The 127,794-nt window shown below is 41.0% G+C and overlaps 3 protein-coding genes across 6 annotated transcripts in view; 2 read left to right on the top strand and 1 right to left on the bottom strand.

Moving 5' to 3' along the window:
* Nucleotides 1–14,278: 14,278 nt before the first annotated feature.
* On the bottom strand, nucleotides 14,279–83,081 carry LOC107375799 (contactin-associated protein-like 4). Of its 2 annotated transcripts, XM_070542511.1 has the most exons (24): nucleotides 82,859–83,081; nucleotides 63,208–63,318; nucleotides 56,449–56,642; nucleotides 56,189–56,336; nucleotides 54,377–54,574; nucleotides 40,192–40,367; nucleotides 39,996–40,118; nucleotides 38,957–39,224; nucleotides 33,140–33,283; nucleotides 32,832–33,003; nucleotides 29,857–29,963; nucleotides 27,895–28,014; nucleotides 27,569–27,763; nucleotides 26,999–27,149; nucleotides 26,710–26,837; nucleotides 26,446–26,616; nucleotides 25,507–25,725; nucleotides 23,767–24,006; nucleotides 21,723–21,932; nucleotides 19,538–19,671; nucleotides 19,119–19,206; nucleotides 18,749–18,964; nucleotides 17,786–17,857; nucleotides 14,279–17,599 (listed from the first exon to the last, which is right to left on the bottom strand). In XM_070542511.1, exons 1-24 carry the CDS (start codon nucleotides 82,941–82,943, stop codon nucleotides 17,409–17,411), a joined length of 3,861 nt encoding a protein of 1,286 aa, XP_070398612.1. In that variant the 5' UTR covers nucleotides 82,944–83,081; the 3' UTR covers nucleotides 14,279–17,408. The 2 variants fall into 2 exon arrangements, with proteins under 2 accessions (XP_070398612.1, XP_070398613.1); XM_070542512.1 differs by lacking the exons at nucleotides 54,377–54,574; nucleotides 56,189–56,336; nucleotides 56,449–56,642; nucleotides 63,208–63,318; nucleotides 82,859–83,081 and adding an exon at nucleotides 49,830–50,317.
* A 25,080-nt stretch (nucleotides 83,082–108,161) lies between these two features.
* Nucleotides 108,162–112,040, top strand: ciao2b (cytosolic iron-sulfur assembly component 2B). Its single transcript, XM_070542509.1, has 5 exons — nucleotides 108,162–108,464; nucleotides 108,735–108,814; nucleotides 110,906–111,031; nucleotides 111,151–111,196; nucleotides 111,277–112,040. Exons 1-5 carry the CDS (start codon nucleotides 108,338–108,340, stop codon nucleotides 111,375–111,377), a joined length of 480 nt encoding a protein of 159 aa, XP_070398610.1. The 5' UTR covers nucleotides 108,162–108,337; the 3' UTR covers nucleotides 111,378–112,040.
* An 886-nt stretch (nucleotides 112,041–112,926) lies between these two features.
* wipf1b (WAS/WASL interacting protein family, member 1b) overlaps nucleotides 112,927–127,794 on the top strand; it is a 26,553-nt gene continuing 11,685 nt past the window's right edge. For 2 of the 3 annotated variants that reach the window (XM_015944731.3, XM_015944728.3), the window contains exon 1: nucleotides 112,927–113,058. The gene's annotated coding sequence lies outside the window, so the exon portion shown is untranslated. Of the gene's footprint in view, nucleotides 113,059–123,072; nucleotides 123,209–127,794 lie in introns of those variants that run through there. The other variant, XM_015944730.3, reaches the window with a different exon arrangement.

Below are 127,794 nucleotides of genomic sequence, written 5' to 3'. Positions count from 1 at the left end.
GTGAACAATGCCCCCATGTGAGTGCCTCTTGTCGGCAGGAGGTTGGAACGTAGAGGCGGTTCGGTGGAGTCTCTGGGGGCGCCGGATCGCCAGGAAGTGCGGCCCTTATGGATTGTTCCAATGGCCATTGGAGGGAGGCCAGGAAGCGTTGAGGCGGCAGAATGGTCAGAGGCTCCGGGGGGCTTGAATCTGGTGCGAAACGCCGAGAGAGAGCGTCCGCCTTGAGGTTCTTGGAGCCGGGTCGGTAGGCGATATGAAAATTGTACGGCTCAAAAAAGAGGGCCCACAGAGCCTGACGAGGATTGAGTTGCCAAGCGGTCTGAAGGTGGATGAGATTCTGGTGGTCGGTCCAGATCAGAAAAGGGTCGGTGGGACCCAAAAGCCACTGTCGCCATTCCTCCAGGGCCCATTTTATCGCCAGCAGTTCTCTGTTGCCGACCCCATAGTTCTGCTGTGTGTGGGAGAACTTCCGGGAGAAGTAGGTGCATGGGTGGAGCTTAGAGTCTGGACCCCGTTGCAAGAGGATGGCCCCCGCTCCCACATCAGAGGTGTCCACCTCCACGACGAAGGGCCGGGTCTGGTCCGGGTGGAGGAGGATGGGTTCCTTAATAAAGCGCCCGACCAGATCATGGAAAGCACGGACAGCCTCTGGAGTAAGGCGGAAAGGGGGAGGCTGGTTGGTGGCTTTGATGAGGGAGGTCAGTGGTGCTGCGAGGGAACTGAAGTTGCGTATGAACCTCCGGTAAAAGTTCAAGAAGCCCAGGAAGCTTTGCAACTGCTTCAGGGTCGTGGGTAGAGGCCACTGAGCTACTGCCTGAACCTTCTGAGGGTCCATCTTCAGGCTCCGGGAGGAGATGGTAAAACCCAGGAAGGAGGTGGACTCCTGGTGAAACGCACACTTCTCCAGTTTGCAGTACAGTTCATGGAGCCTGATCTCCAGGTCATAGGGTTGATGAGGAGGTAGCCTGGTAGTGGGTTCTTTAGTGAAGACCTGAGCGAGGTTGTGGTATTGAGGAGGAACGAGCGTCAGGTCTACGTCCGTGGGAGGGGTTGCTCCAATCTGAGGTGTAGGGGAGCCCCGGTGGTTCTGGCAACCCGCGCCCCAGGCCAGGACCTTACTGGCGGACCAAGAGATGTGAGGCTCATGGCGGCAGAACCAGGAATGGCCCAGGATGAGAGGTGTGGCCGGAGCCTGGATGACCAGGAAGTGGAGGGTCTTTAGGTGTTGGTCGATGGTCTTGTGGAGGCCCTGGGATTGGTGGGTGAGAGGGTACGGCATGATGGGCCGGCCATCCACAGAGGTCACAGGAATGGGACGGTCGAGAGCAGTAAGGGGTATATTGAGCTGAGTGACCAGTCCTTGGTCAATAAAACAGTCCGCGGCCCCAGTGTCTAAAAGAGCCTCCAGTCTGGTCAGGCCTTGGTCCAGGTGGAGGGAGACCGGGAGAGTAGTGCGGTGTGGGACCGGAAAAGTGGAGACTCCGGGCGGGACAGCCCCTACTCCGACCCGGAGGGACTGTTTCCCGGTCTTCTTGGACACGTGCCACGGTAGTGACCCAAATCCCCACAGTACGCACATCGTCCCTCCTGATAGAGCCATGCCCGTTCCTCAGGGGGGAGATGTCCGAGCTGCATCAATTCCTCCGTCGGTGGGTGGACCGGACGATGGGGTGATGTTCTGGTGTGGATGGGAGCCGAGATGGTGCTTGGCCAGTTCAGGATGCAGCGGTCCAACTGGAGGGCCAGATCCACTGCCAGGTCCTGCGAGGTTGGGGCCTCATGTCCTATCATGCCCTCCCGGACTCGGGGGGACAACCCCTCCAGGTAAACGGCCTTTAAGGCAGCGTCATCCCACGTCAACCGAGCGGCTATTGTCCGGAAGCGGGAGGTGTACTGAGCCACCGTCTGGGAGCCCTGACGAAGCTGAAGCAGCCGAGTCTCGTCCGAGACCTCGCTGCTGGGATGAACAAATGTCTTTTTCATCTCCTTCACAAAAGTCTCATAGTCATTGCAGGCAGGAGATTTCTGGTTGTAAAGAGCCGCCGCCCATTCACCGGCACGTCCCGTCAGCAGGGCGACACGAGAGCAGGAAGTGGGGTAGCGCGCCGGCTGGCACTCAAAAGTCATTGCTAGGACCGCCAGCATGCCCTCCGGGGACCCCCTGGTCCCATCCCACTTCTCTGGAAGGCTGAGGTGTGGTTCTATCGTCTCAGAAACGGCTGAGGTCCGTCGTTGCAGGTCAGTGCAAAGCTGGAGAACTAGCTCGGTGAGAGACTCGAGCTTCGTGGCTTGGCGATCAGCTACGGCACGGAGCTGGTTCATTTCTGCCGTCAGCTGATCCACAGTTGTGCGTAGTTGAACCACTTCAACACGCAGATGAGCGAACTCCGCTGGGTCAACTTGGGACTCAGTCATCCTGTCAGGTTTTGTGGCAGAGCTGAAGCGTAGCGGAGATGGTCTGTGGCCCAGACGCGGAGTGGTGGAAGTAGACAGAGTGGTTAGATCCTTTGGTTGGATTTGAGGGCTGGTAAGCCTGAGAACTCAATTCAAAGTCTGGTAGGAACGATGACTGAGTAATGAATGAATGCCGGTGCTTCCGTATATAGTGTCAGCGTGATGACGTCAGCAAGCCAAGTTGGTGGCGGGAACGCTTGGAAATGCAGTTAGCTGGAGGAGTTCGTGACTTTGAATAATTTAAAAAATATGCCAAAACTGTCAAAATAATTAATCAGATGGCAAATTCCCAAAACAGGAAACCAATTTTGCTCCAGGACACAGGAGCAGACAGCATAAATTGCTTTTAGTTAGTCATAATTTCCCTGCAGGACAGGAACTTAGTCATCAATTGTTCACTCTTAAACCATTTAACTTAATATAAATCACAGTTATTTCTGTTTAAATCTGATAGCTGAATGACTTTTACCAAACCTCTTGAGAAGTATTTCCCTGTACACACTTGGCCAAGTAATCCACAAAATGAAGATATTCTTCCACGTTTTGGCCTGTCACCCACAAAGTGGAGATCCAGAAATCCTTCCTGCAAATAGGAAAGGATTAAAACAAGTGTTTGGGAGATGCAGCTCCCCATTGTCATCCACCTTAGGGGAGGATTTAACAAAAGCAACCTCCCTTTTGGGAGACGTTGGCTTTCCATTAAATTTTTTTTTAGCTGGAAGCAATCTTTCAGCACATGTCCCCTCTTGTGACAATAAAAACATTCATGTTTGTCAGAAATCATTTTTCTCATAGGGGTCTTGTGGACCGTTAAAAACTGGGCTTCAGGTTTTCCAACCTTTCTCACAATGTCTTTGTGGGTAAGTGAAAACTCATCAGCGAATAAGGCTGCTGCTGACAGGGTTGTGACCTTCTGTTCATTAAGGTACACTTCGAGGCATTCAGGGAGTTTTCTTTTGAACAATATGAGTTCTTTTAAGTCACTCAGTGTTAGTTTTAGTGGCAGAACACCACTTGTCGAATAACGTTTGTTTCTCACGAGCAAATTCTAAATGAGTTTGGTCAGTTTTATAGCGTTGGCAAATCAGAATCAGAATCAGAATCAGCTTTATTGCCAGCGCTCCAGAGACCCAGAGCATAGGAACTTGACTCCGCGAACACAACCTGACCAAGGTTAAACACACACACATGTAGACAAAAACAGGTATAGGCAGTCATGAATGCAGCCATAACGGCGCTCATTCCATTAGATGAAAAGGGTATTACATGAGGATAATTGGGGTAAGGTAAAAAAAGGCATAGCAGAGTTAGACCCAGTGGGGAGTAACTCTATTATACAAAAAAAACCCTCCCAAACATAGAAGCACTAACATCACAGATACACAACATCAGAGTCCGATGGGGAGGCGAGGTTGGGCAGGATCCTGAATCATCCAACGTAGAGCCCTGCACTGAAGCCCTAGGCCCTCGGGTCGGCCCGGCCCGACGGCCCTCGGGCCGGGCTTCGGGCCAACGACTGTGTAATTACCTCGGACACGGGCCGGGCCGGGCGCCTTTATGTTTATTCGAAATCATTAAAAAAATTAAAACACTTAAACGCAGCAGTAGAGCCCTGTGCGGGACTGTTTTCTTCATCCCGCTCCGCTCCCGCTGAATTTCTGACCATTACAGCCTGCAACCGCAACGTGTGTGTTGCACTCCCGCCCGCACCTGCAGCGTGCATGTCTACTCCCGCCCGCACCTGCAGCGTGCATGTCTACTCCCGCCCGCACCTGCAGCGTGCATGTCTACTCCCGCCCGCACCTGCAGCGTGCATGTCTACTCCCGCCCGCACCTGCAGCGTGCATGTCTACTCCCGCCCGCGCCTGCAGCGTGCATGTCTACTCCCGCCCGCAATCGCAAAACTCGGAGAAATTATTACCTCACAATAAAAGAGATGTATTGAGTTTGCGTCCTCAACATGTCATTTAATAGGTTATCCGCTTTCACAGCAGCGCTGCGCTCCGTTTCAATCAGGCTGTACAGCAGGATTTCCCCTCGTAGCGATATTTTCTCTAACTCTGATTGCTTCATGCTATAGATCGTTGGAAAGCTGCTTTTATGTACTTTTAGGAACCGTTGGAATTATTTGAATCTGATCAACCATTCAAAAGTTATAAAACGGAGCATTTTGGATGACAAACTCGCACGTCTCTGAATCTGTGTTGTGATTCGTTGCGCTCAAGACAGGGAATCCCGGTGGCTACCGTAATGTATTGTATGTGCACGGAAAGCCCCATTTTTAATTTTTTCAGCACTTTTGGAATTTTAATGATATCTTGAACTAGAGCAGGGATCGGCAACCCGCGGCTCTTCCATCCATCTGCCGATGTGCTTGTAAAATAATGAATGGATATTTAAATAAAATGCTTTATATTTTACTGAATTAATTTTATATCTGTAAGTCAATTCTATGTGAAGATTGTCTGCGTAAACCTGAACAGGTCCAACCCAGTCTTACTGTGAGACCAGGTTGGGTCACGCTTGTGCGTAATCATATGCGCTCATGAGCTGAAGAGGATGTGAGATTCTGGGATTCTCCTCAGACGGCTCCTGGATGTGTCGCACATTGGAGACAGGAACAAGCGCTATTCAGCCAAAGTTTCATAATCAGGGAACATTTTCTAAGTGACAAGTCTCTCTGAGAGACAGGGTTTGGAAAACTCGCTTCAGTGGGAAGCTTCCCCCATGCGCTTCTGCGACGCTCGGATCCTGCACATCTTTTAACACATTGGTCAGGATTGACGCACTTTGTTTTCATTTAGTTGGTTAAAAAAAGTCGGGCTTGGGCTCGGGCCGGGCCAAAGAATCCTGAAAACCTTTTCGGGCCGGGTCGGGCTGGGGCTCCACCCCCTCGGGCCGGGCCGGACACGGGCTCAGATTTTAGGCCCGTGCAGGGCTCTAATCCAACGGGAGCTGCCATTACGGCGCTTCACCAGCTGCAGCCGACAAGTGGGAGGGAGAAATGAGGAACAGAGAGCGCATTGAGTTCCTCCAGGCGATGACCTCGAAGCCGAAGTCACAATCTGAAGGCGGGGGGGGGGGGGGGGGGGGGGGGTCGGGACACATCATCTGTCAGCATTCCTCCTTTCGTGGGGTGAGTTGAAGACAGCCTTGGAGGCTGCTTGGCGTCAGATAAGGATAAGCAAGACCTTGTTTAGGGCAGACAGAGATAATTTTCCTCTCTGCCTTGGAGTCTATTAAGTGGTCATTCATGTCCACCAGTGAAGCCAATTTATGCGTTCTAAACATCCCCACACCGACCAGCGACCCTCTCCGAGATGACATCCATCTTGCGCACTAACACAGGCAACGCCGCGAGGACATTGTCCAGCTTACGGTTCACCTCGAGTAACGTCCCAGTCTGTGAGGTCACCGCCCGGGCGGCACATTCCGTGGGTGCGGGTCGCACTCCAATCGCTCCTGTCTTCCCAAATTTCCAGAAAACCAGATATCCTCCCACTCCAATCAGAAGAAATCCAGTGATCATCAGGCCGAATATCCACAAATCTTCCACGTCCTCGATGGACAACTGAGAGAGGCACACGATTCTCCAGACCTCCCAAGAATCGAGTGCATATCCCGCTGCGAATTTCCCCTCGGGACAGGTGGGAGCCCCCTTCTCCGTTCTCATCGTAGAAAAAATCTTATCAATCGCGTTGAATGACCAGTTAATTAAGTCCATATTTCCAAAAAAGAGTAGTGATTTCAGGAGAGATGCAGAGAAGTGCTCTGTAGGCAGACAGGACAAGAGCCTTGGGGAAGCAGATAAGGGAGCTGAAGAAAAAAGCGTCTGTGCTCTCTGAAGGCTGGAGAAGAAAATTGAGCGCTTTAAGAGCTCAAGATATATATTACCTCTACTTATGACCAACAAGCTGTGATACTAATATAAAATATCAACCCTGCTTGGTCTTTATTGTATTCATCAAAAGATTCTAGGGTTTTTGCTTTATTAAGTAATTGTACACACGTTTACACGTTGTACACACGTTTTGATTCAGAAAAGAGTCAGGTTTATAAACGTAAGAATTTATTTTATAACCAATTAAAACATGACAAGTAAACTAAGCATTTACTGTGAGTGGATGGAACTAAATGTGATGCATAACTATGTGTCAATGCTGTGTTAGTCAGAACTTCCTCATCTAGGAAAGCTGAGTTCTGGGTGTAAAAGGATTTGGTTTGCATATACTATGAAGTTCTTATCAATGACACATCAGATGCAATCTGTCATGTCTACTTCACCCGTTTTGGAGACCCTCTTGGTGGATCCGAAGGTCACAGGGGTCGGCTGACCTCTGGCACCGGAGGGCTGTAGAATACCATGGTACAGACTCTTCAGTCCAGAGATGTCTCGGGTCACAACAGCTGGATGGAACCGCACGTCTGGGACTCTTTAAGGAGTCTAAACAATAGCAGCTTGTTCTGCAGGAACTGTTGTTCATCAGCTTTGCAGGTGCAAAAATGTTTTGACGACATGTTAAAATCTTTGATGGTTAAAGAGGTGTGCTTCAGCTGGCCGGTCTGAAGCTTTCTCCAGAACTGCTGAGTCACACAGAGTGATCCAGTTTTAAGGTTTTGATGTCATGATGTGCACAGCCAATCAAAGGCTGACATGCTTGAAAGATGTTACCAAGACAACTTAGAAACACGCCTTCTTTGACCGGATGTTCTGACTGGGTAAAAGACTATTTATGTGTCAGAGTTTAACGTAACCTTACTTGTTATGGTGCGAGTGCAAATGTTATGACCTTTGCCATATAAACCTGCGGAACCACATTGCAGTCATTGTAGACATAACATTCATTTCAAACTTCAATCATTGAGCACAGATCAATGAAGCATTTCATTACAATATAATTATTATAAGTAGCAAAAAACAAATGTTTATTTAATGATTATCTATATTATAAGTCATGGAAGAAGTTCCCATTGATTTCGGAAATCATTCTTGAATTTAGCAACTGATCTGAGCTGGAGTGTTCCTTATGTGGAGGCCTTGGGGAAGAAAGTCATTGTTGACATGTCGTTATCTGTTGTCAGAGCTGCAGAGTCTGTGAGCTCCAGCTGGTATGAAGGCAGGCTCATTTAAAGGGAACACATGCAGTCTTGTGTCTCCTGTTTGACCAGATGTTGAAGAGATGTTGAAAGGTCAAACTGTACCTAAAACTGACCATTGCTGGACGTTACAGTTTGCTTCCAGGCCTGCCTGAACTTCTGCCTGCAAGCCTCTGGTGGTAGAGCGGGTTGCCTCATGATCGGAGGGTCATGGGTTCGATTCCAGCTCCCGCCAGGGGTATCCTGTTGTTGTGTCCTTGGGCAAGACACTTCACCCAACTTGCCTGTGTTAGTGGTGATCAGAGGGGCCGACGGCGCCAAATGGCAGCCTCGCCTCTGTCAGACCTCCCCAGGGCGGCTGTGGCTACAAGTAGCTTACCATCACTAGCAGTGTGTGAATGTGAGAGTGTGTAAAAGCGTCTTTGGGTGTCTAGAAAAGCGCTATATAAGTTCAGTGCATTATTATCATTATTATTATAAATCATAAGCCTGGAGAACAGCTGATTTAACCAGGTCATAGTCCACGCTTTCAGTCACTGACAGGGCAGACATCACCTCCAATGCTCTACCGGTTAATTTGCATTGAAGCAAAAGAGACCACTTTTCACGTGGCCCCAGAAGTGCTTCTGCTATCCACTCAAATGCTACAAAATAGCTATCAACTTCGGTCTCCAGAAATACAGGCATGAAAGGGATGCATTTGCTAAGGTCAAAACCAGAGGAGGCAGGAGAGGATGAGGCCTCAATGGATCCATCCTGGCTGGCCGGTCGTTTAACTTCAGCTTCCAACTCTAGTGTGTGCAGCCGGACAGCAGTCTCTGCCTCAATTTCCAACCTTCAGACATCTAATTCCCACTGAAGCTTCTTAGCCAAGAGTCGCTCCTCTTTTTCTATTTCCAGCTGAGTTAGACACCACTGGAGATTCTCCTTGTGAGAGGTCCGGACCCTTTTCTCAGGTGAGAGATGAGCAAGGCGGTGAGTAGTCACAGGTATTTGAACTTCCCTTCACCCTCCATCTCCAAGTCCTTGCTCACAGAAGCAGAATAACTTTTTAATCCGTCTCGAGTCTCCGCAGGTACCAGAACCAGCAGGGCAGCGGGAATTAAAATACTAGGGAGTCTAAATGCTGAGCAACAAGCTGTTTTACTTCAGCTTTAAGCAAGGAACCAGAAGTATCAAGACCAAGGTGGCCAGCTTACAATAGTAAGTCAGCTTTACGACATTTGTCAATCACCGCGAGAGAAGGTGCTTCCATAAAAACTTCCACTAACTGTGCCATTGTTAAACCACACCTAAACGACACTAACACACACAAAAAAAAAATAATGTTCCAAATAAAACGGATTACCAAACCGGGCTCTACAGCACAAGAGGAACTAAAACCAACTATTTAACTCCTCAGTCAAACGAAGTAGTTTAATATCCCGGACGAGCCCCCATTTTTGTTACGGGCCCTGAGCAAGGCTCCCAAGGAGTGGTGGACCAACAACTTAAACACAAAGAGTCAGTCTTAAAATTGTGAAAATAAACTTTATTTGGAACTTCTGGGGACTGCAACTACAGGTGGGGTGATCGAGCAGGCCTGTAGGGACAATCACAAAACACAAGGTGAGAGGATTTAATCTACTATTTCAACTAAAAATACCCACTTAGGAGGGAGAAAACGGTCTTCTTGAAACAACTAAATGGAAAGGAAATTTAACCCTATTTGGGAGTAAAATCACTAATGAGGTTTGGTAGCATACAAACAGCTTTGCCACCTGACTCTTTAAGGCCCCACTCACAGAGTTGGCAGTAAAGGCTGATTCATGCTTCTCCGTCTGCTCCGCAAGGGAGAGACACGCAAGGCCGGATTAACCATACGGGCAACCGGGCAATTGCCCAGGGCCCACGAACTCTAAAGGGCCCTGGCCCAGGGCAGCAAGGGCACGAGCAAAATACTGTATCTGTAATCCCGCTTTATATTAAACAAACTGTCCACCGGGCTTTTGCGCTGCACAGCGACGCTTTGCTGCCTGTGACTTTGAACGTCAATTGAGAGCGGTTGAGAGTCTGCCTCATGCAGACTGACCAATGAGGAGAGGACCTCAAGTTAAGACCCTCTCTCCTCATTGGTCAGTCCAAATGAGGTGGGTCAAAGGTTACGCCGAGCGGGTTACGTGACGTCAGGCATTGCTATAACTGAAAAAAAAATCATCAGACATGGAGAAGCTAAGTGGCGGCGCGAAACGGAAATTAAAAAAGGAAAAGGGCATCAGAAACGCAGAAAACTTAAAGTATATACCTAAAATAGGTAACTTCTTTACTGCTGTTAAGTCAGCTTCCGTCAATGACGAGGACTTAGCTATCCAGGGCTTTTCTACACCGCCAGCACCAGCTTACGCTTACAGCCCGAGAGCAAAGAGCCAGCAGCAGCAACTTCAAGCAACAAACCAGAGGCAGCGAGTCTGATCGCTGAGGAAAGCGGTGATGGCAGGTCTCCAGTTTCGCTGCCACCGGAGCCGCTTATCGAGTCTGGGAGCAACCCCTGCATCTCAACGCCTCCACTCCCAGGGGATCCTGCACTGTGGGGGGCCGTTACGGAGAGGCTCCGGCAAGAAGCGATTCACCGAGGGCCTGCAGCTTTCCAGAACTGGGCCGCCAAGTATCCTGCATCAGTAAGGGAGTCCGGACTTGGGAGTACAACACGCTCCCTCACCAATGATTTGCTTCACTGCCGGCTTCCAAACAATCAAATTGTGCCAAGAGAATGGCTTCTTTACTCGCCATCAATTGGATCAGTTTATTGTTATGCCTGCAAACTTCTGTCATCCCAAAAGCATGCATTCATCAGCGGATTCTGTGATTGGAAACACCCAGAAAGGGTTAGTGATCATGAAAAGAGTCCAGAAAATAGACAAAACATGCTGTCTTTATTGCACAGATCTAAATATGCATGCAGAGTGGACGCTTCTCTTGCCCGACAGTGTGAGTCAGAACAGCAGTACTGGAAGGAAGTCCTCAGACGTGTGGTGGCTGTTGTCAAATTTTTGGGAGCGAGGGGAATGCCTTTTCGAGGCGACAACGAACTGCTGGGCTCTGCGCACAATGGGAACTATCTGGGACCGCTTGAACTTTTAGCAGAGTTTTACCCCTTTTTAAAGGAGCACCTTGAGAGACATGGCAATAAGGGTAGAGGTAAGCCATCTTACTTGTCATCAACTGTGTGTGAAGAATTTATTTCATTAATGGGTGAAAAACCTAAGCAAGTGATTGCAGAGGAACTCAAACGTGCAAAATATTTCTCTGTAATCGTTGATTCAACACAAGATTTAGCACATGTAGATCAGCTCACATCTGTTTTTCGTTTTGTCAGTGCAGATAGCAGAGTAGTGGAAAGATTCCTCGGGTTTGAGCCCATCCACAGCCACACAGGTGCAAGCCTAGCTGAATCTGTGATTGAAATGGTGCGTCATTTAGATAGATAGATAGATAGTCAGTTAGACTTGTCAAACTGTCGTGGCCAAAGCTACGATAATGCTAGCAACATGGCTGGCAAATACAGCGGGCTCCAGGCGCATTTGAAAAAAGAAAACCCGCTAATTCATTATACACCGTGTGCTGCCCATTCCCTGAACCTCGTAGGTGTTAACTGCGTTGATAATTGCTGTGAGGAGGTTAACTCTTTTTTTGAACTGCTGTAGTCTCTGTATAGATTTTGTAGTGCATCAACACATCACTGGAATAGTTTTCAATGACAGCGAACATAACATTAAATACACTTTTAAATCCCTCAGCACCACCCGATGGAACTGCAGAGCAGACTCCACAAAAGCTCTCAAAGTAAATTACAGGTCAATTAGAGATATATTAGCCAAAATATCTTTAGACTGTGATGAGAAAACACAAACTAAACTCGAAGCTGCTGCATTGGTTTCAAAACTTGATAAACTGGAGACGGTAATAATGACTATGTTGTGGGACCGGGTACTGCATAGGTTTAAGGCAACAAGTGACCAAATCCAAAAAAGTGACATGGATTTAGCTACTGCTCTTGGCCTTTTGCGCTCACTTCTTTCATATGTCTTCAATCTACGAGAACAGGTTTCAGAGCTGGAAGAGTCAGCACACGCAGTCAGTGTGACACAAAACTGCCAGTTCGACACTCAACGTGTGAGAAAAAGAAAGATTTGCAGATGAGTCTGCTGATGACAGCGAAGTAGCTTTTAATGACAGCAGTCAGAAATTTAAAGTTGAAACATATTACGTCATTATCGACAGACTTTATTCATGCTTATCCAAGCTCATAGAAGCCTACACACGTGTGTGAACTCTTTGGGGTTTTATTTGAGAGGGACTGTGATGATTGTGATGTGCGTGTAAGAGCTGCTACGCTGAGCTTGACTTATCCAACAGATCTGGATAGTTCCTTGTCAGATGAACTTATTCAGTTCAAGCACTTTGTACAGCTGCTGCAAGCTCTTGACAGACATGGACTTAAGACAACATTTCCGAATGTTTATGTTGCACTAAGATTGTTTTTAACCTTACCTGTGTCTAACTGTGAGGACGAGAGGTCGTTTTCTGTTTTGAAACGGGTAAAAAATGAGCTGAGGACCACAGTGTCACAGACTCGGCTCTCTGCACTTTCTAAGCCATTGAACATGAACTTGTTAGTGGCCTTGATTTTGAAAATATTGTACACCAGTTTGCACTGTCAAAGTCCAGAAAAAAAGCCAGCATAAGATGCCAAATGAAAGCAATCATGCACTTCCTGATTATTTTGGATAAAAATTGTGTGTTTTGCCAGGTTTTGTAGTATTTTTATCTTGTCTTCTACAGAGAAATTGTGTTACAGACGCAGCTCTGCACTTACTGTTGTAGCTACTGGACATGAACGTGTTGGTGGCTTTGATTTTGAAGATGTTATACACCAGTTTGCACAAAGTCCAGATGTCTAAATGTTTGTGTAGCACTAAAATGTTTAACTGGTTATTTGTGCTGTGACATGTTGCTTTATTTTAAAACAAGTTAAAATGAGCTTAGGATCAAAATGTTAATGAGCAGATAATAGTGATGCTGCATTTTGTTTATTTTTTCCTTGAGGTGCAAGCTTTATGAAAATGGTGAAAATTGTTGTGGAAGGATAACTGGCAGATTTAAATAGTTTGTTTTGGACTAATAACTTGATTGCCTTTTTGATTTCTGAAGTGACAGGGTCACCATGTCAGTGTGATTTCTGCTTAAAATGAGCTGAGGACCAAAATGTTTCTTGATGTGTTCTCTGTGGTCTTCTGTGATAGCTCTATTAATTCAATACATTTCTATTGGGAATAAGTGTTATTCCCAATAGAAGTGATAGCAATAAGTGATGGTTTCAAAGTGGTTGCTTATTTATTCATTTTGACCCAATGTGATGGGTCAATTTTACCAGATTATACAGATGCTGATGTGTTTTGTTTTCATAGCATCGTATGTGAGTGGGTATCTTTGATAGGGGACATAGTGGTGCATTTGTAGTTCTATGAGCATTTAAATATTTGTAAATCAAAATACACCTGCTGATGACAGTTAGACTTTCGAGTATTGAGTATATTTACTGCATATTACAGTAAAATATTCTGCATGTGACCATATTATGGTGATTCTTGGGTCGAGATGATGGGGCCCTTGAATATTGTTGCCCAGGGTACAACAAAGTCTTAATCTGGCCCTGGAGACACGCACGGATTGACGGAAGCGTTTTGCTCTCATACTCCATCTCAGGAACATTGCTAAACTGAGTCCCATTCTGTCTCGCTCTGAACTTGAGACAGTTATCCACTCCTTCATCTCCTCACGCTTAGACTACTGTAACTCTCTTTTCACGTGTCTGAGCAGAACTTCCCTGAACCGTCTACAGGTGGTTCAGAATGCCTGTGCTGGACTTCTGACCAAGTCCTCCAAACACACCCACATCACCCCGCTTCTCCTCCAGCTTCACTGGCTGCCAGTCAATTTCAGGGTTCATTTCAAGATCCTGGTTCTGGTCTATAGGGCCTTACATGGACAAGCACCATCTTACATTGATGATCTTCTTAGTCCCTACACCCCCAGCAGGTCCCTGAGGTCCAGTGATCAAAACCTACTGGTTGTGCAGCACCAGGCTGAAGACCAAAGGTGACAGATCATTTGCTGCTGTGGCCCCCAGACTCTGGAACGCCCTCCCCCTGAGCCTGAGATCAGTGGACTCAGTGGACTCCTTTAAAAAGCAGCTGAAAACTCACTTGTTGAAAGTGGCTTTTGTATGACCTTCTTCACCACTCTCTTTATTCTGCTCTCCCCACCTATTCCACCTTCCTCAGGATCCACTGATTTCCCTCTTTCCTATTCACTCTCTCTCTCTTTACATTTTTAAACACAATTGCCTATTTTTTGCTCATTTTAAATATATTTTTAACCATTTTCTAAAGTATTTTTTGTATTTTTACATTTTTTGTTTTTGTGAAGCACCTCATGATTTTTATCTTGAGAGGCGCCATGGAAATGATCTCTTCTTCTTCTTCTTCTTCTTCTTCTTCTTGGATATCTCACCTTAGATCTCAGCAACAAGACTCTACCACTGACTCCAGTCGTGTGCAACGTTGATGTTTTATCTTCACAAATAACACATTTATAGGAGTAGAAGACTATTTTTACCTTTAGCCTGCATGCTAAACTCAGGGTGACCAATCATATTTGAAAAATAACAACCAAAAAACAGTTTCTCTGTGAACTTGATCTTTAATACAGATCTGAAACCATTTGCTAACCTGCTTTCACAGACATAAACATATTTAATATGTGCCAAAAATCTGTTCAAGACATTTTAAGACATTGATTGCATTTCTGTGGGAACCATCTGCCAGCTGATTAGGAATAGCTTAGACTAAATTTTATCTCTTTATCTCGTCAACTCATTTGATACTTTTTTTTGTACTAATACTTTGGTAAACTGCTATAAAGAATTATTCAAACATTATTCTGGACTCACTTAAAACAAGACTCCACTAACTTTTGATCAAGGGAGGCCTGCTACCTAGATAGGATTACAGGCTCTTAATCAAGCGACAAGCCTAAAAATAAAACAAGCATCATGATATTAGATCATGGACACAATGACAGCATATCTGAGCTAGTCATATTTAAAAAACAAAAAAAAAAAAAACACTAAATAATTTAAAAATGTACTATTTTGGATAGACAAATGTAAATGCATGTAGAGTGTGTTAGAGTCAGTTAAAATTAGTAATAAGGTGCAAAAGATAAAATATACACATTTAACTGTTTATTCTGCACGAGAGCTCATAAAAAATTTACAATGAAGCACTGCTGCCCCCTTTTGTTATAAAATGATAGTACAAAGGGAGTTTTAAATGAAAAACTAAACCAAACATCCATCCATCCAAATTTAGACAAACCAATTAACCAAACAATCATGTTTTTGGACTGTGGGAGGAAGCCGGAGAGAACCCACGCATGCACAGGGAGAACATGCAAACTCCATGCAGAAAGATTCCAGGCTGGGAAGAGTACCTTCTTGCTGCAAGGCAACTGCTCTAACCACTGCGCCACTGCGCAGCCCCTATACAAAACACGTACAACATTTTTATAACGAAGTCTGTGAGATGCATGAAACGATAAAACTCCAACAAAAGCAGATTTTGAGCATGTTGCAGTCAGGATGTTTATGTAAGACCAAAAAACAAAATAGTGAAATAGAAATAATAGACTGCCTGGTTCTTCCTGATGTCTCAGGTGAGAATTTGATCAATTGTAGAAACGCTATAGAGATCAAATTATTTAGCAAACTTTGAGTTTTGCGGTCAACTCAAATCGCGTTCACTTCCTCTTGTGAGGAAATACGATCGCTACTCTCAAACCGTTTGCTACTGATACTTAGAAGATGCCTTAACTCAAACAGATCAATTTACCAATTCCTTACTTATGTTCCCTTTGAAAACTGAGCTCAGAAATGTAAATATAATAACTTTTGTGCGTTAGTTTCATAACATTTACAAAAAACTTGCAGTGCAACAAAGGGAAACAATCCACATAAGAGGAGAAAAGAGATGCAGGATGAAAAGCTGCATGTAAAAGTGAGGTGTTTATGTGTATCTCATCATGATTTCTCACCTCCTGAGTTTTACCTCTGCAGCCAAACAGGGAATAATTGATTCAAACCTGATTTTTCACGGATGAATACAATCAGTGATGCACTTTTGCATAAACAACATGGAGGAAACAAAAGGTCGTGAAGATGTAAACAAACACCTTTACAGTCAGCCAGGTGACATCTGGTAAACAAATCTGATCACATGCAGAGAACTAAACAGAAAGTTTGTCTTGATGTTCGAACTTGAGAGTCAAATCTAAATTTTCCTCCCAAACAGTCCTCCCTTCAAACACCCGAGGTAAAGGTAATGATCTAAGCTGTTTTCCTTTTCGTGCATTCTGTATTCTTCCTGTTTTCCTTAATGAGCTGTTTTTGATCTATAAATGAAAACTGGCTGACAACCAGCCAGCTGCTGTCACCTGGATCATGGGATTCCAGACTGCGAGTGCACAGCGGTCAGAGAGAGGCACAATTACATATCAGAGCTTTGTGTTCTGGGTAATTGCCTCAGTTTTGACAGAGGGTCAGACGACCTTTGAAAAAAAAGAATCCTCTGCACCTGAACGCTGCAGTAATGAGGTCTCTGACAGGAAAAATGTATAAAAATTGCCTAGCACTCACAAAATAAAGTTAAGCTGCTGCATTCTAACTTCTGATGTTAACATCATATTTTAGCTTTTACACTTGTATTTCTGTCTAAAAGCTATGTTGTTTTTATCTAGATAGATTTCTAAACAGCCACTTGCTTGGATGAGGCATCTAGGATTGATGAGCTAACGGCTAGGTGGCATACAACCAATCCCAAAGTTGTGGTTGTATCAAAAGACCTCAGAAATTTAATGACATTTAAAAACATTTGCATCTCTCTAAATTTTACATTACACAGTATTTTGACCCTGCAATGTAGCAGAACTTGTTACCGGAGCTAACACGGTTGCTGCGGCAGTGATGCTGACTGGACTCGCCTGCTGGAGTCCAGAAGTACCGGTGCGGTTCTAAATGGATTTATAGATGTAGGTTATTATTTTAGATCAAACCTATGCTAGTTAAAAATACGTGTAGGACACGGACATATGGCTCAGACCTTTAGCTGCAGCTGTAAACACAATTTTCTGTTTAAATTAGGAACACGATAGTAAACAAAATACAGTGATTTACCATGCTAGCAATAGCAGCTACCTAGTATGACGTGTGTAGTTATACTGTATTTCTACAATTTTAATGCTGAGTCTGGCCACTACCTTTAAGATGCTTTAATGATTCTGTTTGGTTGACATGTGCTGATTTTTTAATACAAATTAATTGGAAATTCAGTGATTCAAAAACAGAGTTTCTGATGAAATGAAAACAGATTCATAGAAATGGATTCTGTTTCTACAAGAAACAAATGATGAAAATGTTTTAATATCAATTTCAGATGAAACTAGGCCCACTGGATCAAAAAGACAAACATTCATTTTACATGTTACTCCAAGTTTCAAAACAAACATTTTCAAATATATTAATTTTATTATTAATAAATATTCATAATAAATTTTCATTTTAAAATTTCCACCATTATTTATTAACAATTCATCAACAAACTGTTTGACACATTTAAAATGTGACTTTTCACAAACGGAATAAAAACACGAGCACAAAAAAACGTGTTTGGGCTCAGTTTGCTGAGTAAAGGTCTGAGGATTAGTTGTGTTCTTCTCCTCCTCAGCTCCAACACCTGCTGGTTAACAGAGAAGTTCCTCATCTAAATAAAATATTCCTTCTGGCTCTCTGCCAGACCGTTCTGTGAGCTGGTCTTGTTGGTGAACGCCAGTCCAGGATTGTCTCGTTGTTTTTTCACTTCCTGGTTCTGACACGTTCCTCTTCTTCTGTAAAGGAATCGAGCCAGTATGACCAATGCAGACACGATCCCGAAGATAACCACGGCTATTAGACCTGCAGCACATAAATAATGTTAAATAAGATTTATTTTTGTTAATAACTGAGAAATAACTCTGATCTGTCATTTACACAGAATGAAACTGACATTTTTATTGACTTGTCCTGAAATAAACATGAATACATTTTAAAAGTTAATGACTTTTAAAATATTTTAGAAGCATGACGTTGCTGCTCAAATACCTCCGATTAGAGCCGAGTCCCTTCTGATGGCGTTGGCCAAAGGCTGACCGGTTCTTTCTGAACCAGATTGGTCTGCAGCACAGAGAAAACGAGATTCAATAACATAAAAAGACTCACATGAAAGCTCCTTAAAACAACACTCAAGAGTTTTTAAGACTTTAAGCTGTTGCCTTCAAACTAGTTTCAGTGGTTCTTGAGCCAGAAATGTGAGACCACATTGGACAGCACTCTGCAATTCACTTCAATTCAATTCAATTGTATTTATATAGCACCAAATCACGACAAGAGTCATCTCAAGGCACTTCACATACTAAACATTCCAATACAACATTCCAATACAGGTCAGTTCATTAAGCAGTCCTCTGCCGACCAGAATCTGCACCTAACAACTTTTGTGTTTGATGTCAAAACCCGGGAATGACCTCTGCTTTACTGCTACTTCTGTTTACTAGCTAGGCTAGCAAATAGCTAATTCAGTTCGTCGACCGGGAATTAAAGGGCAAGAGGAGGAAGATGAATGCTGATTTTGGCATCATGGTGAAGCTGGTAAATAAAAGGAAGACAATAACGTCTTTTAAGGCAAACCAAAGAGCTAAACCCAAAGTGAACGTTGGCGCGGCCTATACTTGTTTGAGGGACCTCAAGAGGTTACAAAATCACGTGTTTATGATACCTGGCTTAGTTGCTACGGACTTGTGAATAACAATATTTTTTGTCCAACAGTGTGGATCTTTTTACTTTGTGGCTTTTTTAGTATCGTTTGACTTGCGTTAGCTTTTTGTTTGCGCTAGCTGCAGCAGGCTTGTTTATAACTGTTGTAATTCTGCTTTAAACCAGTAGGAGGGATACACTGGAAACTTATTCAGTGTTACTTTATATTACATAAACTTTCACAAATTGATAATTTTTGTCTTTATTTATGTTTTTGTTGGCTAAAGTCACAACAGCAAAGATTCCCCTGACCTGACAGGTGGCGCGTGGTTTCTGCTGCGTAGGGATTGACTGAAGTGGAGCCACAACTAGATCGGACAAGTGGGCCGGTGATAGCAACAGGGCTGGTGTCTGGGTGGAGCAATGCGGCTTTCACAGGGCTGATGGAGTTAAAAAGGACAGCAGACAAACAGCCTGTGAAACCCAGAGAGCTGAGCTGAGCCAGTTCTGGGTTCACCTCCAGAGAGTCTGCAGAGAAAGAGGGTGAGATGGATTTTTTTTTGTTTTATTTAGACTTTTCATGCAGCATGTGCATCTTCTGTGCTTATTTTAACATCCTGCATGCCCACGTGATTCCTGTTCGCACTCATAGTTTAAGGTTATGTGATGCCATCTGACTTACTGTGAACTCTGCCAAGAATCAGTGACTTCATTCCATTGAATTCAATGTCAGATGTCAGGTTAAAGTCTTCTTTGTCATGCTTGCCAATCTAAAATAAAATGGAAAATTTTAAATAGCTTGAAAACTCTCTAATGTTTTACTAGTAGGTTCATGATATTAAAAAAAATAAGACATCTCAGTAATTTCACGTTTTACTAGATTTCATGACTTTTCACTAAAAACCTAAAGAATTTAAAACAAATTAAGATTTGAAGTAACTGGAATTGTTCCAGCTGTAACCTTAAATATGTATGTAGTTATCAGCTGTCAAACACATGAAAAAATGAATTAATTGGTTTTCCTGTTTCTTCTCATGCAAGAGCTGACTTAAAAAAATGAATAATAACAGCATGGGTTATCAGAAGCAGGATGCTGTATACCTGCAGAGTGACGCCCTCTGCTACTCTGCTGATGGAAACGGAATGAAGCTGCTGGTTGGAGAAGTTCTTCACCTTGCTCTTCAAGATCTCTGCGTCTTTGCTGCTGTCCATTTTATACCTCACCTCCAATTCATCTACACTCGCGCATAAAAACACACAAAAAACATTACACTTACATATAAGTGGGGTAATGATGTAAAGTGGTAAAACTTAAATCTAAAATCTTTCTAAGTATGTGAAACAATTGTTCATTTTTAATCAAATAAAAAAAGAAATGTGGCTGCCAAAACTCACAAAATGGTTTAAAATTTCACAAATTCCACCTTAAATATTAAATGTGCTTATTTTTAAACAATATTGAGCTTAAGGATTTACCCAAAAAAAGACAATTTGGTTTCCCCTAAATATGTAGAAAAAACATATTCGTCCATTTAAATGATAATAACACTGAGGTTACTTGAAAAAAATTAAGTATAACTAGTAGTCGGAATTTAACGCGTTAATTATCACTGAGTAAAAAAAATGTGTTAAAACTTTACCCCTTGAGCCCGAGCATCCCCTAATTGGGAGGTGGAAAAGTCTAGCATCAAAATTTATGCCCAATTTATCAATATATATCATCAAGCTAAACCTCTATCAAAACAGCAGAGCCAAATAAGTCTACCTGCACCAAACAACTAAAACTGCCATTAAATAAATCATGACAAATCCTTCTTCGTGAAAAAAAACAAAGAAAGAAAAAATGTACTTTTTTATCGTTATGTATTCTAGTTGGCAGAAAGCAGGCAGGCACTAACTTCAGCACTAACTTCATATGACGTTTAGCACAGCAGGTAGGACAAGCATGCACACAATATTCATTCTGTAATGCTCAGATGAACTTCCCTAGAATGCTACGCTCCATCTCTATTATATTAGCAGTGCTCTGCTGCTATCTAGTTTTCAGTTCGGTAAATTTACAATGCTCCATTTACACTTCATCAATAACAAACATACTAATATTTACAACAAATCCCATAAAGGTTACCTTTATAATGAGACCATAGTAAACTAATAGACCTAGTGGTTACAAAAATATACTTATTAAAGTATGGGTAAGTCATCTGTGCCTCACTAAAAGAATTTTAATAAAAGCAAATTGTTTTGGCGCAAATTGTCTTGAACGATTAAAATGTGATTAATCAACATTAATTAATCAGAAAGCCTCCAATTAATTAAAATGATGTTTAATCGAGTTCCACCCATGATTAAAACCTAAATTCTGTATTCCTCCATTTTTTAGCACTTCTAGTGCTGCTAAATATTGTTAGCAATTAACTCATACATGTCTATGTGCCACAGTGTGTTCACACAGGACTGATGACAGTAATTAACAAATCAGAGAGGTGATTGGAGAGCTGACAAACATCAGTCAACAGGCTGCAGGTGTGGAGAAGTGTGTTGTGGCTAAACATTTCAGCAGTTGCTAACAGCAACAGATTTCCACTTGTTCTTTTCTAGCTGCAGTGAGATTTGTTTTGATTTATGGAAGTTTATTTGTTTATTGAAAATGTGGAAGTTATGTAAGGGGGGTTTGGTTTTTGTTACATTTGTGCTGCCTTTATACAAAAAACACACCATCTTCACCCAGCATCAGTTTTTCTGTTTGGCCACTGAACACACTGGTCAAGAGCGTTAATCTAAAGCAGTTTCCCTAAAATCTAGTCACCATGGTAACTAATAACCAGCTGGCCACATGTTTCCTTAAATCTGTTTTAATAAAGGAGCCAGTTTGGAGTGTAACAACTGCTAATCTGGGTGGGGCTCTGATTTAATTGGACTTTTCAGACCTTTTAGTGCTTTTTATTGCTGACAATCTTGGCTCACTGTCTTCTGGTCAAACTGATTATAAACACAGAAGTTGGTAAAGGTGCAGGTCAATTAAATGACACCTAGACACACAGGAAATGTTGGTTTAATAGAAACCAAAGAAATGCGGTCTCAACTGTCGTGTAGCTGGGCAACAATGGGAAAACAACAGATCAACAAACACCTCCAGAATAAAAAGTCTTCTGTTTCTTATTGTTAAACATCTTATGAAGTTTATCTACAGAGAAACTGCTGTGGACAGCAAAATAAAGACTTCACAATGGAAGAGTCAAACTTTCTGATCCATTCCTTGCAAAAACACAAAAAGAGAACTCACCTTGCTCATTGAGAACCAAAGCCAGATACTCTCTGAGGTACGAGCTAACATAGAGCAGCAGAGCTGGACTCTGGCTGGTCCTGAAGCTGAGGGAGATACTTTCTGCTCTTGAGGTCATGTCAGAAATGATGCTTCTGTTTGGCTTGACTGCTGTCTCATCCTCAAAGTAGTATCTGATGGATGTTTCAGACTTGAAGCTGACAGAGACATCTGTAGGGAAAAAATGAAATTCTTTATCTTTATCTATGGTGCAGTTGTTCGAGCTCCCTATAGGAGCCATGCCGTCCAGGAGACTTTGCTGTTTAACCCTGGCAGGCTATCTTATGGGAAATTGGTCCTAGATGAAGGGTGGGAGAAAATATGTGTTTATAGGATATTTCTTGGAAATGTCAACAAAATATGAGCAGGCCCTGGGAATTACTAGAGTCCCGTCCTGGAGCCAGGTACATGTGTGCTTTTTGTGGCTGGGCCTTCAATCATTAGGCCTTCTTGGGCCCACCCCAAAGTAGTTTGTTAAAAATGTGGTATGATTTTTGATATTTTGAATCTCCATCCAAAACATCCTGAAACCAGAAATCTCTCATGATTGGATAAGATGAAAGAACAAGTTCACTGAGAAACAGTTTTTTACTTTTTGAAATATGAATCAGAATCATCTTTATTGTCAATTCCCCAATGTGTGCTGAAGCATAGAAATATGATGGTTCACTCTGAGTTTAAAATGCATACTGAACGTGGGAATGGTCTTCAAGCCCTATTTTCTGCATTAGCCGCCGATAGAAAACAGATGGGAAACTCTCGGGTCAGGAAAGCCCCCACGGATCTATGTCACACTAGATTAGCATTCATGTACTCACTCTTGGTTTGCGACCCAGGAAGACTGTTGTTCATTTAGCATCCAGGAGAGAACAAAGTGCAACTCAGCTAGTAGAAGCTAACTGTTAGCATTAACATCTCCACAAGATAGCAGAGCAAACGGAGGCAGTGGAAGAGTTGCGTTGCTGTTAGCCCAATCAGATTCGACATGTACGGATATCAGGAAATAATAATGATTAAAGCTCCTGCTGTTTTCTTCCCCCCACTTCTCTGACTAACTTCTGCTTTCTGAAACAGGAGCGCCAGAGCTTTCATTCCACAGAGAACGACCCACAAAGCATTAAAAACCTAGAGACCAAAGTAAAGCCATAAAAAATGAGTTAAACAGAGCTTTAACAATGTGAATTAAAAAAAATAGATGTTACACATTAGTAAGTAGTAACTTTGACTATCATTGTCTCACGCAACAATAACATTGAAACAAGACCAAATGTTTCTGATTGTCTTTAAACACCAGTGCAAATGCTGGCCAAAGTCATTCTTCTGTACAAGCAAGGAAAAGATAAACATTCTTCTACACAGTATAAAATTTGCATCTAATTTGCATGGTACATAAATGATGTCTTCACACTCTAAATAAGAACTAAACCCCCTGGAGGATCCTGATCTCATATTCATATATGTGCGGGGCTCGTGTTGCACTGACATCACCTAATTAACAAGCCGGTTCAAAAAGCAGCAGCAGAAAAACCAGCTGACAGGTGCTAAAAACCTTCCAAACCCAGCTTTCTAATTATATCACAGTCATGTGTCAGAGTTATGACTTCCCGAACAGATCCACCTGTGGAGATCCAACAAGCTGCACAGCTGGGGCTCTTAATTATTGAATACACAAGAGGCTGCGCCATAGATGACTCAGTGTTCTTCTTATAGCTTAAAAAACAAAAAAATAAGGGGCAGCAAGAGCTTACTTTTAAGCACGAATGGAAAGTTTGAAGTTTTCTGACTTGCATAAAACTGGATTTCTCAAAAGACCTGATTTTATTCTGTAAACAGTCCATAACAGATTACACTTTCAGATTCTCAGGGTTCTTCAGGATGCAACAATGCATGAATTCTTCAAAGTGAAAGCCAGTTGTTTGAAGCTGACAAAACCCTTCTGAGACACTTGTATTAAAAGATTAAATCCACATCTTAGTCATTTGTGAGATAGTTTTAAAGCCTTTACCTTCGTCGCAGAAAGCGCCAGTGTATGCAGATGAACCACAGTTGCAGGAAAAACTTTTCTTTCCCTCCTCACAGCGACCAAAGTTCTGGCACAGCGACCCGTAGGTGCTGCAGTGACCTGGACATCCTGCCTGAACCCCGGGGGTGATTCTGGCTCTATCTTCCAGGTCCAGAGTGATTCCGTTCAGCCGCAGAGAGCGGATACAGCCTCGAAAACCCTTCTGCCTGGAAGCTGTGCCTCCTAAAGAGATGCAAATTTGAATTATTTTTCTGTTGATGAAGAATGCAGCTCATGATTTGTCCCAAAAGACGAACTGACACAAAAATCATGAAATCACATGTAATGTAGAGTTGTTTTTTTGCTGTCTAAAACTTCCTGTTGTAAATATTTTCTTAGAAAATAATCTGAGAATGAGTTTTCACTTTTTTCAGATCACAACACGCCCTATAGGTTATAAATTGTAAGTCGCTTTGGATAAAAGCGTCTGCTAAATGAATAAACACATAAACACTTATCTATTTCCTGACTGTTGAACGGTTTGATCCATGATTAAAATAACTCTTTTAGAGGCACTGTCTGATTGTTAACATCCCAGAACCTGGTGAGCTGTCACTTTCATCCTGACAGTTTGTTTGTCCTGCCTGTCTGGATTAATTCAAACCCAGGCGTTATTGCTTTGTGAGTTTTCCCATTTCAACCTCCAGCTGTCCTCAGAGTTCAGGCCCTGCACCATTATAAGTGTCTCAGACTGCCAAACTGTCAACCTTCAGCCCAGTTATGAGGAGATAAACAGTTTTTCAAGGCTGCAGCATTGATGAGTTTCCCATCGAGGTTCAGAGTTTCATCAAGGCTTGTCAGGACCCTCGACTAATGGATGGAGTTCTAATGCTCTTCAGAGGTTGTGGCCAGGGTGTGGTTCTAGAGCAGATCTAGGGTGGGCCAGTGCCGCCCTGACAGCAAGTTTAGATCCCCCTGTGGCCCCTCTGTTGAGGGCAGATCCTAAGCATTAATACATTTGAATTTTATCATTTGTTTGTTTGTTTTCGATAATTTAACGTATTGCAAGACGTGGAGACAAAGCATGTGATTTTCATTGGTTGCTGCAACAAACACTTTTATTTAGTCACTAAAATATAAAAATTATTTTGCAAAAGGGTTATGTTTATGAAACTTATTGAAAAACTGAAACAACAGTACTTAAATTGATGTTTCATTGTTGTAACACACTAAAAGTTGAAATACTTACATTTTCCTACAAATTAACAGGTGTGTTTACACTCTGGGGGCGGGCTGTCCCCACCTGACTCAGGCCGAGCTGATCAAAGTGTAAGAAGGACTTATAGCAGCCGGCCTCAGCCTGGCCCCCTCTCTGAAGTTAGTCTAGAACCTCCCCTGGTTACCACACAGGACATGGCCCCAGACAGCAGCTTTTACTCCTCTAGGACAAGAATACTTTGAAACACTTGTTTGTAACTTGTTTGTCAAAAGTAAATCTGTAAAAAAAAAAAAAAAAAAAAAAAAAAAAGGGTTTTAGTGTCCCTCTGCAGGAAAACAAAACCCTGGGGTCAATCCATCATTTGGGTTTTGTGAGCAGTTAGAGCAAAACGAAGGATAAGATATGAAGAGAGACTTAGAACAAGAAAATGTGACCTAACTAAGCCTGACAACAACTGACAGAAGCGATAAACTAAATCTGGAAGTCAGCATTTCATTGTGGTTTTTAAAAGTTTTGTCACAGACCTATAAATAACTGGCTGTTAAGCTGCAGGTGAATGTGTCCATCAGCAGGAGCCTCCTGCGTGGCCGCAGGGAGCCCGTCGAGGCGAAGTGATGCCTCTTTCACGTTTCGCTCAGCTTGAATGTGATGCCACCTGTTGTCATTCAGCGGGAAGCCAGCCTTCACGCTAACCTTCAGCGGACCGTTGCCCACATCAAAGGAGAAGAGGACCTCGGTGGCGGCTGAGGGAGAAAATCAAAGCTTAATGTAGATTTGAGAAAAATCCCACCTCCTCCCCCTCAGTCTGCTTCATGACGTGTATAGGTTATGCAGGCCAAATGGTCAGAAAATCCGAAGGAAAAAGACTATTTTTGAAGTTTTCATGGACTGAAGTAGAATACTAGACAGGAACTTCACCTCTAGCTCAGTTTAACTTTCATGTTCAGGTTGTGCTCACATGATGATAAAGTTCGAATCATAAAGGGGGCACATTATAACTTTTTTCTCATGTTATTATAGTTCTATGGTCGATACAAAATATAATTATGAAGTTCTTTGCACTAAATTTCTCACATAAAGTCATTTCAGCATTTCTGTTCAAGACATTTTCAGTACCTTCCAGAATGAGCCACTTCAGGGCTCTGTCACTTTAAGAAAACAAGCTGGAGCTGGCCACGCCTACCCATCCCCAACTCAGGCTGCTATAAGCTGAGAAGCTCTGATATCAAGGAGGGCCTTGGAGTGGCTCTTCTTCAGGTGAAAGGTGGTTATATTCAACCGTCCCCATTTGTGACATTACAAACCTTTTGAAACCACTTGTTTTAGTTACATAATTCCTAAAACCAATCACTGACAAAATATTTTTATGGCGCTTGGCATGTTAAAAGAGGCGGTTAAGACACACATGGCAGCACAGAATGGGAGTTTTGCATATTACAACCTCTTTAAAAGCTTTTCCTTACAGCTGAGCTCTATCCGAATGAAATCTCTGATGCCCAGGTTTTCCAGGAAGACGCCAGAGGATGAGGTGGTTTTAAACAGGAAGGAGATGTCTGCGCTCAGCTCTCCGTGGAACGTCGGAAAATGGAGGTATGACGTTTCCATGTCAAAAAACGCAGCATTCCAAATGTTTTCTGAAAAGCATGATTACATTTTACAAGCTAAGGAATTATGGTACTACACAAACCAAATAGGCACATCTTATTTAGGTTCTATCTTAAACTTACTGTCTCCATGACAATGGAGAGGTCCCACCTTGTAGGCACTTTGGAATCCAGGAATCTGGATGTCTCCCAGCACCAGCGATCTGACAGGAAGTGACTCCTTATTGGTCAACACTCCAGAATCAATAGCCCTATAAAAAGGAAACAATAGAATGAATAGAATTTCAACATGATGCAACAAATCAGAAAGAAAAAGTCAGGAGAAAAAACAAACCAATCCTCCAAAAAGACATTTTCATTTAGGAAGAAGAGTAATGACCAGAATAACCAGTGGCAGGAATGGATACAGTACCATACAGAGCTGTTGGTGTGGTGCCCGAGGTCGTCACAGTTCTCCTGCAGACTGCAGGAACACTGTTGGCTTCCCATCAGACCTCCACCCCAGGAAGACTGCTTTACTCCAGCGCCAGGACCTCCTATCCACCATCTCAGCAGAGAACCATCTGAAACACAAACATCTGTTAGAACGAGACACTACATCAGATTCAACCTCTGAATCATTTAAAACCAAATCAATGGCCGATTCAGGTGCAATTAATGCAGTAGGAACTTTGATCAGATTAAAACCGAACAGGTAATGGTTAAAAAGAGAATTTATTTTCATGTGTGTTTATTATAAATTTTCTGTTTTCAATTTAAAAAAAAAACTGAAGTGTTTATCTTTATCTAGCAATCCTGTTATTTCCAAGCAAAACCAAAAGTTTACTAAACAGGAAACGTTTTATTTTAGTTTTGTTTTGACTAAAACATGCCGTGCCTGTCTGTGATGTAGCAGAAAAAATCTATCCCAAAACTTCACTGAGAAGATGAATACAAAGGCTTTTTTTGAGAGGAATAATGTCAGAATGTCCCCAAACCTCACCTGGTGTGTTGAGAAGGGGTGTCTTCCTGCAGTGGTATGTTACTTCCTGTTCGCAACGTTCTGATTGGTCGATCATTTTGTACAACTGCTCCTCATTGGCTGCATATTCAAAGTAAATCTGACCTCCTTCTGGCGACGGATGGATCCTGGTCAGCTCTGTGTTGTTGTGTCGGATCACCGTCCACGTCTTGTCCTCTGTTTGGAAAACAAATTGGATTTTTTTTTTACCATTTTACGCTTTTTCAGCAGGACAGATAGACAGGGGGAGTAGAAAAAATACTTTGTGGTGTGTGTGTGTGTGTGTGTGTGTGTGTGTGTGTGTGTACCTGTCATGTTGCAGAACATCCGGTGTGGTTTGATTGGTCCACTGCCATCCACATCGATGTAATAAAACCCAGATGTGTTCCCTTTGTGTTTGTACGCCTCACAGGACTGTTCGTATATGGCTGAGGAGAAAAGGAGAAGCACCAGTACAATCTTCATCAGCACCATCTTCATCATCAGATGTTTAGATTGCCCTTAGTGACATAAATTAATGGAAGTGAAATTGTCTGATAAATTCACACTGAGAGTTGCCTTTGATTTTCTTTGAGGTTTTGTGTTCATTTACCAGTAATTACGTGTTTTCTTTTCAACACGTTTCAGACCACCTCAGTTTGACTTCATTGATTTTATGCCTTCACAATGATTAGCTCAACACCTTTCATCTCTGAGAATGTAGAAAACTTTTAACGAGAAGCAAAACAACCTAAAAAAATGAAGTCCTGATGTCACTGATTCTGCTGGGATGAAGGTCTGCAACCTTTACAAGTGAAATGCAAATTTTTACCAGTTTACCTGCTAAAGTGACATTTATAAATACACACATTCCACTTGACTCTAAAAATTAAGTGTGTTTCTTTTTTAATTTTAATTGTTTTTGTATTATTTTTTTACAAACAGGAAGAAAGTGAAATAACTTTAAATTACTTTACTAGAAAAAGATGCTTTCTTTTTTCAGAAATAAGCAGCTGTTATTTATAGAAGTGAAATCTCAATTTTAAAAATGTTATTGCACCTAAATGCATTTATTAAAACCACACACACACACACACACACACACACACACACACACACACACACACACCTGTCTTTCTATCATTGTGAGGACTTCCATTTATTTTTGTGATTCCACTATGCCTAACCCATACACCAACCCTAGCCATATCCAATGCTGATCTACAGTACAGTAATCCTACTCTAACCTTAACTAAAACTTAATTCACGCCATACCTCTAACTGGTATAGTAAGCTTCTAAAAAAATGTCCTCACTTTGTTGGGAAAATGGTCCTCAGTAAGTAGTATGTACAGGAAAACACACACACACACACACACACTCATTTCATCAGGTTAATAGTTTTGACCTAAATATATTGAATATGTTTGCAAATATATTTTTATTTCTGACCTTCCTTTTGCCATTAGAAAAACCTTGATATGTCATATTTATATCTAAAAGTTTTGTGGGTTCCAATAAACATGCAAAACGGCATTCTGCTTTTACAGGAATTTGGTTGAAATCATTTAAACATTAGTTTCCTGCTGGATTTGAGAATAAGGGGGACAAGGCAGTTTTTGCTTGCGTTTTACACCCTCTAGTGTTCGTTTGTCTCCTTGCTGTGCATTCGGCTTTTTAACACCTTAATCTGAAAGCTGAAAAGTCTCCCCTTAGTGTCTACAGGAGTGATTCATCACTGGATTAAACAAACAATCTGTGTTCATGATCTCAAACATGCAGAAAAAGTGCTGAAATCAGATTGCTGCACCAGGTATGTCCCAACAGCGCAGCTTGCCAGTCTGAAGTTGCAAGTGGAATATTCTGGCCAGAGGTGCCAATAGGGGCTGGGAGGCCTTTCATTAACCCTGTAAAGGGTCATTTTAGCTCAAGAAAAGCATTTAAAAATGTGAAACAGTTGCTAAATATCCTTTTCATGTCAGAAAGTTGCAAAAAAGGAGCAAACTAACTATTAAAAAAATAAATTAAAAGGAAGACCAAAAACTGAACACTATTTAATCAAATTTGGTTAAAACTAAACTATTTTAAGTGAAATCTGACACTGACATCATGGGAAGCAACTTCTTTTTACCATTACCGTTATTCTGTGGTAGAATCGATGCATTTTTAACAATTTTTTTTTTTTACATAATATAGACACTTTTTTTTCAGCTGTGTGTGAATTATCATTTAATTCCTGTGGCTCATGAGATTTTTTATGAACGCACAGGTGAATATAACTGGGTTTCTTACAGCTGTGACACGTTGCTCCACTGTAGCCGGTGTTGGAGCAGTTACAGTGGAAGGTGCTCCACGTCTGACTGCAGCTGCCTTCATGTTCACAGTGACTCGGAGAACATCTGAGAAAATAAAACAACAGATTAAAAATTAAAAACATGCTGTGACCGTCGTGTTCTGTGTCCGTTTGGTCCCTTGCCCCCTCCAGGTGTCCCCTCACATTCTGTGCCCTTTTAGCCCCCAGCCCTTTTTGTCCCCAGCTCCCTCCAGGTTTTCCTCATGTTCTCTTAGGCCCTGTCCACACGTAGCCGGGGATCTGCCAAAACGTAGATATTTTTCTACGTTTTGGCCTGTCATCCACACGAAAACAGAGTTTTTTCACACGAAAATGGATCTTTTTAAAAACTCCAGCCAAAGAGAAGATCTGCGTTTTCTCCGTTTTGGGTGTCTGCGTGTGGACGGACATAACCGGAGTTTTAAGGTCCGCAACGTCACTTTCCACGACAAAAAATGCTGACATCACGTGTGCGACCTGTGTTTACACTAGCCGACAGCATGGATGCCCTCAGAGCTGCGCTCGCTTTATCAATTGTCCAAGCGCTTTTTGCTTTGTTTTTGCGAGCGGAATTACTGCTCCTTGCGGAAGACCACAGACGACGCTGACTGGATACAATTCGGGGGAAGTACTGCCGCCTACAGGTCTGGCATGTTCTTAACAACGTATTTATCCGGGTACGTGTGGACAGAGTTTTATTTTAAATGAGGTGGTGTGGATGCAAGTTTTTGGAGGGGCGGATATTCATTTTTAAAAAACCCCGGCTACGTGTAGACTAGACCTTAGTCTCCCCACTGTAGTTTCTATAGGTCTATTATTTCAGTTCCTTAGTCTCCTTTAGTGTGTGTGTGTGTTCCCTTCCCCAGTTAGGTCTGGTTTCCTCCCCTGCTCCGTTCTGCTCCTCCTCTCTGTTAATGGTTTCACCTGTGCCCAGGTCCCCACGCACCTGCTCCTCGTCTCCTATCACCCCAGCCCTGTGTATATAACCCTGTATGTGGCTCCAGTGTTTGTCGGTTCATTGTCAGCGTTGCTTTTGTCCCTCTCTAGTTCCTACAGATCCTGGCTCATGTGTGAGCTTTTGTTTTTGTTCTACAGAAATTTAGATTCTTGACCTTGTGTCCTACAGTCTTTGTTTTTTCAGTTCTCATCCTAATAAAGGTATTTTTTCTATTTTAATGATCTCTTCTGCTTTGAGTTGAGGTGTTCTGTATTTTGGGTCCAATCCTCCTGCGCTCGCATTGTGACAGTGACTTTTCTCATAGTTTATAATAGTTCTATTGTTGATAAAGGGATTTCAGCTATTTTATTCTGGACACTTTCATTTGCTTCCAGATTGAGTCATTTCAGGGCTCTGTCACTTTAAGAAAATGAGCTGGAGCTGGCCACACCCACCCATTTGCCACTCAGGCTGCAACAAGCTGAGAAGCTCTGATATCTGAGAGGGGCTTGGAGCAGCAGCTCTATTTTGCAGATGAGGTGGTTCTACTCCTCATTGCTCAGCTGGACTCCAGGGGAATAAAGACAAAGACCAAGGTTAGAAATCTTGGTGTTATCATTGACTCCGACCTGAATTTCTTTGGACGTATTAAGGCTATAACTAAATCAGCGTTTATCACCTTCATCAAATATCAAGAGTCAGAGGTCTCATGTACAGACTTAGAGAACGTATTCATGCTTTTATTTTTAGTCAGCTGGACTATAGCAATAGTCTCCTAACTGGTCTTCCCAAAAAAGCTGTGAGACAAATGCAGCTTGTTTAGAATGCTGCTGCTAGAGTCTTAACAATAACTAAGAGAACGGAGCACATCACTCCTGTTCTTAGATCCCTATACTGGTTACCATTAAACTACAGAATAGATTTTAAAGTTCTCCTACTAGTTTATAAATCACTTTATAGCATGGACCCAAAATACATGTCAGATCTCATTCCTGTATATACACCCAATAGGGCTATGAGATTCCTTGGAAACAGTCAGCTGGGAGAACCTCGGGTCAGAACAAAACATGGTGGAGATGCATTTAGTTACTATGCTGCTCACATATGGAATCAGCTTCCCCATGACCTCAGATCTGCCCCAACCCTAGAGTTGTTTAAAACAAAATTAAAAACCCTAATGTACTCATCAGCCTTTAAATGAATTGTTTCTTATCATGCATCATCTCTACTGCACTGTGACTTTGTCTTCTCCTTTAGCTCTAAACTGTAATTTCATTTGTGTGTATTTTAATTTGTGTTTTTTCTAATTTCCCTGTTTGTGATGTCACAAACGGGGACCTCTTGCTTGTTTTAGGCACACTTTCCTAAATCCAAACACTGACAGAAAATGTATGGAAGGATTTTATTCACGTTTGGAGTGTTTTTACAGAGGCAGTAGAGACCCACATGGCAATACAGAAGGATACTAAATATAATTTTCTTTTAATATGTCCCCTTAAAAATATGATGTATAATTCCTTCTCATGCAGTTCTTTTGTTTTTACAATATTTTCTTCTTGTTTTATTTTTGTTCATGTGTAAACTGACATAACTTGCAAGCATTTTCATGAACCAGCTGCATTCTGCATATTCATACTGATCATCTCAGGACATTGTAAATGAAAGGTCAAAGGTTGCTGATTGCAAATCAGATATTCCAGATGGCCTTTTTCGTAAACAAAAGCTGTAGATCAACTGTAGACTGTTTGGTTTTAATTGTCATGAAATATAGTGAGAATGAAGTGTTTTAGTATAAAACACACACACACGGGCTCGTTCGTTTTGATGTTTCCAACAATTTGAAAAGAGAAAAGACAATATGAGGCCAACGTTTCTACAGCACCAGGAAATTATCAGAATGATTGATCCTGTCAAATATTTTAGACACATTCAACAAAGTATGATGCATGTAAATGCAGTTTTTATGGAAAAACAAATAAAAGATTTGTCAGGATTTACCTGTCGATGATGCCACACATATCAATCTGAAGGTTAGTGAAATCTCCCATCATCCTCTGCTGCACTTTGATCAGATCCACTGGCTGGTTGTTGACGGTTATCAGACGCATGCAGCCTTGGAAATGTCTGAAAAGGTTCCTGCACTCCATGTTTGTCTCTTTAGTGGGACAACCTGACAAAAATCATACATGTCAAGTAGAAGAAACCAGGGGCAGGTACACTGGAAAACCCTCCAAATGCCACAAAATCAAGCAAACTTCTCACAGAAATAGTAAGAAAAAACAGTTTTAGTATATTTCCTTTCTCACCACCAAAGAAAAGTCGACCTCCTGGTGTGACAAGAAATGAAGGACTTGCTTGAGCTCCCTCATCTTTGTCCACTGTGAGGGTCAGATGTTCTTGTCCTGATATTAGATCTACAGAGTGCCACTGGCCATCACTCAAGGCTGAACCTGATGTGGAAACAATCATGTATCACCAAGAAAAACCACGTCAGTGGAATTTTATACGTAAACAAGATAGGAGAGGCTTCCACAATCTCAGTAAATGACATGAATCACGACTAAAATAATCTACTTCAAAGGCATACTTGGCCAAATTTTGGCCTGTAACCCAAATATTCCAACCTCAGACTACTGTTCGTTGGGAAAAAATGCTGACATAACAGACGCTGCAGTCTGCTTCCAGCATGTTTTTCCTGCATGTTTTAGATCATAAACACAGCTGATTTGTTTAATTTAGTGATAAATAACTCCTGTAGACACTAATGGAGGCTGGGGAGACATTTCAGCTGTTAGATTAACTCATTCACTGCCAACTGTTTTCTGATCAGAAAGCCTCTGACTGCAAGCGTTTTTGAGCATTTTTAGTTTTTTATTGAAGAGTCACAGAATATTGTGCTCTGGGGCCATGTAAACACCAAAACTACCAAATGAAAGAGTAGAATCAATTCTTACGTCAGGTAGAATCAGCATGTTTTTAGCTTTTTCCGTTCTTTCACAGTCTGCTGTCATAGCTGCAAAAGCTTTTACGGTTTGCTCCTCGCTTTAAGCATAGTGGCGTCCCAAAGCGATCCCCTAATTCATGGATTGTCTGCTTCATGATCACGTCATGTGTGACGCACATGGATGGAAATCAACTTTAGAGCAGTGATGTGTATTCACAAGGTGCACAAGCTCCTTCCCAGGCCTGCCCCATTAAAAAAAACAATTGACAACTTTAGTCGTCAATTGCAGTGAATGAGTTAAGGCACGTGTCAGACACAAGGCCCGCGGAGCATTTTTATGTGGCCCACGAGATAAATATCAAAAATATATTAAAACTGACCCACTGGCCGATTTTACCGGAAAGACTACAACTACCATGATGCTTTGGGCATTAGCGCGGAGCCGAAGCGCCCCCTCCTTTCTGTTTTTTCCAGCGTCTGCTGCCGGTGTCTGAAGCTCCGCTGTTTTGGAAAAACTAAACACTCCTCTCACTCAGCGCCGAGTTTACTCAGCTATTTGCCGACGTTGAAGGCCAGAAACAGAGATTTTAACCTCTCAGTAATGTGTTCATGGCTGAAAGAGAAAGTTTTCCAACTAACTTCCAGACAGAGCTGATATATTTCCAGCCAGCAGCGACACGCCCAAATCAGCATGACTCTGTGGTTGCTGTCGTTGTGTTTCCTCCCGGACTCACAACAACGTGGTCAAGCTGCTCAGACATGTTCACCAGCACAAACCTATGTGAGCACCTGTTGTCATGTTGTCATTATTATAATGAAGATGAACAAAATAACAGGAGTCTCCTCCTCAGCAGAGCTCAACCCCATGATGCAGGTATCTGGCTGGAACAGGTGAGCATCACAGTAAATCAGTGGAGCAAACTGAGCTTTGAATATTTTGGTTTTATGCTCTTTTTCTGCTCCAAAACATGAAAGTTAACGGGTGAGATATTGCATTTTCATTTAAGATAAAATTATATTTTTATTTGGTTGTTGTTCAGTGACAAAAGATTTAACCTACAGTAAACAGGAAGTGGAAAGGCTGCAGATAGATGAATATAATAGAAAATCCCTTTATTGTTCCTCAGTGGGGAAAGCTAGATGTCACAGCAGCGATGACACTTATTACAGGAGAAAAAAAGGAGAACAAAAAATAAGAAAAATGAATAAACAACAAGAAAACATAAATCCTGAATAGATTTTAAAAATGCTGAATATACCACAAGTAATGAATACACTGATGTGTTTTATTTAAAACTGACTTGCTCGCGTGTAATTTGGTTATTCCTCATACAGTGTTAATGCAGAAATAAGTTTGTTTCCAAATTAAAAGGTTCAAAGTTGCATATGTGTTAATAAAGACAATGTGCAAATTTGCTGTCACTTTTTCACAAAATATTAAGTTTGGCCCGCAACTTCGTCTCAGATTTTCATTTCAGCCCAGTGTGAATTTGAGTTTGACACCCCTGAGCGCTGACGTCATTAGGTCCGTTTTAGGGGGGCTTCAGCCCCCCTAAAATAATCACAAGCCCCCTATCATTTTGGTTTATTTTATTTTTTCAGTTAACTTTTTTTTATTTGTTCACATCTACATGCTCAACACAATCACGACACGTGTAGATGGTACATGAGTTTTTTTTTTTAGTCTGAAACAGAAATAATAATTAATGAATATAGAACTACATCGTCGCACACAGGAAGTATCAAGAAAGGACTTCCTCCCCTTAAGCCCGGCAGCTCTGTTGACAAGTCAGGGGCAGGGGTTATACAGCAAAACCTTTATATCGATGAGCAAACCCTGCTCAGCGCTCTTGTAAGTCACTCAACATCACATTAGGGTAAGACAGCAACAGCAGCACACCGTTAATATTTCAAGGTTATAGTTCAGACGAGAGAGGAAAATGTTACCGCACCGACATGCTAATGCTAACTCCGCTAGCATGTTTACATGCCGCAAACCATAATGAAAAGCCGCGCCATAGTTAAATGGTCGGAAAACTCCCCTGAAGTGACGTGATTAACAAGCCAGCCAGTTCATTGAGTGACTTAGTGCCACCAACTTGAGCGTACAGTAATGAGTCTGCACAAACAAACTGCTCTGCGCTTGTGTGCAGCAGCTGCAGCTCTCTCTGTGGGCTCAACTCTGTCTCTGCGATGCAAATCTCTCCCTGCTCTCCTCAACAAGTAGCCTCTCCAACAGTCAATCACAGACAGCTCTGTTTTATCTAATCAAAGCATATTGCTTTACAGAAAAACACCCATTTAACAGCTTACTGAACTGCTTTCTGCTGCTGGTTAGCTACCAGTCACCATCCACTGCCTGCAAAATACTTTGTTGTAATTCATGTGTCATGATTAGAGTGACCATATTTGACTTCCAGAAAAGACACATTGCCCATTCCTAAAACTGTTAAATTGCACTATTTTCAGTTAAAGAGGACTTTTAATTTCAACATATAAAGTGTTTCTTCTCTGTTTGGTTAGACGTAAATGAGCCCTTGATGTGTAAAAGGAAGTGAACAGTGGAAATGTCCCAGGAAAAGAGGAGGGTTAATCAACCTAATTAAATATAATTATATAAAGTCCTCTTTATCTGAAAAAAGTGCAATTTTCCTGGCAGTATTTTCTGGACATGCTTTGATTGCATAATGGAGAGCTGTCTGATTGGCTGACGGAGAGGCTACATTGCTTTGTAAATTGCAAATTGAGCAACAACAGGGAGATTTGTGCAGGCAGAGATGGAATTGAGCATGCAGAGAGAGGGCCGCATATGACTGCAGAGCAGGTTGTGCTCTTGCAGATTTATCACTGCACGCTCCAGTTGGTGGCACAAAAATCACTCCACACTAAAAACCTGAATCAGAATCTGGCCGAATGTGTATATTACTGACCATTTTTCTATATTATATATTTTTTCTATAATATATATATATATATATATATATATATATATATATATATATATATATATATATATATAATATATTATAGGTACATATATGTATCTATAATATAGTAAACAGCCAGTTTTATAATGTCACATATATTCAAAAGCTACATCAAAACATATATTAAAACCTATATGTTTATATGAATTCTTTCAATGTGGGTTGTCAATTGCTTAATATTTCCTATGTTTACCTCTGGTAAAGAAAGGAGATATTGTACTCGTCTAACTTTAACATAAATTTTGGCAGCTTAATGTGACGTTATGGAAAATGCCATCATCATGAGCAACCAAACATAGACGATATTAGGCTAACAGTTGTCCATATTCTGTACCATCTATCCACCAATGGCTGTTTCAGTTATTGTGAGTGAAAACTAAATGGCTTAGTAGCATTTTTTTTGGCATTAGAAATTGAAAATGTTTTTCAATGTGTTGGCTAGATGGATATACGAATATTTTTTTAAGAGAGTGAGTGAGGAACAGGAGAGAGACCAGGTGGTTGATGCTGAGGAGATCTGCATGGTCAAGGTCAGTGGTCTACAGAGAAAACAGGGGTGAGTGCACCGTTATGAGCATTTACCTGAGCACAAAGTTCCCAAGCAAAATTGAACAGTTTTCTATTTAGGAGTGAACAGGTAAGAGAACTTGAGAAAAAAAAACTATAATTATCATCTGACCTGCAACCTTATGTCAAGTTGTATCTGTATAGTTGACTTTCTGTATTATAAGTTCTACTACTTGCTGGATATTTTCATATATACTGTTATTTTGTCTTGTAATTGTTAATTACATACTCCTTTATTCCATATCATAGCAGTGTTATTCATATATTAAAACTGTCAACTGCACACTCATTTGGCAGAATAAAAGTTTGACAATTATTCATTTGTTCTTTATTGTCACATTTCAGTAACATTTATAATTAAACAAGTTGTAATTAAACAAATTAAATAAATGACTACAACATTTCCCCCTGTTAAGTGCAGTAGACTGAAATGAATAGCTTTATTTGGAAATATAACATATCAAATTTTTAATGGACTTACATAAAATCTTTCTTCAACATAAACCCCACTAATTAACTGATTAAGTGTTATTTTTTATAAAAAGAAGAGAGAAAATGCACAAAAGTAGGAAAGGAAAGGAAAGTGATAAAATAATAGGTTTTGTTAGATTTTCTTCAGATAATGAATTAATTGACAAAGTTTTTGCAGGGTGTGACAAAAAACGTTCGAGGTCAAGCTCCTGGGGCTAAGCCCCCCCTATATCTCAATCCTAGTGACGTCCATGCCCCTGAGTGAAGGTACTAAAAAGATGAATGCACAGCGAGGAGACCTATAAATAACTGGCTGCTTAGGCTGGTTGTGGTTTTGCTTAACGGACAACAAAAGGCATGTAGACCTAACAACGACTGGCGTTTAACACTATCTTGTTTCCTCTGGCATCGCAGGCTTCGTTTCCAGCATAAGTGTCTCAGAGAAGATAATTGAGAGGAGGGGTGAAGAATCTGTGACCGTGTTTACGTTTAAAACCTAGCTTGTTCTGTAGGTTTGCTAGCTTTACTCAAAATGACGGGACTGTAACAGATCAAAGTGAAACTATTTTCTCCTTTATGTGTGTGTTTTGTGCATTTAATTTTGTATTTTTATTGCTAAAATTTAGGAGTATAATGGGATGAATGGGAGTTCCCCTGGTTAAAAAAACCCTCCATTTGTAACACAATTTCCTAATCCTTCTCAAAAAAAATTGATTCCTGAACACCTTGACACATTCTGTTGATTTTCCAGACTTTTTTTGTCCTTTCACCCCATGTATTACATTTTTAGAGCTATAGCCTGGAGATGAGTCTAGATCATCCCAAAGAAGAAGGCTCTGTAGACAGATTTGTATATACAAAGCTCCAAATGAGGGTAGAACAAAAGAAAATATGTCAAAAATTTATTTTAGCTATATCAAACATTTTTATGACATTCCTTTAATTTCACATACTCCTGTATGTGGCTTCTGTTTTAGCCTTATTAAGGTTATTTTACTAGTTAATTTACTACCTCCTTATGTGAGCTGTCTTTACTGAGCGCAAAGTCAGTTTTATTGTACACCTGTGCAATGACAGTAAAAAGATCTTGAATCTAGAAGGCAACAATTATACTTGAGGCTGTAAACTTTGTGTTTTATGTCTATCAGACCGACCTGCTCTGAGTTCTAGAGGCGCCCTGTCGGGTTTGTGGACCTGTAGATGCAGACTGGCTTGGCTCAGGTACAGCCACACGGTCCCTTCTCTCTTTGGGAGATCATAGGTCAGCAGCAGCCCCTCCTTGTTCCACGTCCGAAATTGAAGCCTCACTGACCCGCCCACTGACGGCGGATCTGAGCCACCTGGTAAAATCAGGAGACTCCGGGGGCCGGTGAACGTCACAGCAACAAATACAGGTTCAGAACAGGAAAAGGTCACGTTGCCCTGAAGCGGGTGAAGGATAGAGAGAGAGAGAGAGAGAGAGAGAGAGAGAGAGAGAGAGAGAGAGAGAGAGAGAGAGAGAGAGAGAGAGAGAGAGAGAGAGAGAGAGAGAGAGAGAGAGAGAGAGAGAGAGAGAGAGAGAGAGAGAGAAACAATCTAAAACAGGAAAACATATTGCATGGGTATGAATTAATTTGCAACATGGAGGCACCCTGGTGTGCTGGATTCTCACCAATAAGTCTTAGAAGCACAAGTGAAACCACATTATGATAATAGCAAGGATTAGAATAATGATCTAATCAAACTGAAAGCATCAAAGGCTTTCTGAGGGCACAGAGGAAGTTTTAGCTGCAGCCAGATGGCAATGAGGATGTGTTACATCAGGGCTCCCCTGTGGGAAAACCGGCGCTCCTTAAACATCTGATCACATCTAAAAGCTTCATTCAAGGGATCTAACAGAATGGAGAGAGAGAGAGAGAGAGAGAGAGAGAGAGAGAGAGAGAGAGAGAGAGAGAGAGAGAGAGAGAGAGAGAGAGAGAGAGAGAGAGAGAGAGAGACAGAGACAGAGAGAGAGAGACAGAGACAGAAAGAGAGAGAGACAGACAGACAGACAGACAGAGACAGAAAGATTGGAAAAAGAGAAACACGCACAGAAAGAGAGACAAACAGAGTAAGAGAGAGAGAGCGATACAGACAGGTGGACAAAGAAAAACACACAGAAAGAGACAGACAGACCAAAAGACAGATAGAGGGAGAGAGATTAAAACACTTTACCTTCACATCCACCCGTGGATCCTTGTGTTTAGCTAGCTCCACCAGGTTCAGGCCATTGTAAACCAGGTTCTCCAGACATCCATGGAAATTCCTGTTTGAACTTTGGTCTGCTCCCACATGCATCTGCAGAAAGACAACAAGAACAACATCAGCGAGTAAAAACTCCAAGCTGCACTGGAGCCTGTTAAACACGCACCTGATCATGACCCCAGAAGGTGAACCATGCTGGGAGCTCCACCCTCATTGTGCTTTTGTCCACAGTGAGGTTGAGATGATTGCTACGATGCTCCACTGCAACGCGGTGCCAGTGTTGGTCATCCAACAGGCTGCTCAGAGACACGGTGTGGGGGCTGCTCAGGGGCAGACTGCGGCCTGGAAAATGGGAATAAAAGGAAGTTGATGAAGGGAATATATGAAGGAGACATTGTTTTAACAGAAAAATGTTTACTTTGGTCATTTTGAGGAAAACTTGTTTAAAAATTTAGTTCCACATGAGCAAATGCTCTCTCACTCAGTGATTATCTCAGCCATGTCTTTTTTGAGTGGTCAGTGGTTGAGAGGCATGGGACACCCTGCAGGTCTCCAGTCCATCACAGAGACAGGGAGACAACCACTCACTCACACCTATAGTGAAAACTTACAATCTCCAATTAAGCTGCGTGTTTTTGGACATTGGGAGGAAACCAGCACCCAGAAAAAAAGCACACATGCATGAGAAGAAAATGCTAATTTCACACAACAAACTGGTAATCAAGCCTGCAACCCTCTTGCTGCAAGGCAACAGTGCTACAAACTTCTCCGCCTTGCAGCAACAGCAAACACGTCATTAAGGCTTGTGGAAAGACTGATCCCTCAACAGTCAGTCGCTGTGTTCTAACTAAACTGATGGAGACAAGTTTCTTCTGGGGATCATGTCTCAGCTGAAGGAGAGCCAGAAAGAGCAGGCAGCTACACACAACCATAATTAACACTAAAATAGGTGGAAGGAGGCCGACAGGCATAAATAAATGAAGAGAGGACTGCTGCCGGCTCTCAGCGCTCCCTAAAGTGTCAGCAGATAAAGATTTTCTACTGAGAAACGAAGGTGAAGACCTCTCTAAATGCACTCGCTCATTAAATATGAAACAGATATTGTTTGAAATGGGATTACTTTGTGAGCAGCGGCTGGAGAGGGATGGAGTTTAACGTGTTCAATCCTTAATCCTCATTGATCGGCCAGATAGAAAAAATCAGAGCTGAAAACAGAGGAAGAAGACAGCAGTGCACTTTATCAGGGGTTTGGAGGTGGCAGAAGTTGTTAATCCTACATTTTCAACCAGTCTTTTCTTCTCCTCTTTCCTGACACTCAAACTTGCTCTTCCTTTCCATCTTCTCCTTATGCGTGTTTCCCAGGACTCTGAGCTCCATAATCTGGATGTAGGAAAATATACAATGCTCAAAAAGCTCTATCAGAAGATCATCAGGGAACAACAGGTTGCAACAGGTCCAAGCAGGAAGTTCAGCCATCCCTCTCTCCTCCTGGGGGATCCGAAGGCATCTAGAGAGGCTGCATAATCTATGAAGGATCAGGTGGGATGAGCCAAGAGACCAATCAGGTGTTTAAGCAGATGATGGAGTTCAAACAGCTCATTTCAGCTACTTGAATCCTTTCTGTTTTACTTTTTGTAATGGTCAAGAGCTGTGATATCAGACTCGGAGGAGCTTACTCTTAGAAAAACCCCAATCACAATAATGTGGCACATGTCAAACTCCCTAAATAATCCTCAGAAATGGTTAATGAGCCTAGCCTAATCCCAAACCTAAATCCTAATATTTATAGAAAAGTATTGTGGGCTTTTTCTGTTATTCTTAAAGTAAAGAGTCGGAGAGAGTCTTTCAGTCAAGAACAGCGTGGTCTTTTATTTGTCTTCTCACATGTCAGGACAGCTGAAAGACTCCGACAAAAGAGTGGTTCCCCTTTTTATAGCTCACATCTCTTCTGTGGAAACTGTGGGTGGAGACTTCTGTCTGGGACCCAGCAACACTTTTGGAATCACATCAAGTATTTAGCAAGTCAGATAAGCTTTGAGCAATTCTACTGGAAGCAAGCAGAGACCAAAACAGGAAATTCCTTTGGAGCTGATGTTGGAATAGCACACGAACTCTAGCCAGAAAACACTTTCAACCTAAGAACTCAGCTTTAACTCAATACATTCTGTAGATGACCTCTTGACCTTTTTGGCGCCAACAGTCCTCCCTTTGGTGGACTTGTCCACCACACATTACTATTGTAAACAAATTAGCAAGGTAGGGTATACCAATAAATGAATGCTTAACTAAGTAACAGAACAAATGAGCAACAAATAATGATAATGTAACAATATGACCGAGGATAGAGACAAAAGGGCATAACATATGACCTTGAATCAAAAAATGCATAAAGGAGAACCCATGCCAAAACACGAGATGATTTTCCAGACTAACACAGCAACGTTAACACGTATATGTAATGAACAATGATTAAGACACTGAAAAACAACCAATGGGTTCACAGCTGAGACAATAAAAAACTATGAAAGAATACATGAAACATGACATTAGCATTAACTGAACCCATTACTTCGCGGATGTATTGCATGCGCGCTCCGTATGGAGGCAAAAAACCCTGCCCGCTGTACTTTAACAAGGAAAATTCCTCCATGTCCCCCCCGACCCCAGGGGCGAACACCACGGCACAGAGCGTGCATGCGAGGACATTGGTGACACATGTCCTCGTCAATGATCAAAAGAAAAAGCACACACATATCAACAAAAGCACATGAAGATAAACAGGTGACAAATATGATGAGTAATGAACGATTAGCTTTAGCGAAGACGTAATGAAACAGTAATAAGTCCGGTTGAAAACTTCATTCAAAAGAATAGAACGGAAAATACAAGTTCAGCATCCCTGTCGGCGTTGGAGGCCTTCTGCTGCAGGAGGGCTTTATGTGGACAAGTGTCCTTTATTTGCCAGGAAAGCAAAGGCATAAGTCCTTGGCTCAGTCCTCCCTTTGTCCATCTTCGTGCAGCGTGGTGGTGCCGACTCCATCCTCCCCACAGCGAGCAAAACACAACATGTCAACAAGAAAAACTTGAATTAGCACGCCAATTGCCTATAAACCTATTACCACAAAAACTTCCTAAATATTAGACCCATAGACAAAGCATCCATCCCCACATTCACACCCCCTTTCTATACTACTCACTATCCTAAATTAAAGAGCTAGTTTGCCAGCACGGCATGCAATGATTCACTCAAACATTTCCGGGCTAATGGTAAAAGCAAAACTCACCTGATTGTCTTGATAACTAGGAGTAATGTAAATGGCCGCTCGGTAAAACGACCAGAAATAAGTCCTTAAAACCAAATTTAAAAGTCATCCAGCCAATTCGACCTAAACCCAATCAGAATCACCTATTCTGATCCTCAACCTTCGACACCACCGTCAAACCCTTCATGCAACATCCACACACCCTCAAAAATGAGCACATGCTAACTCATCACTATAAGAAAACACTAGTCAAAACATGACATCCAGCACCCTCCAGAAGATCTGTCGCACCTGAAATGGAGTACTAACAGTCATGGTTATGTTATCACACTAAGTTAAAGAACTTAGACACAAACGGGAACAAAAATGATGTGAAACCTAAGAATATATGGTAAACTCATATGTTGGGTCACCTATCATCAGTAGTTCTGAATCCCCAGCATACGAGGAATTAATCCGCAGCATTATGACCTATAACAATGTCATTAATGTGCTCTAAGCACTTATCCAGAAACATGTTAGTTCTGGGCCCATTATTGGTAGTTTACCAGGAATACACACATGCTATATTCTGTCAGGATTCGTCTCTTTATTACCTCAGATCTGCCTGGCCCCTCCGGCCCATGCAAAAGCTTTACGTACACCTTAAACCCATAACCTCCCCTCGGACAAATAAAACAATCAAAGTTGTAAAACTGGAACAAAAGTAATTAGACATCAGCTAAGTGACGCCGTCATTGTATGGTTAGTGAGACTAGTCAAGTCCAGGCATCTACAGATGTGACTATAATGATGTGAATGCAGGTATGGAAACCAGTCTAGGGTGTAGAGTAGTTGCATTTTACTCATCTTTCATTGTAAACAATTCCTCTATTGGTGTCGTGGTCGTCGGATGGCCTATAAAACGATGATACATTGTGGTGATGTCTTTGTCCTCTTGTTATGCTTGTCCATTGGTTATCCTCTTCACCTCCTCCAGCAGAAACCCCATTGTAATTAATCATGGATGGTTCTTAGCAGCATTCAAGACAAGAACTGTCACAAAACTCAGCAAACGTCTTCTTAAGTAAGTTAATCTAGTCCCAGTAAGGTGAGAAGCAACACTATCCTTTAGCTTTCAGCTCAGGTATCGACGTGAGTCCACGAGAGTCCAATCTTCATCTTTTTCCATCCTCACCCTTGGTCACCGTGCAACACCAGGAAGCCTTGCACTCCGGTCGGACCAGACGTCCCCCGAGCCGATCGCCTAGGGATTAATGGTTATGCACAAAAATGACCTAACTCTTACTGACCCTATCCTCTGATAACTTCAACATCAGACACATACAGTTACAAACAGCAAGCGCAATTAAAGGTACAGTGACATCATGACATGGACACACACGGACACACAAACACATACACATGCACATACACACAGAGAGAGATAGAGAGAGAGCAAGAATGTGTGTGTGGAAGAAAAAAATAAGTGGGATCCACTTTGCCACCAGCATCTCCACCTGTGTCACAGAGAAAAATTGCAAAGAAATTAAAACATAAAGCAAACAACAATAATTCAATGAGTATAAATGATTCAACTAAAATATACAACCATGCATGGTTATTTATTTATTTATTTTTATTAAACAGTTCCAGTAACACTGACGATGCCTTGTGCAATGGATTCTTAAGATGGTCTTCATCAATTGGAGATTATAACCGAATTGTTTCAGGATCCTGAATTTGAATTTGAATTGGTTAATTTACTCAGAATAGTCCAATGGCTTTGTTGATGTTTCTCAAGGCTCGGCCACGCCCATATAAATAAATAAACAAACAAACAAAACAAACACATTCAAGCACACGGTCCATACACGTCTCTGTGCCCTCACACACCAAGCAAATGTCAGACTTAAGCGAAAGTGTGAAATTCCTGATTTAAGTAGGCATGCATGTTAGTAAATACATTGAGAGTTTCCTTCCACTTCTTAAACATCTAGATTATTTCCAGAAAATGCTCAGACTGCAAGAGCGGGACACGCACAACTAAACTACTTATTCTCTCAAGTCTGTGTCTCCGCTTGGTTTAAATGAACCGAACACTAAATCAGTGGGAAGAAAAGAATAAGACCTGAAGCGTGTGATCAAATTAATCCAACAAAACTTCCCATCACTGCTGTTCTAAACTCATGTTGCGGTGTGATCTCTCCAATTAGAAATTAGGACAACTACTTTACTATCAATTAAACAAAATAATTTCAGGTTTTCCAATGTCCCTTACTATTCACCCCAATTATGCACCTCAAGGCAGAAAACGTGACGAGCAAATATTATTCCCTAACCAGGTTTGAATTCACAATCTCTAGGAGCCAAAACTATCTTTCTTTCTTACCTTCTTTCTTATTTTCATTCCTTTTTCCTTTAGCCAATTGTCGTCCCTTTCTCATCCCTCCTACAGCAGTTATACTCTGCTGCTGGCGCTGTCAGGCTGCACGTACGCAGCAGCTGGGCTGATAAGCAGAACGTCAGTTCGCACGTACACAGCAGCTGCTTTTAGCTCCTACACTCCAATTCCCATGCAGCATGAATATAGCTTCGTTTACCTTCAGTGACACCTAATTTAAGTCAAACCAAAATTTCAGTTTAGCCAATTTTCGGCTGTAGCCAAATCCAAATGTTCTCGCAACGCCATTCCCGCAAAAGGCCAATTAAAAATGTTATGTTAAAGATTTCACAAGATGAGAAAATGTGAGCATAAATATTATTGAATGAGAGGTACAATTATTCAATATTTTGTAACATTATTTTCTACGTTAGAACTTACAGCTGATAGAAAAATATAGGATCAGGTTTGGCTAGGTCTGTTGGGAAACTCAAAGGAGCTAAACCAACACTGTTGTCTCGGATGAGATGTACGATGAATCATTTAGTCAGCTAAATGCCTAATTATTAATTTAATTGTTGTTTTTATTCAATTTATTGATGATGTACTCTCAAACGTACTTCAAAACTGGTGGTTAAGGAGAAAAAACTGTTGAAGCCTAAAGCGTTCTCCTAGACTTATAAATAGACACTGTTTCCTTAACCATTGAAAATAAGCGATGATGCTGATGAATCGCTTTATTTTTATTTTATTTTTTTTTTTTAAAGAAAACGAGGCTTTACTGCATGTCCGCTGTAGCTGAGTATCCTACGATTTGCAGAAATAAGAAAAGTCATTCAGTCAACTAAGAAACCCGATGAATACAGAGAAGTTGTTGTGCACTAAGTTATCTACTTTACCACTATTTCATTTAAATTTTGTTAATCGTATAAGCTATGATAAAAAGCTAGGATGGGCTATAAAACAAACATAAAGAAACTTGACACTTGCGGTTTTCCAAATCTCAAATCATACTTACAATAAAGATTATATTGACATCCAATGGTAAGTTGGACCAGGTTACTAATCCTATTTTTTAAGGATAACTTCCTCAGTTAACTATGTTCTGCAGTAGTTTAGTAAATTTTTTCCCAATTCTGACCTTTCACCAAGTCAACTGATTGTTGCCAAAAAGCTTTTTCCATTACCTAACTGCAGCAAGCACTCCTTCACTGGGTGTAACCATAGGAGACAGTCTCTTTTGAGCCTCTCTTTGTAAGTCCAGGATGACCACCGTCATTGATTAAAGTTCACATGTTAACACATGCTCCTCCCCTTCGTCTTTGTTCCATCTGCAGCAGGGCAACCAAGCGTCTGTCTCATAGTGTCCATCTTACGGCGCCTCCCCCATCTCGACGCAGACACACAGCTTGTGGTGGGGACTTCCTGCTCCATTTGTGTAGAGCCAGATCCAGGAAACTTTCATTTGCAGCCGGTTTCCGTCTCTATGACAGGCCAACCCAGTAAAGTTCATGCCGCCACAGTTCACAGCAAACGTCTTCCTTAAATATGTTGATTGGGTTGAAATGACAGAACTTTCTCTTTTACAAATCAACGATGGCTTCTAATAAATAGTCGACTTTACTGACTCAAAGCTAAATCTAGACTACTTCCTGGGCACAATTGTTCCTTAATCATCAAATCAGTTCTACACAGGTTTTAATCATTAGGTGCGATCTAACCCAAAATGCTCTTTTCATTTTTATTTTATTTTATTTTTTTTATCCATCTTATTTTGGGAGAATAAATACCAGTTCTTAACTCAAAACAGCCTGGCACAAGTTTTAGCCAGGTAGAAATAATACAATTAGTTTATCTGTTTTTCATCATTCAGCGTCTCAAAATCCAGCCACTAATGTTAATGGTTCTTAAAGTTGAGGCAAGACAATTATTGGGTTTTGTTTTACAGCAAGATTTACAGCAATAGTTTTACAAAACCTATACTAAATATTTATAAATGGATGTAACTGAACGTTCTAGAGCAAATACTTTATTTCCTGACTGATTGTTAATTTTAAGATTGGATCATATGATTCTAAGAGGTATGAGAGCTGCAGAATGCAGCACCCTGTGCTATTTATAGACTATGGGATTCTTGTGTGTAAATGTGGGTGGAGTCAGGCCCTCAGACAGAACTTTCAGTATCATTCTTCCCTGGCCGTTCAGGAGAACAGGTCTCACGGAGGCCAACCATGGACTAAGAACTAAGACTGGACTAAGAAGGTACGCCCTCAAAACACCAAAAATATCTTTTCTAAAGTCACAAATTGCTTAAAACTGCATGTTACAGAAAGCAAGCAAGCCTTGTTTCCACCATGTGTGTGTGCATGCCGGCAGTAGAAAAAAGAGGAAGACAGAGAGAGAGACTCGTTACAACACGGCCCAAAAGCTGATAAAATACTTCCTTTGTATAAACACGACCATGCAACTTTTATATTTTAAACGATTTCCTTGTCATCGTACTAACCACAAGTTCTTTTTCTATTGTTTTTCAGTCGGGCAAAGCTGGACTACGCCCTGTTTTTTCCAGCAGCTCTCTCTATTAAAAACTGCGTCATTCAACAGAGGATCCAGCCAGAAGCAGCATTCACTTCTCCTCATGCAAGAAACACTCACATCCAGTCACACAACGGCACAGACGACATTTTTCCTCTTTGTCACAGTCTTTTAAACAAAAATAAGTCAGTCCGTCACTTATTTATTCTCTTTGTATACATAAGCGTCTGTTTTACCTTATCTTTTCTTAATCTCTTTGTTTCAGTTGGACTATTATTATGTTTCTCCTAATTTAAATTTAACTGACCCAAATTGGCACTTACTTTTCCTACTTTGCACCAAATTGACAGGACTTCCTTTAACGGCTGGTAATTTTCAGAACTTAATGCCTGCTTTTAAGCAAGTCCTATTCAACCATTAGAGCAAGTCAAATTGCAATTTTTTGAGAGCGCTCTGAGAAACAGTCCACATACTTATTTTCTACAGATCTGTTTCGATCTCACTGCTCAGCAGCTATCTGACTCCATGTACATGTATATCCATATATCTCCAAAATAAATCTGTCATACACAACCCTACTTGCGTTTCTTATTGGTTTTTTTTCCCTTTTTTATCTCCAGGCCACTTAACCCCCAGATCGGGGTCACTCACATGCTGCCCCGCACACAAATGATTATCACGCTTGTACACTACATATGTATATATATGTATACACATATACATACATACACACACACATACATATGTTACTTTAAAACCTTTTATTTATTAACTTATGGTACTCTGCTCAGACTAATCAGAACAGGGTTGCAGAATTTGAATTTTGCGTAACTTCAAACATTAATTTTAGCACTGCAGTGAACTTTACATATGCGAGTTGCAACTTTTTAGAGCTCTTATTTATCTTATTTATTTTTTCCTGGTACCGCATCAGGCCCTCACACTGTGGTTCTCTCTATTCAACCCCCACCTCCTAATATGGTCAAAAGTAAGTGGGACTTACATAAGCTGCACAAAACAACATGTTGTGGAGCACGTAATCAGCAGCTGGGCTGCCTGATAAGGAGGTACACCGCACGTGTGCCCTGGAATTGATAAGCACTCTCCAAGTGCTCAAACTGAGCCATACGCAGCCTCTCGCTGCAAACTCAAGACGTCTTCTCACAGGCCTCACTACTGCTTTGCAAACACTCTTAAATTTGTTACTCCTCGAGGACGAACCGAACTCAGCAAAGACTTCAACTTCTTATACAGGCCTCTTTTTCTCTTTTTACTTTGCCACAAACTCTTATTAAATTTACCAAACCCCAGGGGAAAGACCGAATTACAGGCAAAACTCATTTCTCACAACTTCAGCGCTTTTTTCCCAGGATCCCCGTCTCTGCTCTTACCGAGTCAGGAGACTGGATTTCTCAAAACCTTATCAGCTTTTCAGATTCTATTCCAATCTGCTGTCCCACCTTTCAATTTGACACTTAAAATTTGTCCGTCATCAAAATGACACAGCTGACTTCACACGGTGTGAATATTTTACCACTGTCAGACATGAATCCTCTCTCCAACTAATATTTATAGTATTTTCAGAACAGGAGAACACCCCTGCCCAGTGACAGAGGCCACAAAAATGAACAAAAACATGCTCACCTGGGCCCTTAGTACGGACCTCAGCCACTGGACAGGAGCCAAGGGACGCCACGGAAAGTCCTCGCTGTTCACCCATCTGGTGTGCCAACATGTGGGCTTTTTCTGTTATTCTTAAAGTAAAGAGTCGGAGAGAGTCTTTCAGTCAAGAACAGCGTGGTCTTTTATTTGTCTTCTCACATGTCAGGACAGCTGAAAGACTCCGACAAAAGAGTGGTTCCCCTTTTTATAGCTCACATCTCTTCTGTGGAAACTGTGGGTGGAGACTTCTGTCTGGGACCCAGCAACACTTTTGGAATCACATCAAGTATTTAGCAAGTCAGATAAGCTTTGAGCAATTCTACTGGAAGCAAGCAGAGACCAAAACAGGAAATTCCTTTGGAGCTGATGTTGGAATAGCACACGAACTCTAGCCAGAAAACACTTTCAACCTAAGAACTCAGCTTTAACTCAATACATTCTGTAGATGACCTCTTGACCTTTTTGGCGCCAACAGTATCAGCTTTCATCAAAGTTGTCCAAAAATCAAAAATTGAAGCATTTTGTTTGTTTTGTTGTTTCAGTTTTAAGCTTCTTGGGGATTAAAATAAAACGGTGATTTCTAAACTGCAGGAAACCATTCTGAGTAAATTAATGATCATTGCAGCCAAATTACTCAGCTGTGGTTTCTGAAATCCAGCACAGATGACCTTTTCTGACTCGAGTGTGATGTTTCACAGCACATTTGCATCTTTGTGAGGCTGAATGCAGCTAACACACTTTCCTGTGAAACACAACGACCCCAGAATTTAACAACAATCAGAATAAATCAACATCCTGAAGCAGCAACAGCAGAGGTGTGTGCAGCCCTCGATGGCAACAAGCTGTTGATGCAAAAAAAATGTTGTGTCCAAACTTTTATTTGTATGACGCCTAACAAAAAATGCAGATAGATTACAATATTTTTCATGCATTCATTTAACTGGTAGGCTCGTTCAATCAATACATTTGCAGTGGTTTCCAGTAGGAATGAATGCCTTCTTGTAAGTCGTCCGGGGGTGGGGGTATACCGTGCACCATTTCTTGGACCTAAAAGTTACCCATGTCACAGCTGAGCTTCAGACGGCAGGTTGACTTGCAACTTTAACGTTTTATCTCCACAAATAACACCAGCCTGGAGGAGCTTTTGCTGTATGGTGTTGTTGCTAATGCTAACAGTTAGCTTAAACTAGCCAAGACATTCTCTGCTGTTTCCTGGATGCTAAACCAACAGCCTTCCCCACCATGAGTCCGGATGGATGAGTCCATGAATGTTATGTGACAATGTGATGCAGATCTGTCAGGATTTTCGGAACCAAGCATTTCAACGTCTATTTTCTATCAGAAGCTAATGCAGATATGTAGATTATTTTCATGTTCAGCCTGCATGGAAATCTCAGAGTGACCGATTATAATCAGAGAAAAATATTTACAACCAGACCTTTAAATGCATTTTATGGCTACATTTTAAGTTTAAGTTGAAAAGGACTACATACCTCCAAAGACATTCACTAAAAATTGGACCAATTCATAAAACCTACCATACCAAACCATTTTATTTGTTAAGTACATTCATCACAGCGTTACAGCAGACCAAAGCTCTGCACAATCAAAACAACAAGCTAATTAAATGACCCGCACTTGTATAGCGCCTCTCAGAGTAAGGACTCCAAAGCACTTTACACTACAGTGTATCATTCATCCATTCACACACACATTCACACACTGATGGTGATGAACTATGATGTAGCCACAGCTGCCCTGGGGCGAACTGACAGAGGTGAGGCTGCCGAGCACAGGCGCCACCGTTTCCTCTGACCACCACCAGCAGGCAAGGTGGGTTAAGTGTCTTGCCCAAGGACACAACAGCAGAATTCTCTGTCCGGAGCCGGGATCGAACCTGCAACTTTCCGATTACTGGACAACCCGCTTAACCTGTTGAGCTACTGCTGCCCAAATAATCATGTTGATAGTACAGGTAAGAAGAAAAGTTTTAAAATCCAACCAAACGGGCTATTAGAATCATAAAAAACACAAATGTAAAATTAAGCAATCAAGATGGAAAGGATCAAACCTACAGACAACACTAATATTACACACTAATACAGAGACCCTTATTGTAAAGTGTCACGAGCAATTCAACTGGGATGGAGGAAACCTATAGACTCAATACCAAAACCAGGTTTAAGAGTTAAAAGCCAAGGAGAAAAAGTCTGTTTTCAGATGAGATTTAAAAGTGGCGACTGAAGACGCTTGCCTAACCTGGAGACTAAAGAAGCAGGGGTAACGTTTCCTTTTACAGTCCCAAAATTACTAAGTACTTAAATGGTGATTGCATAGTAAGTTAAAGTGTGTTATTGTGTAATTAAAGTGTATACATGTAATAAAGTGTAATTATTGTGTAAAGCAGTATTTACTGGGAATGATTAATAAAATAAAAACTAGAATTGAAACTGAGTTACGTGGTAATAACTGTTTAAGAACTCAGAAACAATAATACACTGTAACTTACTATGTAATTACCATTTAAGTACTTAGTAATTAGGGGACTGTAAAAGGAAGTGTTACCCTCTATTTTAGAATTGGACTTTTGATTATTTCTTTCATGAAGAAAAAATGTAAGACCATTTTGATCAAATTTCTTCAAAGAGGTTATACCCCAAAAATCTATTGTTTTGTGCTTTTTAAAAGAGATATGCATGTTTTATACATTTTTGAGTTTGTAAAAGTTCATTTTTACTGTAAAAAGATGGAATTTACTTTCAACATGATGGTTTTGCCCCACATCTCTAAACACTTGGACACCCCAATCAGCTGATCTACGTTGTTTATTTCTTTTTCTTCCTTTTTGAGCTTCAAAGGCTTGGGGGGAAATCAGATTTTAGATAGAAAACCAGTTTTTTAGATAGATTTCTCTTCACCACTTTTCCAAACTTTAAACCCCAGAAAACAGTTCACAAAATATCACAGTACCTCAGAAAATACTTCAATTTTGTGCTGGCTCAGCCTTCAAACTACACAGTGACATTTGATAAATGTACAGAATCTTCTGCATTCTGAAAGAGAAAACCTACATTTGAATAAATCAGTGAATTTATTCCCACAGCTTGGACAGCTTCAGGGAAACCAAGAGGAACTAAGTGAATTGTGTTAAGTGCAGCTGAAGGCTGCGTGGTACCGGGCGACCATAATGGGCTGTTTGGAGTCAAACCCATTCTAACTAATGCAAATCTGATGCAGACAAAGGTGCAGATTAGGCAGTTATTGCCCCTGTTTGGATTCTCAGAGTCACTGAATGGGAATTAAAATGGGTGAAACCACCACAAAGAAAAGCAACAAACTGCTCATGGACGTTGCACTTCTGGAAACGATGTAAATGTAGCTTTACTGTGTCTGCATCTGCAAAAAGGGCGAAACATTTCCAAATATTCTACGCTGGATTCTCTCAGATTTAACTTTCAGATGTTCAATTAATCAATCAGATTTATTTATATAGCACCTACCACCACCTTATCAGAGGCCCGAGGTGCTGAACAGCACATAAAAAGAAGTATAAAACAACAATAGATAAAAGAGAGAAAATTTGATTAAAGAAAATAATAAATAGAAAAGTACAAGTCAAAGTAATTAAAAACCATACAGTACAAAAAGTAAAAATACAAAAGCCAGCGTCAACAATGTTGGGGGAAAGCTAGTAGGTAAAAGTGAGTTTTCAGGTGAGACTTAAACTCCTGTAGAGAAGGAGCTTGCTTCAGAGGGAGCTCCTCCCAGAGAGTAGGGGTTATTACTGGGAAGGCTTGGTCCCACCTTGATCTGAGTTTAGAGCGAGGGACTTCCAGCAACTCCTGCTCAGCAGAGCTAAGGGCCTGAGTGGGGACACGCCGCTGCAGCAATTCAGCAAGATATGAGGGAGCACTGCCCTGCAACACCCTGATCACAAGGAGGAGGATCTTAAACCTTGCCCAATAAAACACCGGGAACCAGTGCGGAGGAGCTAGCTCTGGTGTGATGTGGTCTCTCCTTCTGATCCCAGTCAAACATCTCGCAGCAGAGTTTTGGACTAGCTGGAGTCATGCAGTAGTAGCAGCTTGACTCAGTCCAGCATACAACGCGTTACAGTAGTCAATGCGGGACATGATACAGGCGTATACTACTGTTTCCAGATGTACTCTGGACAGGAGAGGCTTCATCTTGGACAGCCGTCTCATATTAAAAAAAACAGCCATGTTTATTTGTGCATCAAATCTAAGGGCTGCATCAATTTTCACCCCTAAATTAGGGACCACATTCTTCTTATATTGTGTCATGGAATCAAAATCAGTCTCATCAGCTGCTCCAGCTCTTTTACTAGAGCTGAGTATTATAACCTCATTTAGAAAGGGGAAGTTAGCAGCCATCCGTGACTTCACTTCTCTTAAACAGTCCAATAGCGCAGATACAGAGCCTTCTGCTCCCCCAGAAAAGGGCAAATAGATGTGTGCAGACCAAACACATGTGATTTGGGAGGCATGAGAAATATTTTCCAGCAGTACCTTTTCTGAGCAGCAGGAGAAGCCTCCCTTCATTTAACTCCAGAGTGAGGCTGTGGTCATTCTGTCCTTCTGTGTGAAGCAAAACCCCAGAGTTCTTCATGCTTTTGAATTTCACAAAGAGGCTTCTGCTGGACATCTGCATTGGACTCAGTCTGAAGCAAAGGCTGCTGTGACCATCCAAGCTCACCACGTCTGAATCTAAAAAACAACAAATCTGAAATTTACCAAATGTTACAGAGCCTATTATGAAACTAATCCTAAAGGTCAGCTGTGTAAATATTTTGGATGGAACAGAAACATGAGATTTTATATAAACAGTGGTGGATCTAGGATTTTTCTGAGAAAGGGGCCATCAAAGGGCCACAATAATTACAGACCGGATAAGTATTTATCCAACATCCGTACACAACATTTCACACTGAAAATTCCTATTTGTATCATTAGCACCTCTAGTGCTTGGACTTAGAATTCAATGGTCCCCCCTCCCAAGGAAAGGTCAGGGGTGGCCACCCCTAGAAAATTTTTGTAAAAACGAATAAAGGAGCAATGCAATACATCACCACAGGCTAAACTCTCCCAGAGTTACCACAAGGACCAATTTGGTGTGCCAGCCCAAAAAGTTATTTGGCCCCGTCTGGCCACCCCATCTAAATTTTCTGGAGGCACCCCTGTTGGAATTGCACTCATTTATAATCTGATCATCACATAAATGATAGATGAGTGTTAGGACAGGGCCACTTCAGGGGGCCAATAAGATTTCAGCAGGGGGCAATGCTCCTGTGACCCCGCCCCTAGAACCGCCAATAGAAGGCCATGAAAGTGACGATATTTGAGGTAGATCTAAAGATATAGATAGATAGATAGATAGATAGATAGATAGATAGATAGATAGATAGATAGATAGATAGATAGATAGATAGATAGATAGATAGATAGATAGATAGATAGATGATAGATAGATGATAGATAGATAGGGAGATAGGGAGATAGATAGATTCATAGATTGATAGAAATGTCGATAGATAGATTGATAGATTAATAGGTCAATAGATAGATTAAGGTTGATAGTCACTTCACTTCAGTCACTACTGAAGCACGAAATAACAACTTTCGATTATAATGAATACATTTTTGCATTTGATGCATTTATTCTAATCTGACAGCTGCCATTTTGAGGAATATACATAGACACATTATTTGGAGGAAAAAGGACAAAATTCCTCCAAATTGTTGTCAGAAACAGATAAAGTTATACAGAACGTGTTTGAATTAGGTTATCATGATTAATGTGATCACTGTGTGTCCCTGTTATGCCGCACCGTGCTTTTTTCTTTTTGAGCTATTGCCAAATAAATAATAAATGTAATGTGTGATGCATTGTTCATGTCCTGATTATGTATTCGTGTGAATTTTTAAACCTGGGAAATATCTAATGTCCTGATACAAGCAATCTTAAAATTCTCACTATGAGTATGTTGCATACGACTTATCTTTATTTTCTCAATGATAGACTTTATGTTTAAATAGTTTTAACTGAAATCAGGCCATTTTTGCATAACAATAAATAAACATCTGTCAAGTCTGAAATTCTTCTAAAGTAAATAAAATACATGTAAATGTCTTGATTCAGTAATAGCAAAATGCATCAAAATACAGACTTTTATTCCGTAAAATTGCAGCTGAAATGTGAACAGACATAAAACAAATAAAATGTTTGACGGATTCTGCCTCGTGATGTGAAAGAAAAAGTAACTGGGTCTTTGAGGCGAAACTAAAGCCTGGATGTTTTGAGTTAAAAAGTGTCAAACTAACTGTAAGGACATCCATAGGTCTCCAGCCTGAGTCCAATCCGACCTTTTGGATTCCAGTGCAGAGGCACCAGACGAACGTAGCGAGTGACCACTGGCTGCTGGAGTTTGTGCTGGACCACGCTGTCTGCATTACTGTTGCCAGAAAAGACCTTACAAATGACAACAATAAAGATTTTGTAGTGTTTCATTGATTAACTTAAAATACCCTTTCCCTTCTTTAGACTTTTGTCATTTTGTCCTTTTTTGTCTTCTTAGTCTCACCCCTATGCTGCCCTCCTGTCGATACTGTCTCCAGTTGTGCCCTGCGTCGCTGAACATCAGGCGGTAGGCCGTCTGCCAGTCAGAGCTCCCATAGCGACCTTGCGTAGCAACAGCGGTGACTTGTTTCCTCTCGCCGAGGTCGACCTCCAACCACTGATATTCATCTGAGTCCATAGGAGACCAACCTCCTGCTCCTGGGAAGTTTAAACAAAAGTCTTAGCAATGAAACAGGAAAAATAAATAAATAACAGTGGGTTTTTTTTACATAGTATTCAAATGCTTTTCCTAAAAGTATCTATAAGATTTTCAAAAAGATTGAAATGTTATTTCACAGGAATGTTTTACAAACCTTTCTGAAACTAATTTAGGAAAAGCACCCATTTCTGTTTTATTATGAGAAAATCGCCATAAAGTTACCATTTGTTATCATTTAAAGAGACAATATGGAATTTTTACCATTTATCTCTGGCAATATCCATCAAGATTTGTTGAAAACGAATAAAAGATGCTCAGTTATTGAAAAATATTGGCGGCTTTGTCACATATAACCTTAAAAATCTAAAATACATGGAAGCGGGTCTAAGTCTCTGGCGTCTCTGGGCGACGCCATGTTTCCTTCTATGGGAGCCCATGAGAACCAAATGCATTTACTGATTTGCAAAAAATGGTTACAAAACTTTAGCTATTCATAAACATTGTTTTGCACATTTACCTCTTCACTCGTTGCCAGTGATGAAAGGTCATTTTGCTGGAGGTTGCGCTCTCAGGGATTTTTGACCCTAATGGCCATCGGTACTCGAACACAAAAATACAGCTGGCTAGCAAAGATTTAGTTATGTACTGACCCCTATCGCCAAGGAAAATACACATTGTCACTTTAAAGAGAGACTTTGCCGTTTTGCCTTGCTTTTAGGACCGCCTATTGTCCAGTTTGTAAAATCAAAATGAAACTTATCTCCTCGCTGTGTGTTTGTCTTTTTAACATCTTAATCTAAATCCTGAAACATCTCATCAGACTTCATTAGTTTCTACAGGAGCGGTTCATTACTAAATCAAACCAGTCAGATGTGTCCATGATCTATAAACATTGAAGAAACATGTCGTAAACAGGCTGCAGCACCAGGCATGTCAGCTTCACTTTTTCTAAGTCCAACAGTGACTGGACCGCCACTCTGAAGTTGCAAGGGCAATATTCTGGCTACAAAGGGCGGTAGGTGTTTGAGTGACATTTCAGTAACCCTGTCGCACAGAATGCCTTTAATCTACAATCAAAAACATGTTGAAGATATCAAAACACTCTAATCTTTTGTGAACAACTGGATGTGTTGCTGTTTCACGAGTTTAAATATATCAAGTATTTACAGAACATGCCAAAGATTTGAGAAAAAAATCTCTTGGAAGAAGCAACAATTATCTGGCTCTTTTTCTTAACCCTCTCAGGCTCAAAATAAGTCTTGATAAAAGGACGAACAACTGAGTCCTTCAGGGGTACTTCTGAGTTAAAAAATGCTCATGAAATACGTATGTGGAGCAACCAGGTAGGTAGGTTTTAACGTTGCAATTCTGCAACGCCTGCCTCCAGAGGGTTAAGCAGATGTGTGAGTCCCTTTGCATTTTGCTATTAAATTAAAATTGAAGGAAGAATCTCCACATAGATTGACTGCAGAGTTGAATGAGGAGCGAAATGGTGACAGCTGGCGGAGAGATCAGCTTGTAAGAAAAGCTCATTTACTCACTGATTTCTTCAGGGAACAGCTGAGATTTTTAAAATAAATAACATGTGATGTGTGGGTTTGCTGTGTGTTTCCTTTATTACTTTCAAATTTGAGTTTTGTTCAGTCTGACTGTGTTGTAAACATTAAAGCTGGGGCATGTAGGTATTTTTTAATACATCCAAAAGAGGGAAGCAACAAGAATGCTCCCCAGTCCCCAGCATATGCGGTGATGCACTGATGTGCCTATCAGATTAGCACACAACCTAGCTTGAAAGCTGACTTGACCTGCACTGAATTAATGCCAGTACACTTAAAGCTGGCTGTAAAAAAAAAAAAAAGGGGGGGGGGGGTCAAATGGATTTCTCTTTTATGTATTAAAGCTAAGTGATTAGCAATTCAACATCAGACCATTGCTTTAGCCATGTTGTAGTAATAGCATAGGTGTGCTACCATCAAGTGTCGGATTCCTGCCAGTTTCAGGTGTTCCCCGCTTGAACACTGCACGCTTCATTAAAACGAGTGACTAGCAGTCAGACTAGTTCCTTCAGAACCCGACGAAGGCTAAGGAGATAATTAAACAGTTTAAATCAGGTGTGTCTCAGCCAAGGGGCCAGCTCTGCCTGCCAAAAGTGAAGCCAACACTGACGTGACATAAATTGCAGTTCCCCCTCTTATCCGCTAGAGCAGGGGTGTCAAACTCAAACTCACACGGGGACGAAATGAAACTCTGGGACGGAGTCGAGGGCCAAACTTAATATTTTTTGAAAAAGTGACGGCAAATTTGCACATTTTCTTTATCAACATGCATGCAATTTTGAACCTTTAAATTTGGAAACAAACTTATTTCTGCATTAACACTGAATGTGAAATAACAAAATTACACACGAGCAAGTCAGTTTGAAATAAAAGGCATCAGTGGTATTCATTACTTGTGGTATAATCAGCATTTTTTAAATCTATTCTGGATTTATGTTTTCTTGTTTATTCATTTTTCTTATTTTTATTCTCCTTTTTTCTCCTGTAATAAGTGTCATCGCTGCTGTGACGTCTAGCTTTCCCCACTGAGGAACAATAAAGGGATTTTCTATTCTATTCATCTATCTGCAGCCTTTCCACTTCCTGTTTACTGTAGGTTAAATCTTTTCTCACGGGCCAACAACAAAATAAAAATATCATTTTATCTTAAATGAAAATGCAACATCTCACCTGTTAACTTTCATGTTTTGGAGCAGAAAAAGAGCATAAAACCAACATATTTAAAGCTCTGTTTGCTCTACTGGTTTACTGTGATGCTCACCTGTTCCAGCCAGATACCTGCATCATGGGGTTGATCTGAGCTGAGGAGGAGACTCCTGTTGTTTTGTTCATCTTCATCATAATAATGACAACATTAGATGACAACAGGTGCTCACATAGGTTTGTGCTGCTGAACATGTCTGAGCAGCTTGACCACGTTGTTGTGTGTCGGGGAGGAAACACGACAGCAACCACAGAGTCATGCTGATTTGGGCGTGTCGCTGCTCGCTGGAGTTATATCAGCTCTGTCTGGAAGTTAGTTGGAAAACTTTCTCTTTCAGTCATGAACACATTACTGAGCGGCTAGAATCTCCGTTTCTGGGCTTCAACGTCAGAAAATAGCTGAGTGAACTCGGTGTGAGTGAGAGGAGTGTTTAGTTTGTCCGACACAGCGGAGCTGCAGACACCGGCAACAGGCAAGGCCAGACTAAATAAATGTATTTTCAAAAGGATGGCGGATCAGGGGCCAGTTAAATGTAAGTCTACTAATTGTAGCTATCGGGCTGATATCTATGTTTTTTAGAACAAAGCAGTTATCTATAGTTGGTTGGTTGCTTAGGAGTTGCAGCTTTTGTGGCTAGCAAGTAGTAACTTGCTTTCATATTTAATTTAATCAATATGTACACAATTTAAAAAGTGAAAGGCTCCTTACATTTATACTGAAAGTTAAACATATAAAACTTTACCTCTTGTGTCACGTGATGTGACCGCTAAGGTCATGTGATGTGAGTCTGTTCCGTTTTCTTTGACCATGAAAGGACTTGTCCTTGTAAGCAAGGCGCCTGGCCTAGCAAGACATCACCTTGCTAGGCCAGGCATCTTGACATTGAGAAACACCCAGTATAGTTTGTCCAACAGTGGGAATCTTTTTACTGTGTAGTTTATTTTAGCATTAGTTAGCTCATGTCGGTGTTAGCTTGTTGTTAGCACTAGCTACAGCTGGGTTGCTTATGACAGTTGTAATTTCACTTTCAACCAGTAGAGAAGAGGAGCAGGAAACAACTCGATGTTACTCTAAAATTGTTTTAATGAAAAGGTATTGTTTTGCCTCCAGATTGGCATTGTTGTTCACATATTTTATAATTCATCAGCGAAAAAGTGTGATTACTGAAGTAAATTTTCAGTGACATTTGCATGTTTTATCTTTATTTCTTGCTTTTATGTTTACTTATAAACTTCTTTTTCAGGATGATAAAACCACTTAAGATGAACCTTCTTGTTTTCAAGTGGATCATCAATATAAATTTCCAGTGAGAATAAAAATAAAACAAGATAACTGTGCTTTTAGTTTAACTGATTTAGTTTGTCAAATAAAATTTTCAGAAGCCTGTAAAGAAACATCGTATTTTATGTGCAGCTCAAACAGAATCAAACATAGACATTAACAACATACTGTTTCCTTTTTAATGTGTCAAAAAATATATATTCATATTTAACCTCCATCTTTTTCTCTAATACTCGGGAAACATTCACCCAAACACAGCAAAACAGAAGCACTTAGCACCATGCTCTCTATGTTTTGGTCCTGCAGTCACATGGTGAGGAGCTGGTTGATGTGAATCCAAGTGAGATTTATCTTTGATGTTGTGTGTTGTGTCACGATGAGTAGAAACAGCAGGGAGCATCTTTGTATTCCTCATCTGATCTGGGTAACCACTGAAAACTCCTGGGATCCCGAAGTAAAGAAAACTTGGATGCACCCATGATTTATTGATGCAAAACTGCTAAATGTTGGATGCGTTACTCAGCAGATGTCTGATGCTTCTCTCATTCTGCATGAACAGCACTTCTTTACTGACCATTCAGATCTGACGTGTAACTGAACTTCACCCATGTTTCAACTCATCGTATTCTGTTTCAGCTCAGAGATGTACGCATCCTGGGGTGTGGAGGAGTATAAGGTTGGCTTGATGATGGCTACCCACTGAGCTGTGTGTCAGCAAATCATAGGCTTGGCCTCAAAGTGCAGAAGTGGAATAATTACAGGACTATAACAGCTTTGATGATCTGCAGCTTTAAAACCAAAGTCAAGAACTTCAAGATTTAGCAATCGACCAGTGTTGTTTGTTTTTATTAGCAATATCAATATCGATATGTAGAGGTCATGGATAGCTGATGGCTGATATTCAGGCATTTTTGACCATATTTGCATGTTAACCCTCTGGAGGCAGGCAGTGCAGATTTGCAACAGTTAAAACCTACCTACCAGGTTACTCCACATATGCATTTCATAAGCATTTTTTAACTCAGAAGTACCCCTGAAGGACTTAGTTGTTCATCCTTTTATCAACACTTATTTTGAACCTGAGAGGGTTAAAAAGTCACTAATACCAGCAGTGGATGCACAACACTTCGGTCGGAAAGAACTGTTGGCAGAGGTTTTTAGAAAAAATGCAAAAGAACAACTTGGTTTTTTACTTATTTTTTTAGCTCCGCTTTATATTCATAGCTATACTATGTTAGAACGTTGTTAAGAGGCATGAAGAAATGTTTTAAGTTAATTTGATTTTCTAATTTGCTATTGTGTCTTTAAGAAGTTGTTTTTCAGGAACGGAAATATACAATTAGATAAAATTCAGCAGCAGCACCGGGCTGTCTGCAGGTGTGCATGACTTTTAATTGATGCGATACATAAAAAACGTTAAATACCAGCCTGATATATATTGGTCCATCCCTAATTAGAATAAGGATCAATTAAACCCATTGGACCCCATGTCTACTGAAAGTGCATTTCAGGGCTTTGCGTCTCTGTTTATTTCTCAAATCCCCCTGAAGGGACATTTGAGCCGCGTTCTGGGCTGCTAACCTAACTGTGCTGTGCAGCCTGCTGAGGGAGTTTAAGCATGCACCTGGAGGAACGTCTGCCCATGTTAAATTCCTGCTGTGCACAATCATCTGATTATGGAAGAGCTATGCTGTTTTTAACACGTGTGAAATATTCAGCGGCTCTTGAGAGCTGCTGGTTTATTGCTTCTCAGGGGAAACTAATGTGGAAGAGAAGCTTCTACTGACAACTGTCTTCATAAAAAAGGCCAGGTGGGTCAGGAAAGATCCCAGCAATCACTGCCAGATTAAAATATTGTGCTATTGCCATTTTACACTCAGAATTAAACAACTGACAATAGAGCATTTTAAGAAACAGAACGTCACATCCACAAGCTAATAAATCAGCTGGCTAAAGCCCAAAGTTGTGAGTTGATCCCAACACCCTTCCCTTTGATGCTCTACTGGTCTGTAAATCGCAAAATGTCTCTTGATGGTTAAGACCTGCAGTCAGCTCTTTAAAAAAGAAATATTTTCTCTGTCCCTTTTGAGCTTGCTAAGTCCAATTTTAGATTGAGCAGTGAGAAAAACTGCAATCAGATGGCTTCAAATTGCTAAAACCTCCTGAATGTCATGAGCGTGTGTACATCAACATATAATTGTGTTGTTTGCTTTGCAAATTTAATGCTGAGCTGGAGCAGGTAAAACTGGAGCATTACAGATGCAACAGCATGCACTGTGCATTGTAGTGGTAGGAAGTCAGGGGAAAATCCAACCAAGTGAAAACATTTTTTATATTGTAGAAAATGTATGTTCATAAAACATATGGGTTGTACCAGAAGCACAAAGTTAATATCTCAGCTGTCATCAACAGTTCATTGAAAATTGTTAAACATGTTCTTTTAGAAACACTTTAAGGTTAATTGTGTGTAAATTATTTACCCAAAAAAATTTTCAACTGTGAATCTGCAGTAATGGTGCTCACCTTCCCTCCGGTTCAGCTTGGCAAAGCCCGGCCCGTGACTGCTTGAAAACTGAGAGGAGCTTCTGAAGGATGACGGGGATAAACTCAATACCAGTGGGCTGTGACACAGCTCTGTGAATCACATAATAGACAAGTCATTTATAGCTTGCTTGTTTGTGACTTTTGTGTGTTCATGCAGAAATTATGACAAATATTTACAGTCTAATGATCAATTATTCATCTGTAAATCAGCTGAGTTATTATAAACTAATGTGAACCTGCCGGCTGAGTCAAGGATTTTAATGAGATAAAACTTTCACTTTATCAGATCTTACAACTGACATTCATCTATTCATCCATCTATCTGTCCACCCACCCTTTTATCCATTCATCTATCTATCCATCCATGCATGCATCTAGTCATTGATCCATCTATCCACCCATCCATTCATCCATTCATTTATCTATCCATCTATCCATGCATTTAGTCATCCATCCATCCATCCATGCATCCACCCATCCATTCTTCTATCCATCTATTCATCTATGCATTCATCCACCCATCCATCCATCCATCCATCCATCCATCCATTCATTGATCCATGCATCCATTCATCCATGCATAAATGCATTCACTCGTTCATTATTCTATCCATCTATTCATCTATGCATCTATTCATTCATTCATTCATTCATCCATTCTTTTATCCATCTATTCATCCATGCACACATTCATCCATCTATGCATCTATCCATCCATTCATTCATCTATGCATATTTCCACCCATCCATTCATCCATCCATTCAACCATCCAGCCAGCCATCCATGCCGAAAACCAAATACGTACGTGGAAATATGGTACATTTCTTAATAAACTGAGATAGCTCTCAGAATTTCACAGGAAAAATGGGTCATTTTGACAATAAAAAGGTAGTTTCAAATAGATTGAAATAAAACAAAACATCATTTATATAAAAAGTAAAGATCTGTTGAGCAAGATGTTGACTATCAAAAAATATAGAAAGAAATCTCAGGAACAATGAAAATGCTTTGAGAATTTGAAATAAATATTACAGTTTTTCTCCATTTGTTTGACTCATTTCTTGAAACAGAAATTACATTCTCAAACCTCTAAGATCATTTGGCAAAACACTCTTACAGTTTAGCACAACACTATAGCTCACCTGCAGAAGCTCATATCACTTCCAAAACTGTTCACTCAGGCTTCAATCTAAATGCCTTTCTCAATTAAACAGTCAGTGTCTCCAAAATGGCAAAGATCTTTCTCAATAGCTTTGGCTCATTTCTCAACACAGATCGGACATTCTCATCATTCTTGGTGCTTTTGCCAAAATAAACCTGGATGGTTGATCACAACAACATGGTTTACCTGCAAAAGCTCATATCTCTCCTAAAATAGTTCACTCATATGTCAAAACTAGATTTCTTTGTGATCTGAATGGTCAGTGCCCTCAAAATGCATCGTCCCTTTGGCATTGTGTGAGTACTGCTACACAAATGTTTAGATGTTTTGTCACTATGGCAGAGGACCAACAATATACAACCGAAAAGAGTGGCCTCCAAGGTTTGACATCACAGATTGCACTCACACTACCAAGGAAATTACAACCATTTTTTATTAACACGCAAAGAAAGTTTCATACATGTGTAAAAAAAAAGTACATTACAGTAATACAGTAAATTGTATGAACACAAAATCAAAAAACAAGGATGTATTCAGTGGTCGCTGTACTCATTCTCCCACTCTTGTCCACTGTCTTCACCCTCTTGATTATTTACACGCTGTTGTCCGTCTGGCCACAGATTCTCGTCCACATCACAGCGGATACTTTCTCTTGCGATGCAACGAGGGAAGAAATGGCGTACATGCTGCAACCATCCCCTGCATTGACCTCCTGTAATGTTGTCACACGCTGCATCCATAGCATGGAGCAGGGACAGCTGATCCTGAGCATGATGCTCATACACTCTCCACCTCCAAGCAGAGAAAAACTCCTCTATCCGATTGAGGAAAGGAGAGTAAGGTGGTAGGAATTCCATGACCATCCTTGGATTCATTGCAAACCAGCCACTAATGAGTGAGCAATGGTGGAAATTGACATTGTCCCAAACAATTACATAAATGGGTAGGTGATGCCCTGTGAGACCTCTCTCATTTTCAGGGATAAAATCAGTATAAAGGCGATCCAAGAAGATGAGGAGCTTGTGTGTGTTGTATGGGCGAATACCGGGGATGTGAGCGGCCACACCATTTTCAGAAATGGCAACACACGATCATGGAAAACACCTGTGTGTGACGCTCCCCATTTGTTAGTCTAGTTTCACCTGACTGTCAATGACTGTCATCAATGTATCAAATGTTCAAAGAAATTCATATATGGTATTCACGGTATTATGTTCTTGACCAATTCTGACAATTGAACAGACAGTTGTGCATGCAAGCCCTCATTGTCACACATGCTGGTGAGTGAAGCGTAGGTGAGGATCCAAATGCTGGGGAGGAAGCAGGCAGGCAGACAAACTGGAAAGTGTAAAAGGTTTTTAATGATAAACTCACGAAGGACATGGAAACAATGAACCGACAAAAGACACAGAACTGAGAGGGTTTAAATACATGAGGGCTGGGAGCTTGGGTGATTGGAAAACGAGAGGCAGGTGGGAGCGGATTCCAGATGCCCACAGGAAAAAAGAGCAAGGCGGGAGGAGGGGGACCAGGAAGGAGGGCCGAGAGGAACCGAGGGACCAGTGGAGAAGAGGCAGGGACCAGTAGAATCCGGGGGCCTGCGTCTGGGGCAGAGGAGGAGACGGCGAGGGGCTTTGGGAGGCTTGCGCCTGGCGAGGGCAGGACCGGCGATGACCGGAAAACGAGAGGCAGGTGGGAGCAATTAACAGAGACACGTGACTGAACAGAATGGGGAGACAGGACAGGGTGTGACGCTTATACAATGAAATCATGCTGACATGTTTTGGTGAGAATGATCATTAGACTGAGAATCAACTAATCAGTTTAGATCTACAAGATCTATTCATTTGGAAAATGTGCTAAATGTCGGCTAACTATAACTGTAGGCTACATACTCATTTCCAAAGATGCACCGAGACAATTGAAACATGTACTAAGGCATGTGCCATTTGATAAAATGAATGCGAAATGCCATTCTGTTGTGAACATTTGGCAAGAGGTTTGGAGGTTTGTCCATGTTATTTTGAGAATGTAATTTCTGTTTCAAGAAATGAGCCAAACCAACGGAGAAAAACTGTGAAATGACTTCCCAAATTAACATATATCATTTTATTAGAATAACACTTCAACAAATTTAATGGTTTGATATGATACCTTCAGAAAATAGAAGACCTTAAAGTTCATGCAGGTAAGTTTGATTATTAGTTTATAATTTTATTGGAATAAAAATTTAACTTAAAAGAAAGACGATTTGCTGGGTGACCGTTGTTTGTAGCAAATGCACATTGCATTTCCCAAATAATGTATTAGATTTAATGTAAATGCAAATCAACAAACTGAACCCAGCTGCAAGAATACAACTAGAAATTCCTTTCATCTTTACGTGTTAATTGGGTTATTCTCAGGATTTGGCCTTAAAACTCCACTTTATGCTTTTATGGTCTAATGCTGATGCCTCCATTAAAAATTTTACTCAAACTCAATTAACACTTTAGGCGCCATAGTTTTTTCAGTAAAATATGAATTTTTTATATCACTATTTAAAGAGCTTGTAGCTTAAATCTGGTTAGAGATAGAGGAATATTGTAAATAAGAAAAATCTTCAGTATGAGCCAAGTTTTGTGATAGGAACAAATTCACTCACATAATTTGCATATTATGATGTCATCAGATGGCAGCCATATTGGATTGCGTCACATTTGCAGATTTTTTAATTTATTTTTTATGTTTTTGTCTTATTTTCTTTGTGTTGTGATTGTTTATGATACATATATACATATTCCTATGTAGACATATATAACTATGTATGTATATATATAATATTTATTACTTTATTGGTATTTTGTTATGTTTACTGCGTATCAATCAAGAACACTGTTTTTTGGTGCTTCAGTGTCATGAACACATTTCACTCATCCCTTCTTTGGTATAAAATCCTCAGTCTCAGGCTTTTCCACAAGCCCCATGCAGAACTGAATGGTAATGAATGCTTTCATTTCTGGGACAGTTACATCGTACCAGTCATTATATCTGGAGCTAGATTTCAGTTCCTCCCTCTCTAAATACTGGTGAGCATATCGGTTAGTTTCAGTTGTGATGAGGGTCCAGAATTCCTCATCCAAAAAAACTGACAGAAAATCAATGTGTTCTGAATTTGACAGATCCCTGTCTCCACAGTATGCAACTGGCTCATCAAAATGCCTGATCCACTTGGAATACTGTTCCTCTTCTCCCAAACTAACCCAGCCATCATCATTATTATTGTCTGTCAGAGCCCAAGTCCCCAAACCAGCCTCTTCCAGCTAGCCAGTCTCCACCCTGGACCACAACCCCCTGCATGCTCCTCGCGGGGATTCCTCCACGTCACGCCCACGTCACTAACCGCGGCTATATACGGAAGTCGCCTCTCCAGCTCACCACTCAGTCATCGTTTCTTCAGATCCATGATCAGAGTATCCAATCAATCTATCCATCCGGCAAACTGTCTACTCACAGTAAGCTCTATTACTTACCTCTGGAAAACCCAGCATCTCCGTGTCACTTCATTGACGCTCGGACGCTCGGGGATTCCTAGATCAAACCGCAAGCCAGTGTATCGCAGACGCTAGCACTTCCGCGTCTGTAAAGCCACGCTCGCTACAGCTCAACTCCCTGTATCCAGCCGGCCAGTCTGACATTGTCACTGAGACTGTGTTGGGCTACCCCCCTGCTAGCAGTGATTTTTTTCCCCGTGGTTCCTCCCCCTCCTGCTGCAATTCCCGCAGTTTACACCCCCCGGGCTGAATCGATCACCAGCTGAGTTTTCACCGGCCCATCACCGCCACCACATTTCCCCCCCCGGCACGGACCGGTACAAGCTGTTCGAGGCCCCCCCCGCCACCCGTCTTTCCCCAACCCAGCGGTTTCTCCCCCTCCGGCTCCAATTCCCATGGATTAAACCCCCGGGGCTGAATCAATCACCAGTAGAGTTTTCACCGGCCCGAACACCGCCACCACATCCCCCCACCCCCCACCCCCCACCCCCGCCCCCCTTCCGGCACGGTGGAGAGAAGGAACAGACCCGGTACGAGCTGCTCAAGGCCCCCCGCCATGTCTCTTTCCCCGGCCACGGACACGGTGGCGCGGAACTTCAGACAAGGCAAGGGCTGGATGGGCTGCTTGTGTAACAGCGTTGTCAGACTCACTGTTGCTGCGCTCTGAAACCACGCTTTCCGTCTCGCTTGAAGACCGCATATCATCCTCGGAAAGGAAATATTCTTCATCCGAATCTGCCAGTACTACACGAAGAGCTTCGTCAGCACTGAACATTCCTCTCGGCATTGTGTTTTTTTTCCTCCACCACTCGCTCGCTCTCACTCGATCTGACTGCTCTGACGAGCCCTGCGACTCTGTGACTGGTGGGCGGGGTTCAAGTTCTAAATACTCCAAAAGTTTGAATAGTAACACACCCACAAATGCTGCTTGGATTGCAGTTACAGGTGTCTGTCACCCCGCTATGTAACGTATTAACTGCATGAGGGCTCATTTCTGCTGCTGTGGCTTATTAAATCCAACATTGCTGCTTGTCGCAATTCTGCGACTTCGGTGCCTAAAGGGTTAAAGGAAGCAGCAAAAATAGACCATGCATCATACAGTACAGGACAATACATTTGACATTTCGCTGTGAAGTTGTCCTTTTAAATCTGAGTGACTACTGCTTGAAGTGCAGCTCAGAGAACAGATGCTGTCCTCCATTGCTCTGAGGCAGATGCTGAGGAAACCATATAATCTTCTGAAAGTTGGATATTTGTCCCTGGATAAAAAAAAGTGGAAGAAGCAGAGGAATGTGGTTTTACATGCATAAGTATCTTCAAGTTAAGATTCCTGCAATACTTTCATAATCAAGTGGTGTGTTTGATTCATGTCTGTATTTTTGCTGGGTTGTGCTACCATTGTGAGTGCCAGATTCCAGCTGGCTATAGATGTTTCCTTGTTTGCACACTGCAGATTAGATTAAATCGAGTAATTAACAGCTCCTGCAGAACCCAGTTTAAGGCTGGGGAGATAATTCAGCAGTTAGATTCAGGTGTGTCTGAGTAGGAGCATTTCAAAAACATGCAATCATAGCAGCCCTGCATTAGTGCTGAAAGGCTATTTATGTGCACATGCACGCTATGATGAGGCGTGGCTTTTAGTTCCTTCACAGAAGAGGAGGGGAAGCAGGGGCGGGAGCTGTTCAAATGTTAAAGTCTCCCACTACAGACAAAGCTACTCAGATGCAAACTCTTCTCGTTTCTGTTGGTTTAACTTTCACCCAAATAATCAAAGTCCAGCTGCTGCAGTGATGCTTCAGAGTTCATGAAGAGAAAGTCAAACTTAAGTCACAGAACCAGAATGTTTTATTGCTGTATAGAGGAGATGGAATTAAACAAAACAAAATCTAATTTAAATCAACTTTAAAAAGTCAACCCCATTAGTAGATCTGCTTCATCATTTGCTAAATAACCAAGCCATATTCAAAAACATCTTCAAAACATCTCATAGCCATGAGGTAATGATATGTACGTGAACATCACAGCAGGATACTCGTGTCCTTGTCATTTGGGTGCACATATTACACATTTGAGAAAATATCCTCAGGGTACAGAGGGAAAGAATAAAAAAAATGCTGCAACATAAAATCTGACTTCCCTGATAAATCTTCTCCTCTGGGCTCATTCTACTGACTTCATAAATCCTAAGACTTATCAGCTGACAGCTTTAATGACTGATCAGCACTCCTGAAGCAATCTGACAATTATGATTTTTAAATATGGCGGTAGTCATCTCAGTACATCTAAGTACGGTAATGGTCTTTCCCACTGGGAGAACCAGAGGGATTATGCATCCTCTCTGTCCTTGGAACAACTTGGGGATCTTCCAGAAGGAGCAGGAGATTGTCTCCAGGGAGAGGTATGCCCCCCCTCCCCACCCCCACCCGACCTGCTGACTCAACCTCCTGAGCTCAGATAGAAAATGGCTGAATGAACAATGTTGAGAAAGCCGAAACTTGAATTGCAAGTAATAAAATATAAAAATCAGTTTTAGGATTTGCATTCCAATGAAGCTGAATAAGATTTCACTGGTAGTTTAGAATAAATTCATCCTTGTTCTGTGACGTTCATTGTTAGCCGTAGCCTCGGAGTTACTTGAACTGCTCTGACATTTTACATAACGTTGCATCTGATCTGGTTACAGAAGTTCTCCTAGAAGACTGAAGATTCAGAGAAGACAGATTTAAAGTTTAGTAGACTGACAGATGACAAAACCGTCATAGGACAAAAGCTAAATCATTTTCTTAGCACCATATTTAGAGATAATATCATAAACATACTTTAGCTGTCAGTAGCTGTCTACAGCTGTCAAAGGTTTAACAACAAATGCTTCTGGAAGCAGGTGAGAGTCATCGCACTAGAAAGAGGTGGTAGAGGATTGTGTTATAAAGTGATTTTAGATTAAATTTCTCATCAGGTTTTTATTTTTGCAATAATTGTTCCTGATCATCTCATCATTAAAATTCCTTTGTTTTCATCATCATCATCATCATCATCATCATCATCATCACATCATGCTTAACTGCTCTTTCTTTTGTGTTTTATATACTATATTAAGTTAAGGGTGCTACAAATTTTGTCCAAACCATTTTTTATTTTGTATGTTAAAAGTCAAAATTAAAATCAACATCTGGATTTTATTTGTTGGTTTCCCTTATTCCATTATCCATTAAAGTTTAACTGGCATATTGCATTTCTACAATACAACTCTTAAAAGTCATATTTTGCAACTTATTCAGTTTTTAAATCCTTTTCTTGAGCCAGTATGTGCTAAAATTGTCACACCCTGTCCTGTCCCTCCATTTGGTTCAGCCTGTGTCCCTGTTGATTGCTCCCACCTGCCTCTTGTTTCCCAATCACCCAAGCTCCCAGCCCTCCTGTATTTAAACCCCTCCAGTACTTTGTCTCTTGTTGCCTCATTGTTCCCATGTCCTGCGTGCGTGAATCATTAAAAGCCTTTCAGTTGTCCAGTTTGTCCGCCTGCCTGCTTTCTCCCCTGCATGTGGATCCTCACCTCTGCTCCACTCACCAGCGCATCCTGACAGAATGAGGCAACCCGTTGAAGGATCAGCGGGGAGATTCTCCCGTGGGAGTACCTGCTCCAGTGGCTCGCTCCAAGCCACCACCCGGCTTCTCCAGCTCCGCCTCGCCGCGGACGACGGCGCCGGCGTGCACCCTTGGCCTTCCTCTCCACCCTCCCAGCGCCTGATGAGAGACCGGATCGAGAGACGCGTTCGGATCACTCCAGTTACGTGGCACCCGTCTTGCTGTGTGCTCCCCCGGCGTTGGTCCACGGTGTGGGGAGAGACGCTGGGCTCCCCCGCAGTCCTATGTTCCGGGACGGAGCTGTGTGCCCGCCGCTGCCCCTGCTCTGCGCAGCAGTTTGGACAAGCCCCCGGCCAGACCAGCAGTTCCGGCTCCGACCCAATCGGCGCCTTCGTCATCTGCAGAGGGAGGAGCGTTGGCCGGAGCCCAGCTGACTGAGCTCGTCAGTCTCCAGGCGGAGCTTGGCCGGTTCCGCCAGCTCATCAGCTTCCAAGAATCCCGCCTGGACGCTCTATCCTCCTCATCTCAGGACCAGACGAGCAAGCCCGGTGTTCACCCAGCGGAGCTCGCCGATCTCCGGGCTAAGCTGACCCAGCTCCATTGGACCCTCAGCCTTAAGGAGCGTCAGCTGGACGGTCTGTCCTCCCTGCTTTCACAGTTCTCAGCACCACCTGCTCTGTCGCAGCCAGCTCCAGCAGAGGTCCCGGAGGTCGCACCGCATCTGGTCCAGCCTGGCCAGGCAGCTCCTCCTGCAGCAGCTCTGCCTCCAGCCCAGAAGCTGATGATACCGGTCCGGAAGCAGGCGGTCCCGGCCCAGAAGCAGAAGGTTCGGGCCCGGAAGCAGATGGTTCCGGTTCCGGCCCAGAAGCAGACGGTTCTGGCCCCAAAGCAGATGGTTCCGGTTCTGGCCCAGAAGCAGATGGTTCCAGCCCAGAAGCAGACGGTTCTGGCCCCGAGGCAGATGGTTCCGGTTTCGGCCCAAAAGCAGACGGTTCTGACCCCGAAGCAGATGGTTCCGGTTCCGGACCAGAGGTCGACAGTCCAGGGGTCAATGGTCCAGGGGTTGACGGTTCGGAAGCCGATGGACCAGAAGTCGACGCCTCCGGACCAGGAATTGACGCCCCCGGACCAGAAGTCGATGGGGGTCGACGCCTCCCCCAGTTCAAGGGTCGACGCCTCCTCCAGTTCAAGGGTTGACGTCTCCTCCAGTTCAAGGGTCGACGCCTCCTCCAGTTCAAGGGTCGACACCTCCTCCGGGCCAGGAGTCAACACCTCCTCCGGGCCGGGAGTCGACACCTCCTCCGGGCCGGGAGTCGACACCGCCCCCGGGCCGGGAGTCGACACCGCCCCCGGGCCGGGAGTCGACACCGCCCCCGGGCCGGGAGTCGTCACCGCCTCCGGGCCGGGAGTCGACGCCCCCGGGCCGGGAGTCGACGCCCGTTCCTGTTCTGAAGTCGACGCCCATTCCTGTTCTGAAGTCGACGCCCGCTCCTGTTCTGAAGTCGACGCCCGCTCCTGTTCTGAAGTCGACGCCCGCTCATGTTCTGAAGTGGACGCCCGCTCCTGGTCTGAAGTCGCCTCGTCTGAAGTCGCCTCGTCTGAAGTCGCCTCGTCTGAAGTCGCCTCGTCTGAAGTCGCCTCGTCTGAAGTTGCCTCGTCTGAAGTCGCCTCGTCTGATGACGCCTCGTCTGATGACGCCTCGTCTAATGACGCCTCGTCTGATGACGCCTCCTCCTCTGAGGTCGGCTCGTCTGACGACACCTCCTCCTCTGAGGTCGGCTCGTCTGACGACGTCGCTTCCTCCCAGGTCGGCTCGTCTGACGACGTCGCCTCCTCCCAAGTCGGCTCGTCTGACGACGACGCCTCCTCCCAAGTCGGCTCGTCTGACGACATCGCCGCCTCCCAAGTCTGCTCGTCCGATGACGTCGCCGCCTCCCATGTCTGCTCGTCCGACGACGTCGCCGCCTCCCATGTCTGCTCGTCCGACGACATCGCCGCCTCCCATGTCTGCTCATCCGACGACGTCGCCGCCTCCCAAGTCGGCTCGTCCGACGACGTTGCCCCTGAAGTCGGCTCATCTGACGACGCCTCGTCTGAGGATGCTCTCTCCTGTCCAGAGGTCGACGCTCTCTCCTGTCCAGAGGTCGACGTCCCCTCTAGTCCGTCTCCAGCACCAACGGTGGTTCTGGAGGTCATACCGTATCCGGTCCAGCCCTTCTACGAGTCTCCGGTCCAGCCCATCCAAGGGGCTTTGTCCCCGGCCCAGCCTGCAGAGACTATGTCCCCGGCCCAGCCTACAGAGCTCCTCTGCCATAGACGCCGGCCCCCAGGAGCCCGTCGTTGCCTCCTCCTCTGCCCCAGGCGCAGGCCCCCAAGAGCCCGTCGTCGCCTCCTCCTCTGCCCCAGGCGCAGGCCCCCAAGAGCCCGTCGTCGTCATTGCCTCCTCTGCCCTGGGTGCAGGCCCCCGGACTCTGCTGGTCCCTGCCTCCTAATCATCGGGCCCTCTGTCCCTCTCGGCCCTCCATCCGGGTCCCCCTCCTCCGGCCCTCTTCTGTGTTCCTGTGGGCGTCTGGAAGCCGCCCTTTGAGGGGTGGGGGGGGGGTGGTGGTACTGTCACACCCTGTCCTGTCCCTCCATTTGGTTCAGCCTGTGTCCCTGTTGATTGCTCCCACCTGCCTCTTGTTTCCCAATCACCCAAGCTCCCAGCCCTCCTGTATTTAAACCCCTCCAGTCCTTTGTCTCTTGTTGCCTCATTGTTCCCATGTCCTGCATGCGTGAATCATTAAAACCCTTTCAGTTGTCCAGTTTGTCCGCCTGCCTGCTTTCTCCCCTGCATGTGGATCCTCACCTCCGCTCCACTCACCAGCGCATCCTGACAAAAATGACCTTTAACAGAGTTAATGAAAAGTCACTGAGACCCCACCCTGTGTTGTCAGCATACTGCACTTGCAACTTCAGAGTGACAGGCTGCCACCTGTTGGACTTAGAAACAATGCCAGACATGCCTGATGCTGCATTCTACTTCCAGCATGTTTTCTGCATGTTTTAGAGCACAGCTGATTTGTTTAATTTAGTCATTAACTGCTCCTGTAGAAACTAATGAAGGCTGAGGAGACATTTCAGCCATTAGATTAAGGTGTTAAAAGGACAAACGCACAGCAAGGAGGAGAGTTTCACTTTCCATTCTACTGAAGACAGTAGGGGGGCCAAAAGCAAGCCAAAGTTGCCAAGTGTGCCATTAAAGGAGTCCTAGAAAGAGTTTTTCTATTTTATTTTTTTTTACAACAGGAAACTATTATATAGCATATGAGACTTTGGAACCAGGAGTATCGATAAATTAGAAAGTACAATCCCATTTGAAAGCCCTTTATTGAAAAGATTGGTTGGCTCTACCACCGGTCTTCTGCAGATATAATATCCATTCTCTAAAGTGGATTTTACATCCTGGCTTCCAACAAACCCAGAAGGATACTGCAGCCTTGTTGACATTTCAGGAGGAACAAGATGTCAGGCTGTGTTCCCAGACAAAGCCTTCTTTTAATAACACTGCAGGATTGCTCACTCTCTGAAAGAAGTGACTATTTTCAGCTCATATGAGTTAATCAATCGTGAAGTGAAATGAACCATAATGGTTGATGAATAATAATAATGCCTTGATTAATCTGTGCTTAAATTAATAAGGTTAATTAATCTGTGCTTGAATTACTGAAGTTTGAAATGTTATTGTTACATTGAAAGATTTATATATATGATGATCAGTAATGTTTGATATGACAAGTGAATCATTATCTACACTCAGACACAAGGTCCATTAGAGATAAATTAAAGTAAAGTAAAACATCATGACACAGATATTTTCTTAGCCTCAAATTAGAGCATCCTGTATCTGACAGAAGGTGTGATGTTCTGAGGTTTGCTTGTTAACACCCCTTAACATGGCACATCCCGGTTGGCCAAGAAATCATAATATGAGAATATTAAAACAGAGCTCACTTGACAGTGAGTGAGTTCTAGAGAAAGCTACGGACCAGTCATCCAGAGCAAAAACCTCTTTAACCCAGATCATTTTTGACAAGCTGTCAAAACCCTGCTACACGCTGAAGCTGACACAGCAAACGGTTCCTGCAGAACAAAGCTGATAAAGTTCCGACTTCCTAAGAGTCCTTCTAGACGCAAACTTGTTCCAATCTGTGTGCCTGGCGACAACCCTGGACTGGAGAAGTCGGTAAGGCGGTCAATCTACTGAACCTTGGTGCCCAGAGGTCATCTGACCTCCCTGACCTCTGGATCCGTGAAGAGGGTCTCCAAAAAGGGTGAGGTAGACACAGTATGACTGCGTCTGATGCCATTTTGATAAGAATCAACTTCATAGTTTAATGCAAACCAAATTCCTTTTCACACCCAGAACTTCATCTAGATGCAAGGTTCTGATAAACACACACCATTGAATCACCCTACATCACATCACATTCACTTAGATTCATCCATCACAGTAGGCTTGGTTAACTTGTCATGTTTTTATTTGTTTAGAAAATAAATTTCTTATCTTTTATAAACCTGACTCTGTCTGAAGTGTGTGTTGATCCCTGAAAAAGCAAAGAATCCTAGAATCTTTGATTAAACATCCAAAGACCAAGCAAGTTGATATTCTATATTTATATAGAATATCACAGCTTACTGGACATGAGTAAAGGTAATATATTAAGCTTAAAAGTAACAACATTTGCCCACTACAGCAGCCTTGCCTCTGTCAGTGCACCCCAGGGCAGTCGTGGCTACATCGTAGCTAATAACCATCAGTGTGTGAATGAATGAATGATACCCTGTAGTGTGGAGTCCTCTGACTCAGAAAGGCGCTACACAAGAGCGGGTCATATATCATTATCATTTACAAACAAAAGAATCCAACTTAAGGAATAAGAAAGGTAAGTTTGGAAAAAGTGAAATCCTTTTTCAACCTGTCCTCTTTTCTTTTTATAAAACACCTTCCGACACATTAGTTGTACCTTGAGAACGCTGTAGAGATTATCATCAGCTCATGGTGAGTCATCTCAGCACACACACATTCGGTACAGAAACACACACACAGAAACAGCTGTTATCAAGCTTAGCACTCATTTGATTGCCCTTCATGATGTTCACACATGGATTTTTGCTTCTTATCTTAAGATGCCAACACTCTGCACACAAGCGCGCTGATGCAGCAGCACATATGCACTCAGGCAAGCTGGGAGAGCTGTGATACTATCTGTCATTAAGCTGCGATTAGAAAACACACTTCACTGACTCCGTATCAGCAAAGAGAGGAGCTAGCATTTAAGTTCAGGGCCGGGGAGAGGAAATAACACACCTAGCATGAATTGTACGTGTAGAAAACGTGTGTGAAAAGACACAAACCTGGAAGCTCCTCCTTTATGTTATCAGGATTCATACTGAGGAACAACAAACTTTGAAGCATAAGGTTTGCATTTAGAATTAATTCCAGTTCCAACTTTTTTGTTTGCCAAAAGCAATCCAACAATCAAGAGTGTAGTCTGCTGTCAGAGTGAGAATGCTGGTCTATTCTGCAAAGTCTTTAAAAGACAGAATTTTTCAAAGAGTCTTGTGCATAACTTTAAAAGACAACACTAAAACAGATGATTGATGTTCTGACATCTAAACACAAGGCAGCATATCTGGTTTGTGTGGGTATGTTCAATAACAATATGTGTAATAACGCGCCGATACTTAGTCGGGTATGTTTTGTTGGGTAACTTGATCCAATTGCAAAGCTACACATGCCAGAGTAAGATATTACTCATGCTCTCTAGCTCAGAGGTCTGATGGTATGAGTGTCTCAGAGATCAGGCTTCAAAGCCTGGTTGGATCATTTCCAATGACACATTGGGGCCTATTGCCTCCCTGCTTGACACCCAGCATTAAAGGGATGGATCGGGGAGGGTTAACCGCCAAATGGTTCCAGAGCGCGGCAGTGTCTGCAGCTCACCACTCCCCCAGGGGATGGGTCAAATGCTGAGGACAAATTTCACACACTCCAGCTAGTGGGACTTAAGCTTTAACTTCTCCCTCTGCTTGAAATTGGTTCTGCTTAAGTTCACAGATCATTGGTGTGAGCACTCATCAGATGCATGACCAGCATCAGCCAATCAGAAGGGATGAAACTTGTGTTTACTTCTTCAGATTCCTCCATAAATGCTTCAAGGAAAACTGTTGATAGATGCATTTCTGTTGCCTGGCATTAATACGGAGAGAAAAGTATAACCAGATGTATTACAGGCATTTGGTGTTTGCATATCCGCTGTTTCTGGGACAGCAGTAGATCAGGGGGTGGAGCGGGTTGCCCAGTAATAGGAAGGTTGCAGGTTCGATTCTGGCTCTGACCAGAGAATGCTACTGTTGTGTCCTTGGGCAAGACACTTAACCCGTCTTGCCTGCTGGTGGTGGTCGGAGGGACCAGTGGCGCCAGGGCAGCTGTGGCTACATCTTAACACATCCCCACCAGTGTGTGAATGTGTGTGTGAATGGGTGAATGACTGAGTGTGTTGTGAAGCGCCTTGGGGGGTTGTAGAACCCTAAGAAGGCACTTTACAAATACAGGCCATTTACCATTCAGCCATCCAATACTGAATAAACACATTAAGATTAGACAGTCTTGCAAAAGCTATTGGAGGAATTTCAGCATTTTAAACAAGTAATATTTTCCAATAACATTAATTTAATTCAAGCTCAAGCTCAGCAACACAAACTCAGATAAAATTTAAGAGTCAGAGGAGCGGTTGTGACCCTGGGGGTTATTAACAAGAAGGTTTAAACAGAGCCGGATTAAATAAATGGACTACACTAGGCAGGCTGCATTATTTGCCCCCCCCCCCCCCCCCCCCATCAATGTTATTTTATGAAATGAAATCTGAAACTTACCAAAGTTACTAATAAAAGTTCATTCACATTTTTGTTTGTATGCCAAAATAAGTCATGTGTTGTATGTTAAACATTTTATCAGAATATTTTTTGATATTAATAATTTATACGTGATAACACAGCTGTGTTAAATGCTAATAAATTATCCTCATCTAGTGGGAGAGTCATTGTTAAGGTAGTAGTACCAGTAAATAACCACTAGGTGCCATTAAATTAATCAACACTTTTAATTAAAAAGATTTTCTGCAAAATACAATAGCTTACAACATTTAAAATGTTGACAAATTAATCACATGCTCGTGGAAAGACATTCAAGAAGAAATTAATTTGAATGGACTGAAGAATGTTTAAAGGCGCAAAAACAAAATATAAACACGCAGCCTAAATTATTACAGTATAAATGTTATACAATCTATAATCTTAAAAGAAAGTATTTTAATAAAATGAAAACATTGTCTTAAGTTTTGATCTTGCTTTATGCTCATTCAGGCTGTTTTTGCCTCTGCTGAATCAGAAATTCTGTGTGAATTTTCTGAGTGTGAACTTATTGTTTGTTATGCTATTTGAACATTAATAAAACATATTAGAAAAATAATTAATAAAACCAGCAACACTTACCAAGGAAACCATTTAGCATGCTCCACTCTGGAATAATCCTCAGCCTTCCAGCATCACAGGCCTCAGTCACAGCAGAAACACGTCTAAAGAAATGTTCCTTGGTTAAGCTTCAGTTTCTGTCTCCATATTTCCTCTGTGATGCAGAGGAATATCCAATATTTTGAGAGGGATGGTTCAGTGCAAAGTACTCACGCATCCTGTCATCAGTTTGGTACCACTTTGCAGGATCAGATGGGTAGCTTGTTAACACCCTTTCTGGGTCTAGAGGCTCCTGCTGACAGCGTCTGCAGACCCTTGCAGCAGGCTGCTGTAAGACTATATTGGGCTCACTTCTGGCTGGCTGCTGTTCTTTCAGTTCGTCCTTCTGTGACAGCGTTGATGTTGACAGCGTTGGCGCCACAGCATCTTCCGCCGCATTTCCCGCAGCATCTTTGGGCCATTTCTGCTCCGGGTCTGGCTCGGGCCCGGCCTCTGGCTCTGCTGACTCGAGCAGGTTCACAGCTGTCGGATGGCTGCCCGAGCAGCCCGACAGAAACTTCCGTGAAGCCCCCCGCCGTCTCTTCTTTTGTTCCTCTTCATTTATTTATTTTTTACATTTTGCCGCACCCGAAAGCATCGTGAAAGTTAGCCTACTCAAAATAACTGCTAGCTTTATTGTGTCCCGCTCTGACTCTGACCGCTTCTCTGACATCCTTAATTGGGTGGCGCCAAAGTTGTAGGCTACAGTCATGGGCTGGCGTTAATGTGACGTACGTAGCTAATGTAACAGTCTGTGGTTAAGATAAACATTGTCACTATTTTTAGTTATTTAATAAATATTGAAATAAATTGTAGATAGGAGTCCTATCCACAAATTCTGTCATAGGACATTTGTACATTTTATTTTAATTTATTTATTTAGAATTTTGTCCCTCTGTCTGGGCCCCATCCAGCCAATCAGGCCCTAGGCACGTGCCTACTTTGCCTTTGCGTTAATCCGGCTCTGGGTGTAAACAGAGTTAGACCTTTGTGAGGAGGTAGAGATTTTACAGTAAAATACTGCCTTTTTCACTTCTGTTAGCTCATTTTGACCATGTTTTTAAATAAAATGCACAATCCCTTTATTTGAGATGTGTTTTTCAGAAAAACGGAACTTAATTATTTTGATATTTGGGAAGTTTGTTTTTCCCCCCTGAACCTTTAAAGTGACAGAGTGCAGTTTCCTGGCACTAGGGGGCAGTACATATATTTTACACCACATCGCCGTGACTGTCGCTAGTTTAAAAAATCATTACGGTAAATGTTGTGACCTGTGGAGGAGAAAACATGCAACATCAGCGTGACTCATCAAACTTTCATGGTCCTTCAGTTAATTCCACCGAGAATATGCAATGCTGATTGTGGTTTTCTGGCTCTGTAGTGTTCCGATCTGCTCGGGGTACAGAGCCTGCCGATAGAGTCATTATACTATGGCAACACCGCTCAGTCAAAATCTATTGCATCTATTTTTTCATTTGGTTCTTTCACATAGGTTTTGAAAAATTTTAGCAGTTTTGTCCTTAAATGAATGTTTCCTGCCACCTAAATGTTTTTGATTGTAGTAACAGAACTTCCGTAAGTCGTACGTCCAGCCAATCATCTAGTGTGATGTCATTGACAGAGGCAGGACTCCGAGCCGGCAGAAACATTTGCGTCGAATATGGAGTCCCCCAAAGACGCTAGACCCATGCCCTATGTACTTTTAATCTGATTTTTATGGTCATATGCAGTGTTGGGAATAAAGCCGTTTAAATATAACGGCATTCTTTTTTAGGTAACGGAATAATCTAATTAATTACTTTTCCCACTGTTGCAACGCCGTTACCGTTACTGGGGACGGAAGGTTGTGCGTTACTATGTGCTTGTCGAACGTTGAGCAACAGTGCGAGGCTTTCTGACCACCACACTTCAGCTGCAGCCAGGGAGAGAGAGGTGTCGGTAACGCACTTACAAACACGATGATGATTGGCCGGGTGGGTGGAGACCCTCAGTGTTCTCGCTGTCTCAGTCGCTGCCTGCTGTAGACCCAACAGAGCAGTGATAGGAATAACGCCGTTTAAAATAACCACGTTAATAAAAAAATATTTCTTTCTGTAACGAGCAAACTAATTAATTACTGTCTTCTTTTAACAAAACCATCGTTTCTGTTACTGATAAGGAAATGTGTGTGTTAAGCAGCGCTGTGTGTTGAAGCTGTCATCAGCTGATCAGGAGCTAAAGAGGTAGATGTTTTCATCCAAGCGCATCACGGCCGGTGAAGAATGAGGAAGACGTGATGAATATCTATGACTGCAGGTCTGCAGCCGTGCCCTTCTTAGCATGACAGCGGGACGTCCCAAAGGTCCGCTCACCTGTTCACCACTCAGACGTCCTGATCTTCTACCTTCCTAGATCATCCAGCTGTAACCTGTTTCTGATCATGTCGTCATGACGTCATGGAGCTCAGGTGTTATACCTGTGTGTGTTTACCGCCCAGCTTCAGCTCTTCTGTGGTTGGGTCTGACCCAAGTTAGTAAATGTAAGTCCTCCATCAGGCTTGTGCCTCTTCTAGTGTCATTTTAAAGGATTTTATTTATTTATTTAACCGTTACTAGATTACTAGCAACAGAAATGCTGCTAAAAAGACACAATTATGTGAAGCTGGAAAAATTAAAATACTGTGCAAAATTACATTTATTTCTGTAATTTAACTAGACTGAGAGACCATTTAAAGGCTCGGGAATCTTTACAGGTGTTTCTATTTGCAATTTTAAATTTTAGCTGATTGGGTTATTGTTAAAAATCACACAGTGACCTTTTAATAGTCTAGATAAGTGTAATGTTCCTGTTAGTAGTTCCTCCTGTTAAGTGCTTATTTATTTAAATTATTCAGGTTTATAAAAAACATTTGGACATACATTTTATTATGTTCCAGTCATTAGTCATTTATATTTCACTATTGTAGTAATTCTTGCATGCTTTAATGAAAAAAGTAACTAAGTAGTTATTTTTCTTGGTAATTAGTAACTTTGATAATCTTGTAACTCAGTTAGTAACTGAGTTACTTTTTTGACAAAGTAATCAGTAACTATAACTAATTACTTTTTTAAGGTAACTTTCCCAACACGTTATAAAGCCTCCAATATTTTTCAACAACTGGGCATCATTTTATTAAGTTTCAACAATGTTTCGATAGATATTTTCAGAGAATAACGGTAACAACTACACATTGTCACTTTAACATCCACATCCAACAAGCAATACATATTTAATATTACTATTTATTTTTGTATTTTGCATTAACTTGGTGAAATTTTATGAGGTAACAATACATTAAATCAATTATGGTAATAATATTAAGATGATGTAATTGCATGGTAACAATGTTAAACCTTTTATTTAAACAACTCCATATTTTAGGGAATGTCTAAAAGTTTTATGTTCAGCAGCTTCAATAAGATACAGGAAGCAAATCATGTTAGTGACATTTCAACTAAGGGATTAAATGAACTTTAATTTGTTAAATCAATAGAAGAATCCAATCAAAATGATTGGATTTTACGTTTAAAATTACAGACTTACAGTAATATTCAAGACTATTATTTGTCTATGATTTTAATAAAAAAAAATATACACACATTTTTTGCACATAAAATAAATATATTTGTAAAAGTGCTGGTTTGAAAATGTCAACTTGCACATCACGAAACGAAAGATTTCATAAATAAAGAGGTGTCCAGATATTTTGAAAGATATATATATATATATATATATATATATTTAAATCAGCTACTCATCTGATCTGCCAACACTTACCTGCCCCCATGTCTCTAAATGAGCTGAAGAGCATCAAGACAAGCTGTGTTACAATTCTCCACTCTTTTTTACGCCACAGATCCATAATGAATTAAGGGGAGGCTGCAGAAACAGTCCTTTTCTCCCAGAGTGCTCCACTCAGACCTCTTTTGAGTTTAGCAGTCCAGTGTCCTCGGCACTCAGTGAAAGCTGCCTGGCTAAATGGACATGACACCAGCAGGCTGTTCTCAGTTCAGCTGCACTCTGCAGACTGAGGGGAGAGGAGAGAAGGGAGGCACAGAGGGAGGGAGGGAGGTAGGGAGGGAGCTCTCGTAGCGAGAGTGTGGCGTGCTCCAGTGATTAGAAATTACTTTGATGACATTCTAACTCACTAAAAACTCTTCAGGAGAAAATCCACTACACCGTTGATACCTGAACGGTGGTTTCTGTAAGAGTCGTTCAGGTCTCACTAGACTTTGAGCTACTGTCTGTAAATTTAAAGCTCAAAATGACCCAGTCAAACCCAATCAATGTCCAAAATCCAAACATTTTCTATTTCCTATAGATTAATTACTTTTGCCTTCAAGAATAATATTGTAACATTTATAATCTTCACTAAACTAAATGGGGGTGATGGACTTTAAAGGTGTTGAACATTAGTTTAATCAATACATCTGCAGGGGTCTCTAGTAGGAATGAATGACTTATAAGTCATACTTTGGGGAAAAATACACCAGTTTCAGGACTTAGAAGTGAGCCACATCACAGCTGAGCTTCAGACAGCAGAATTTGGGGTCCTATTTCCTGATACTTTGACATCTAGCCTCTGACTGGCTAACAGCAACATGACTGAACCACTGACTGCTCGGCAACGTTGATGTTTTATCTTCACCAGTGGCGGACTGGCCATCTGTGAGTTCTGGAGAATCCGACAACGGCCGGTGTGCTCTAGGTTCGGTGTGTGCCTTTCATCCCTCCCCCACCCTTCGGAGATAGGATAAAGCAGGCTGCAGCAACGTCCAGCCTCCCAACCAAATGGACCGCTACTGCCACTTCTAATTTTCAGCATTTCCAGTAATTTGTCGAAATCTCCAAGATTTCTGAAAAAATCATCTATCCATCCTCAAACACTCTAACCCAGTCTCCCACATCGCTGCCCCTCCTGGTACACCGCACTTGCGCACCATGAGGAGCCGCATTTTGCACATTAGTTGCATCAATGCCGTGAGTCATGCTGCATATACAGCTTCACCAGCCCTGGCAGAAGTTGCTCGCAGTGACTGACAGCAGCAGCATTTGACCAACCAGTGGTTAAATGCGCAGACACACAGGTGGATTCATGGAGAAAAAGAAGATGGAAAGATCTTAGCGCCTCTGAGGATGAAAATCATGAGGCGCTTCACAAAAACCAAAAACTTAATAAAAAAAGAGCTGGATAGATAAGTTGGATAGTCGAGTCAGTTTCAACTCTAAAGCACTTTCAACTCGGCATGGCAGCTGACCAAAGTGCTGTACAAAACAATTAAAACAGAGGAGTAAAAACTCATAAAAGAGTACAAACAGGAAAAAAGACAGTGGCAGTACAATAACACACACCAAAATAAGTCACAGCCAAGAGCAAAAAACGTTAGATGATAGATGGCATCCAAACGAAACTAGTGAGCAAGCACAAAAAAAGAAAATGTCAAAACAAGAGGAGTGTGCTTCATTCTAACTGTAATTAAGACATTAGATAAGCTCTTGTCACCTGTTGATCTTTCACCAGAGGGCAAATCTTTCACAATAAAGCACAATTTCATTCAACCTGTCAGCACTAGTATGTGTAGTGAATGACTGCAAACACAAGTGATTTTAGTTCAGTTTTGTGTTCGATCGTATTATCTAGTAGTCAGCTTGACCCCATAGGTCAATCCGTTGTGGATGTACATGCAATCACCCAAGCACCACCCTCATGATTTGAAATACCGTAAATCCTCTAATACAGGTCGGTATTCAATTAAAAGCCGGGTCTCCAATTTTGGCCGGTGTCAGAGTCAGCGGAGGTAAATAATGGCCGGTCTCTTATTGTGGCCGGATGGAATGTGGTAACAAGCAAGTACGAGCATCCCAGCGGTAGGGTTATAGTCCCCAAATCAACCAGCAGAAGGCAGTAGGTGTTCACGCAGACCTTTATGAGGCTTTTTCTTCAACACTTTGTAACGCTACAGACACGATCCTCTATCACGCTCCTACCACACAGAGTCATGGTGTCAGTTAACCATGCTAATTCAACCCGCTCCACAGAACACACATCACCTTCTCTGTGGCTTACATAACACTCACACAACACGCAAATCAGCACATAGGAACTAGCAGAACGATAGGAAACACATATAACACAATACCCAGAATGCACCTGGCTTACAACCCCAGCCAGTTCATTACACTATCAAGTTCAAAGAGAACGTGCTGATTATGCTGCAGAACACTCTGGAGAGCAGCAGTAGGGGGTGTATGAACTACAGTAATCCCTCGTTTATCGCGGTAGATGCGTTCCAGACCTGGCCGCGATAGGTGAAAATCCGCGAAGTAGGGACTCCCAGCATGCCCCTCGCGGGGATTCCCTTCACGTCGCACCTACGTCACAAACCGCGGCTATAAACGGAAGTCGCCTTTCCAGCTCACCACTCAGTCATCGTTTCTTCAGATTCACGATCAGAGTTTCCAACCTACCAATCAATCCAACGAACTATCAGCTCATAGTAAGTTATCTTACTTACTTCTGGAAAGCCCGGCATTTCCGTGTCACTTCGTTGACGCTCGAACGCTCGGGGGTTTCCTAGAGCAGCCGGCGTTTCACCGACGCTATCACTTCCGCGTCTGTGAAACCACGCTCCCTATTGAATTATCGTATGATCACATTCTCTGTGATCAGCAACGCGCTGTGCCAGACTGTAGGTACTGACACGCGATCGTTCATGTCGGTTCATTTCCTTTAATGTTTTCTGTCTTTTATTTGCGCCTGATGTGTTTCGCTGCATGCTGTGGAGCGGGGCGCTGCGGGCATCACCTTGTCCTCCGATGCACTGATCACTGATACGGCCGCCAAACAGCAAGCGCTCCGCTGTTTTTGCGGTCGGTAGATCTTTTAGAACTGCAGTTCAAAGGTAACTCATGAGGTGAATATATATGAACCCAGGCAGCAGTTTTTCTTTAGGATTGAGAGGAGATGCAGGAAGATAATAAACAGACAGGACAGAAAAATAGTCAAATAAAAACAAGTTAGTTTTTGTACCTGGTGGTTGCAACAAACAGACACCATTGAAGGTCATCAGAAGTGAGGAACAGAAAATGAAATAATTATTTTAATGTTTAGAGCAGCAGGAACTCAGAGAGGCTGCAGGCGCATCAGTGAGTTTGCGGCTGCTGCGCAGGGGGAGGGTGGAGATGGCTGAAGCAGAAACTACCGTTGTTAAAAGAAATGTGTTTAACTTTGAAAATGTGGGCGCAATTTTAATTGTCAAAAACTCCAGCGAACCATTAGTTCATTTTGCTCAAATAGAAATAGAGGCCTGCCTCTAATACTGGCCCTCCTTCCAATAAAGGCCTGGAGCTTGATGAGCTTGAGTCAAATACAGGCCCGGGCCTGTATTAGAGGATTTACGGTATACAAACTGACACCATCACCTTGTAGAAATGTGTGCAAAAGACAGATTCAAACGGAAGGGCAAGACATTTAAAATGAACCCTCTCAGGCTCAAAATAAGGTCTGATAAAAGGACAAACAACTAAGTCCTTCAGGAGTACTTTGAATTATAAAATGCTCATGAATACGTATGTGGAGTAACCAGGTAGGTAGGTTTTAACTGTTGCAAATCTGCAACGCCTGCCTCCAGAGGGTTAAAAGGATGTAACTGTTCATTTGGCAAAATGAGAGAGGGTCTTACTGAGTGACAGAACATTTCAAAAGTTTGTTTAACCACCTCTAGTGTTTGTGCTGCAACACAAAGAGGAAGGAACCAAGCAAATTGAGTATGTATATATATATATATGTTTATGGATTTAGCAGACGCTTTTGTCCAAAGCGGCTTACAAGTTAGAGGGTAACCGTGAAGTGCCTTTTTTTTCCCTCCACCTGAACCAATCCTCATGTAACCCTCTTATCTCTATTAAGGTACTGTAGCGCGACTCGGGTTGCGAATGACCACAGTCACCAATTCTTGTCATGTGTCTTGCCCATGTATGTCTGATCTCTGAATTGTGTGTACTGAAACTCTAATTTCCCTCTGGGATTAATAAAGTATTGATTGATTGATTGATAGATAGATAGATAGATAGATAGATAGATAGATAGATAGATAGATAGATAGATAGATAGATAGATAGATAGATAGATAGATAGATAGATAGATAGATAGATAGATAGATAGATAGATAGATAGATAGATAGAGAGAGAGAGAGAGAGAGAGAGAGAGATAGATAGATAGATAGATAGATAGATAGATAGATAGATAGATAGATAGATAGATAGATAGATAGATAGATAGATAGATAGATAGATAGATAGATAGATAGATACATTTTCATCTGGTTATCTGGGGTCGGGTCGCGGAGCCTAAACAGGGAATCCCAGTCTTCCCTCTCCCCAACCACTTAGACCAGCTCCTCCTGGGGAGTCCCAAGGAGTTCCCTGGCCAGATGAGAGACATAGTCCCTCCAGCGTGTCCTGTGTCTACCTTGACGTCTCCTCCCTGTTGGACGTGCCCAGAAAACCAGGAGGCATCCTAACGAGACGCCACTTCAACTGGCTCCTCTCAATATGGAGGAGCAGCAGATCTACTCTGAGCCCCTCCTAGATGACTGAGCTTCTCTCCCTATCTCTGAGTGAGAGCCCAGCCACCCTGTAGTGAAAACTCATTCTGGCCACTTTCGCTAAACCAGTCAAAGCTCTCTCATTGCTTTTTCCTTCCTTCAATCCTGGGACTGCTACACTCCTCGTGGTTGATCCCAATACCAATTTCAAGCTGGGCCCACTCTGAAAAATAAATGGGACAATTTCCTGATTTTGCTGCTGAAATGCTTTCCCTAAATGTTTAGTTATAATTAGTTGTTCCTAACTGATTATTGGTGAAAATTGGCAGCTTGTAAAGTTGAACCAAAGCTGGGTTCATTCATGGTTTTCATCAGCTTACTGCTTTATTTTTTTTAATTTTTTTAAGAATTATCGTTCCTGTTTTTATAAGTTGGACCAAAACTGATCTGCTCCTGTTGTCTTTAACCTCAGAGAGCGGTGGTGTGAATTAAACTCTGATCGCTGGCATCACTCTGGGCTTTTTCACAGCGCTGTCAGGTATTGACCACGATGTGAAGCGTGATATTAGGTTCAAGACTCCTTCCCCGAGCCTTAACGATCCAAACCATCGCTTAGCCGGTGAGGTGAATGACAGGAGGCACTGAAGTGTTAAAAATATCACTTTGGGAAGAAACTTCTGCTAGTTAGAATGAAGCAAAGGGACGTGCTGCCAGACTCGATGCGATATTTAGTCTGTTCTTAAGTTCTAACCCAGACCTGTGTCACAAAGATAAAAAATAATTTTTGCTGCCTTTGCTTTGTCTGCTTCAGGTTCTTCTGTTTCTGAAGGGAAATTTGCAGCGAGGCTCAAATTAATATCCCAAACCAACCCATGAAATTGGTTTAAAGATCAATCATACCTTCCTCTGGTTGACCTGCGTTAACAGTCAATAAATCAGTCAGACTGGTGGCCTCTGACCTCTGCAGTGAGATTGTTTATGTTATTGATTAAGATGAACCCACAGATTTCTGCTGGGGTGATTTAATAACTCTAGAGTTTAACACCTTAAATCGTTGACATTTGCACACGGCCTTGAAGTGAATCGTAACATTATGGCCGTCAGAGTCTCCTCCCCTATTAAGGCCCATTTCTGTCACTGATGAAGCTCCCAATTAATCACTAGGCTTTTGGAAAGGCCCACTGTTGGCAGCTTATTGTGGTGAACCAGGCAATGAATTAACAGACAGCCTTACACTGTACAGGTTGATAATGGAGGTCGTTGTGCATCAGAGCCTTCAGGTTCCTGGAGCTAATGGGGTATTACTTGTCGAGTAATCTTGGCACTGAGAGCTGAGAGGAGAGTTAAAACTGCTTTTAACAGTCTTGAAGGAAGCCATCTGGATCTGCACCAACATAATGTATCATTCCTGTTACTTTGCTCAGACTTTCCACCAAGTAAAAACAAAAGTAAGAGCATCAAAAAACCACATTAAGCTCTAAACACAGACAAGTGACCAATAAAAAAAGGGGTTTGCTTTTTAAAAATGGTTGAAATTTAAATGAGTTCACTGATAAAAGATGTTTGCTGCATGATTTCAATGACCCACAACTAGTGATGCCGCCTATGTGAAATGTTTGGGCCGATACCGATGTTTGATTTTAATACCACTGTTATAGCTGATAATCTATATTTGCCGATAATGATATACGGACATTCATGCTTCTAAAATCAGCAGATTTTGTATAGAATGAAAATGATTAAAGATGAATTCATGTTATTATGTACACACACACACACACACACACACACACACACACACACACGCGCGTCTATGTTTCTTAGATGATTACAATCACTGTCCCATGACTAAACAAATACACATAATCACCCCCCTTAACATCTGAAACAGATAAACAAGATGGAAAAAATATCGGTTGTTTATATCGGCCCAGATGTATTTATCGGACCAATACCGATGTTTTTAAAAATGACTAACATCGGCCGATACCGATATTAATGCCGATATATTGTGCATCCCTACCCCCTACTGATTACTGTTGCTACTGGTGCATCTCCAGGTTTATCCCAGTAGGAACTAGAGGGAGCAGGCAGGAGGAAAGCATGTCTTTAACTCCTCCTAAGTGTTCCCAGACCAGAAGGGATGACTAATCCCTCCAATGAGTTCTGTCTGCCTCAGTGTCTTGTCCCAGTGAGATACTCTTGGAAAACCTCCAGAGATAAGTTACAAGGAAGCATCCCTATATATTTTGGGGGGGTTTGTGACCCTAAGTGAGGGTTGGAATATAGATACCATATAATAACATATACTTTATTTATAAAGCGCTTTTAACACGGCATTGCAACCAAAACACTGCACATAATAAAAACAACAGGCAGAAATAGTCAAGTAAGTTATAAAAACAAATAAAAAGTACAACAAAGAAAAGTCAAACAGTCACGTTGGAATCACAATATACAGATTTAAGGTGAAATCGCTGTTTATAAGGCCTAGTCCACACGTAGCCGGGTTTTTTTTAAAAACGAATATCCCCCCCTCCAAAAACTTGCATCCACACCACCTCGTTTTAAAAATAAACTCTGTCCACACGTACCCGGATAAATACGTTGTTAAGGACATGCCAGACTTGTAGGCGGCAGTACTTCCCCCGTTCTTAACCTCGTCCTTCGTCTGTGGTCTTCCGCAAGGAGCAGTAATACCGCTTGCAAAAACAACCAAGCAAAAAGCGCTTGGACAATTGATAAAGCGAGTGCAGCTCTGAGGGCTTCCATGATGCCGGCTAGTGTAAACACAGGTCGCACACGTGATGTCAGCATTTTTTGTCGCGGAAAGTGACGTTGCGGACCTTAAAACTCCGGTCTTGTCCGTCCACACGCAGACACCCAAAACGGAGAAAACGCAGATCTTCTCTTTGGCCGGAGTTTTTAAAAAGATCCATTTTCGTGTGAAAAAAACTCCGTTTTCGTGTGGATGACAGGCCAAAACGTAGAAAAATATCTACGTTTTGGCAGATCCCCGGCTACGTGTGGACAGGGCCTAAGACAGACAATTACAGCAATATTACCACCAAGTGAGGCGAAAAGATGGCGTCTTTATGGTTGGCCCGGAGATTGCAGGACACACTAGGGCTTCGGAGGTAAATGGTAAATGGCCTGTATTTTATATAGCGTCTTCTAGAGTCCTGGAACCCCAAAGGCGCTTTACAACGCAATCAGTCATTCACACCCTGCTGGTGAGGATAATGCAGACATGTCTCATGTGGGTCAGACTGGTCCGCTCAAACTCTTCGGTTTAGCAACACTACCACCTTTAATCAGTGGTGTCGCTATATGAAGATTTTTAATGGTAAATGGCCTATTTGTATAACGCCTTCTTAGGGTTCCACAACCCCCCAAGGTGCTTCACAACACAATCAGTCATTCACACATTCACACCCTGGTGGGGATGAGCTACGTTGTAGCCACAGCTGCTCTGGGGCGCATTGACAGAGGCGAGTCTGCCATACACAGGCACCACCGGTCCCTCCAAACACCACCAGCAGGCAAGGGGGGTTAAGTGCCTTGCCCAAGGACACAACTACAGCAACCAACTAAGCGGGACTCGAACCTGCAACCTTCCGATTGCAGTGTGAGCACTTAACTCCTGTGTCACCGTCTCCCTCGAGGTAGCAGGCCCATCTGCAGCTCACTCTGAGATAGCGCTCTGGTAGCCTGACGAACAAAACCCAGCCTCAGCAGCTAACTCTCAGAGCCATTTCTCTCACCCGGCTCTTATGATCCAACACCGGCGAGGCTAAAGGTCCATCGTAATCACGCCCGTCATCCACGCTGGCCTTGCGTTTTACTATGGTAGCTCCAGATAACATGGCTTCAGCCGACACGTTGAAAATGGAGGCAGAGGTACTCACTTCTGACACCAGTATAACAACTCCGAGTCAACGTTTGCTCTCAGGGGTATTTAATACTGTCAGCTGTAACCCACGCTTTAAGCCTGATTTATGCTTCTCTGTCTGCGTCAGTGCGGAGACACGCAACACCATTATCCGTCCTTGCGTAGGACACGCAAGTACGTACGGAGTTGAGTCCACTTTTTTAAACATCCGTCGAACGAGACCGATTACGCAAGCTTGTGATTGGTCAGGACGCCGCTGTTGTTTACGGCGCCGCCATTGCAAAGAGAGCCGAGGATAACTAGCGGCAGACACGGAGAAGCTTGAAGAATACCTCGCGAAAAAACTCTAAAAATATGAACGTTTAATTCTCCCGTGACTGGAGGAGTGAAAAGATGCGCAGCAAGTGTTTTATTTGTGGACGGAAATGACAGGAAACGTGGGTTTAGAGGTGGGGAGCGCATGAAGAGGTGGAGGAGAATGAGAGACAAATATGTCCGTGTTAAAAAGTCTCTCATAGACACAAAAAACACAATATCAACACACTATCTTGGACCGATACATGACAGGATACCACAGAACAGCGCTACGCCCTCTGTTGTCCTGCCGGGCAATTGCTTTGCAACACTCTCCAGGAGACGGAGAAGTAAAAGAGCAAAACGCTTCCGTCAATCCGTGTGTGTCTGTCCCTCGCGGAGCTGATGGAGAAGCATAAACCAGGCTTTACAGCTCTTAGTTCTCTAACAAAAAGAACAGCCTCGTTTAGCAACAGCTCTGATAGCATTCAACCATTAATGTTTTTTTACAACGAACCCAAAGGGGCAACCCCAAACCAGAACGACAACCTTTTCTCCTCCCGCTTAACTCGCCCCTTAAAAGAAAACATTAACATTACTTCTTCAAACCACTACAATATTATCAGAAGGCCGCGTTCTCGTCACTTCAGGGCAGTCACAGCTCAGCTAATCTGGGATGTCATGTGGATGCAGAGAAATTTAGCTTTCTTACCATTTCTTACCTTAGCTCAATCAGGAGTGGTCCAGTTTGGTTCGACATCAGCCGGTCTAGACCATAATGCATTTTTCTGACACCGCATCCCAACGCACCGAATGCGTGGTCCCGATGGAATGATCCTGACCTGCTACTAGAATATAAACCCTCACAGGAAAGCCCCTAGGAATTCTAAAACTTGCTAATTATTTTCTGTCGTAAGTTATTAGCACCTTTGACTCTTATGTGACAGTCATCTGGTTCCATTAGAGTCATCTAAATAAAAAAACTCATATTTGTTTAAAATCATTGATGTTCTGTTAACCTTTGATTGTAGCAGCTCCTATTTTGTTTCTTCTACTCCCGTAGGAAGGTTTTCCCTTCTTACATCGTCTTTTTCTGTCTGTTGACTTGAAGGTTGTCATGTGGGTCGTTTTTCATCTGTGCTAATATTACTCTTAGCTGCCTGTCTTCACCTTTGTCTTTTGGGAGGTGGAGGATAATAAATCAGACGTGCTACTTTTTTGCTTTTGGCTGTGAGGTCTGCAAGAAAGTTGTGGAAAGTAAAACTATATTTTTTGCTGAAGTAAGTAAGTTTACGTGTCAATAAACCACTCACTCATTCACTGACAAAGAAAAAGTTCAGCTCATATCACAGGGTCCTTTTCTCATGCACGCAGTCAAACTCAACACAACCCACACATTAAATACATTCCACCAAAAGAAATGAGCAAAAATAAACATTAAAGTGAATTTTTTACATAAATCATGTTTTAAATCTATCACAGCAATACTAAAACTCACCAAATGTTCTTTTATATTCAGAGTCCAGCTTCACCATGTTTTCAATTTACATGTATTCTGTGCAGCAAATTCAAAGCCAATCCAGCAGCTTTGATTACACTTTCAGAACAAAAATTATGGTGTTCTGTCGGGCCAGCAGAGAGGTTTGCCTGCCTCATCAGAATAAATTTTCTTTTGCTTGCTCAGAAGGAAGCTGCGATGACACATTTTACCTGGGCGCAGCTTCTGACGTAGGATACGCACTTTTATCAAGTTTAAAGGTGCAGAACACTCATTTAATCAATGTATTTGCAGTGGTTTCTAGTAAGAATGAATGTCTTGTAAGTCATACTCAGGGGGGGGGGGGGAAGTCCAGAAGCATGGACGTTGCACCCATGGGGGATGTGGGTGTTACAACTTTTCTAATGAGGAGGTTAAACACCCAAATTTTTCCCGCAGTTTAGCTCAAAAACTTCAGCCCGGTCCCTCTGTGTTTCTCTGGCTGAGCCCTTTTTGCTCTCTCCCCCTCCATCTCCTGTTGTTTTTATTTATTTATTTTCGTGTCTTGTCTGGCTGTGAAGCAAACATAATTGATGTTCGAATGCTGGTGACCAGCCTTACAGATTTACTCTCAGGTGGGGCATAAAAGCTGCTGCTTTAATGTCATGCCTGATACTTAAAACTTTATTGTTATTGTTTTATTAGATGCTTTATAATTCTGACCAGACATGAAAACAGGTATATATATATATATATATATATATAAACAGAAGTGTCACACCCTGTCTTGTCTCCCCATTTGGTTCAGCCTTGTGTCTCGTTAATTGCTCCCACCTTCCTCTCATTTTCCCAATCACTCTAGCTCCCGGCCCTCTTGTATTTAAGCCCCTTCTGTTTTGTGTCTTGTGTCGGTTCATTGCTTCAGTGTCCTGTATGTTTTGTATTAAAGTTTATGATAAACGTCCTACCTGTCTGCCTGTCTTCCTCCCCGCGTTTGGATCCTCGCCTCACCTCTGCTCACCTCGCCCACACGTCGTGACAAGAAGCACCAATTTCGGCATGGAGAAGTCAGCTGGAGGAAAAAGTAACTTCAGACGAATGAAGTTGGTGTCTTATTTCCTGATATTTGGACATCTCGCCTTGGATTGATTAACAGCAACAGACTCTGCTTTGCAACGCTGATGTTTAATCCCCACAAATAATACAAGCCTGGAGGAGGTCTGCTGAGTGGTGGAGTTGCTAATGCTAACGTTTAGCTTCTACTAGTGGAAACATTATCTTATGTTTCCTGGATGCTAAACCAACAACAGCCTTCCCTGTCACAACTCTAGATGGGTGGGTCAACAAATGTGAAGAGACAGTGTGACTTAGATCTGTCAGCCTGCACGAAAAACTCCGATTATAATGAGAAATAATAGTTTTAAAATGATTTTTTTCAGTGTTCCACACCTTTAGCAGTTTTCATAACATGTGGCAATTGTCACATTTTGAAAAAAAAATAGTTACTTAGTTAAGTGAAACCAGAATTAGAAATTCTACACATAAATGTGAAAAGTGCAAAAACCCTCAAACAATACGAGAATCAATCCCTAGACATTTTCCCCCTCCATTTTATTAATTTTTCACTTGTACAAACAAAATTAGACCTTTGCAAATGAAATACAAGTAATTTTAAAATGTTGTTTGAAATTTTAGACATTTTCACGTTTTTGGTGCATGTACATAGTTTTAACACCAGTGGTTTTAACACTGTAACAGAATGGGGGGATTTTGAGCTTGGAGCTATTTAACAGACATCTACAGTTGTCTTTATTGTAAAAACAAGTATTATTATTGTAATAATTAAGTCCAATAAAGACATTGGCAGCTGCATCATGATTCCAATAAATATCCAAGTCAGGATAGGAAGTTATATTTATTCAGTTTGCATCGTGTGTATTTGCACTACCCTCATGGGGTCAGTGCTGTCGGTGAAGCCCTGGTTTATTTCATATGCTCAATAATGCAGAGTTTATTTAATTATGCATGCACATGATTCCTGAATTTTAACATTACCTGAGCTGTTTATCTTCAATCTACAAAATAATAAAAAAAAAAACACTTATAGATAAAATGACTCCAACCTGGTTTTCAGCGTTGCAGCACTTTTCAACTTCCCGTTTCTATGTGTGTTTAATTGCCAGATTAAAATTGTTTCTAGTACAAGAGCTCTTCTCCATTTCCCACTCAGTACTTCTTTCAAACAAAATTGTTTTTGCTAGATTTGGTATTTGAAACTAATCTTATTGTTCAAATTGCTTATATTGGAGATTGTTTAGATGTAAAATGTGTTTTGCCGTGACAGGCATGAAAAAGAGTGACACCAACATTGTTATGTGCTTTATTCAGACCGTACAATTCTCCATAGTGACGACACCAACTGGATCTTTACAAATTTACTTCAGAACAAACATATTCACTTTTCTTTGAGGTCAATATTTTTTGTGGAGTCGATTTGTGTGAATAAAATAGTTTCAAGTGCATGTTTAATTGGAATTTATTTAAATGGAATGACAAAGATGTCACACAGATCAATTCCTTTCACTACCTCAATAGAGAATTGTATTTTTTTTTATAAAACTTTGTGAGTTTTTCATTTTATTCTTAGGACAAGCCTTTGATATTTTAAAAGATCATCAAATGATCTGAGAACTAAAGTAAAAATCTGTAAGGGGTTTTATTTTGACTGCTATTCCACAACTTTATTGATAATGATTTTGTTAAAATAAATTAGACAATATTTCAGTTATGGCAAATCAACACAAACCTTATTAACACATTTTCCACAGTTTTCATCGTCAGTAACCCTACTGAGCAGGTTTGAGGAGAACATGTCAGATCAGTCATGTTTCAACAGACTAAATGTCAAAGTACTGAGTACACATCCTTGTGGAGCTCCTTTGCTTTATTCAGTGGTTCATTACTGTCTTTTAAACTGGAATCCAAATTGATTTGTGATTTTTTTAACAGGGATACAAGTGAAGAAATATTCCAACGGAATCCTGATTTCTCCTATTAACACCATCCCAAACCAAATTTTAAAGTGGCCTTGCCTGTATTACGGTCTTGTTTATTGTTGCTGCCTGAGACACGAGTATTTCTAGTGTTGTCTTGGATTAAATGCATAGTTATAAAAAATAAAAGACATGGAATAAATTGTTAGTTTACAATTTTCATCATCATCTCTTTTATCGTAAAGATTTTAACAGTTAAAAATAAAGCAAAAATAATGTTATTACAAAAGCTGCATACAGAGAAAATGTCTTTTGTAAACTTGAATTAATCAAATCAAAATAAAACATCTGGTCATTTGTTCATATATTACCCATCAACAGAACAGAAGAGTGCCTAAACCCTAGAAAACAAAGCTGTGAAGCAGAACACTCTTCACGGTTTTAATTTTTCGGCTGCTCTGCTCCTCTTCCTCTCAGTTCTGTTTCAGTCTGTGTTGCATTGCTTCCATTATTGCAGACTAACAGAATCTGTGCAGCTCTTACACCCTGCAGTCCCTCAGGGCTATCTTAATAGAGATCTTCCCCTCAGGCTGAACAATCTATTGAATCGCATCTTTCTTTTTAAAGCTATTACTTGCAGAGTGCTGGGAAAACACGAGTTGTTGACAAGATGCTAGAATAAAGACTAATGTTTTCATGGAGGATTGAAGGCTCCATAGATTGTAGGTTTGGGATTTTCTTATAAATTGCTTTGAAAACTTGAGAGAAAAGATTTTTGGGGAAGTTCAAAGGAAAATCTGTTTATTTTTAAAGAGTAAAAGAATTTCCTTATGTCATCATCACAAGAAAATTGAGATCATACCACATAACTAGAACATAATTATTCTGCTTCTGAAGTTCAGTTTTATATTTTCCTGGTTCTAGTTGCAGTTTGTTTCTTCCATTGAGCCAGATATGAGTTAGAAAGAGCAGCTGATGGGACATAATTACAGTGAAAAGAGACAGAGAATCTGCTCTAATGACAGGATGGGAAACAGTGGCTGAGTCAGAGAGCGTCTTCAACTCTGGCAGGGACTGAGACACAGCTGGATGTCAATCAGGCCAGAGTAATCGCACTTCACAAACTGTTAATGTTTTGAGTCGATTTGGAACTTGTGATGTTGTGATTTACTCAAACAGGCTGAAGGTTCTAATGTTACGATGCAAATTTAGCTAAACTGTTGAGCTTGTTACAAAGAGTTATTGGTGAGTCGATATTGGTGTTTCATTGTAGAACCTAAACAAAATTTCACTGAAATTTAGGAAATTTTAACAGGTTTTTTTTTTTTCTTTGATGAGCAATTCACTTTAGGGTTGTATCCATTCGGGTCCTTCTCGGCTCATAAAAACAATTTGAATAGACCATTTTCCAAAGGTGGATTGCTGTTGTCCTAAAAATCTCTCATTTCCAAAATCTTACAGTGGTTTGTGTGAACATTATATTCTAGCACAAACATTTCAGAAATGTCAGTGCCTGTGTGAAGTTTTTTTTTTTACCAACTTTTATTTGTTTGTTTATTTGTATATTGAAGCTGTTTAACATGACAGCAGTCTACCTTCGTCATGGCTGTGCTCTGAGCCATTAAGTCATCGGTCATGAAGGATGAAAGCTCTATTTCTTTAAACACAGGCCCTTCAGAAAGCTATTTACAAACAGTAAAATAATTATGGGTTTTTCACACTTGGGGAAGAGTTCAATTATGTTCTTGACCAATCACATTGAAGGTATGGTTCACTGAAATAACATTTTTTAATTGTGTGTGTGTGTGTGTGTGTGTGTGTGTGTGTGTGTGTGTGTGTGTGTGTGTGTGTGTGTGTGACACATGTTTTCCTTAGATTTTAGAGTGAGCTTATGTCTTCTCCCCACCCAACAGGTGGTCCCATTGAAATATTTTCTCTTTGGAAAATCTGACAAAAAGTTTCTGGTCAAACTTGTGGGCTTTTAGGAGATAACCGAGGCATAGCAATATTCTATAAAGACTTTTCTTTTAGATGCCTTGCAGAGAAAATTCTGTCTTGCCTGAGGAAGGGGCTTTCAAATGTAATTTGTAGAAACAGGGTGTCTGCAGGTTTAAGGGAGCCAAATGTAAGACTTTTTAAGACCTTTTTTAAGGCCACTTAGACCAAATTTAAGCAATTTTTATAATTAAATTTAAGCTTTATTTTCCAGCTATTGCCTGGAACCAGTGCTGACCACGTGGCGAACGTGGGATTAGCCGTCTAGTTACCATTAAACTTCCACTTCCCCATGGTGCAAGCTCCCACTAGCTTAACCAGCTAATGTGCTCATCTAAAAATAGCCCCCTTTCACAACCAACTGAATGTGTACGGTTCCGCTTAAGCCAATATCATACACAAAAAATGCTGAAGACTAACCAGAAATTCATGAAAATTTTATAGAAATAAAAGAATATTGTTTATTGGGTCTTTGGTAATTTAAGACCTTTGGAAACTGTATTTAAGGATTATTTGTCATTTTTAAAGATTTTTAAGGCCTTAAATTTGGAAACTCTAATTTAAGACTTTTTAAGGACCCGCGGATACCCTGTAGAAAGAATAAGGAAAATCAGAAATAATACAAAATTCCTAAAGTCGACAATTTCTGTTTATTAAATGAAAGACACAAAAACTGTCTGTGGAAACCCGAAGGAACAGAACAACGGCATTTATCTCTTTCTACTACATCTCAAATAGCCCCACAGAAAAATAAAACCATCACCTGTGCCTGCAAGTACAAAACATGCCTTAATTCCTCCTTCCCTACATGTTTGAGTTTTAAGGATTGAGCTGGCAGCAAACCTCAAAACTGTGCTCAAACTACATTTTACACATTGGGTAAGAAATGTAATGATGGATCAAATGGACTGCATTAAACTCTGGGAGTATCTCATATTTCAAGCTACTCATGTTTTTGAACTTTACTTGATAAAAAACGTTGTTCAAAGGTGCAATATGTAAGAATCCTGTGGTCAACTTTGATTACTGCGATCACATTCACACTATCATTCCATGAGTTTCATAGCTGTTGCCAGTTACAGGTCAGCATCAGAATATTCTAGATTACAAGCAAAGACGAGTCATCTGGTGCTAGCACTCTGGGTGTTTTATGGTAGGGAGCATGTGCTACAATTATTACGGTAAAAAGATTCTCCAGTATTAGAGGAAGTGCAGTTGTTTTCCGTGTGGCTGCTAGCTTGATGTTATAGTTCTGAATGACTCATTAAAGGAAGTAAAATGTCACAATTGTCTCAATATTCACTTTACAGCCTTTAGCCTGCTTCACCAGATATTGGAGTAAAACAGAAAGATGTTGTGGCTTCTCAGGGGTACGAGAAATACCTCCAGGGTCACGTCAGATTTTTTTTTTAACGACTCTGGAGCTTTTTGCCTGCCGATGTTGAATTACAAATGCTGGTGCTGCAGTTAGCTCACATGAGACATAGAAACTTCTCAAAGTCACTAATGTAAAGAGTGTGTCCCTCTTTCTTTCCTTTTTTTTAAAGATAAAAACTGACAACCCCTCAACCGGCTGAGAATGAAATGTGTTTCGATGCAACCTTCCTTCCAACATGACTGAAACATTTAGAGTGCTTTTGTGAATATTTCTCTGTAGAAATCTTACATATTAAATGTTTCCCATTCCCCTCATATGGTCAACCCCAGACAGAGTGATCCAACTACTCTAGCCAAAGCTGCAATAGCAAATCTGCAAAACAAGCAAGCTTTTAAACACAAACACGGTCACAGAACTCTCACCCCTCTGATCAACTATCATCCCTGAGCCACGTCCGACTGATACAGAAAAGTACAGTGCCAGAGGAAACGAGAAAGTGCTGAACATCAGTCGCCATTTTCTGGATCCAAACATCTTTTGTTTTCTGTGATTTCAAATGATGTTTTTCTTTTTGGGACTCTGTTTGTCTTAAAATTGAAGTGGTAGCAGCCTGCTGTTTCTCCTTTTCTGATATTATTGAGCAAAGAACATCTCACACCATTGTTGTTCTGTTGCTAAACGCACATGCTCATAGTGATGGGAGAGCCCAGGTAAATGCAGATATACAGGGGTTTGGTGAGACAGACAACCGGATGGTCCAGTCATTGGCTTTGGACCGAGTTGTGTAATTGGCAAAGGTTTTTAAACAAATGTGAGAGAATCACTTCATTAATTTTGTCTTTTTTTTTTTATCTTTACGATATAGGCTACACTGGCTGGCCAAAAATAAAGTTGCCACCCAAAAAAAAAAAAATAAAAAAAAATACAAGGTCTCACATGCCAATAGTTTGTTGGGCCACCTTTAGCTTTGATTACAGCATACATTCGCTGTGGCATTGGTACGATAAGCTTCTGCAATGTCACATGATTTGTCTCCATTCATTGTTGCATTAATTTATCACCAAGATCTTGCACTGATGATGGCAGAGTCTGACCACTGCACAAAGCCTTCTCCAGGTCTGGACTCTGTGGTGGCCAGTCCATGTGTGAAAATGAAGTCTCATGCTCCCTGAACCACTATTTCAGCCCGATGAATCCTGGTATTGTCATTTTGGAATATGCCTGCACCATTAGGGAAGATGGAATTACCTAGTCATTCAGTATATTCAGGTAGTCAGCTGACCTCATTCTCAGAGCACATCCTGTTGCTGAATCTAGACCTGACCAACTGCAGCAAGCCCAGATCATAACACTGCCCCCACTGGCTTGTACAGTAGGCACTAGGCAAGATGGGTGCATCACTTCATTGGCCTCTCTTCTTACCCTGATGCACCATCACTCTGGAACAAGATCCATCTGGACTCCTCAGACAATGTTTTAATAATATGTTGGACAGTTCTCAACCCAGTTTTAGTTGTTTCTGAAATCTCCTTAGATGTTTCTCTGCTTGATGCATGCCAATGATCTGACCCTTCTCAAACAGACCAACATTTTTTCCACAACCACCAGATGTGTCTTACCACATGGTTGTTTAAGAAATGGGAAGCAACTCATTGCACCAGTTGGGGTTAAATAACTTGTCAGCTGACAGAAAATCACTCATGCAGTAATTAACCAGTAGGAGGCTCCTACTTAGTTAAATGCAGGTGGCAACTCTCTTTTGGGCCGGGCTGTGTTTATACAAAATGTTTTAAGGTAACTTGTTTTTCAGATTTACCATATCTTTAATGCTTACAGTATAAATCGGGCTGTAAAGAATATATGTATATATTTTTTTCATCTGGTTGTGTGGAAATATTTTGAAACTGATACCAGAAAACTCTCTGGAGCAGTAAAATTCAAAGTCCAAGTGTTCATAAAAATATCACCAATAAGCATAAGAAGAAGAATGCTTTCAGTATTTGAAGGTCAAAAACTGAAGTTCCCCATTTCCTTTCTACCTGTGGCTAATTTGTGTCGTGACTGCCTTCATTTTGTGTTACAGAGCTGTTGCATTTAGTAGAAGATGTGCGCTCATCTCTAATTAGACCAACCACAAACATCCCTACACAATCAGATCTGATGCAGTTCATTAACTCCCTGTCATTCTTCATCTGCCTGTGTTTCTATTCAGCTCATAGTCATCTACCTGAAAAACTCTTGAGCCTTTGAAAAGTCCTCCCTGCTCCTGAGAGGTTTGTGCCACATTTTTTGTAAAATTATAATGAAATACATAATTCCCAGAATCAAACGTGATAATTTGTCATTTTCATTTGTAATTTGAGCTTTTGTGTTCTGGTGTTACATTCAGTTAAACAAGCAGACATGATGAATGTAGTTTCTTTTAAGTAAAATAGAAATAAATAAATAAAAAAGATATTCAGTGTTTGAACAGTGTGCATCAGCAATCAGTGTCAGACTATGTCAGGGTCACAAATAATAAGTTTCCATCTACATCAGATATGTGGTTTATGAGCTGAAATTCATATGTGGAGAGTTTCTTGTAATATATTTATAAATTAACAACATTTCAACACTTTTGACTTTAAAAAATGTTTTAAAAGTGAAGATTTAGAATCAAACCTTTATATATTGAACTGATCCTTCAAATCTAAATCTAAAAAGGTAAATTTAACATTTAGGATCTAACCCAAATAAACACTCTCACATCTAAATGCTCAAGTCCTAATCTAAATGTGGTGGTTTCTGTTTTTCAATTTTCAAAAATGACTTTATCAAAGAAAATCATGCAGCCTGGCTACACCTTGAATTTTCCTAAATCAGTGGAAAATTCCAGTATGGATTTAGTGTTTTCTGTGCAAAAGGCAGACAAAATATGAACAGTTCTATCTATTTCCCTGGACAAGATGATAGAATGTCAAGACTAGGAAATTTTACGTTCAAAGAGCATCTCAAATATTTGATCAGTCTTTCTCTTCATCATAATTTTTTTATTTTTGTCTTTTATAACTAAAATATAAAGGAAGAGAGAAAATGGTGCAGAAGCGTAAAACCATATGACATTCGGAAGACCGATAACACAGACAGTTACATTATTTAGCTAATTAAATTACATATTTTCGATAGATAAAAACTTGCAAAGTGAATTTATTGACCTTTAAATGCAGCAGTCCAAATAAATGTTCTTGTAGTGATGGTGTGGTGGCTTTTCCAGTATTAAAACTTAATATTTATCTACATGCTCATCCAGACTGCCTTAAAGGTGTGGTTCATTAAAAAAACATTTTTAATTATTTTTTCTGATTATAACCGGTCACTCTGAATTTTTTAAGCAGACTGAACATGAAAACAGTCTCTTACACCTATCCAGGGGCGGCGTTAGGCCCGGCTACTTGGGCTCAAGCCCCGAATATTTTATGAAAAGCCCCGGATCTAAATGGTGGAAGTAACATGCAGTACCAAAGTCCAACAGAGAGGGAGCAGCTGGCAGTAGTTTGTATACAGCCTGCCTGAACCTCCACCACTGAAGAAGAAGCCTTTCAGCAGCCGGCTTCTACAGTCTCTGCCTGAAAAGCATGAGTGAAGATGGACATAAGGACGTTTTTAGACAAATGGTACCGCAACAGAACCCAAGCTTTAATGAGACTGGTGTTGACTCAGGTTTGTGAGTCTTATTTGAAAATATTTGTTGTGCTGTTGGTTTGCCTAAAGTTAGCTTACTATCAGGTAAAGTTGATGGAGAAAGAAAGGGAATATTTACAATCATCTCACACTAAACACTAACAGGAACAATAGTCTAGCCTGAATATGCTTAATATGTAGCTTCCGATTAAAAATTATGTGGTACAAGACAAATATATATGATGTTGACTAGTGCGTGTCACGTGTGTGCGCGTGCGTGTGTGTGTGTTAAGCCCCGGATCTTCTTGAAAGTGGAAACGGGCCAAATGCATTCTGAAAAGCCATGTGTAGTTTCTTCATTACTGTTTCATTCCGTAAAGTAATTTCATCACAAGTGGGCCGTATGGAAGGAAGTAGAGTTGCATTGAAAAATGGCCATGTCTGACCACATACCAAATTATGTGCCAGAGCGTTAGCTAGCATGTACAACTTGCAGCCTTGTCTCTTCACTTCACTTAGAATGTGTTCCAAGTGCTTTACTTTGCTCCCCACGTACAAGACTTTTCATATGATGGTTTGTAATTACAATATAAATCACTTCCATATAGGCCGATCTTTGAGAGTTTCTGGTAAATGTCACAGGTGGGTAATAATCTGCCCATCAGTGCCCACGTTGCTGACCGTTGGAGCTTTTTACAGTCAGGTCCATAAATATTGGGACATTGACACAATGCTAACATTTTTGGCTCTATACACCACCACAATGGATATCAAATGAAACGAACAAGATGTGCTTTAACTGCAGACTGTCAGCTTTTATTTGAGGGTATTTACATCCAAATCAGGTGAACGGTGTAGGAATTACAACAGTCTGCATATGTGCCTCCCACATGTTAAGGGACCAAAAGTAATGGAACAGTTGGCTTCTCAGCTGTTCCATGGCCAGGTGTGTGTTATTCCCTCATTATCCCAATTACAATGAGCAGATAAAAGGTCCAGAGTTCATTTCAAGTGTGCTATTTGCATTTGGAATCTGTTGCTGTCAACTCTCAAGATGAGATCCAAAGAGCTGTCATTATCAGTGAAGCAAGCCATCATTAGGCTGAAAAAACAAAAGAAACCTATCAGAGAGATAGCAAAAACATTAATCGTGGCCAAAACAACAGTTTGAAACATTCTCAAAAAGAAGGAACGCACCGGTGAGCTCAGCAACACCAAAAGACCCGGAAGACCACGGAAAACAACTGTGGTGGACGACCGAAGAATCCTTTCCCTGGTGAAGAAAACACCCTTCACAACAGTTGGCCAGATCAAGAACACTCTCCAGGAGGTAGGTGTATCTGTGTCAAAGTCAACAATCAGGAGAAGACTCCACCAGTGTGAATACAGAGGGTTCACCACAAGATGTAAACCATTGGTGAGCCCCAAAAACAGGAAGGCCAGATTAGAGTTTGCCAAACAACATCTAAAAAAGCCTTCACAGTTCTGGAACAACATCCTATGGACAGATGAGACCAAGACCAACTTGTACCAGAGTGATGGGAAGAGAAGAGTATGGAGATCCTAAGCATACCACCTCATCAGTGACTCATGGTGCTGGAAGTGTCATGGCGTGGGCATGTATGGCTGCCAGTGGAACTGGTTCTCTTGTATTTATTGATGATGTGACTGCTGACAAAAGCAGCACGATGAAATCTGAAGTGTTTCGGGAAATATTATCTGCTCATATTCAGCCAAATGCCTCAGAACTCATTGGACGGCGCTTCACAGTGCAGATGGACAATGACCCAAGCATACTGCAAAAGCAACCAAAGAGTTTTTGAAGGGAAAGAAGTGGATGGTTTTGCAATGGCCAAGTCAATCACCTGACCTGAATCCAATTGAGCATGCATTTCACTTGCTGAAGACAAAACTGAAGGGTAAATGCCCCAGGAACAAGCAGGAACTGAAGACTGTTGCAGTAGAAGCCTGGCAGAGCATCACCAGGGATGAAACCCAACATCTGGTGATGTCTATGTGTTCCAGACCTCAGGCTGTATTTGACTGCAAAGGATTTGCTACCAAGTATTGAAAAGTATAAGTTTGATTTATGGTTCTTCTTCTGTCCCATTACTTTTGGTCCCTTAACAAGGGGGAGGCACATATGCAAACTGTTGTAATTCCTACACCGTTCACCTGATTTGGATGTAAATACCCTCAAATAAAAGCTGACAGTCTGCAGTTAAAGCACATCTTGATCGTTTCATTTGATATCCATTGCGGTGGTGTATAGAGCCAAAAATGTTAGCATTGTGTCAATGTCCCAATATTTATGGACCTGACTATATATCCCAGGTTGTGCTCTGCCTGTCAACACCTTTGGAGACTCATTCAAAGCACATCAGGTGAGCTTCTCTGGACTCAGCAGCACAAGCAGCTCAAAGTAGGTAATTTTTTATTTGGATCTACAGGATGACAGCACACAGTACACAACAGGGGACAAAGAACGTTATCTAACCCACACTGTCTATTTGTCTGACAATGATTTCAGAGGCAGATTTGAGAATTAGTTTTGGATTTTAACTCTTAACAGGTCAAAGTGTCCTGATCTTTGAACTGTCAAAGGTTTCCCAGTTTCCTGTTCATCACTCTAGAGTTTGGGTTGTTTTTCTTGTTATTAAAATGCTTATTTATAATAAATGCTTGCATTTTACCAACCTGCACATGCCTAAGTATTACGGCTCGTCCTTCATTTAAAACCCCAAACATGGTTGTAACAATAGTTTTCATATTTAACTTAATGAAACTGAATCACTGACTGGAATAATCAATCACAATGTCAGATGTTCGTATTGTTACAGTATTTTGCCTAATTCCTCCATTGCTGCCCTTATACAACTTTTCTTTTCTTTTGTGAAGTGTCACAGGTGTCTTCTGTGGTACGTTATCTCATTATCTACACATTTTTCCCCTAACAGGTGCACGTGTCATGGTAAAGTTTTTTTCACAATTGCTGATCTTCCTCATTTCGCTTTACTTCTACAGCTCATTAGAAGAAATAAACAAGTCCAGAGATGAAATTAATTGAGTGTCAGATTTTAAGCCAGGCCTGGTGACCATGCAGGACCTGATAATCCTAATATACTGTTGTGGGCTGAGTTTGTCTCACGTGTTCTTTTATATGGATTTCATCAAATTTCTTTTCTTTTTTTTTTATTGCAGATGTTTATTTTTCCTACGGCTCAGTTCTGAAAAAAAATACAGCATCTGGTATTCAGCAGATTGTGACAAAATTTAAATGCATGTAAATAATATTGCAAGAATTGTTTTACTGATGTTGTATGTTGGCAGAATATTCCATCAGGTGCAAAAGAAGAATTTATTTCTGCTTATTCACAGGGGCAGCTTGCAAAAAATGTGTGAGGGTGTGTTTAAGGACAATAAAATCTAAATTAGAGAAGATGCACTGACAACAATTTAGATAGCAAACACACACACTCACACACATGCAATGCTAACCTGATTTGTGTACATGATTCAGAAAAGAAGGCATGTTGTAAAAAAAAAAAAAAAGAAGCCACTAAACATACTTTAAACATTTTGGTAACAGAAATACTCATAGTGTAGAATTTCTGTTAATTTTCTACTTTAACTCATCAATGTTTCCTGTAGTTCATTGTACCAGTTTCACTGCTTTAGTTTGGGTCTGCCTCAATACTCTAAGTTTTAGTAATCCGCTGCAACCCTTTGTTAATGTATTTTTTGTAGGTGATTGTAATTCCTGGTTAGCCCTCTTTTCTACTTAAAGCATTGAAATTCTGTTGGTTTTCAACAATGTTTGTCTATAGTACACTGTAGCAGTTTTACTGCCTTAGTTTTAGTCTCCTGACACCTTCAGCTGACCACATTTAGTTCTTTTCTCAATTTTTTATTATGTTAGTCTTCTAGTTTTAGTATATCTAATTCCATAGTTCATTTTTGTGCTTGTGTGTTTTGTCTGTTCTTACTGCTGTAAAGCACCTTGAGTTGCCTCTGTGTGGGAAATGTGTTATATAAATAAAGCTGTCTTGTCTTGTCTTGTCGGTCCAAACCTATTTATGTCGATGGTCCAAACACGTTAAGGTTCTGAGATGAATTATTTGTATCATGTAGCAATGTGTGATACGTTTTTATGCCACAAGATGGGGTGCAAGTTCTATGTTAAAAGTGATCCTCAAGGAAAAGAGGCTGTTTAAAAACTTTATTTAACAAAATAGAAACCATAGAGGTTGTTGCACTTCAGATAAGTTGTTTCTTTTGGCGTGTGTTCAATAAAGACAAGAAAAGAAAGCTCCTGACTCTGTAATCCTTTCCTTTAAGTTTATTCCTGCAAAATATTCAACAATTTAAAATAATATGTCCGGACTTGTTTGGTTTGCTTTAGTACAGCATTCATACAGTTGACTCTCCCATATTTCAGTTAGAATTGAAAAAGCTCCTCGGATGAGAAGCGAAACGTCTTCAAGAATCCAAAGAAGTCCAGTTGCCTTCATTTAAACCCATGACCTGGATCACTGAGAACCTTCACCGGCATATTTAATCAGAATAACGTTCATATTTATCATGATGAGGCTTAATTGATATCAACAATCAGGGTGCGTTTGATTATTTGAAAATTTTTCAAAGAATGTGTCTTTCATTATTTAACTTTTCTTACTGGTAGGACATTAATCCACCAAAATTATCAATTAAAAAGTGACAGTTACATTTGTTGCATTTATTTAAAATTCTTATTACTATAGAAAATACATATTTTAACTTGGTCGGGTGTTTTTCGAAGCAAACGTTTAAATCTACGACTTTTAGCAGAATTCCAGCCTTTATTTTATTGGTTTGTTTCAGGGTGTTTTTCTCACTGGATGAGCGCTGTTTCTTTAAGAAGTTCATGACGTCACACGTCATTTCCCGTTTATCCCGGAAGTAAACCACTGGAGCTCTAGAGAAGTTTTTCAGATTGGGAGTGTTTTTTTAAGTTTATTTTGGGCTAAATCATACTTTAAAATGTCCCGAGGGGTCCAGATGGAAAACGCAAACCCCGTGATCTTCCAGCGCTGCAGGGACAGGCCGCTGACTGCGTCCGAAGAGGATGAAGACGTTCACGACCTCATCGACGACAGAGAAATATTCGATATCCTCGATCCCTTTCTCTGGTTTAGGCTAATTTAACTACTGAGAGGCGCAAAGAAACGTTTATTTTACTCAGATGATTAAATGGTACATTTCCTTAGGAAAACGTAGAGAAATCTAGCGAATTAAAATAAAAGCCTGACCACTGAAGTACGGGAGACATACATTATGTTTAGAGTGGCTTATATTATTATCTACAACTGCATCGATTACACATCAAAGAGAAAAGCTGTTTATTATATATTTTAAATAATTCTTTAACTGAAGTTACATCTGATCCGATCCATCAATGATCCAGAACATCCTTTGTCTCTTGAGGAACTCAATGTGGTGGAACAAGTTCGAGTCAAGGTATGTCCTCTCATTTGAGTCTAATTTATTAATTGTAAAACCAAACAAAAAAGGAAATTTAATATGGTGGGATAAATGTGAGCAAAACTAATGTGCTCACCAGTAGGGATAAACTGATATAGCTGGGCGATATTTACCTATAAATATATCGGCGTCAGCCTATAAAACGTATTAGTTAAACTGATTAAGGCAGGCACATCTTAGGGCAGCTTGGTGCTGTTGCATAATTTAATTTAAAATACTTTTTTACTTCCTGAATAACATCTGCATAATAAATTCTCACTATTTCTCAACTATAATTTACCAGCTTTGAATATTTAATATTTGGTCAATTCATAAATTTGTTTGATTAACTTTATTTAGATGTCTGACTTTAACACTGACCAGAGCACAAAATTAAGATTTAATAGTTAGTTAAATTCAGTGTTCAAAAACTGATTCAGCTTAAGAATTGTGTGCATCAGTTGATGTTATTAGTGACATTTTATCATTAAGTGGAAAATGTGTATATAAAATTAGCCCAAAACAAATATCGGCCATTATCGGCTGGTCATATCTCCTACACATCGGTATCGGCAATGGAAAAACCAATATCAGACGTCTTCCACTCACAAGTTCTCCATATTTTTTTAAATAGGTTAGGGATCAAGTCGAAGTTTGACACTTTGGTCCTTTTACGCTACTGACATTTGTCCCAAATTCCGTGTAAAATATCAGTTTCATTTATTGGATTTATATAGTACATTAAAGGTTATATGTCCAGATCATCAAAGTGTTGTTCAAATGAAAAACAATGAACAAAGAGACAGAATCAGTAAAAAGTGGAGGTGCATCGATCTATTGGCCCTGATCTCGGGTTTTTTTTCAAGATCGAGGATCGACCGTAAACTGCAATTGGTTCCCCCCTTGTTAATGTTAAAGCAAATCATTGATATAAAAAAATTATTTGGACAAGTGTGTCAAAAGTTTTGTTTTCAAAATTAGAAAAATGAAAGTCTTAAGGAACTGACAGATTTTTCTCAAGATCGGTGGTCAGCCAAAAACTGCAATTGCTGCACCCCCTTAGTAGAAAGTGAGGAATAAACTAGAATAACACAATGCTACAAAGTGCTAAAAGCCTTTTTGATTAATAAAGTTTTAAGTTTGGATAGAAAATGGCTCAGGTCAGTGACCACACGTAAATCTAAAGGTAGCTGGTTCCAGGGCGACACAACCGAGAGCTCAGTCACCCCAGTGATTAAATGTAGTTCTTGGAAGTTTGAGGAGAAATGGAGATGAAGACCTCAGCGATCTGACACGGACACTCGGTTAATCTGAGACGTAAGGTGGGGCCAAACAATTAAGAGCTTTAAAACAAACAAAAGTTTAAAATCTTTCCCAAAACAAACAGAAGCGAGTGGAGGGAAAATAAAACCAGAGCTATGGGCGCACATCTTGAGGTGTCTTTTAAAAGGTGAGTGGCTGATTTTTTGACCAAATGAAGCATTTTCATGGACGGCTGTAGGAAACTAACATGAAGAACATTACAGTAGTCAATTGTCATGCTGATAAAGGCACGAATCATCTCCTGGAGGTAAAATATTGACATTTGAATTTGCCAAATGTAATTGTCAAAATGATTTAATAGTGTTTTCAGGCCTTGTATACTAGCAAACATATCAAGCTAAATAAACATTTTAAAGAAGATAATACAAATGTGTCGAAGCTCCAGCTTATGTCCGAGTTCACTGCTGAATGGTGTTAAAAGCACTGAAGAAATCAGTAAGCCTGGTCCTCACAGTGCTTCCAGGCTGCTCCGGCTGGGCCACAGCTCAGTGGACGGTGGCATCGCTCCTAATACCTGGCTGGTAGGTGAGCTGCAGAAGAGTCAATGAAGACCTCACCAGGGGGCGAAGAAGGTTCAGATTGCAGTTGTATTTATTTTTGGCTGAGCTTTTTATAAAACAACACATATTTGCAGGTCAACAAACGTATTAGAGCACAGGCGTAAAATCAGTCTACTTATTGACAAGATTTCAATAGTTAAGCCCAGGTTTGCTGCTCAGAAAAATCTAATGACTACTTTTTGTGCTTTTGTCATTTTTTAAATAGGTCAATGATGCAGAAAGCACGGTAGGTGTTGAGTTTACACCCACCATACCACACTGCAGCATGGCAACGCTCATCGGACTGTCGATCAAAGTCAAGCTTCTGCGCTCCCTGCCAGACAGGTTTAAAGTATGTGTGTGTGTGTGTGTGTGTGTGTGTGTGGGGGGGGGGGGGGGGGGGGGGGGCTGATAGTTGCTTTTCCAGTATAAATGTTTGTCTAATATTTTTGTTTTTCTTTTCTCACTCAGATTGATGTTCACATAACTCCAGGGACTCACGCCTCAGAGGAAGCAGGTAGGAACATCACACATTCACCTTAACTGTTAGTACTTTATTCGTGTTTTTTAACTTACTAAATGTTTTTGCACATTCAGTGAACAAGCAGCTTGCAGATAAAGAGCGAGTGGCCGCAGCTCTGGAGAACTCGTCTCTGCTGGAGGTGGTCAACCAGTGCCTGTCCAGCAGGAACATCTGAACAGCCTGTCCTGTTTTTTTTCCTCCTGTGAGACTCTGAACAGTGTGACATTTCAGTTACTTGCATCTGTCTGTCATCTGGAGCTGCAGTTGCATTTCCAGCAGCAAAACAGCAGTCTGGGTTGCATAAAAGCCTGAATAGTTGAATAAATTTGAATAATTGGAACATAAAGTGATGGTAAATGTATCAGAAAAGTGAAGTTTATTTTAAATAGATGCATCAAACCTGCAGAATTGCTTTGTCACTTGTAAATAGTGCTTTGTAAGTTTTAATAAATGTTTTCATTAGTAGTCAAATACATTTTTTAATTCAAACTTTGTATTTAATTAGAAAACAAATTAATTTAGGTTTACACAGAAAATGGGTTTGTATTTTTTTAGTAACAAAATATTTATCAGCTACATGCATTTATTAGAACAAATCAATTACACATTATTTATAAATGTTGAATTAGTTTACTGCCAGGAGCACCGTCATAAAGTTATCAGGGTGGTGGAAGATACGATATTTGCTAGGAATCCGCCATCAGAAAGGGCAAAAAATCAGACGATTTTCCAAGGAGGTGAAGGCCTCAGAATTTGTGTTGCGACTAAAATAAAACCTGGCATTTCAAGTTCAATACAATTGCAGACACATTAAAGTGGAAGTCACTGATCAGTCTCAGTTTGATGTCTTTCCTGTGGTTTTTGTACTTTTTCATGGCCGTTGGTCGCAAACAGTTACAACTCAGTGAAATATTGGCTTTAGAAGAGTGGAAAACCGACAAGCAAATCTGAATGTTGTAACAAAAAAATGTGTCTTTTTAAGTTAATATCACAAACTTATAAATCCATAATAATGCATTTGTTTTAATACCAATGTATATTTTCAGTATAATCGTCACACATTGCTTTCAAACTTACTTTCTAACTATAAAACTGTTTTTAATTGAAAGGGAAAATATGTAATGTTTGAAATGTCCACTAGATGTCGCCCTCTTCCCGTCAAAATTTACTACGCATCAGTGAACAATTTTTCATTAGATCCAGTTTGTTGGCAATGACAAACGTGACAGGCAGTGCCAAAATAAGATGTAAAGTTTTTCTTTTTACAATGACAGTTTGAGTTGAAGCTGGAGGTAAATGTTGAAGCCCTGATTTGATTGCCATCTTGACAGCCCGGCGCCTATTATGGTGCGGTTCTGTAACAACTTGGCACACGACGCATTGCAACAAAACAAAGTGTCACTGTGGCTTTTTCCTCCCCCCTCCCCTTTCTTCCCTCGTTCCACACGGTTCCACATCTGGAAAATTGCATCACAGCTGAAGTACCGGATATGGTACCAGCTGGAACCAGTGGCATCAAAATAAAAGTCGGAACGTTGCGTGACCGGAAGTAATCAAATCCAATGAGTATTTTTTAATCATTATTGTTTAGTGGCAGAAATAAAGCTCATCGTGGATTTTTGTTAGACTAAATTTACGTTTTTTTTATTCCTCCCTCTCTCAAAAAAAAAAAAAAAAAACCCCACTAAAAAACCTGGTCCAGCCCTGTTTCTTCGGTGATCTCGGTGAGACCGCCTTCTCTGCTTCTGCTCTGTAGACTTCAGGATTGGCTGCGCAGCTCTTCATCACGAACCGCAGGATATTGACGGTCGATGGGACATCTTTTTGGCTCTTAACTGCATTCCTTACTCTCCGAGGTACGCTAACAAACGTTTCATTTACTTTTGGTCTAGTGTTGGTTTTGTTGTCGGCTGTGGGAAAGTAGTTCCCGTGAAGCGGAAACCATGAGAGTCCTGTTGGGGGTTAAAAAGCTGAAACAAGTTCTTGACAAGTTCTTGAAAGCAGCTGGGAATGATTCCAGCAGTAATGGCTTGTTTATTTCACCGACTTAAGAAGAATTTGGTCGGTTAGACGTTCACCGTGATATGGCAGCGGCTTTGGTAACAGTGGGCCATTTTCTTCCCCATAAAATGTGATTTAAACAAAAGACCATTTCCCCCCTATTTTAACTCGAATCATGTTTAGGAGGATGAGGCTCGTCACGAATGGTCAAGCATGTGTTTTGAGTTGTGAGCTGCAAATGTGACATATTTCAGCTTTACACACGCACGCGCGCGCGCCCCCCTGAAAACAGCTAAAAAATGCACCGGGTACACATGTGTAAAGGACACTTTTTGCTGCGTATGACTCAAGTTTATGCTTTTATTTTGTTGTCTTAAAGAGCTGAATTTAAACGAATCGCATAATAGATGAATGGGAGCTTTTTCTCATTGCCAGAATATCTGCAGAGTATTATTTTAGCAGGTCTGCTTGCTGGTTTGTTTATATTTTAACCCAGTTTGAAGCCTCTGCAGCTGGTATGGCTTGTAAGATCACTTATAATTGGTGGTATCAAACTTCTCCTTTCTGCTGGCGGTGGATGTGAAAGATGCTAATGCATTATAGTTGATTAGAAGTAAACTCTTCATGGGTGATGTGGCATCAAATAGGAAAACAGATGTCCTGCATCCAATGAGATGTTCTCTGCATCACACCACTTTAAATAAAGACAGGTGTGTTATGTCATAAGTGACTTTGTCTTTGTGGTAGAATAAAACCTTACATATTTATAGACAACCTCACCAGAGCAACAATCTATAATGATTACAGAACAATAATAAATAAGGTATAGTTAAAATAAACAAGGCTGATTTGGTGTAGCCTGGCCTGCCAGACTCACCCTCTGCCTATTCTACATGAAGGACGATAAGGAAGCATGGGCATGGCTGGCCAGGCTAGATTTGGTGGGAACCTGACACCTCAACTGGAACGGTTTTATATTTGTGTTTGCTAGATGTTCCTGTAGACTGAAGAAAAGTTGAACAGAGTGAACTGATGTTTTGCAGCCATGAGTTCTGTATTTCTGCTTCCCCTTCTCTTATTTATTTATTTATTTATTTATTTATTCTTTTTTGCCACCTATTGAACATTTAAGCCTCAACTGGACATTAAAAAGTCTTGAGGTTTTGTGTCTAACCACAAAATATTCTCAAGTGACAGTGGTATGCTGATCAGAGGGATTCTAATTGATAATTATAGGAAAATGACAAGTCGAATACCCTTTTCACACACGTATAAAGAGCAGGTTCACTGAGAAACCAGTTTTTACTTATTTTTAAAAATGACCACTCTGAGTGTTTCATACAGGCTGAATGCAAAAATTGTCTTCTACCCCTATTTCCCGCATTAGCTTCCGATAGAAAATAGATGGAAAAACGCTCGGTTCAGAGATGCCTGATAGTGTGACATCACACTGTCACTTAACATTCATGGACTCACTCATGTTGACTCGCGACAGGGAAAGCTGTTGTTAGTTTAGCACCCAGGAAACAGCAGCTGCTATTAGAAGCTAACTGTTAGCATTATCTACTTCACCACACAGCAGAATTCCTCCAGGCGTGTGTTCTTTGTGGAGATAAATCATCAACGTTGGTAAGCAGAGTCAGCGGCATAGTGGTGTTGCTGTTATCAGAAGTGAGATGTCCAAATATCAGAAAATAAGACTTTAAATTCTGCTGTCTAAAGCCACTTTCTCCTCTGGTTAAATCCTCTGTGCACTGGAGCTTTTTCCCCTAGAGTAGGACTTGCATTACATTCATTCCTACTAGAGACCACTGCAAATTTATTATGATTATGAATGAAGGACCTGTCTAAAAAACATTACAGCAGGGACATTGTTAGACTCAGTTGAGTTAAAACTCTTTATAGGACGATACTTTTTTTATTGGATCATTTGAGGATCTTTCAAATATCAGCTATAAATGGTTGCATTAAAAACAAAAAATTAAACTCACTAAATTATATAAAAAATTCAATCCTCTGAGGTATTGATAGGAATTGATTAGTGGAATATCTCTGTCATTCCATTTAGCTGTCTAAATTCCAATTATATGAGTACTGGACACAGATTCCTTTCTTTGGAACGTTACTGATTAACCAAAAGGTTATCGTTGCAACAACGCGATACAATTAATGCATGAACAAAAAGTTAAAGACGTGGATTTTGCTTTCTTTAATTCTCTAAACCTGTGTTGCTACTTTAAAACACACTTGTTATGTTTCATTGTTGGTTGTGCTTTATCAACAACAAAAAGCATCTCATGACTGTGTCTCCAAAAAATCTCAAAACATTCACCAGTGTTCTTCGTTTCCTTGCATTAGTTGCCGGGCTTCACTCTTGAGATTTTGAAAAGAGTCCAGATATTTTAAATTTCCGTGAGACTGAAAGCATAAGGAATGTAAGACAACGATGTGATAGGGTGTCAACCAAGACCCCGTACACACGTAGCTGGGTACGATTTGGTCTGCCATCCTCAAAAAAGTCGAGGTAAATGCTAGCCTGGCCTGCCAGACTCCTCCTCTGTTTAATTCTGCACAGAGAAAGGGTCTGGGAACTCTCCTATTAAAATACCCCACCCTGTGAGAATTCTAACCAAGTTAATTCTAACCAAGCCAATCAGCGCTGAGTAGCGTACATCACACACCATAACACCGAGTTTGTCGAACATGGCGACTGAAGCGAAGTTCGCTGCAGCTCTTTCCTCTGTTCTAAATGACTTGAATGTCTTAAAACCACAACAAGTAGAAGCGCTAAAAGCCTTTCTTCTAAAAAAAAAAAACTAAAAGACGTTTGCGCTGCTGCCAGACACCTTTTTTTTTGACTACAGCTAAAAAACTACAGCATTGCGCGGTACAGTCTGCATTTCCGTCTTTTTTCTGATTGGTTATTTTTGAGCTGGCTAGTCCCGCCCCTCATGTGCTTCTCTGCCTGTGAGTTACCAGACTCCTCTGTGCAGAATTAAACAGAGGATGAGTCTGGCAGGCCAGGCTGGGTAAATGACACCAAAAATGATTTTTTTCAAAAGAATTTACACAAAAGTGAAGATTTGCGAATTCTGGCAGCATTTGCTTGTGGATGTGAATAACCAAGTTTTCGGTTCTGCAACATCAATGTCCTCAGCAAATGTGCTCTGATATCACATTAGCGACTTGTTTACACTCACTTTCATGTTCCACACCTAGAAGACCACAGGCGAAGGATGCCATTAGGGATGGTTATTGCCCGCCCCCTTGTTATTCCACATCCAAGGCAGTTTTTTGGCAAAGATGCTGAAGATTTGGGGAACTACTGCCACCTAGAGGCTTGGCATGCCTATGGATGAACTTCACAATGCACTGAAGTTTTTGATAAAGGAACTTTTGGACTAAGTTGCACCGCATCCCTCATGTGACCTGATCACATCAAAATCTTGACTCTGACTATTTCCTTTTTTTTAAAACATAGATTCACAAAGTCAACTCGGTTAAATGTTTTGTGACACAAATAAACCAAACATGGGCACTGGCTGTTAGGAAACCTATAATCAGAACAGCTGATGGGTTTCCCCTCAGTATTTTGTAGCTACATATTTGACCTGACCACAATGAGCTTTGAGTATTAAGTGAAGCAATAAAGGAAGTATCTGTAAACACGTATTGTGTTTCCAGTTCCTTGGTTGGTTGAAAACCATTGGGAACATTGGGCATGTGTGACGGCATTCCAGTTATTCTTACAGCAATCAGTTTGTGGCAGGGTTTCATCAGCCATGTTTTACTTGTTTCACAACAAAGAGAAGCTTTGTGAATGTGCTCATGTTTCCTCAGATCCATGTGCGTTGTCACAGGGCTAGTTTTAGGTCATTGTAGCTCAAAGTTCTTGGCATTCCTTCAGAGCACAGTCGGACTATCCTGGTTTTATTTTTGGGGGGGGGGGGGGGGGGGTGAAGGTAGAAGCTGGAGATATTTAAGCTGGAGATATTTCTTTCCTATGAAGCTGCTTTTTTATTTGCAAAATCGGATCACAAACAGAACTTGATCAGAGTTGGTTTGCCAGGAAAAAGGCCTGTATTTGCTCAGCTCATGTCAATAATAATAGTGTTACTGTGTTCTTCATTTTTTTTGTGCAAAACATGTGATCGTGGCATCAGTGTCCATCCAAAGCAGGAACTCTTGACCACGTGCCCAGAGTATTTTTAGTGTAACCAGCCCCACATTAATCAATTATTCATGCAATCAGGAAGTGCAGCTTCTGCGATTTTATTAGAACTCATCCTGCAATCCAGCGTTTTCTGTTTGTGTTTGCCCTGATGTCCCACTGTCGGTGCCCTTCGATACACGCTGCAAAGCTTTTAAAATGAAGGATTTGCTTGGAGGAAAGCTGCGCTGATGTCCATGTGACGTATGGCGACTCCTGGAGTCTGAAATTAAAACCAATTCAGAAGCTCTTTAAATGTTCACTGTATGAGTAGAGGTGAATCCTTGTATGTGAAGCTTTCCCCCTTCATGTCAGCTGTAGAGAGGAGTAAACCTGTTTACATTTGTTTAGTTTGGGGTGTCTGGAGAATGTTAGAAATATTAACTCATTCACTGCCATTGATGACTAAAGTCATCATTTAAAATCCAACCGTTCACTGCCAGTGACGACTAAAATCCGTGAGAACAAACATCTCAGCTCTAAAGCCGATCTTCATCCGCATACGTCACGTGATCAGGAAGCAGAAAAAACATGTGTTAGGAGATCGTTTTGGGCCACTGCTGTAAAAAAAGTGAAAAGCTTCTGCCAGTCACAGTTCGACAATGGATTATGAAAGAACGGATAATGCTCGAAACGCGCGGATTCTTCCTGATGTAAGAGGTGAGTCTCTGCTTTGTTTTGGTTGTTTTGGCGTCGACATCATCCTAGCGTGCAACGTTCTGTGACTCTTAAAGAAAACTGAAAAAAACTGTGAGAAACGCTGGCAGCGAAGGCCTTTACTGATCAGGAAATGGCTGGCAGCGACTGAGTTAAGTGCTTTGAACAGCCTCAGTTTGTAGAAACGGACAATATCTAAGACCAGACTGATGAGCTAATGGTTTTTCTGAATTGGTCCAAGATCAAAGTGGTTTGTTGTTATTAAACACCACTAACGTCCAAAATTTCTAACTAATTTACACCAGTTTTCTAAATCCTTCTATATTTTTAAAAGTTAAATTACATCGTTACTCTGGTAGAAGTTCCTGTTGAAAATGCTATCTTAAAAATGACTACTGAATTAAAAGGAAATATGTTTTAATACAGACTTGACAGAGATGTGATGGTTTGAAAAAGCCGCCACAGTCTTTGCTTGTTTCAGTTGGCAGCAACCCAGTTAGGCTTTGACACCATTTTGACTCATCAATCCACTCAGGCTTAAATTACAAATGTGCTTTAACAAAATCAGCCGCTGTTCCGAATCAGTTGATGTTTAGTACGATTGGCTTGAATCTGATTGGTCAGTGAGATCTGTGGGGATTTACAACTGCTTCATTTGCAAACAGCAGCAACAGATAGAACATTTCACCTGGTTTGTGGACACACTAATATCTAGTTTACTGAAGATGGACTTTTAAAATCTATGTAAACACCTTAGTCTGGCAGAGGTCAAACCAAGCTGGACTACTGCTGGCACTCTGATAAAATGGGTAATAAACCAAACTGTTCTGAATGTAAAGGATATCCCAATTTAGCTGAGTTAGGACCGGCTTAGGCACTTCCCATTCTGGAAGTGACGAGACCACAGAAGCGGTCTTCTGATGATATCATCACCACAATGTAGCACCATCAAACAGTAGAGTATTGTAAATGCACTGTGCTGCAGCATTGTGGATGTGTCCACTTCTTCAGCTATTTTCCCATCCTGCTTTTACTCCTTCAGCTTCACTCCTGCTGGTGTTTAACTATTTGGGTGATGCAGTAGGGTGCATCTCGTCACCTACCGTCAGAGCCAAACAAGCTTCATTCAGTAATCCCATTTTCTAATGAACATGCAAATTAGTATTAAGTCTCTCATTGTGGTTTAGGTATTAGCATTAGCTCGATTATTGCCATAGCTCGGTTTTGGTGCCGTTTTAAAATTGCAATTGGCCAGAATCTGTATCGTCTCCATCCTTCCTCAAACTAAGGGTTGGTGCATAAAACACGGGTAACGTCAACTCCTCCAGGCGACGCCTTTTTTCCAGCTATTTTTCTAACAGGATGTCTGGTTGAAATGAGCCTCCAGCCATGGTGTTGCTCCCACTTTAAATTTGACAAAATGTCATTCAAAGAGTAATCTAGAACAGGCAAGTTGTTAATGTTCATAACTTTTCCACACAAGCCCAAAAGATCTGAACCGCCACTTAAAAGTCTAATTAAGACTCGTTTATTTGATGTTGCTGCTCCCTGGTGGACTCTTGCATTGGCTGCTCACCTCAAATCCACCATGTGTGTTTGTTGTTTCTGTACCCTGAGCTGGTTGCAAGGCTGTTGTAGGACACTCATTCCTCAGGTCAGTTAATCCAACGTTTGTGATTGTAGATTGTGGGAGAAAACCAGTGAAAGTCCCTCAGAAATGCGCCATCTGAGATTGCAGATGTTTTTGCTCATAGACTACCTACTAGCTGAGCAACTAATGGATTTAGTAGATAAAATATCATCAGCAATAGACAATAAAAACTATTTCATTAGTGTTTTTATTGACTTGAAGAAGGCATTTGATGTCATTGATCATTCAAGGTTACTTCTTAAATTACATCGATATGGAATAAGAGGTGTGGCTCATCAATGGGTTAATGGTTATTTAGACAGTAGGAAACAGTTTGTTCAAATAAATGATGCCAGATCTGACCTGAAAGATATTCATTGTGGAGTGCCACAAGGGTCGGTCCTCGGACCTAAACTGTTCATATTGTTTATTAATGACCTTTTAAATGTATCTCATCTACATGGTCCAGTTTTATTTGCAGACGACACCACATTGTTTTATTCAGGATTAAATACACATAAAGTAACTCAAGTAATAAACAGTGAACTGATTAAAGTAAAAAAAAATGGTTTGATATAATTAGACTGTCATTGAACCTGAACAAAACAAACTTTATACTCTTTAACAACAAAAGAAGCTGTGATGTATCTTTAACGATAGAGGGAATGGAAATTCAAAGAGTAAAAGAAACCACATTTCCTGGAGTCATGTTTGATGAGAGTCTCACTTGGAAATCACATATAAGTTATATAAAGGGGGAAGTTGCCAAAGCCAGAGCAGTATTATATAGAGTCAAGTTTCTACTAAACTGGTCTCGGTTAGTAACGTTGTATTACTCACTGATTGAACCATATTTAATTTATTGTTTAGAAATTTGGGGAGCCACATGCAAAACGTTTACACAACCATTGTTCATTTTACAAAAAAGAGCATTGAGGATCATTAATAACAGTAACTATAGAGATCACACTAATCAATTATTCATTAGATATAAAATACTGAAATTTCCTGACTTGGTAGAGTGGAAAATTTTGCAAATAATGTACAGAGCGAATACGAGTAATTTACCAACTAAAATCCAGAAAATAATTCATAAGAGAGTATAAGTGGGTACGTGTTAAAAGGGTCTGATGTCTTTAAAAAACCTAAATTCAGAACCAAAATCAAGGAATGTCATATTTCTGTAAATGGTGTAAGATTGTGGAATGCCCTTAACAGAGAAATTATAGAATCAAACTCACTTACTATATTTAAAAAATGTATAAAATCAAATGTATTAAGTAATTATGAAAAGGTAAATTAAAATGTCAATGACTATATATAAAAATTAGAAAGGGAATGAGATTATATTGTGTATGTTTTACACATAATTTTCTTTGTAAAAAGAGGCAGAAATTATAAGATTTTTCTTCTGTCTGCTCCTTTTCATTCAAATGTTTTTTTTCAATGTGTTTTTGCATTGTATTTGCTTGTGTTTATTTCATAAAATTTGAATGAATTAAAAAAGAAGAAAAAACCAGTGAAAGTCACTCAGAAATGCGCCATCTGAGATTGCAGATGTTTTTGCTCGTAGACTACCAACTAGCTGAGACCATGCTGGTGCCAACAATAAAGGAGTGTAGCTGAGATGTGGTCAATAAGACTAATACTAAATGTTTTACTTGTGGATTTAGCTGATAATTGGTTTTCTGGTGCTTTTGGTTGGAGAGTAGGAGCTAACTTTACACCCGATACGAGGCTGTTGGTATGAATCTGGTCTCTCACGCTTCTGCAGCTTCTCAGCTCCGGGTAAAAAAAAAAAAAAAAACTCGAATCAAAATAAACTGGTGAAGTCTCGGTGACTTTGTTCATCTCTAATATTGAATTTATGCAGAAAACCAAATCTGAGAATAATTGAGATCAATGTTCTTCTTAAACTCTACCAGGAATAAAGTTTACATTGTGCTTTTGGTCTGCAGAAACAACATACTATAATATTCTCTTAGGAGCTGTACACTAAATAAGGTTTAGTCTTTTTATTAGCATTTGATGTTGTTGCATCCTGAATTGCTGATGCTGCACAATATTGCAGCCTGATTTTGTATAAAAACAACTCTTAACTGATTCTGGGTCTGTTGCAGAAAAAGAAAGGAGAACTGCAGGTCAGCAAAAAATAAAAATAAAAAATACGTTCTAAGAAAATTTTGTAGATACGTTTTATTCCCACAGTTACTATCAGTTCTAGGGACACGTTTATTTCTTGTTTGAAGGTGTTGATTTTCCTCTTTCTCACATAATTTTTTGATGCATTAGCCAGATGCAACACAGGACATGCTGGACCTTTTATATGCAGGACTCAAAAATCAGCTCAGGATGTTTTTATTGTTTCCCCCTAACTGGAGATCTGATTGTGTTTGAGACAAAACAACTGGAGTGTCAGAATGAAAGTCAAGGTATCCATTTAAAGAGCTGCTCTGCTGCTGAAGCGGGCGGTTACACGGGCAATGGAGACTTGGCAGAAGGCCTCTGACTGTTGCGAAGCAGGAAGTGTGACACTGAGAGCACAGGAAGTGACTGATGTAGAGCTGTGCTATACCCTTTTTTTCCAGCAGCATTTTCAGCTGGTATCTGTATACTTTCAGCTAAATAGAATCTCTGTTTTCTCTGATAAACCAAAGAATGATCAATGGTCTGCATTCAGGCGGATTCTGTCCAACTTGGCATGCAGCAGCTACAGAAGCTGCTGTGTGCAGCTAAAGTGTGAAGTGTGACTGATTTGTGGAGAAATGTCAGGTTGTAGTAACAAATATGCTGCTGTGACAACAGTTTGGTTAAATAAGCTTAACAGTGTCAGAAATACATAATTGCTGTCAAATTTAGGCTTAAAAAAGAATAAATTGTGATATAATATAGATTTGTGGTTGATTCGAGTTATTTTCTATTTTAAACAGAAATTTGTCGGTTTGCGATTATTGAGAGCCTTTTTTGATGGTATTTGTCACTAATTTACAAACCCATGTTTTAATAGTAATTTAAGAGAAAAAAAACTACATGCAGATGCATTTTTGTTGCTGTTGGATGCAAAAATCGGTTATGCTCCATTTAATTCATTTAAAGGATAGAAACTCATCTTAGTGGCCAGTGGGCCAACGCATCAGACACACCGCTTTTGAATAATTTCCTGCATAAAGGAATTGCAGCGTATCAAATATATGGTGGTTTTGTTTCCAACCTTCCTGTTGGCTTCAGTTGAGACTTCACTACCCTCCCCCCTCCAGCAGGTGGGGAACTGAAAAGGAGGAAGTGGTGTGTGCCGTATATAAATGATGTGTGATGAGAAAGAGGAATCAAGCACTTATGTCCATAAGTGATGTTTTCAGAGACATTTAGATGCTGCTAATTTGGTGCTTTTGTTGGTTGTCAGCTGTATGTGGCTGCTCAGGTTTTGCCGTTTTATGAGGAATGACTTTAGGTGCTTCTTCTACTGTCTTCTGAACCTGCTGCTAATTCTTCTATGGACACAGATTGAGTAAGTAGGCTCACATTTCCCACCTCATTGTTTCTGCGTGCAATAAGACGGGTTTGTTGAGATGTTATTTTTTCCTTTTTACATTGCAATAGATTGGGGATGTTTTCAGGTCTTTAGATATATGCAGTAATTAATCTTCACACAGGAAAGACACTACAAAAGAAGGTGGTGTCAGGATGGACTCAACAGCTAATTTAGCTCGGACCGGTTTTGATGCACTTGCTCTAACTTGGAGCGTTTAAGCTTACATAAGCCAGCCTTGCATTGGATAAACAGTTAAACGTAATTTGCTCTGCAGCCGCTGCGCTTTAGTCATTGAATGGATATTACATTTACGTGCCAAGTTTCTGAGCTGTATGAGAGACGCAGACACCAGGGTCCAAATCTGCAAAAGCAATAGAACTTATGAAGTGGAAATTCAAATTTAGGACTGTGTTTGGAAAGTCTTCCCTGGTAATTCTTTTTCTAGTTCAGGTTTTATTCCCTGACTTTGTTGGTCATGGAATCTTTTATGTCAATAAAGACTCCTTTTTGTCTTCAAGGCTTTTTGGCAGCATTGGACGTGTGTTTAGGATTGTACTCCTGCAGAACAATGAGATGTTATGAGTCCACAAATGTCTGCTGTTGTTCTTGAACTCATCCAGTTGCTTCAGTGAGTTGAATCTGGATCACATCCTGGTCTCTGGTTTCCTAAGAAGCTTTCAAACTGAGACCAGATCCCATTGGATGCCTCCCAGCTTTCCTATTTTTAAACCAGTTGCAGGATTTAAAAATGTTGTGAAGCACTGTGAGCTTTTCATGATGGGACCACTTTGTGACGTGGCTGTAGTCTGATTGGTCCACATGATGCAAATGTTCACTGATTGGTTAAATGTAAGAAGCAAAGAACCAGGAATAGAGAAACTATGTATTTGACCTATTTAACATTGTTGGTTGGTTATAAATGCACCTAATTCTCATCATGGTTATAGAAAACCCTTAAAATGGTTTTGTCTTTCAAGCCTTTTAAGCTCAAGTCAGACACAATCCCTGTTATGATTCATGATAATCTGCTGGAAATTTGTTTTCTTTATTTTTTTTTCATCAGTTCATTTCTGTATTTTACAGGACTTCTAGTGTGGTTCCTAAGTTCAAACTCAGAGTTCTGCCTTGTTGTTTATTTATTTTTGTATTCCACATCCAAATGGATTTTTGCTTTCACTTTGATCATATCATTTTTTTCCTCAGACGGGAAAAATTCTCAGTCTGACTGAGTTTTACAAAAACAATAATTTGCAGCATTAGGAAAAGAAAAAGTCACTGGTTAAAACAGCAAGCCAGAAATAGGAATAGCTTGCATTGCAAATTTCTGTTTGCTTAAACTGTCATCTGACTTTCACAACCAGATAAATTCACACTGACAACGTTGGAAGTTAAAATTCTTTTCCCAAAGCAATGTCTGAGTACACTGCTTTTGAACCACATCTGTTTCTACTGAGGTGTGTGTGTGTGTGTGTGTGTGTGTGTGTGTGTGTGTGTGTGTGTGTGTGTGTGTGTGTGTGTGTGTGTGTGTGTGTGTGTGTGTGTGTGTGTGTGTGTGTGGTTGTGTGTGTGTGTGTGTGTGTGAACAAGTTCACAAGTACACACCACAGGATGTTAGCTTAGCCACTCAGCACTGTTTCTGCACCACTCGTGATACATTTATTACTGCACTGGACTGCAGTCGGTGTCTAAATGTACTTTTTCTTAGAATTCATAAACATTTCTCACAGAATTTCAGCTCTTTGTCTCAGGTGAAGACAGGCTTGTGTGTGTTGTTAGAGTGTAGAGTTTGATAAGGTGTGTTGAGGTTGCTTATCGTTTGTTTACACAAGTGTTTTCCCCCGAGTCTTCTAAAAGCTTCTGTGGATTTTTGTGCAGATTATTTTAAAGTTTTTCTAAATAATTTTATAAATGAATGGCAAAAACTGTTCTGTTTTTGCAGTTTGACAGTTTTCCTCCCTCTGGTTTTCTCACTGTAGAAAAATAAGAGTCCAACATGTTTTGCCTTGTTGATGATTTTTTTAGTGAGGCTGTACTTGGTAATGCTTTTCCAACTTTAAGTCAATACACCCCAAAAGTAGCTATTGCTTTTTTTATTTTTCGGGGGCTCATACAGTTCTTGATTGATATATTAGAATCACTTTTAATTAAAAAAAAACACATCTGAAGAATCATGGAAAATACAAAGGCATTTGCTGAAAATGACAAGTTGTTAATGTAGCGATCGACCATTATTTCAGATGTCAGTTTTGGTCCACGCACGCGTCAGTTTTCTACGGGGTTGGTTTTGGGATTCTGGGCCGCACAGCAGAGAGGAATGGTTAAGAGTTAATCAGTTGTATTACTAACTTGTTTCTTCTGTCTGTTAACGTGTGACCCTACTTCACACTTCGGAGCGGAATGGTTTACTTGCGGTTTTCACTGCATGCCAGTACACACCGGGAGAATCTCAGCCATGCTCCTCGCTGGACTCACAAGATCGCAAAGTCCCTCAAGACTAATGCCACCCTTCTCGCTCAACTCATGAGATCCCAAAATCACTCGAGATACCATCCGCTGTTTATCCAAAAACAAGGAAATTCCGTTTGATATCACTGATGCCGTATGTGATGTTGTTCCTCTCCACTGCAGGATTAAAGCTATGAAAAACACACTGCTGCACTTCTGGAATGATGCTGGAAATAAATAAGCCATCAGTCACTTGTATTGCCAATGTAATCTACATAGATATGAAATCACATCGCTGCAGTAGTCTTTTATGTAGAAAATCACTGCGGGTTTTACACTGAAACTGTGTGTGATTTCCTGTCTAGCTCTACGTTTGCAGAAATTGTCGTGTCCCAGAAGCGGCCCACGACTAAAATAGAACCTGATCCTGTCTTTAACAGTGTGGGAAGACGCTTCTGGGACGCGTTGCGGCTGGTTTTAATCCCCCCATAGACTATATGAAGCAGTGACGTTCCGCTGCTGTGCAGTGCCGCTGATGCTTCCAGTGTGAAGTAGGGGTAACTCCTGATTGTCCTAAAATGTGACTCTATGTAGAGTTTTCATCAGCGTGGTGTACTCAAGCTGTTATTCACATTTAAATGAAGCTTTTACTTCTTCAGAAGGGTGTAGCTCTCAGTTCATAGAGAACAGGAGGCTTTGGCAGAGTTAAGAAGCCTTTTTACTGCGTTTATAAATGGAAACACATGTGGCCCATAACGAGTGTGTCTCTTCAACGGACGCACAGCCTTTAATCTGCTCATATTTCCTCCTCTGCCTCTCTTCTCTTTTTGTCAGAGGAGCCATTGTAAATGTTTTACTAATATTAGTGAGATGTAGAGAGAAGTTGTTTATTTCCTGTTGAATTTCAACATGCCAACTTCTTTTTTCAAAGCAGAAGATTTTGCATTCGCTTTAGGATCATTTGCAAGTCAACATGAAGCTTACACACTGAGGTAATACATGTTGATGACCAACTGTAACCTGTATTAAAGCATCGAGGGGGTTTCCACCACCAGTCCTTTTGGCACACACACACACACACACACACACACACACACACACACACACACACACACACACACACACACACACACACACACACACACACACACACACACACACACACACACACACACACACTTGTTCCCAAACTGCCGGTCTTTCATGTGCTGTCAGTGTCGCTTCTTGGCTGTTACAGGAAATGAGTCGAGGTGTTACCCTCAGCATCTTGAGCAAAGCTGTGAATGCCACTGAGTCATATTAAAATTAATATCAACCACACATTTGAGTTAACTTTAACAGCCTTTATTCTTCCTCTAATGGCCTGCCGTCTTCTTCAAGTTTAGCACGAGTTTCCAACAAGGTTGTAAATTTTTTCTTCTCAGTTTTGTTCAAAAATAAAACCTCATCAAGGACTGGGACACAAATGTACATGTTATTTCAGCAGTTATGTACACAGGCCCATTTAGCTTTTCATGTTCTGCAGCAAAATGAAGATCTGTCCTGCTAAAATTTGGCTTTTTACATTTTTGGGGTTTGTTGTTTTGAAAAAGTGTGATTTTTAAAGTGTGCAGGGTGATTTCTGCAGCAAGATCCAAATCATGCAGATGGCTATCTGGTTCTTATTTACACTGGCTGGGATTAACATTAACTTGTGACGTTATCTTAGTTGCAGTGGGTTCCGGAAACTTTTATTATAAAGTGAAAAGTTACCTAAAGCACATTTTTTTTTTCCTATGTCAATTTGAAATTCCCAAGCTCCTTATCCAAAATGTTGTTTAACAGTTGAGTAGAAAAACCACACCGACAGGAAGAGGAAACAACCTCCAAAGGCCTGAGTTGATATGTAATCCAGTAAATACATTTTACCAACACTCAGCCCTCATTTTAAACTGATACAAATGTTAATAGTTAATATCCAAAATAATCAAAAAGTTAGCTGATTTTGTAAATCTGTGCAATAATGTTAGTTACTAATGCTGCATTCATTTTACTACAATGAACATTTTAAAAGTGACAATGTGTATTTTTACCTTTTAATCTATGGAAATATCCATCGAAATGTTGCTGAAAGTCAA

The sequence above is a fragment of the Nothobranchius furzeri genome, chromosome 12 (assembly GCF_043380555.1).
Source record: "Nothobranchius furzeri strain GRZ-AD chromosome 12, NfurGRZ-RIMD1, whole genome shotgun sequence".
NCBI lineage: Eukaryota > Metazoa > Chordata > Actinopteri > Cyprinodontiformes > Nothobranchiidae > Nothobranchius > Nothobranchius furzeri.
This window is presented reverse-complemented; position numbering and strand designations above follow the sequence as displayed.

Excerpts from the sequence above, each read along its gene's own strand:
- LOC107375799 (XM_070542511.1), bottom strand. The coding sequence starts at position 82,943 with ATGGATCTGTGGCGTAAAAAAGAGTGGAGAATTGTAACACAGCTTGTC. Across the intron at positions 63,319-82,858 it reads ATTTAGAGACATGGGGGCAG|AGCTGTGTCACAGCCCACTG; the intron begins GTAAGTGTTGGC and ends TGTGATTCACAG. Across the intron at positions 24,007-25,506 it reads TAACAGCCAGTTATTTATAG|GAGGCACAGCTTCCAGGCAG; the intron begins GTCTGTGACAAA and ends GCATCTCTTTAG.
- ciao2b (XM_070542509.1), top strand. The coding sequence starts at position 108,338 with ATGTCCCGAGGGGTCCAGATGGAAAACGCAAACCCCGTGATCTTCCAG. Across the intron at positions 108,815-110,905 it reads TGGAACAAGTTCGAGTCAAG|GTCAATGATGCAGAAAGCAC; the intron begins GTATGTCCTCTC and ends TTTTTTAAATAG. Across the intron at positions 111,032-111,150 it reads CCCTGCCAGACAGGTTTAAA|ATTGATGTTCACATAACTCC; the intron begins GTATGTGTGTGT and ends TTTCTCACTCAG.